Source organism: Podarcis muralis, chromosome 9 (assembly GCF_964188315.1).
Source record: "Podarcis muralis chromosome 9, rPodMur119.hap1.1, whole genome shotgun sequence".
Taxonomy (NCBI): Eukaryota; Metazoa; Chordata; class Lepidosauria; order Squamata; family Lacertidae; genus Podarcis; species Podarcis muralis.
The window spans coordinates 3,361,591-3,505,769 of record NC_135663.1 but is presented as its reverse complement, the minus strand read 5'-3'; the positions used below and the strand labels follow the sequence as shown (position 1 = coordinate 3,505,769).

Sequence of the window (144,179 nt, the reverse complement as noted above, 5' to 3'; positions counted from 1 at the left end):
TCCACCACACACTGGTAGAGAAAGAGCGTAGATGTCAGGGTTGCTTCAAGATCCTAGCTCACAGAGGATCACGCTAGCCAACGGTCATTAAGTAAAAGTCTTTATTGAGTTACAGTTTCCATTCTCAAGCTGCTGCGTGCAACCCTACGTCTAGTAGCTAGATCGGCGAAGCTCCGTCTGAATCTCCGCCCCTCGTACACCAACTTAATATCCTAGCCCTGCTCCACCTTTTCCGCCTGACTGTTCTTCTCTGGGTCCCTCTGCCCCCCTGGGTCTCTTCCTTCCGGGATTCTTCGGACGCTGACCCCCCGGACTCTCCTGTCTCCTTGCGCCGGGCTTTAGGACCCGGCTCTCTTTCCGGGCTGCCTACTGCGCCTCCTTCCTGTGCATTTGAACTTGGCGCGCGCGCCCAACCTTCCACCTTCCGTCTAACCGTTTCTTCGCTCCCAGATGGAGGTGTGGCCACCCCTGACTCGTGCCCTCCCTCCTGCTGTGAGCTGCCAGCGCTTGCCCCCTGGCTCCTTTCCTCTTCCCTGCTCTCTGGCGGTGACGCTGGACCCGATCTCCAACTGCTCTCCTCTGATTCCCCTCTGGCTCTATCTCCCTGGGGTGCCCCCCTAAACTCCCCCCTTGCCTTGGCCACTGGTGCTCCTTTCTGTGAATCCTCCGACTCACTGGAGAGACTCGGAGATCTCGGGTCGTCGTCATCGCTCATCCTTTCTTCTGCCTCCTCCCCTTCGCTCTCTGTTTCCTCCCTTGCCCTTGCCTCTGCTCCTGAACCCCTGACATCCATCCCCCCCTCGAAGCCCCCCACTCCCCCTTCCCCTCCTTCCGGTGCTGGAGCTGGGTGCTGCTGCGTCAAGGAGACGAATGTCGGGTACCGTTCGGTTCCCGTAGCGGGCCTCCCTCCGAAGTCTTCCGGTTCTTCCTCCCTTCTCTCGTCGACGACGGTCACCTCTGCTTCCATCTCTGTGCCGCCGTGCTCGAAACCTGGATCGTCCCCGAAAATGTCCATGTCCGTCTCTCCCTCGCTTCCTCCAGGCGGCGTTGCTCGGCCTGGACCTTCTTGCCACTTCCTGCGCCACTGTTCCTCTGGTTTGTCGTCCCACCAATACGAGGGTTCTGAGGCAGATCCCGAGGGCGACCCCTCCGGGGAACGGACGTCTCGTATCGGGTCCTCGTCCGAGTCGAACCCCCGGAACGTGCTGCCCGAAAGCGTGGGTGTGAAAAGCCAGTCGTCGAAAAAGTCTGCTGGCATCGGTCTATGTGGGAAGAGGGCATGAAACTCGTCTTTGAGCAGAGGTTCGTCCAAGGCGTAGTCCGGCACCCAACTGTTCGCACTGGCCGGGGTGCCCTCCCTGGCGAGAAAGTATTCTACCCCTTCTTCCCCCCATCTGGAATCCAAAATCTCTGTGACTTCGTTGATGCGCTCCTTCTGTGCCACTCCTGCGTGCCCTGTTCTGTCTCTGGCCGGACTCTGTGCCGTTCCGGGTTCCTGAAACCTGTGCGGTGCCTTGTAGGGAGTGAGCACCGATCTGTGGAATACCGGATGCATTCTGGAACCCTCCGGAAGCGCCAGCCTGAAGGCCACCGGGTTGACCTGCTCTTCGACTTGATAGGGCCCCAGTTGCTTATGCCCTAGTTTCTTCTTGGCCAACGACCTGGCCGGCACTGCGTGGGCTGCTAACCAGACCCAGTCCCCCACGTGTAGCTCTTCGCCAACCCTTCTGCGTTTGTCCGCTTGTACCTTGTATGCGTGCTTGGCCAGCTCCAGGTGGCGCCTCAGCTGATCGTGGACTTCCTGCAGTTCCGACGCGAACGCATCTGCCGTCTGCGGCTCCCCTTCCCCCAGCCTTTCCAGTCCCGGGAAGGTTCTGGGGTGCCTCCCGTTGTTGGCGAAGAACGGTGTGACCCCCGTGGACACGTGCTTCGTGTTGTTGTAAGCGAACTCGGCGAGCGGCAGGTAATCCACCCACGTCGCAGGCTGTTGATTTGCATAGCACCTCAAGTACTGCTGCATGATGGCATTGACCCGTTCCGCTTGCCCGTTGGTTTGCGGGTGTCTCGCCGACGCCAGGTTGATCTTGACGTTCAGGAAGCCCATCAGCCGCTGCCAGAAATTTGAGATGAACTGCCGCCCCCGGTCGGACAGAATAGACCGTGGCAGACCGTGAACCTTGAACACGTGGTCTATGAACAGTTTGGCGGTTTGTTCCGCCGTGGCCACCTTCGCACACGGAATGAAATGTGCCATCTTGGAGAACAAGTCCACCACCACCAGCACTGCCGTCTTGCCCCTCGAGCTGGGCAGATCCGTGACAAAGTCCAGGGCCACCCTCTCCCAAGGTTCGGCCGGAGTTTGGAGCGGTTCCAACAGTCCGGCCGGCGGTCTAAGCACTGGCTTCGCCCTCTGGCAGGTGTCACACCTCGCCACGTAGTCCGCGACCTCCCTTCTCATTCCAGGCCACCAGAAATCCCTGGCTACTAGTTCCACCGTCTTCTCCTTGCCGAAGTGCCCTGCAGTGGGCGCGTCGTGCAGCTGCTGCAGCACCGTGGCGCGAAGTTCGTCTCCCGGCACGTAGATGGCCCCTTTACGGATGAGCAATCCATCTCGTAGCTGGAAACCGTCGGCCGCTGCTTTGCCCCTGTGCACCTCTGAGATCTTTGCTTGCGCGAAGGAGTCCCCTTGCAACGCTCGTCGCACCGCCTCCAGATCCACGGTTGCCGCGGCGCACGCCCACACTGTTGGTGCGAAGATGTGCATGGCGGCCGCTGGCGTTGCTTCCTCCAGATACTGTGGCTTGCGGGAGAGAGCGTCCGCCATGATGTTGGTGTCCCCCGGGACATACTCTATTCGGAAGTCGAAGTTCGCAAAGAACTCAGCCCAACGTATCTGCCTCTGGTTCAGGAACTGTGCCGTGCGCCAGTGCTCTAGGTTCTTGTGGTCCGTGCAAACCTGCACCGTGTGCTTGGCGCCGATCAGAAAGTGCCTCCACGCCTTGAACGCTGCATGAATGGCCAGCAACTCCCTGTCCCATATGGTGTAGTTCTGCTCGGACTTGCTGAGCTTCCTGGAGTAAAACGCTCCCGGTCGCCACACCCCCTGCGGGTCTTTCTGCAGCAGGACCGCCCCCACGGCTCTGTCCGAGGCGTCAGTCTCCACCCTCATCGGCTTGCTGGGGTTGACATGAAGCAGCTGCTCTTCCGACGCGAAGAGACGCTTGAGTGCCTGAAAGGACTGTTCCGCCTGCTCTGTCCAAATGAACTTCTTTTTCTTGGAGCTAAGCGTGTCAGTGATGGCCGCCGTCTGCATAGCGAAGCCCTTGATAAACTTGCGATAGAAGTTCGCAAAGCCGACAAACCGTTGTACCTCCTTCCGGTTGCGCGGGCTCTTCCAATCCAACACCGCTCGAACCTTGGCGCTGTCCATGGCGAGCCCCTTGTCAGACAGCTTGTAGCCCAGAAAATCCACCTCCGTCACGTCAAATTGGCACTTCTCCAGCTTGGCGTAGAGCCTATGGTGCTTCAGCCTGTTCAGTACTTCCTTGACGTGTTTGTCATGCTCCTGTTGCGACTCCGAAAAGATCAGGATGTCATCTAAGAAACAGACGCACGTCTTGTAGAGAAGTCCCGCCAACACGTGATGCATGAATGCTTGAAAAACGTGGGAGCCATTTTGCAATCCAAAAGGCATAACTCTATATTCGTAGGTCCCCAGTGGCGTGAACATGGCTGTTTTCCACTCGTCTCCCTCCCGCATGCGAATGAGGTTGTACGCACCTCGCAGATCCAATTTGGTGAACACTCTGCCCTTCCGCACCTTTGCGAGGAGGTCGTCAATTCGGGGCATGGGGAAGTCCGACGGCTTAGTCACACTGTTCAAGGTCCTGTAATCCACTACGAGCCTCTTTTGGGGCGTATCCCGCTTCTTAACGAAGAACACCGGGCTGCCTCCCACCGCCTTGGACTCTCGGATGAAACCGCGCTCCAAATTATGATCTATGAACTCCTTGAGTTCTTGCAGCTCGTCCTCTGACATGGAATACAGTTTCCCCTTAGGCAGCGCCGCCCCTGGCAGCAGGTCAATCTTGCAGTCATATGGCCTGTGAGGGGGTAGCCTGTCTGCCTCCTTCTCGCAGAAAACTTCCAAAAATTCTGCGTACTTGTGGGGAATCGCTTGCAGCGTGCCTAGCAGTAGCTGTGACTCCTCTTCCTCTCCTTCCTGCCTGGGCACGATGCAGTGTTCAGCACAAAAGGAAGAGCCGAAGGTCAGCTGCCTCTGGTACCAAGCCAGCGTTGGGCTGTGTTTGTCCAGCCAACTCATGCCCAACACAATGGGCGTGTCCGACAATTGAGTGACGTTGAAGCTGATGACTTCTTGGTGATTCCCAAGTCGCATCACCATCGGTGGCGTCTGCTGCACCACTTGCCCTCCTAGCAGCTCCCTGCCATCCACCGTGACCACCTGCAGGGGCAGTGTGGCCGGCAGCAACTGTATAGCATGCTGGTTGACAAAGTCCTGCCCCATAAAGTCCGCATTGCTGCCTGAGTCAATGGTGATTGGCACGTCCATGGTGATGCCATTGGGCAGCTGGAGCGACGCGGTGAGCCTCACCACTGGTTTGGGCGGGAGGGGGTTCACGGGCTGTAAAATCTCTGGGGACTGCATCATTAATACGTCTGGCTGGGCCCCAGTGCCTCTTCCTCCAGCCAGACAGCGTCGTTTCCCTGCTGTGGTTCTCCTTGCTGCGTTGCTGCAGTCGCCATTGCTGAGGCTGCAGTGAGCTTGTGGAGCCTCTGGGGACACTCTTTCGCCATATGCCCTGGCTCCTCACAGACGTAACACTTCCTGTTCCCTCTAGGAGGCTTCGCTTTCACTGCTGCTGGTGCTAGGGCTCTGGTTGCTGACTGAGCCCTGGCACCTCCAACCTCCATCGGTTCAGCTCCTCCCCCTGGCGGAGGCGTGGATTGCGTACGTGCTGCTTCTCTGGGAAAGAAGGAGGAGCCCCTGGCTGGTTCGCGCCCTCCACGCCCTTCGTCCCTGCTCCACGGACGTCCTTCCAGCCGTACCCCCACTGCCAGCGCCCTCTGCACGACCTCCTGGGTGGTCCGGGGTCTCTCCCCCCTCGCAATCTCATCTTTTACAGAGCTGTTTAGTCCCTCCCAGAAAAGGTCTCTTACAGGGGTCGCATCTCTGTCCCATTCTAGGGCACTGGCCAAGGCGAAAAAGCGGGCATGGTACTGCCGTACGCTGGCCCTTCCTTGCTTCAGTCCATGAATCTGTTGCCGAGCAAGATCCACGTCAATGCTTGATAAAAAACACGCATCCATCGCTTTAATAAAGGCATTCGCATTTTGGAGCGCCGGATCGTTATCCCTCCATAAATTGCGCAGCCATGCTCTGGCATCCCCATGCAGATAAGACATGATGAACCCCACTTTCTCTTGCTCATCTCTAAAATCTTTACTCAGCAGTTGCAGTGCACACAGTACGTCTGCTTTAAAATTGGGATACTGTTGCAGGTTCCCATCGAAGTGAGAGACCAGACCGCCTGTGCGTCTCCCCAACCCAATCCCCTCTGGTTTGGGTGTCTGTTGCCCTTGCTTCGTAAGCACTTCCAACCTGACCTGGAGATCCCTGTAGGCGGCAGCTGCGTCCTCCTCTCTCTTCCTGGATGCGAGAGCCTCGGCATTCAGCTGTGACACTGCTTCTCTGAGTTCCGCTATCTGCTGTTCAGCCGTCATGTCGGCTGCCGTTCGTGAGCTCACTAGTAGGCACCTGCTTCTCTCCTCTCCTCGAGGCTGTAGATGCCCACAATAGAGAGACGGAGCTTACTGTCAGGGTTGCTTCAAGATCCTAGCTCACAGAGGATCACGCTAGCCAACGGTCATTAAGTAAAAGTCTTTATTGAGTTACAGTTTCCATTCTCAAGCTGCTGCGTGCAACCCTACGTCTAGTAGCTAGATCGGCGAAGCTCCGTCTGAATCTCCGCCCCTCGTACACCAACTTAATATCCTAGCCCTGCTCCACCTTTTCCGCCTGACTGTTCTTCTCTGGGTCCCTCTGCCCCCCTGGGTCTCTTCCTTCCGGGATTCTTCGGACGCTGACCCCCCGGACTCTCCTGTCTCCTTGCGCCGGGCTTTAGGACCCGGCTCTCTTTCCGGGCTGCCTACTGCGCCTCCTTCCTGTGCATTTGAACTTGGCGCGCGCGCCCAACCTTCCACCTTCCGTCTAACCGTTTCTTCGCTCCCAGATGGAGGTGTGGCCACCCCTGACTCGTGCCCTCCCTCCTGCTGTGAGCTGCCAGCGCTTGCCCCCTGGCTCCTTTCCTCTTCCCTGCTCTCTGGCGGTGACGCTGGACCCGATCTCCAACTGCTCTCCTCTGATTCCCCTCTGGCTCTATCTCCCTGGGGTGCCCCCCTAAACTCCCCCCTTGCCTTGGCCACTGGTGCTCCTTTCTGTGAATCCTCCGACTCACTGGAGAGACTCGGAGATCTCGGGTCGTCGTCATCGCTCATCCTTTCTTCTGCCTCCTCCCCTTCGCTCTCTGTTTCCTCCCTTGCCCTTGCCTCTGCTCCTGAACCCCTGACAGTAGAGAAAAGTCTTTCTCCTTGTCTCATAATGCCAGAACTTAGGGACATCCAATGAAGCCAAACTTTGGAAGATTCAGGCCAGACAAAAGAACTTCACACAACACATAATGAATTTGCTCCCACTGGAAGTAGTGATGGCTACTAACTTGGATGGTCTAAAAAGAAGTTTAGACAAATTTGTGGGAGAAAGGTATATCAATGGCTAATAGACACAAAGAATATATTATGCTTCCACTGTTGGAGATATTATTCCACTCAGTACCAGTTCCTGGGAATCCCAGGTGAGGAGAATGTTGTTGCACTCTCAGTCCTCTTGTAGGCTTCTCATAGGCATGTTGTTGTTGTTGTTTAGTCGTTTAGTCGTGTCCGACTCTTCGTGACCCCATGGACAAGAGCATGCCAGGCACCTCTGTCCTCCACTACCTCCCGCAGTTTGGTGAAACTCATGCTGGTAACCTCGAAAACACTATCCAACCATCTCGTCCTCTGTCACCCCCTTCTCTTTGTGCCCTCCATCTTTCCCAGCATCAGTGTCTTCTCCAGGGAGTCTTCTCTTCTCATGAGGTGGCCAAAGTACTGGAGCCTCAGCTTCACGATCTGTCCTTCCAGTGAGCACTCAGGGCTGATTTCCTTAAGAATGGATGCGTTTGATCTTCTTGCAGTCCATGGGACTCTCAAGAGTCTTCTCCAGCACCATAATTCAAAAGCATAAATTCTTCGGCGATCAGGCTTCTTTATGGTCCAGCTCTCACTTCCATACATCACTACTGGGAAAACCATGGCTTTAACTATACGGACCTTTGTTTGCAAGGTGACGTCTCTACTTCTCAAGATGCTATCTAGGCCTGTCATTGCCCTTCTCCCAAGAAGCAGGCGTCTTTTAATTTTGTGGCTGCTGTCACCATCTGCAGTGATCATGGAGCCCAAGAAAGTAAAATCTCTCACTGCCTCCATTTCTTCCCCTTCTATTTGCCAGGAGGTGATGGGACCAGTGGCCATGATCTTCGTTTTTTTGATGTTGAGCTTCAGACCATATTTTGCGCTCTCCTCTTATATGCTCATATGGGACCAGTGGCCATGATCTTCATTTTTTTGATGTTGAGCTTCAGACCATATTTTGCGCTCTCCTCTTATATGCTCTTATATGCTCATATGCTCATAGGCATATGGCTGGCCATTGTGAGAACAAGATCCTGGCCTAGATGGCCCCATCTATCAGTAATTGATTAGCGTACTTTCTCCTCCAGCCGGAGAAAGACCATGCTTCCACTGGAACCTCCTGGACGGAGTCTTCAGAACCAGAGAAGAGCAATGTGACTTACTGAGACCTTGAGGGAGGTGGCAAAATGGGGTCCTCTGGTGTGACTGATCTGTCCTCTAAGCCTTCCATGAATTTTGTATGCATTGGGGCCTCGTTTCAGACATTTCAAGGAAATATGCACAGGGCAAGTGCAAATCCTGCTATTGTGATGTCCCCCCCCACACACACATTATATCCCCACTAAATATCTGTAAGGAGCTATTGTCTTATTGGGCAAGGGATGTTGTCCAAAAAACATTTAATAAAAATATATATAGCTTTTTTGTTTGTCTGTTTTCAGTAAATATTTTATTATTTTCTTCTGCAGTTATATTTGGAATCACAACTCAAAGGCTCAACTCATGATTTCTGGATTGGACTGTATAAAAGGGGTAACGCCTGGTCATGGATTGATGCAAACCATCGGTTTCCTCACATGTAAGCCTAAACAAATTTCTTCTAAGGTCTGGGTTATACAACATTGTGTGTGTGTGTGTGTGTGTGTGTGTGTGTGTGTGTGTGTGTGTGTGTAAAATGTATATATATGTGTGTATGATTTTTGGGGAAACCAAACCCAGTGGTGGATATATGCCAAGATCCACCACTGGGTTTGGTTTCCAGAAAACCTAGATATTCATTTCAAATTTGAAAGGGAAGTTTGTAAAAGGCTAGGACTGTGTTGTCTTGGAACATGTATATGTTCTCAGGGCACAATGTGCAATCCAGCTTAAAGGCCATTTCAGGAGAAGAAAAGGCGGTGCCTGGGGGAGCCATCGCCACAGTTGCCAGACCATGCCGGCCAGAGGATGTGGCTTTGCTCAACTCCTCCAGCTCAAAGAAAAACCTTTCTCTGCAGCCCACACCATCTCCATGCCATAGAAGCCAGTGGACATCTAAATTGAATCATAGAATCATAGAGTTGGAATAGACCACAAGGACCATCGAATCCAACCCGCTGCCAAGCAGGAAACACCATCAGAGCACTCCTGACATATGGCTGTCAAGCCTCTGCTTAAAGACCTCCAAAGAAGGAGACTCCACCACACTCCTTGGCAGCAAATTCCACTGTCAAACAGCTCTTACTGTCAGGAAGTTCTTCCTAATGTTTAGGTGGAATCTACTTTCTTGTAGTTTGGATCCATTGCTCCGTGTCCGCTTCTCTGGAGCAGCAGAAAACAACCTTTCTCCCTCCTCTATATGACATCCTTTTATATATTTGAACATGGCTATCATATCACCCCTTAACCTCCTCTTCTCCAGGCTAAACATGCCCAGCTCCCTTAGCCGTTCCTCATAAGGCATCGTTTCTAGACCTTTGACCATTTTGGTTGCCCTCCTCTAGACACGTTCCAGTTTGATTCATGCTTCCTCTTCTTTTCAGGTACTGGATGCCTGGGCAGCCAAATAACAAGGGCTTTGCACGTCCAGGAGGTGAGAACTGTGTTGGACTAATTAAAAATTGTGCTACGCCGCTGAAATGTTGGCATGATGCCCCCTGCTCTTCTACAAAAAAATGCATTTGTAAGATGCTTCCTCAAACGAAGTGGCTTACATGAAACTGGATTCTAAGATCTCTGTAAAACAACAACAACCAATGACGATGGAAAAAGCCCACCCCCTTAAAAAATAAATAAATGCAGAAGCAACTAACATGGGTGGTTATTCAGCTCAACGCTCTGACATCAGGTCCTAAGAATACATCGCTTCTGCTTTCTTGAGGCTTAAACAAGACACCTTATTTGCCAGCTGCAAAAACTTAAGTAGCTTCATGAAATAAAGCATAGAAGAATCCAACCACGCTCCATTTGCTATTGTACTTAATTGAGATGAGAATCCTGAAGTTAGGTTGTAAGGGAGAACCAATGTTGTTGAATCACCCATCCAGAGATGAGCAATGCTCTTAAACTCCTCCATCACGTTCCAAACAAAACAAAACAAAACAAAACAAAACAAAAGAACCCCTCCCAACTTACTCTGCCTGCTCCCACTTTGGGTTGGTGTTATCCACCTCCCCCCACCTTAGTGCCTGTTTGAAACTGGAAAAGGGTTGGGTCCTTCAGAGCCAAGCCTTCCCTGCCCTCCCCCTCCTCCCAGCATGCTCCCAGACTCAGTGGCGGAGCTTCATGCTCCGGACAGGGGGCGGAGAGCAGGTGGGGGCAGGGCTGGCGTGTGTCCCAGTGGTGTGCATCCTGGGGGTGTGGCGTGGCGTGGCACCCATAGGGGCATGGCATCCAACGCAGGTGGGGGGCAGCTATGATGGCACCCCGCTGGGATCGTGCTGCCGGGGGCGGTGCGCTCCCTCCGCACTCCTCTTCCTCTGCCAGTGCCCAGACTACCACCGACATGTACCCTTTCCAATCCTATTAATGCCAGGGCTCCTATGTCTGGAATCTCATAAAAGGGGCCCTAGGAATTCTGGATAATTATATCCACCGTGATTGCTTCCTTATTATGTACTTCTGATTTCTAGTTCATCTTCATCTTGATGAACTATCCAGCCTTCACCAACCTAATACCCTCAAGATTTCTTGGACTATGGTTCCCATCAGCTGGGGGCTGTTGGTTGCTGTTGTCCAAGATATCTGGAGGGCACCAGGTTGATGAAGGCATCATCTTTTAAGGGCTACTGTGATCTTATATCAGCTTTCTTGAACCTGATACCCTCCAGGTGTCTTGGGCAAATAATAATACAGTGGTACCTCAGGTTAAGAACTTAATTCGTTCTGGAGGTCCATTCTTAACCTGAAACTGTTCTTAACTTGAGGTACCACTTTAGCTAATGGGGCCTCCCGCTCCTGCCGCCACGCGATTTCTGTTCTCATCCTGAAGCAAAGTTCTTAATCCGAGGTACTATTTCTGGGTTAGCGGAGTCTCTAACCTGAAGCGTCTGTAACCCAAGGTACCACTGTAATAAAATTTTATTTGTATCCTGCCCTCCCCTGCCAGAGCTGGGCTCAGAGCGGCTAACATCATATTAATAGCACAAAATACATAAAAACAAGAAGTCAATTGATTAAAATGCATCCCAAAATTAATTAAAATAAGTTATAATTAAAATTAAGCAAATGGCAGTCCTCAGCTTAAATTGAAAGAGGTTAATACTTGCATGGACCACTGTTTCCACTGATATTATAAGGACCTGTGAGTGTGCTGGGAAACTTCCTTCATGCTTGTTCTTATGTAGCACCCTGCTTGTGGTTAACGCTTAGCTGGAATGAAATATTCAACACAGCAATAGAGAAATTAAAATAATAATTTATTTGTCAGACAAATAAATAAAAGGCACAGTGGTATATGGTTACCAAAAGCTCTGCCCACTCCAGCCCTGATGGCCAGTACTTATATTTCCTCAGCCCAGCCCCCTTGCTCCTCCTTTGGCTGCCTCTGTCCAATCAGCCTGGTTGAAATTCCTATTGGCTGTTTGCTAGAACCAATCATAAAAGATACACCCATTTCCTATTACCTTTTATGGGAGACAAAGAGCTATATTTCCTTCTATCCATAAATGGCAGACTAGTAGCCATATATCTTACATTTGCCTCGACAAGGCACCTTAATTACCAGATCATCTTTGCCCTATTGCCCTATTCACTCCAAAACAGATGGCTAAAACAGATGGCGCATGGTTTTAATTTTTATCTTAAACAGAGATCTTGGGTTCACCTTCTCACACACCACCAATGAAATAAGAATCTAACATAAGAATCTAACATTTCTTACTTTCTAAATCCTTTGCATACTTACATTTAAGCCAATATATTTCATACATTAACATATATAGCTTTTTAGAACTGAAAAGGAACTTAGTAAAAACAGTTTCCAAAAGCAACCCCTTAAATTTACACCCCCCTTTCAAGCCAGCTGCTGTTCCTATTTCAAGCCAGCTGCTGTTCCTATTAGCTCTTGCCCTTTAACCTTAGGAAGATGTGGCTCGAGTCTGATGGGAGGCACAATAATTCTTACTATTTACCAACTCTTAATTAGTGTTTTTTGCAGCTTGATTGTATTCTGTAATATGTATGGCCAGTATGACCTTTTGCTCCTAGCCTGTAATTTTCCTTTTACAACTTTGAAGTACTGCTATAAATCAGTGGGGCCCCTGAGCAGGAAGACAAACAACTGCCAAAGCACCCAGCCAGCTGCTTTATGCCTGGCATGAAACATACAAGCATTTGCAAATATATCTTTTAAGCTCATTTTAAAATACAAGCCTTGATCAGATGCCTCACTTATACAAAGAGAAAGTGAGTCAGACTGAACCCTAGCCAAAGGCCTGGCGGAACAGCTCTGTCTTGCAGGCCCTGCGAAAAGATGTCAAATCTTACAGGGCCCTGGTCTCTTGTGAGAGAGTGTTCCACCAGGCCGGGGCTACAACTGAAAAGGCCCTGGCTCTGATTGAGGCCAGTCTGACCTCTCTTGGGCCCGGAATCTTCAGGGTGTTGTTATTAGCAGACCGTAAGGTCCTCCATGGGACATACCAGGAGAGGCAGTCCCGTAGGTACGAGGGTCCTAGGCTGTATAGGGCTTTAAACCAGCACCTTAAACCTGATCCTGTGCTCCACCAGGAGCCAGTGCAGCTGTATAGTACTGTGATCCCACGGCGAAGACCCCTAAGTAGTCTCGCTGCAGCATTCTGCACCCGCTGGAGTTTCTGGGTCAGTTTCAAGGGCAGCCCCATGTAGAGTGAGTTACAATAATCAAGCTTTGAGGTGACCGTTGCATGGATCACAGTGGTGAGGTCAGGGCGAGAGAAGTAAGGGACCAACTGCTTAGCTTGGCAGAGATGGAAAAATGCCCCTTTGTTATAGCTGCAACCTGTGCCTCCATAGAAAGGAGGCGTCAAAGATTACACCCTAACTCTTGATGGAAGATGCTGACACTAGTTGCGCCCCTGCAAGGGATGGGAGTTGGCCCCCCAACCCCATATCATCTCAACCAAGCCAAAGGACTTTGAAGGATTTAACTTCAACTGGATCCCACGTATCCATCCAGCCACGGCTTTCAGACATCTGGTCAGTGTGTCTGTGGCCGAGTCAGGGTGGCCATCCATCAAGAGATAAAGCTGGGTGTCATCAGCATACTGATGACAGCCCAAACCAAAATTCTGGACGAGCTGGGCGAGGGGGCACATATGGATGTTAAAAAGCATTGGGGAGAGAATTGTGCCCTGCGGAACTCCACACACCAAGGAGTAGTGCGATGACAACCCCTCTCCAGCTCCACCCTCTGTCCCCGACCAGAGGGGAACGAGCACAGCCATTGAAGGACTGTGCCCCGAATCCCTACATCGGTGAGGTGGTGGTCTAAAAGTTTGTTGTCGACCATCTCGAAGGCTGCTGACAGATCGAAAAGAATCAACAGCCCCAACCCGCCTCGATCCAGCTGCCTATGGAGGTCATCTGTTAAGGCGACCAGTGCTGTCTCGGTCCTATGCCCAGAGCGAAAACCGGACTGGAATGGATCCAAAGCCAATGTTTCATCCAGAAATCCGCCAAGCTGGTCAGCTACCGCTCTCTCAATCACCTTACCCAGGAATGGAAGATTTGAAACTGGGCGGTAATTTGATAGATCTAAAGGATCTAATGGTTTTTTTTAAGAGCAGACACACCACTGCCTCCTTCAATTCCCCTGGGAATGTCCCGGTGCCAAGGGACAAATTGATGCTCTCACCCAGGGGAGCCTGCACCTCATCTGGACATGCTCTAATCAGCCAGGACAGGCACAGGTCGAGAGGGCAAGTGGTGGGCTTTCCAGCATGGAGGAGTTTGTCCACTTCTGCTGGGAGGATCTGGTCAAAGTGGTCTAATACTGGACCCGAGGACAGTCAAGGTGCCTCCAGTTCCATTATTGTATCCAAATTGGCAGGGAGGTCACAGCAGAGTGACAGGACCTTATCTGCAAAACAGCTTGCAAATGCCTCACAGTTGTAAGTCTGATTTGTATTTAAATTTGACTGCCCCTCTAGGGACGTTAGATACCTAATTATGCTAAAAAGTTGTGCCGGGCGAGAGCTAGCGGATGCAATGGAGGCTGAGAAGTAAGACTTCTTAGCCTTCACTGCCATCTCATAGGTTTTCATAAACGCCCTATAAGATGTTCTTGTGGCTCCATTGCAGGTACTGTGCCATACTCGCTATAGCCGACTGAGGTCCCGCTTCATTTTCCGGAGCTCCTTGGTAAACCAGGGGGCCTGGTCTCTGTGGGGTTGCAAAGGGCACCTAGGTGTGATCTCATTGATGGCCACCAAGAGCTGGGTATTCCTACCCTCAACAAGCTCAGTCAATGAGTCACCAGGGGGAGCAGCATCCCGCAAGGCCTGATGGAATCGATCAGGATCCATCAGCCTTTGCGGGCGAGCCCAAATATGCTCACCACCTAAGCAGGGTGGGGACGGGAAGTCAATCCTGGCTTTCAGGGCATAGTGATCAGACCATGGCAGCTCCATTGAGGGGACATGATCACATCTATGCCTGCACCAAAAATCAGATCCAGTGTGGGGCCTGTTTGATGTGTGGAGCCCAAAACAAACTGGGGGAGCCCTAGTGTTGCCATGGAAGACACCAGGTCCAGAGCCTGTAAGGAGGGGGCGGCATCAGCATGGACACTGAAGTCCCCCAATACCAATAGGTTGGGGAACTCCAAGGCCCAGCCTGCCACCACCTCCATTAGGTCTGACAGGGTACCTGCTGGTGCGCTAGGTGGCCAGTACACCAGCCAAACAGCCAAGCTCTTCTCAACACACCACACCAGGCCAACACATTCAATGCCAGAGATCGATGGTGATGGCAGAACCCTGAAAGAACAATCTTCTCAGATTAACAATGCCACCCTTCCCCCCCTGGCCCATGGTCCACGACTGGTGGAGGACGGAGAAACCCGAGGGCGCCATCTCTCGTAAGGCAACTGTTTCCCCTTTGCACACCCAGGTCTCCGTCACACAAGCCGGTCAAGTAAAGAAATCTCACAGGGTGGCGGTTTTATTGCCTATAGACCTGGCGTTGCACAACACCAGTGACCAAGGTGAGTAGTCCTCACCCTACCTTCATCCCTCGGGATGGGGCACAGATTGGAAGGGGTGCGAGCATATCCATATCTCAGACCCCTTCGCCTGTGGAATCCGCTCCCACCATCATACCTCCCTCACCCCTCCGCAGTAGTAATTCCAAGCCCCATGCCTGCCTCCTTTGAGATCATTGATGTTATTCTTTCCCAGTTTATTATTCCACTTATAATATCAACAGCTCAATACACACAAATAAGATGGGCTGACTAGTTATCTGCAGAACTATTACATTATTTGACAACCTTCTATTGCAGTTTAAACTAACTGACTAACCAATTAATTAAAATTGAACCACAAAACAACTCGCAAACTAAACAAGCTACCATGTAACATACATTCGAAGGTGGGGGATATCTGGCCCTCCTGGCACAGATATTGGGCAGTAAGTTGGGGAAGGCTGCCTTCAATCATGTTTTCCCAAATGTGGTTACAACAGTCTTTCTCCTGAGAGGCTGAGGGCAGCAAAGCCTTTTATTAGCCAGTTAAACTACAGGAACTGTTAACTCCTCCTTAAACTATATTTAAGTAGTTGGGAGGTAAAAACTGCAATCCTTAATATGCCCTGGAGGGTGGGAGTGTTGTGACTATATATGAACAAATGTTGGGATGTTTTGGAAAACTTTTAAAACTCATCAGCAGAAAATTAATTTCAGTTTATGAAAGGTGAAGGTGTGATGTACAAATACAATTAAAGGAAAATCAGTTATACATTAGACGTAAATTAATCTCCAGAAAAACAAAATGCAAGGTACAGTTTTTACCAGAATTTACAGGAAGGGGGGGGGGGACACACACACACCCTTTCCTATAAATGAGATATTGTGCCATAAACCATTTCTCAAAATGGTACCATTCACAACGACAGCCTACCCCCATCATTGTGCTGTCCTGTCTCCTTCTCTAAAGTGTGCCTGTATATAAGGGTAGACCGATTGTGAAAACCCTTCCATTCATAAGTCCTTGCGCTGACCTTTCGATGCATAAAGTGCTGGACCAATCATCAAACAACATTCAAATAACTGTCAGACTTACAGCCAATCAAGTCATCTTATGTTGACAGCTACTGAAATCCCATCCAATTGGAGTTACAGAGCAGTGCTCCCTGACAAGGGCTACACAGGTACTGCAGCTGTACTTCAGCTATCAAACTAGCTTCAGTTCAGTTCAAGTAAACGGAAACCCCACCTGGAATAAGGAAAGTGAAAACAAGTTATCAAAACCACTTTTGTTACGCTTTGGGTAAAAGCCTCAGCGCCTAGGGCTTGCCGATCGAAAGGTCGGCGGTTCGAATCCCCGCGGCAGGGTGCGCTCCCGTTGTTCGGTCCCAGTGCCTGCCAACCTAGCAGTTCGAAAACACTCCTGGGTGCAAGTAGATAAATAGGGACCGCTTACTAGCGGGAAGGTAAACGGCGTTCCGTGTGCTGCGCTGGCTCGCCAGATGCAGCTTGTCACACTGGCCACGTGACCCGGAAGTGTCTGCGGACAGCGCTGGCCCCCGGCCTCTTGAGTGAGATGGGTGCACAACCCTAGAGTCTGTCAAGACTGGCCCGTACGGGCAGGGGTACCTTTACCTTTACCTTTATCAAATCTGAAGGCTACATATTATCCACTTGTGGAATTTAGGTTCCTCTTTTTAATTATTAATTTATTATTTATACTCCACCCATCTGGCTGGGTTTCCCCAGCCACTCTGGGCGGCTTCCAACGAAACAGTAAAATACAATAACCTATTAAACATTATAAGCTTCCCTCTGTAGAGAAAACCTTTAAAAATTCATATAAAATCACCCCCTTGATGGATTTGCTCCGTTCCAATGGTGTTCTGATAAGAAGGATTATGGCTACCAGAAGAGGAGCTTGGGAGATGCGCACGGACAGCCATAGTCCCTGAAGCATGAGACCACGTACACAGCAGCCTCACTGCCTGGGTGATAATCTCTGGCAGCCTGGCAGCTGAGTGCCAGGCAGGTAGTAATCCCAAAGACAATAGCAAACCCAACCTCAATGGATTGGGGTCTTGGACAAGACAAAGGGGTGTGCTTAACTTGTCTGGGAAACAGAAACATATAAATACTTACCTTTGTTTCACCTAATGGGTGTGGGGTGGAGGTCAAAGGAGGGACGGGGCAAGCCTGATACTCAGGTTTCTGCCAGAAGACCCCTCTTAATTTGTGACATAGTTATGACAAATGTATGATGTTTTGCTAAGGGTGTTATGGGTAATATGGGAAACTTATAAAAAAAGATAGCCTTCCTTTCTTCAGGGCTTCTTTCTGCTTCTTCCGAGTGGTAGTTTGAAGTCTTGTTGCAACAGTAAAGATCAGGCCTACTGACTGCTGTTTTGCTCCTATAATCTTGGCTAGTGATACGGAAGGAACAGGGGGGGGGGTACCCATCCTTCCCCACCGCTCCCTGAAGGGGTCCGAGGCGATGGCCCCTGCAGTGCCCAGCCGGCCTCGAACCCTCGGCCCCCGCACCATTGCATAGGCACCACACTGTACCCCTGCCTTGTAAATAAAAGGCTCTCTTTCCTGTCTTCACGCGGGCGGAATAAGCCCCATCTTTCCTATGCCTTTCTCTCGCCCTATTCCTAACGTGAGTCTGGAAAGCATTGAAACCTTTAGAAATTGATATAAAATCAACCACAACTCCGATTTTCTCCATCCTGGTGACATTCAACTCAGTTGCCTCTGGACTCCATGTTGCTACCCCTACCTCCATAATCTTCAAGACGACAAGTCACGTACACAGGAACTTCTTAATCCTGTCAGATACCCTTCCTCCGGGCAATACCAGGTGGCAGACGATGCATATCACTGTCCCATTGTCCTGCCACCACCGGTACTCAAGAAATGTTTATTTATGTATATCCCTCACTCTGCACATTCCCCCCTCCCTTGTCTTAAATGTTAATCAGTGTAACCCCACCTCTCTGTAAACATATTCATGACGTGTGTAATATATTCACGATGCAATCCGTGAAACCCAACCTTCTCATTATGTATTCATGACGTTTCTTGCACTGTAATCTGGGACTTGGAGGGAACTTTTAAAAGTTTATGTCGCCCCATTCTCGGGGTTCAATCTCGCCTTGAACCTGTTGCGCAATAAACTTGGATCTTCTACAGTTTGCTCCTGCGTCCGGCTGAGCTCATTTTCTTCCGCAGGGACCCACGGACTTAGTCCGATGAGCTGGGTGGCAGAGCAGCCTCGCACCCAGATTTTTCCGTAACAGTTGGCACCGCAACGTGGGGCTTGCGGTTCTCCCGAGCTGCTGACTGGGGGCCCCGAAATCTTCAGCCGGCTCCGGGCCATTTTGCCTGGGAAGATCCTTTTGGACCCCCAGCCATCTTCCGGGCGGTAATCGAAAGCCCTAGGAGTTCAGCCGGGGAGCAAAAGAGGGATCCAGCCGGCTTATTCATCGATCCCGGGATCATCATAGAAGACGCGTGAGTATAAGGAAAAGGAAAAAATCCAGTGCACTGGTGGGAAGGGGGTGGAAGTCTCCTGGCAACTGAATTCTCTGCCCTCCTCTCTATCGCTTCTTCTCACCTTTCTCTTGGTCCGGTTATTGAGAGAGACCGTGGACCGCCGCTCGACCCGAAGGGGGGTTCTGAGCTCTATCCCTTTCTCTAAACTCTCCAGCCAGCCGCACCAATTGGGAGCCCGAAGGGTAAGACGGAGAGACCCGACTTGAAAGATAGCCGACTCTCCGCAACGGGCATCCCAGTTGAAAGCAAGGGGTTGGAGCTCTTTTTCCGATCTTCCCGAGCGTCCTTCCTAGGGGGCAGGAAGTGGTCTTGCTTTCTATCCCAATCCCAGCCGCACTGGGATAGCTAGAGCTCTTTAAAAACTCTCTCAGAAAGTTGCCAAGCGACTGATGACCCCTCTTTTGCTATAAATCCTCATGTTAAGTATACCAATCTCCTAGACCTACCAATCCACACCGACCCCTTCTCTTTCCCTCTTTCTGTCTAGACACGCGTGAAACATAAAGGGGTACCCCGTCAACCAAGCGTTGTGGGCCCTGCCAGTTTGATTAACTGGTGGTGTGTTTGAAGAGGCAAGGAGGCTCATAAAACCATGTGGGACCTTCCTACTAATTTCACTTAATGAAGCCAAAGGTAGTGGCCCAACTCCTTGCAATAACCAACTAAAGGATGAGAATATATATGTTTACATGTTGTCTGTTATGTGTGTTGTCTGTTAATACATATATGAGAATATGTATGTCTACATGTTGTCTGTTATGTGTGTTGTCTGTTCCTTCTGTCTCTGGCAGACTGCCTTTCTTAAGTGTGCATAGTTTAAACTGCAAGCTTGCTTCAAAAGTTAAATCTAAGGAAGCCATGCTGGATCTTAGCAGTCCTAAATAAGACAAGATGAGAATGAAGTGTGCAAATGTTTACCCCACCTCTTGCTTTGCCCCAACTTTTGAGATTGTGAGTCTACAGTCTTATTTTGGAAGGTGCTGATAACCAAATGTTTCTGCTGCAAAAGCCTAGTTGAGCCAACTGCTCTCTCAAGCTAAAATGCAGTGTATGTACTTCATTAAGCATATGCCTATGAAAGTATGGTGTTCCTTCTAAGAAAATTATGTGAGTCCAGTTTTAACTTTGATTTGGTTGGACAGAAGAGTTATTGTAAGGCTCCTGATATCAGTCTCTATAAGACGTCCTGGCCTCTTTTCTTAGAAAATGCCCCCCTTGTTTCATTCTGTCTCTTTCAGGTTTTTTCCCTTCTCCTTCTTATTCTGTGCCAGGTAAATTTACTCCCGAGTAAGCTTCCTTTAAAGGAAACTGCAAAGGTGGGGGGGCATAGATTAGGCTTACTATTCCTCTGCAAGTTCAGGAAAAATTGTTCACTCTTGTATTCCTTTAAATCAAATCTATGGCTGTTTAAACTATGCTTTATAAGAGATCCTCTCCCTATCCTAGGAAAAATGTTCACTTCAGTCTTTAAAGATAATTTATCTAGGAACTTTCACTCTTTAGTCTAAGGAAGTAAACTCTCACTCAAACTAGTTGGGTACTTTTATTTTCCTCTTCCTTAGTACATGATAGGCGCATGGTTTGTGATAGGCGCATGGCTTGTGATCTCTTCCCCAGTTGTGTCTGTGTACATAAGTATGTGTGTGTTTCTGGTAGTACAAATCTTGCTATGAACCCTGTATTTTAGGGTTGGACTAGATGACCCCAGGTCCCTTTCAACTTTCCCAATTTGTGGCTGATGAGTTGAAATTCAGCCCAGATTTGCTCTTTGTTTTTTTTAAAAGGTGTGAGGTGAAGCCATGATGTTTGAAGCAGAACTGGTGATATCAGGCATTTAAGTGATTACAGTGTTTATCGTTTTGTCTATTATTTACAAAAATCAGACTTAAAAGTCTACTCAAAGTTTAAGCACATACAAATGAATAATCAAGTAGAATTAGCCTTGACCAATCCTGTAAATAAAGGGCAGTAAAATTTGTCTGCAAATGGTAAGGCTGAAATGACTGAGAATGTTTAAAAAAAAAAAATCCTATGAATTCTAACTCTCTGGCCATTTTTACTCATAAATAAGAGAGCGGTTGATTGTTCCGCGAATGACCAGATAAAATGACCAATAATGATAGCCCTTTCCTGTACATAAAGGAAGCACTCCTTTTGCTTGGGCTGAAATTGCTAGCTTTGGTGAATACTTAAATTGCTGAGTTTCTCTTTTTTGTTTTAAAATCTAACCCTATTTTTAAAATCTACTCCTTACCTTTCCCTTCCTTATTCTAATTTAGCCAAAAGATGCAACATTTTTCAATGGTATAAAAGGTTTGCTGAGACATGAACTCTGCACATGCACAGAGGCTAGATCAGCTTACAAAAAAGAGAGAGTGAGAGAAAGGAGGGGGGAGAGGGAAGGTTTGGAGAATGTGAAACCTATCCAAATTTCGTTATGTAAAACTTTGAACCATTGAGGTAAATCACCCCTAATGTCTTTTGCTCCAGGGGCTACTTAAGACAAAAGAGTTAAGTACTGGACATGCCAAATTCTTTTCACAGGTAAATATCAAAGCACTCCCACTGTGAGTTCCTCTCTTGAGTAGTTTCTCCCCCCCCCCCATGGGATTTAAATTTTATAAGTTTGTGTGTGTGTATATGCCTATGCATTTTAGGAACAGCATTTCCTGGCAGACTTCTCACATGAAATAATTTTCTCTTTTAACAGGATATGTGAACCCCATTAACAAAGTATTTGTCCCTTCTTTTCTCCCACAGCACAAATGATAATGAGGGGATGCAAACAGTGATTTAAATACTCTATAAAAAGTATTTGCATTTGTATTTCTTGTCTTTCTTCCCTTAAAGCCAAACAGTCACTTTCTTTCTGTTCAGCAAAACAAGTCTGAATCCCTGCTATATTAGTTGATTTTCCTCTATCTCTGACACTTTTTTAGGTTACAAATAATCTGTTTTTCATTTATTAATCAGTTTTTCATTGGGTTGTTAGAATGCCAAAACAGATTACTTCAGGTTACTTCAGGTTGGTTTTTTTTAAAAAAAAAATTGTGTGTCTTAGCATTTAATTATTTTTGGTTCCTCATAGGTCATTGTGTGTGTGTGTGTGTGTGTGTGTGTGTGTGTGTGTGTGTGTGTTTTACTTTGGGGACATGTCCATCACATGTTGAAAGTCATTTTCATCAAGTTCTACTTATCAGATAGCACATGCTGAATTTGAAGCCTTTTTCCATTGTTTTCCCATTTTTTTAGTCCAGTAGAAATCTGTGGTTTTGATAAAATCTTTGTATTATTTAATAATAATTCTTTTCTGAATCTGATGTCTTTGTGTCAAGTTCGTTTTCATCTGAATGGTAATCTAATTTTTTGCTTTCTTTTTATTTTTTAAACTTTCTTGTATTTTTTTACAGTTCTCTTTCTCTACACGTGGAGTAATTTTTTATTTAATAATATGGAGAGAAAAAAAACTAAATGAAGGAAAGCAAACAAACTTAGCAGATAATAACAGTAATTATATGGAAATGTGATAATAATATTAAAATGAGTAAAATGCTTAACATGCTAAGATTTTATTATTTGCAGCTAATAACTCAAGGAGATTTTCTTGGGGAGGGGGCTTTTGCTCCTTCCTTTTCCTAACTCTGTCTTTTAAGTCCCCCCAAAACCCTGCCCCCTTACAGGATATCACTTCTACAGATGTGCGATGATGAAAAAGCAGCAACAACCCCTCAACTCAGAGTTCTTCACCATCACAAGACCTGCAACACCAGAGTTTTCAAAGTGGCCACAGCTATCTCTTTAAAATGATATAGACTGATGGGGAGTGGGGCTGACAAAGGGGGGAGGACTTGAATTGCAAGGACATTTTTGAACCTTAAAGACTGTGCTCCAGGATTGAGAAGATCACAATTATCTCAAGATATGCAACTGATATTTAATTAGTTTGTTTTGTATTATGTGTTATTATGTAAGAATGTTGAAATGTGTCTGACAGTGTGATTTCCACAAAGGGGGGCAATTTTTGTGTGTAATTGTTTTTATGTTTAATGTCTTATTGCTTACACACCAATGGAGAATTCTCATGCATTTTATACTTGCTAATAGCTCACACTATTGTGTAGTCCAATGTTTAGCTCAATTTATAACCACATTTCATTGTTCCACCTGGCACTCTGCCAACTTTCCCTATCCATTTTAAAATGTGTTAAACCTCGTTTTGCCAAGGACAAGCTTCTGGATCCATAAAACACCAGGTACATGAAGGTGCAAATGCTTTGGTTTAGCAGGAATGATCCCTTATAGAGTTAAATTGACTTATTTGGACAAAGTGCCCTTTTAAGAATGGTTTTCTTTTAACAGATTGGTTTGAAGAGTTGAGAACCATGAGGCAAGATAAATTCAAATTGGACTCAGTTTGAATTGGGCAAGTGTATCCAGGCTGCAATTAGCTTTTTGGTCCTTTAAGTGCAAGTGAGCAACTTCCATGAGTGCAAGACCACAGCCTATAATAAAATCCCATAGCTAAAGGCAAAGGCAAAGGCATCTCCCTCACGAGATGCCCAAACCTGTGCCAGCTATGGTGAATGCCAGGCGACATGGTTAATTGAAAGCCCCAAGGGGATTCAACAGACAGGATGTGTTGCTGTAGCACTATGTCAGTGTGAGACCACAGAAGAGCTAGCTTGACACCTGAGAAACACACAAAAATGGCGAAGGACAAAAAGCAAACTGCATTTTTTTTTTCAGTCAGTAGTGGACCTTCCTGCTAAATGTAAAGCATACACCACTATTGAAAGTGTTTGAAAGAGCTAGGGTGCCACAAGTAATTTTATTCGTCCGTGTTGCTCCCTCTTTTGCTGCCCACCCACCTCCTTTTCCATTAGAGCCTATTCCCACTCACAGGGCACCCCTACATTCACCGAGATTTAGGGTGCGGAGAAAAGATTTGCAAGTTCTTGCAGAACTTTAATGCAAATCTATCTCCGAATGGGGGACTGATACGGAAGGAACAGGGGGGGGGTACCCATCCTTCCCCACCGCTCCCTGAAGGGGTCCGAGGCGATGGCCCCTGCAGTGCCCAGCCGGCCTCGAACCCTCGGCCCCCGCACCATTGCATAGGCACCACACTGTACCCCTGCCTTGTAAATAAAAGGCTCTCTTTCCTGTCTTCACGCGGGCGGAATAAGCCCCATCTTTCCTATGCCTTTCTCTCGCCCTATTCCTAACGTGAGTCTGGAAAGCATTGAAACCTTTAGAAATTGATATAAAATCAACCACAACTCCGATTTTCTCCATCCTGGTGACATTCAACTCAGTTGCCTCTGGACTCCATGTTGCTACCCCTACCTCCATAATCTTCAAGACGACAAGTCACGTACACAGGAACTTCTTAATCCTGTCAGATACCCTTCCTCCGGGCAATACCAGGTGGCAGACGATGCATATCACTGTCCCATTGTCCTGCCACCACCGGTACTCAAGAAATGTTTATTTATGTATATCCCTCACTCTGCACATTCCCCCCTCCCTTGTCTTAAATGTTAATCAGTGTAACCCCACCTCTCTGTAAACATATTCATGACGTGTGTAATATATTCACGATGCAATCCGTGAAACCCAACCTTCTCATTATGTATTCATGACGTTTCTTGCACTGTAATCTGGGACTTGGAGGGAACTTTTAAAAGTTTATGTCGCCCCATTCTCGGGGTTCAATCTCGCCTTGAACCTGTTGCGCAATAAACTTGGATCTTCTACAGTTTGCTCCTGCGTCAGGCTGAGCTCATTTTCTTCCGCAGGGACCCACGGACTTAGTCCGATGAGCTGGGTGGCAGAGCAGCCTCGCACCCAGATTTTTCCGTAACAGCTAGCATCATTGTTTGACAATCCAAGTGAGCCACGAATTTTTCCTTTAACATTTTGGCAACCACTAAGGTGTTGGAAACTGGCCCCCTTGGGAAAGGCTGGCTCCTCTTCCCAGGCTCTTGGGGCCTGTTGCCGGTGACCTACCCTGGCTGCATCCGGACAGACCAGGGAGGTCTTGGATAAGAGACACCTCCCTCCTGAAAGGTGCACACTCCCTTCCCCCTTGCATAGCAGCAGGAGAAAGAAAACAGTCTGGAAAAGTAGTCTATTTGATTCTACTTTTACTCCCGAACTGTACACTGTACAAAAGCATGACTTCTCTCTCAGAATCCTCCGAGCAACTGACTCACACCTCCCGGACACAAGCAACAGGAAGGTTTCATGATACACTGAGAACACAACTCTGAGAACAGATTGGAATTTCCTGTCCCACGCTTAGACCCATCATGTGATGTAAACATCGAGCTTGTTCGCAGCTGCTTAGTACTCATAACATAAGAGACCTTGGTGTGACGCTAACATATATGAGAGAGTGCTGGAGGGTAAATAGTTAAATAGGTTGCACAGACAGGACCCAGGGGGTGGAGTCAGTGAGTTTATAAAACCAGTTCTGGGAGGAGTTGGTTGGGAGTTGTTGGTGGGCAGTTGGTTGGATTTAGTGGGTTGGCTGGTTGGGAAAGGCAGTTGGTAATAGAGAGACAGATAGGGCCGTGGGTTCTTGAGTGTGGGGAGGTAGAAGAGATAGAGAGAGGAAAATAAGACTAAGAAAGTAAAGCGCAACAACGTTTGGAATGCTGTAAAAGTTTTATTTGTGTCTGAAATAAAATACACCCTTCTTTATTAATGGAAAAGCTGACTGAGACTGAAGTGATTTTACCAGGGAGGACCTGGTTGGTGGCAGCGGATTAGTGGTGTACGGGTCAATAGTCCATGAGACGACCGGGGGCTCCGTACGAACGCCACAAAATTGGCAGCAGCGGCGGGATTCGATAAGTCTAAGAGCCTGTGAGGGGAAGCAATACACTTGCAGAGGGGAAGGGTAAATCGGTGAAGAGATTACCTGGCCCAAGGGTGTGATTGAGGATAAACCCCAGATTGCCGTGTGGCCGAGATAACAATAAGAGCAAGAGATCTCAAAAGACTGTTCTGGCGGAGGCTTAGGCTCAGGGTCAGAGGAAGTAAGCTTGAAAGGTTAGATGCTAAAAAACCTAAAGCTACACTTTGGGGACCAGGGTTTTGAAAAGCCAAGCCGGGAGGAACAGTGTTGAGAGTAAAAGTCTCTTATTTAATTAGTGCAAAATACTGACTCACCCATAATGCCCCCCAAGAAGACCAAGCACCCAGTGAGGGAAAACCCATACGAAAGCTCTGGAGAAGAGAATGGGAATCCCCAGGGGGAAGAAACCAGAATAGAAGAAATGACTAAAACCCCACCTGAAGTAGTGGTTCCAAAGTTCTCAGGGGATTTTGAAAAGTGGAAATTAGTACAAAAATATAACTTGAAATTAGAGTTTGAGAAAAATAGAACTGAACAAGAAAAAATTAGGCTTTAACAAGAAACTGAACAATTTAGGCTTGAGCAAGAATTGGAAAAAGAAAAGGTGAGGGAGGGCGGAGCAGGAAAGGGAACAGCAGTGGTTTCAGTTAGAGATGAGACGGTTGGAATTAACGGTTTTAGAAAATCGTAATAATAGTAATAACACTGATGGGCAGAAACAAATGAAGATAGATTTAAAACGCTTTCCTGAGTTTAGAGATAAGGATAGCCCAGAAGCATTTCTAGTATCTTTCGAGATAGCCTGTCACGATTTTCAAGTGAGAGAGGAAGATAAAATGATGATCTTGAGAGCTAGGATAAGCGGTCCTCTAGCTGAAATATACGCTCAAATGACTGAGGAACAATCCCAAAATTTTGAGGTGTACGAGCAGTTAATATACACCCGCTTTGGGATTACCTCAGAGCAGTTGAGAGAAAAATTTAGAAGTGTGACAAAGGTGAGGGAGGAAACCTATGCGCAGCTTGGTGCAAAGATAAAAACTTACCTCACAAGATGGTTAGAGCAAGAGAATGCAGACACGGTACCCAAGATTAGAGAAGTGATAGCATTGGAGCAATTTTATGACACAATAAATGGTCAATTGAAGTACCTGATAAAAGAAAGGAACCCCAAGACAATAGAGGAAGCAGCTGGTTTAGCCGATAAAATAAATGAAATCAGAGTCCATGGATTTGATGGGCCAAAATTTGGTGGGAGATATTGGGAAAGAAACAAGAATAAATTTCAGCAAACCAAAGGAAAGATTACCTCAGAAACCGATAAGAGAAGCAGCCCCTCATCAAAAAGCCCACATGAGAAGGCACACACCCATACAGAGTTTACTGAGGGAAAAGTCAATAAAACAAGTTATGCAGGACCTAAAGACATTTCATGCTGGAGATGTGTAAAATTAGGTCATAAAAGTTTTGATTTTAAAACAGGAAAAGAAACATCTAGTTATAGCGCCACACAGAAACAGACATATTGTATGCAGCCTGTGGAGCAGGGCCCAACTAGTCAGGTTGTCAAGGAAACGGACATGCCCACTAGGCCCGAGCCTGCTGAGGTAGTAGAGGCCCAAGTCCTGCACTGTTATGCGATTCAACAAGATAATCTCTTGTAAAAGAACGCTGGAAAGTATATCTGAATAGACGGAAAAAGATACCTCGGGTTAAAGGACACGGGATCACAAGTCACTATAGTCCACCCGGAGATAATCAAGGATGAGGCCATAATTCCAGGAAAAGTAATGAAATTAAAAGGAATTTCGAAACAAGCAGAGATCCTGAAGGTGGCAGAAATAGATGTCAGGTTCAAAAACTGGGCAGGGAAGTGGCAGGTAGCCCTTTCGGAAGAAATTCCCGCCCCTGTGCTCATTGGTTGGGACATTTTAGAACATGTGCAGAGTACTTTCATAGTTACCAGAGCAAAAGGGAGTCCACAGTCACCTAATCCTGAGGGGGTGGATACAGTAGCAGAGGCAGACAATGCTGAAGGACAGCAAGGGGATGATCAGTGTGAGGGAAGAAAAAACACCTTTTTGTTTCCTTTGACTAAAAGTCAAACCCCAAGTTTTGCCAAAAAGCAAAAAGAAGATATTGAGTTACAAAGGTGCTTTGAGGCAGCCGAGTCGGAGAGGCCATTAACTCCAGAGTGCCCAGAACGGTTTTGTTTGAGCAGAGACCTTTTATATCGAGAAGTCCTTGTCCCACCATGTAGGGGGGGGTGAAGAAGTGAGAAGACAGTTAGTAATCCCACATGAATACCGAGGCAATATCCTGCAACACGCTCACAATATGTATTTGGAGCGCATATGGGTATTACACGCACAAAACGGAGAGTGGCTCAAAATTTTTATTGGCCAGGCATGGGGAAACAAATAAAACAATACTGTCAAGCCTGTGACATATGTCAGAGAAGAGGCAAAACAAAAGCCAAATTGTGCCCCTTGCCTATCATATCAACCCCTTTTCAACGGTTAGGGCTGGACCTGATAGGGCCCTTGCCTAGAGCCAGCAGGTAGGGAAACAGATACATCCTCACCATAGTGGATTACGCAACCAAATATCCAGAAGCCATTCCGTTGCAAAACATTGAAACGGAAACTGTAGCAACTGCTTTAATTAACTATATGAGTAGATTGGGCTTTGCCAGTGAAATAGTCACTGACTTGGGTTCTTCTTTCACATCAAGACTAATGAAAAGACTATGGGAGGTGTGTGGTATCAACATCTTAGTGGTGTACGGGTCAATAGTCATTGAGACGACCGGGGGCTCCGTACGAATGCCACACTTGGTTCTCCTGTGAGGGTAAAGGAGGATCCTGAGAGATCCAGTGCCACTGGGCAACCTTTAGCCCAGAGATTTTTCCTTTGCTGTCCCTTTTCTTCATGGGCGGTAATCAACTGTCACCCGGAAGACCCAGCCAAGGGAGCAAAAGCAAGATCCGACTGGTCAACAGAGGATCCCAGGATCCACAGGACAACGTGAGTATGGTTAAAAGCAGTACACTGACAAGAAGGCTGAAGGTAGTGAGTCACTACAGCAACCAAAATTATTTCTTTCCTCTCCTTTACCTGACTCTACCCCACACTGGGGTTCTGTTTGCAAACCCGATTGCTCGGAAAGGGAGGCTTTGCCCAAAGAGGGTTATGGGGTGTTCAACCAGGGAGGGGTTCTGAACTCTATCTCTGTTCATTCTCTTACTCAGCTGCCCTGAAGTGGGATGCTTCAGATGCAAGGGAGCAAGTTTCTTCTTCATCTTCCCTTTTTATCTGATCAAGTTTAGCTGCCCCTGCTGCTCAGCGATCCCCTGTTGAGGAGATACCCGGGTATGTCAGAAAGCAAAGAAACTTGTTCCTTTACAAACAGCTATCTTGCATGACCTGATCTGGCACTGAGCTGTGCAGGCATTCAGTAAGGAGACTTTTAACTAGATTATGGTGCCAGGCAGGAGGTTGCCGTGGGTAGTAGGGTGGGAGGTCCACTGACAGAAGATGGAGACCACACCAGGAGTCAGTTAAGAAGGAAAACTGGTTAATGAATGATGCTGGGTGAGTGGGAGGCTTTCGGTTGTGTTTGCGGGCAGGAAGCTTGTGGAATTTGTGGGTGGGAAGCCCATGGGAAGGCAGGTTGCTTAGATAGGAAGGCGTGGGCAAGAGATCTACAGAAGGATACGGGCAAGAGGCCTGGAGAAAGCAAATTGTTTAATAGCATTTTTTTTCTTTTTCTTTGTTTGTTTGTGCATGTTATTGTGTGCAGATGAGGCTAGAAGACACTCTATTTAAAAAGGTAAAGGTACCCCTGCCCGTATGGGCCAGTCATGACCGACTCTAGGGTTGTGCGCTCATCTCACTCAAGAGGCTGGGAGCCGGCGCCGTCCGAAGACACTTCCGGGTCACGTGGCCAGCGTGACGAAGCTGCACTGGTGAGCCAGCACCAGCGCAGCACACGGAAACGCCGTTTACCTTCCCGAACTGCTAGGTGGGCAGGAGCTGGGACCGAACGGCGGGAGCTCACCCCGCCACGGGGATTCGAACCGCCGACCTTGCGATCAGCAAGTCCTAGGCACTGAGGTTTTACCCACAGCGCCACCCGCGCCCCTTTTACTCTATTTACGCCTCTTAAATTGATGGGTACCCATTCTTCCAAACATAGCAGATGGACTCCCCTTGGCAGGAATTCTTCTGGCAAGCCTTCCCACAACCAAGAGGATACCGATTCCCTCCTCCAGTTTGTGTTATCCAACTGGAGGGGATTGACAGGATGTGAAAACCTATCAAAGTAAAAGCTGAAATACCTCTGTGAGGGCCCATGTGTGGCTTATATCCATCACCTGGAACCCGGAACACAGTGTCCACCTCAGGGATCCTTCAACGAAGTTAGGGTGCGAACCCTTAGAAAATATTTAGAAGATCAAAAGCCTCAGCAACTAGACTACTTAGTCATGTTTGCAGAAGGCCTTTAACACAGTGCATGCAAGAGGAAAATAAGTGTGAAACAGTTTGTACTAAAGTATTAGGTAAAGTGGTTATTACATGCATCGGAGGGTTGCAGCATGTAAGTTTAAAGTCACCTACAATTTAACCATTCCTAATCCCTACCTATAGTCCACCATTCATTCAGTTTAAAGAGTAATCTCCACTGAGCATTATAGGGTTGAGAATGCATGCACCAGACTTCACTGTATATTTCCAGCTGGCCTTACTGCATAGCCTTTTAGAATCATAGATTTGTATAGTTGGAAAGGACCCCCAGGGTCATCTAGTCCAACCCCCTGCAATGCAGGAATCTCAGATATCAAGTGTCCATGTCAGATGGCCATCCAACATCTGCTTAAAAAATTCCAATGAAGAAGAGTCCACAACCCTTACAATGGACAATGAACTATATTCTACAGATAGCTGAAAAGAGGCCAACTTACACTTATACTTAAGAAGGGACAAATTTAGTAAAAAAAATATTGACTGATTTTATTATTGAATAATGATTATAAGTTATTTGCAATCTTTTTGTCCTAAATATTTTTTTTTAATTACAAGACCTTATGAATGACAAATGATTTTTACCAAAAAGACCATTAAGAGATAATGTCAGAAACGTATATTTGAATTGTAACAGTGAGAAGCATATTAGAGGTTACAACCCACACACTTCTGCTGCGCTTTTCTGCTTGTGTGGTGGCACCTCGGTAAAACTATTTCTTACTGTTTGTAGCAGTTTTCCCCGGAGGCAGAGGAAAAGAACAAGATTCATACTCAAATTCACAGTCAAGAACTTCTTTATTATTTGACTGGTTGCACAAGCATTTCTATTACTATTATATACAAGCTATTTACATTCCTTCTTTATCTCTCCAGCACGGTATAATCTCTGTCCAATAAATAATCCTGACACAGCAAAACTCACAGTATCAGGAGCACACATTGTCTTACTGCCAACCTTGTTATGAGCATGCATGGTGACAGCATGTGTGTGTGTGTGCTTTTGTCATGCAGAAATTGCAGCCTGCAACTTCCTCCCTTTATTTGCACCTCCAGCTGACACCAATCAACCCCAGAGTAACACACTAAAGAAATCACAAGACAGAGAAACCAGTAGGAGAACACTTCAATCTCCCAGGACATTATATACAAGATCTCAAAGTAGCTGTTTTACTACAAAGGAATTTCAGAAATAGACTGGAAAGAGAAGCTGCTGAATTGCAACTCATTACCAAACTTAAAACCATGGAGAGACCTGGTCTGAACAAAGACATTGGATTCTTATCTCATTATACATGACAAAGCCATTTTTCACCTTCTCACCCCTTGCTTTTTCCTGTAAGACCTATTGCAGTCGTTAAGAGTCGTCAACAGGCTCATCACAGCTATCTGCCAATCACCCATTCCCACCACCCTTCTGAGTAATACCCCTCCCCACCTTATCACTATATAGAAGGATCTGGCAACTTCTGTTTCAGTGTATCTGAAGAAGTGTGCATGCACACGAAAGCTCATACCAAGAACTAACTTAGTTGGTCTTTAAGGTGCTACTGGAAGGAATTTTTTTTGTTTACACTAAAGAAAAATTCTGGAACCCTCTTTAAAGCTTCCAGGAACTTTTTTTCTGTTTCTTTAAGAATGTTTTTTTTAACAAAGCAAGCTGTGTGGATTATTTGGGATGCAGAAAAAGCTTTCAGCAAAGTGAATTGCTTATTTCTGATTAAAGGTAAAGGTACCCCTGCCCGCACGGGCCAGTCTTGACAGACTCTAGGGTTGTGCGCCCATCTCACTCAAGAGGCCGGGGGCCAGCGCTGTCCGGAGACACTTCCGGGTCACAAAGCTGCTCTGGCAAGCCAGAGCCGCACACGGAAACGCCGTTTACCTTCCCGCTATAAAGCGGTCCCTATTTATCTACTTGCACCCGGGGGTGCTTTCGAACTGCTAGGTTGGCAGGCGCTGGGACCGAGCAGCGGGAGCGCACCCCGCCACAGTGATTCGAACCGCCGACCTTCCAATCGGCAAGCCCTAGGCGCTGAGGCTTTTACCCACAGCGATTAGAGTTTTGCAAAAAAATGAACTTTGAAGATAATTTTATTAAATGGGTAGGATCAATTTATTAATCACAGACAGCTCATATAATTGTTAATGGACAACTGGCTAAACTCTGAGATACAGAAGGGTTAAGACAAGGATGTCCATTGTCTCCATGATTTTTCATTTTGGTTTTGGAAGCTTTGCTTAGAGATATTCGCCAAGGTGAGAGAATTATGGGGAATAAAGATTTTAAAAGAAAATTACAAGTTACAGCCCTTTCTTTGCTGATGATCTGATGATAGTTCTGGAAAACCCATTACAGTGAGCGGAGACTGTGGATAAGCTAAATGAGTTAGGTATGCTAGCAGGTTTTAAGGTTAATCATCAGAAAATGAAGATGTTAATAAAGAACCTAAGGACAGAATATCAAAAGGCCTTGTTGGAGAACCAACTGGATTTCAAATTGACAGTAGAGATCACTTTATTAAACGTGTCATATTAAAAATCTGGAATAAATATAAACGTAGGTTGTGCTAAAAGACACCTTTATGGATTTCATCACAAGAAACTTTCTCCAGAAAAGAGATGACAGGCAAAGAGAAATGGACAACATACCAATAATCATTAATTGCATCAAGGAGCCTATAAAATTAAAACAAGAGAACAACTCTTGGTCCAATACTGGACCCGAGGACAGTCGAGGGGCCTCCAGTTCCTTTATTGTATCCAAATTGGCAGGGAGGTCATGGCGGAGCAACAGGACCTTCTCCGCAAAAAAGCTCGCAAATGCCTCACAGCTGTGTGTCAGATTATTATTTAAATTTGGCTGTCCTTCAAGGGACGTTAAAGACCGAATTATACTAAATAATTGCGCCGGGCGAGAGCTAGGGGATGCAATGGAGGCCGAGAAGTAAGACTTCTTAGCGGCCTTCACTGCCATCTCATAGGTTTTCATAAAAACCCTATAAGGTGTTCTTGAGGCTCCGTCACGGGCACCCCGCCATACTCGCTCTAGCCGTCTGAGGTCCCGCTTCATTTTCCGAAGCTCCTCGGTAAACCAGGGAGCCCAGTTTCTGTGGGGTCGCAGAGGGCGCTTAGGTGCGATCTCATCTATGGCTGCCAGGAGCTGGATATTCCAGCCCTCAACAAGCTCAGTCAATGAGTCGCCAGGGGGAGCAAGGTCCCGCAAGGCTTGATGGAATCTATCAGGGTCCATCAGCCTCTGCGGGCGAGCCCAAATCGGCTCGCCACCTAAGCAGGGTGGGGGTGGAAAGTCAATCCTGGCTTTCAGAGCATAGTGATCAGACCATGGCACCTTCATCGAAGGAGACATGATCACATCTATACCGGCGCCAAAGATCAAATCCAGCGTGTGGCCTGCTTGATGTGTGGGGCCAGAAACAAACTGGGAGAGCCCTAGTGTCGCCATGGAAGACACCAGGTCCAGAGCCTGTGAGGAGGGAGTGGCATCAGCATGGAAGTTGAAGTCTCCCAATACCAATAGGTTAGGGAACTCCAAGGCCCAGCCGTCCACCGCCTCCAGCAGGCCTGACAGGGTGGCTGCTGGTGCGCTAGATGGCCGGTACACCAGCCAGACAGCCAAGCTCTCCTCGGAGCCCCACACTAGGCCAACACATTCAATGCCGGGGATCGATGGCGATGGTAGAGCCCTGAAAGAACAATCTTCCCGGATTAATACTGCCACCCCTCCCCCCCCAGCCCACAGTCCGTGACTGGTGGAGGATGGAGAAACCCGGGGGCGCCATCTCTCGTAAGGTAACAGTTACCCCTTCGCGCACCCAGTTCTCCGTCACACAAGCCAGGTCGACCCCCTGCGAGGTAAAGAAATCTCACAGGGTGGCGGTTTTGTTGCCTATAGACCTGGCATTCCACAACACCAGTGAAGGAGGTGAGTAATCCTTGCTCACCCTACCCTCGTCTCTCAGGATGGGGCGCAGATTGGAAGGGGTACGAGCATATCTGTATCTCGATCCCCTTCACCTATAACATCTGCCCCCACCGCCATACCTCCCTCGCCCCATCACGGTAGCAATCCCAAGCCTCATACTAACCTCCATTTACAAAATAAAAAAACAAAACAACCAAAAACAATTATGCCCAAACAAAACCAATCCCCACCCCACTCAATGTCCAACCCCAAAACAAAACAAGACGGAACAAAACAAAAATACATAGATAATTCACGGTGGTACAACAAAGTAAACAATAAAAACACCTTTAAAACACCTTAAAATATATATAAACATCTTTAACATTTGCTGCAGCAGCACCAGTGTCCTTAAAGCTATCACGGAGGTGAGCCTGGGCCCCGCCCCCTAGGCCAGATGGAATTAGCCTGAGGAGGGAGAGGCCTTCTCCGACACTCATGATGCAGCAGCAGGAGTCTCAAAGCGGCTAACAATCTCCTTTCCCTTCCTCCCCCACAACAAACACTCTGTGAGGTGAGTGGGGCTGAGAGACTTCAGAGAAGTGTGACTGGCCCAAGGTCACCCAGCAGCTGCATGTGGAGGAGCGGAGACGCGAACCCGGTTACCCAGATTACGAGACTACCGCTCGTAACCACTACACCACACTGGCTCTGAAACAGAAGAATTTAAAGAAAGCATGATTAAATGGGCAAAAATGGTTATAATATACAGGTGGAACAGTGGGGTATATGTGGACAAAAGGGTTAAAATTCATATTCTGTTATGATCTTAAAGAGAACTTTTATAAAATGATGTATTGTTGGTACTTAACTCTTGAGAACCTGTAAATGGAATGCATAAGGGTATTTCAAATGTTTGCTGGAAGTGTGAAGAACATGAAAGGACATTTTATTATGCTTGTCGGACATGTAAAAAGGCCAAAAAAAATTGCATACAATTACATACATTGACACAGCAGATTTTAAAGGTTAATATCCTATTGAACCCAGAACCTATTCTTTTAGGGTTACTGGATATCCAATTGGGAAAGGATTTTGGAAGATTATTCCAATATATGGTTACAGCAGCGAGATTGTTGCATGCAGAAAGATTAAAATATAGAACCCTACTTACTGTGGAGGAATGGGTAATAAAATTATTGGAATTCACTGAGATGGCAAAGTTAACATGACAAGCTTCAGCACAGGACTTTCTCTGGAAGACGCTAACAGAATTAGACCATTTTAAAGGAGAGATTCAATTGCAGCAGCAATGAAACAATGGACCAAAGTGGGCACCGATCTGTGAACAAAATCTTCAACCCACACTTGGCAGAATTATTAACTGAATGGAACCTGGTGGACACTTGGTAGGCACTGCATCCAGAAGGCATGGAATTCTCATGTTTCTTCCGTAAATCAGTGTAATGCATAGACATAATAATAATAATAATAATAATAATAATAATAATAATAATAATTTATACCCCGCCCATCTGGCTGAGTTTCCCCAGCCACTCTGGGCGGCTCCCAATCAAGCGTTAAAAACAATACAGCGTTACATATTAAAAACTTCCCTGAACAGGGCTGCCTTAAGATGTCTTTTGAATGTCAGGTAGTTGTTTATCTCTTTGACATCTGATGGGAGGGCGTTCCACAGGGAGGGCGCCACTACCGAGAAGGCCCTCTGTCTGGTTCCCTGTAACCTCACTTCTCGCAATGAGGGAACCGCCAGAAGGCTCTCGGCACTGGATTTCAGTGTCCGGGCTGAACGATGGGGGTGGAGACGCTCCTTCAGGTATACAGGACCGAGGCCGTATAGACCTAATATTAATACCAAAGGGCAGGTGGTGGGTGCAGAAATTGGGTCTATAATGGTCTCTGATCATTCACCAGTCTCCATAACTTAAATTTTCACACACTCCCCCCCCAGGACCTGGAACTGGTACTTTAACACTGGTCATCTCACTGGTGCAGTCTCTAAAGAATGGTTAATGAAATCTTTGAACCTTTACTTTAAAGAAAAATGATTTGCCAGACATAGGCACCCTTATATTGTGGGGTGCAATGAAGAGGGCACTGCATAGGTGTGACAAATGCATGAATAGAAGACTAAGATTCTCACTGCAGAAATTAAAAAGCTTGAGCTGATATACCAAAGGACAGAAACAGCCCAAATCTCTGAGAACTTTGAAAGCTGCACATGCAAAACTGCAGCTCTTAGAAACTGAATAAAATATATGTATGTAATCGTTCAAAAATAAAACTGCAGTAACTTTTGAAAATATATAAATATAGTATAACAGATCTGAAATAAACATTTTCCTGGGCTTATGTTTATGTGGCATGCTGATTGGATATGATGAGCAGCCAATCAGGAAATGGTATAGCCTAAATGGGAGGAGTTTTGGAATGGCTGACATCACAAGGGAGGTGGTTCTTAGCCAGTGGGAGGATGAAACAACCTTAAGAAGAAATTAGAGAAAAGATTGTTCCATGGCAACACCAAGGTATCCAAACAGAAAGAGGTCTGATGGGTGTAACACTTTCCTTACAAGCTATGATATTTGCAGGGACTCATTCCAGGACTGAAAGGTCACCAAGAGGGAAAATGATAGGGAGCTCTTATAAACTACAGATGGTTTTTCTCTTTTAAATACTAGAATTCAGGTCACCCAATGAAAGTGAGTGGTGGTATATTCTAGGGCTGTGTACAGGTGCCCTGCTAAGATTCATGGTTCCAGGTTGTAAATCCTGATCCAGATCATGATCCAGAACATGATCCAGAAAATACAATTCTTTGGAAAAACCCATTTACTACCATATCAAGGGCTGCTAGTTCAGATTGCTTTGAAACGGGATTAGACAACAGTCCTCTTCTTTCTTTAAGCCACGGCATCAGATGTTAGGCTGGGACTTTGCAAAAAGGGAAAAAAATGGCACAATTGGAGAGCCTGGGTAACAGCTTCCCCCTACTTCTTTTCCAGGACCAACACATGGTCTCCAAAGTCAATTGGATTTCTCCAACTGAGACCGGATCTAGTACTCCATATTTTCTGATGACCAAGAGGTAGTTATATAATTAAATGAATATACCTTCCATTAAAGGTGGGGAAGATGTGGCCCTGTGATGGAGGGAGTTGACACCCAGGAACATCTGAAGACCTCATAGGTCCCACACTATCTATTAAATGGTGGACATCTTACTGGAGTCCTGTAAGATAGATGTCCAGGAGTTAAGGGAGAGGGATAGGATGCAAAATGAGAATGTGCTATATTACCTAAATCATTTTTTAAAAATGCCTTGGAATCCATATGGAACATCTCTTTTGGTTTAAAGCTGAGATTTAGCCAGAAAAAGAAAAAGAAAGACGTTTCAGTTATATTGGACTCAACAACATCTTTATGTTGGTTTGTCTAATACTGAGAGTTGCCGCTCTATACCTAATGTGCTCATAGCCTTATTCTCCATTTGTTGTTGTCTCATTCTAGCTTGTTGTTTCGCAGACAAGACTGAGAGGATGGGGAAGCCAGTGCCCGCAAAGCCTGCAGCGCCCGCAAAGCCTGCAGCACCCGCAAAGCCTGCAGCTCCAGGAGGAGCAGAACAACCTGGAACTGGTGGTCTGTATACAGCACAGTCATATGGGATGACGTTTCTCTTAAAGTAGAGGAATGCATGGGAAGGGGAAGTTGGTGGGGAGACAGGTAGAAAGTGGAACCAGACATGTTGTGCCAGGGAAGAATGTGGAGAGAAGCCTACGCAGCCACTTGGGTGCCAGAGATCCACTAAGCCCCATAGAAACCCCAGGATTCAGCCCACTCTTGGCTGCTGGCTGTTGTGTTCCTTTACTGTATGCAGTCCGGAATGGCTCTACCATTAGGCAGAATGAGGCAGTTGCCTCAGGTAGCAGGTGCTGGGGTGGGTAGAGATGGGTAGACCACACAAGCTGCACTGCACCTTCTCAGTTAGCCTGCTGCCCCATCAGCAGCATCAAAACAGAGCCCATGGCCAGCCCAGTAAAGCTTCTGTATGTGGAATTATGTGTACAGAGGGAGTATTTTGTCCAGAGTGTTGGGTATATGAGGTGCAAGGGGCTTCAGCCATGTAAATATGTTGAGGCCTGGGTCCCAACCCCTGCAATACTGAGGGGCTAACATCCCCAACCATCACTGGGCACCCTATGTGTGCCCCCACCCCTGCCTGGGAGACAAGGAGCCAGGAGGGTGTTGGGACAAGCGAGGGGATCTTCACCTTCTCTCCTCCCAAACTCCATCCCAGGAGTCGAGAGGGGCCTGGGACAAGTGAGGACGATCTTTGCCTTCACTCCTCCCAGCCTCTGCCTGGTATCCTGGAAGCCGGATGGGGCTGGAACAAGCGAGGGCGAATATCGCTTTCTTTGCTCTGCCTGCTCCTTCCTGTCCAATGTCACACTTTTACAAATTTCCACATTTACAAAAAGAAAACGCCCAAATACATTTATTCATAAACACCCTTTCCCCCCTTCCATGGTTCCTTCTAATTATTATCCTCCTGCTACTGCAAATTCTAATTACTCCACATAAGTTACTCCGTTTAAGTATAACTTACTCCATGTAATTCTTTCTCACTTTCTCCAAACTTAATTATATACTGCTGAATTTACTTTAATTCTGCTAGCATTTTTATTTGCTATTCATCAGAAATTTTCCTCCAGCACTTCCTGTTGGATACAGATAATGGTGGATGACAGAGACTGCTTGCTCTGAGCAGCCTGATTTCTGTGAGGATCAAAGAATGGGGATAAGGCAAAGCACCTTCTCAAAAAAAGCCTGAAGGAAAAGTTCAGTTTCTGAAGGGTCCAGTGGTGTCAAAATATGCTCTCTAGATTCTCCCAAAGCTCCATAGGGAGCTGAGAAAGATCCCAGATTGAGCTCAAACACATGGTACAATCAAAGACCCACAGTAAGCTGCCTCTTGTGCCTCCATTGAAGCAGCGACATTTCCAAACAAAGGAATTCAGACCAATTCGACAAGGCAAGAAAAAGAATTTAAGGTAGTGTCCCTAAAACATACTAAGGTGGCAAAGAAGAGGTCCCTTCCCGGATGCGGTTGTTGATCTGCATGTAAAAAATATGCAGGGACTGAATTAAGAATGAGAATAAGAAGTACAGGCTAGTGATTATTTTTACAAGCATTGCAGCCGAAGAATTATGCTTGACTTGTGATTTGTCTAAAGCTCTGGATGCAGAATTTTTGTGACTTAATAAATATCTTCCAGCAAGTGGGTCAAATCACAAAGATCTTTAAATGTTGTGGAGGGGAAGAAAGGAAAGTGGGACTTTGTGTTTTCATTTCTTTTCCCTTTTTTCTTTTAAAAATGCATATTTTGTATATATTTTTATTTCCTTTGCCTCCTTTTGATAACCTAAAGGAGAGGGACACTTTGAGATGAATTTAATCTGAATTACTTTGTAGATTACTGATTTTTTTTATCTTGCTCTTTTTTATTTTTTTGTAATACATAACCTAAGAATTAATTCTTATTTTTATTCGTTCTGCACCTTTTTACAATTTATTATTGGGATCTGATGGGGTTAGATACTAACTGGGGACAAAGGGTGGAAATATAGTGATATAATGACACAGTGTGGCCAAAAAAATAATTGCAGGGTCTTTTTTATTTCCTTTTTAAGTATTTCCCTATAATAAAGAAAAGATACCATATAGTGACATTATACTATGGCTATGCTAACGTCGGCAAGAAACCACCTCCAGGCCCAGCACAACTCCAAGTCAGAGAAAAGGTTCAATTGTAGAAGGGCACAAAAATTCTGATTTGACAAGAATTTCATTAGAAATGAGAAAAGAGATGGGGGAGGGTATACAGAGACTAGGACAGAAGGCTGATTTTAATGTGCATGCATTTCAAAACCTATCAGCAGAAATTACAGAACTGTCACATAAAACTTCAGAATTAGAGAAAACAGTACAGGATTTAAAGCTGAAAACAACCAGCTTGGAGGAATCATCTAAGAAAGTACAAGGGGAGGTAAGAGAAACAAAGAGGGAGCAAGAAAGAATGAAGGAGTACACTGAAGCAATAAAATTGCTTTATGAACAGACTCTGGATGAGATCACAGTTTTGCAAGTACATCTAAAAGATTTGATTCTTAGTTTGAGATTTGCCAGAAGATACGGCGGTGGAATTAAGTGAAAAAAAATAATGAAAGAACTTGCCAATTTGATTGAAATGGATGAAGAAATTGTTAAAGTGGCAGTGGATAATTTTTTTCGTGTAAAATCAAGATATGCTAAAGTAAAAAATCTGACGGGTGATTGGTGTTTTTTTATTCAAAGAAATTTAAAGACAGAGTAGTACAAAGGCACCATCAGAAAAACTTTCAGATTGATGATGAGAGAATAATAATTTTGAAAGAAATCCTGATGAGACTGCTTATGAAAAGAGCAAATTACAAATAATTGACGGATGCACCATGATACAACAAAATCACTTTTCCTTGGGAATACCCTGCGGGAGTCTCCTTTACATTTAAAGGGAGAAAGCAGAGATGTAGAGGTCCCACAGAAACAGATAAATTCTGGAGAAAATATGGAAAAGAATTAGCAGGAGAAAGAGCATTTGGTTTGGAGCCACGACATGAAGAAGAATCAACAGAGGGGGAGAAGAGAAATAAATAAATAAGGGACAAAATGGCATTGATAATCTTAATGTGGAATGTAAATGGATGCAATACTAAAACAAAAAGGAATTGGATTGAACATGTGGTAAAAATAAATAAATTTGGATGTGATTTGCTTTCAGGAAACGCATATTGTGATGAAACACAGAATAATTCTGATCAATAAAAGGTTAGGAAAAGATTTTGTGGCCTCTGACCATACAAAGAAAAGAGGCATAGTAATGCATATAAAACCAGAATTAGATCCAAAACAATTATTTAAAGATGAGTAAGGAAGAATACTGATAAGCCAGATAACATCACAAGGAGAGAGAATAAGAATGTTAATAGAGGTAGCTGCACCAAATGAGAAAAAAGCTGACTTTTATAAGAGATGAGGAAATCTTATTTGAATATATGAATGAAAAGATAATTTTGATGGTAGATATGAATGGTGTAGCTTCCCTGGAATGGGACAGGACTATAAGAAGAAGCGATACAAAAGAAGGGAAGCTACCTAAGGCCTTTTTCAGATGACAGAAAACTTAAGTCTAATTGATATGTGGAGAGAGAAACACCCACTGGACAGACAATTTACATTTTAATTGTCTGAGAATAATTCAGTGAGTCAAACGGACTCTGTATGGACCGATAGAGATTTGTTACACTAAGGTAAAGAAGGTAGAAATTTTACCCAGGACATTATCAGATCACAACTCTATTATTATAGAATTAAGAACAGAGCAAAATTGCCATTGAGACTAAATAAGAATTTATTAAATAATCAAGAGATATTAGAAAAGGGGGGAACATTAAGAGATTGTTTTGAAATCAATCTAAATCAGGAGACAAATTTGAAAGTGGTATGGGATGCAAGTAAAGCAGGGATGCATCCCATGCAACAAATTTTACAAGAAATAAATAGGAAAGAAAATGAATCAATAAATTCCCCTAGAAAAGAAAGGGTGAAACAGGATATTAAGATACTGCAAACACAGTTTTCAATTATAATAAATCAAGAAATAGAGTGGAAAATTAAATATTTAAAACAAAAACAATTGAGCAGTCTAATAAACCAGGGAAATTATTAACATGGCAAATAAACAAAAAAGCAAGAGTAAGCCTGTATAAATCAAATTAACATAGGAGGTAGAGTTGTGGAAAATCCTAAAGAAATTGATCAATTAATGAGTTTTTATACCAAACTATATTGTGGAAAATGCAAAAATATCCAGAAGATAGTATAATCCCTAAAATACCAATAGATGAAATGACAATTTTGAATGCACTGGTGACAATGATGGAAGTACAGCAAGTAATTTTACAGGAAAAACCTTTGAAAGCACCAGGAACAGATGGTCTGTCAGCAATATACTATAAGAAGTTGCAGGATTATATAATATAACAATTAAATGACATAATGAATATGATTTTAAAGACAGGTGAACTGCCAGAATTGTGGAAGAATGCTTATAAAACTCTGATTTCTTAACAAGATAGAGACCCTGAGCAACTAAAAAATTATTGACCTATATCTCTGTTGAATGATTATAAACTTTTTCAAATGTATTAGCAAATAGATTGAAACTAGTATTAAAAGAGGTAATTATTATGACCAGGCTGAATTTTTGACAAAAAGACAAATGAAAGATAATATTAGAAATGTAATTGGTATATTAGAATATTTACAAGTGAGAAATGAAAAACAAGTGGCTTTAATGTTTCTAGACACTGAGAAAGCATTTGATAATGTCTCCTGAGATTTTATGTTTAAAGTTTTAGAGTATATGGGTTGTGGAGACAATTTTATAAAAGGAGTTAAGGCAGTATATACCGACCAGTCAGCTAAGTTGATGGTAAATAGCGTCCTGACTGAGAACTGTAAAATAACTAAAGGAACAAGACAAGGCTGTCCATTGTCACCTTTGTTGTTTATAATAGTTTTAGAAGTATTAGCACAAAGAATAATATGCAATCAATATATTAAAGGAATGATATATCGTTGGTATCCAACAAGGTTAACGCTTATTGGGAAATGATATACAATAAATTGAAATGAATGTTCAAAATAACTTTTGTAAAAAAAACACCCCAGAAACTTTTCTTTCTTTCTTTCTTTCTTTCTTTCTTTCTTTCTTTCTTTCTTTCTTCCTTTCTTCCTTTCTTCCTTTCTTCCTTTCTTCCTTTCTTCCTTCCTTCCTTCCTTCCTTCCTTCCTTCCTTCCTTCCTTCCTTTTTATATTTTTAGTAAAGATTTCTTGGTTTACAAAAGTATGTGCAATGACTCTTATTTTTCAAGTTACATTTTCTACAGATCAGTTTCATTTATTTCATTTATTAGTGTTGCATTAGGAAGAAAAGGGGGTAAAAGGGAGACGGGGAGAATGGTGACTGGGGTGGGGTGGCAATGCTTCACCAGAAGCTTTTCTTTTGGGAATTATAGGGACAGAGCTACCTAAATTGTATGGAAATTTATTTATGTATGCTACTACAACAGGAAGGGACACGGGTGGCGCTGTGGGTTAAACCACAGAGCCTAGGACTTGCCGATCGCGTGGTCGGCGGTTCGAATCCCCGCGGCGGGGTGCGCTCCCGTTGCTCGGTCCCAGCGCCTGCCAACCTAGCAGTTTGAAAGCACCCCCGGGTGCAAGTAGATAAATAGGGGACCGCTTACTAGCGGGAAGGTAAACGGTGTTTCCGTGTGCGGCTCTGGCTCACCAGAGTAGCTTCGTCACGCTGGCCACGTGACCAGGAAGTGTCTGCGGACAGCGCTGGCTCCCGGCCTATAGAGTGAGATGAGTACACAACCCTAGAGTCTGGCAAGACTGGCCCGTACGGGCAGGGGTACCTTTACCTTTACTACAACAGGAAGAATGCTACTTGCCCCAAAGTGGTAAGAAGCAGAAGTCCCAGCAAAGGAAAAACGGCTACAAAAACTTATGGAATATGCAGAAATGTTGAAACTTACAGGAAGGATAAGAATGGAAATGGTTTATTGAATATTTACAGATAAGTTGAAAACAGATAAAAACATTAGGAGGATTATAATAATAATGTGCAGTTTCATAAGAGTATATATTTAAAGTAGTTAATTAAATGAGTAAGTTAAATGAATTGGGGTATGCAGAATATATTAAAAAATAATTTTAAGGAACCACAGAAAGAGTGGTTTCAAAGTCAAACTTTGAAATGTTAAAAAGATTGTAAAACTAATGAAATCTATAAATTGGAAAAGTATAGATTAAAACTTTTTTAAAAAGAAAAAAGATAGAGAAGTTTCGTCACGCAGCAAGGCATCTCGCCTTGCTTTCTCCATCTGCTTAGCATCCCAAGGACCCACCTCCTGAACCACTGAATGTCTCTGGCTAATGGCTACCACAGTGTATGAAAATCCTTTTTTCTGGGGTGGCAATGATATGTTGGCTACTGATGGCTAAAGCAGAATTTTCTGTCTTCAAGCATCTGTTTTTCAGGACTTTGTAACCCTCATGAATTCTCCCATGGGTGAATACATTATCGTATCTGTGATTATCGCCCTTACTGTGTTGACACTGCTGATTTTCCTCCTATGTAAGTACACAATTGGCGTACATTGATACTACTGTCGCGGGCTTTGCTTCAATTCCAATAGCATTTCCAAAAAGAGATGGCAGGATCCACCTTCCATTTACCCATTTCACCCCTCCTTGATTTCAGGGGTTGAGTTACAGCTGTCACCCAGTGAGAGCAACGACACTGTTTTGTTCTCCCTGAATAAGTGAGTTCCAGCACTTGGAACAGAAGCACAGGCTAACACAAGTCCCTGGAACACCCTGGGCAATTCCCTTTCCCAATTGCAATTCTCTGCTCCTTTCCCAACTAATCCTCATTTGCTTTGGAAGAGCCCCCATTCCTGATCCTCGCCAGCCTGCCCTCTGCTAGGGCTCCAGTCCCTTGAAGGAAAGTGCTTGGGGGAAAAACAGGCTGCAAAGGAAAAGGCCATGGCCAAAGTGGGTGGGTCCAGAGCCTACCTAAATATCGAGATATATGCAGGGCCTTTTTCAGCCGAAATTCATCAGTTCCAGGCCCTCTCAGGTGGGCTCCGTTGCCAATCTAAGGGAACAAGGGAGGCATTCATGCTGAGTTCCAGTGCCTGTTTTTCTAGAAAAATAGCACTAGATAGATGAACACATGACCTACTTGCTTAGCTAATTCATTTTTAAAGGGCGCTCCAAAGTAAGCAAATCTTGGGGGGAGGGAATCAAATGATCCAAGAGTTTGCATATTTTAAGCATATGGCAGAGTATGAGGCAGCCTGGCAAATGCACGTCCGTAGGACAAAGAGGAAATGTGCATCTAGAATGGAGTCAGCAAACTTTTTCAGCAGGGGACCGGTCCACTGTCCCTCATACCTTGTGGGGGGCTGGACTATATTTTTTTGGGGGGGGATGAACGAATTCCTATGCCCCGCAAATAACCCAGAGATGCATTTTAAATAAAAGGACACATTCTACTCATGTAAAAACATGCTGATTCCCGGACTGTCTGCAGGCCAGATTTAGAAGGCAATTGGGCCGGATCCAGCCCCTGGGCCTTAGTTTGCCTACCCATGATCTAGACACCCAAAAATTTAAAGCTCTCTAAGGAAGGCCAACCATTTAATGACAGAAGCAACAGGCCAAATGTAAACAGGACTTCAGACCACTGTAGGAATGTTCAGGGAGGCAGGACAGAATATATTGTTTATTAATATCCTTCCTAACTTGAGCTGTCATGTTCTATAACTTAGCAGAGTTTTACATTCCCCTTTTAAACACACACCAGATAACTGGTTGCGGGCTTGTTTAAGCTTCTTAATATTAGGTTCCTGGTAAGTCCCCTTATATCCCTCTCAAAAGAATAAACATACCACAATCTTGTGTAAAGTATATAAAAGTGGTTTACTCACACATTCAGTTCACAGATGGATCCCTGAAAACAAAAGTAGTTAAAAAGTACATACATCTGGATCTACCCCATATGGGGGATTAATCCCAATGACTGCAGACTGGCAGTTACTGCAGTTCACACGACATAAGGAAGATGGAAAAAAGAGAGGGTGCTGCGTGCCCTTTGCTTTTGTTACCTGAACAGGTAAGGTCATGCCCACCTCTAGTCACATACAAAAGGAAGTATGTCCCGGCCCAGGAGGAAAAAGGAAGTTCCAACTGGCTGGACCAAAAATCCCCCTGCATGTCCACTCTAGGAAAACAAGGAATGTTGTATTTATGTATCACAACCCACAACCACCAGGGGAGCCACAATCAAGGGCCGGGAGAAGAAAATATTAATAGAAGTCATATTCATGTTTTTGTTGATTTGATGTTTATTTGCATTACAAGTCAGCAATTTAAATTCAATATTAAAAGCAGTTTGAAACCAAATATCCCCTCCCACAGCTTATCAGTCCAGGGTGCTAGAACACAATTTCTTCATTTCTTTTCTACCTACCTCCTTCTTAGATCAAAAGGAAGTAAAAAAAAGAGCGGAGGTTCAAATGGCAATGGATATGATTCGGACCTTTATTGTTGGGCTTGATACAATCCATGAAGACAAGGATGGTAAGCATTTTTTTATGTACATCCTCACTTTTGCTAGACCCTGTTTAATTTAAGCAGGCGTCAATTCCTGTAGTTCACTTTGGGATTCACATTGTGTAAGCAATACATATATTCAATGAAACTCATCACCCAATAGAGTTTATCACGGTTTCATTGCTCAGCAGGAAGAAAAGCAGATGGTTGTGATTCTCACATCTCCCCACTAGAAATGCTGTTCTTCCCCATCAAACTGTAATTCACAAAGTTTCTGCTACTGCAAGATTTTAGCACTGGGACTTTGCCCCCACTTCTCCCTGCATGCCATCACCAAAGCTGCTCTGCAGGGTGGGGGAAACTTCAGGACAGATTGGAGGGAAAGGGGCGGAAGATTGCATTGCACAAGGAGAAATTCCTGCACTGACATAATGTCCTCCTTAGAATTAAATGGAATGCAACCCAGTATTCATCAGAAAAAGCGTTTTTGTGCCTCTATTTTCTTAGATCTCACAAAGCATAATAGAAAACTGCAAAGTATTCTTTGTATATTTTGCTATACTGTGGGACTCGAGGTGGGAATTTCTGACCCTGTGATTCCCAGCAGAAAAGGAGGACATAGGAAGGGAACATTAGAGATACTTCACGAGCCAGTTTCAATACGAGAATAGGATAGAAGAAGAGTTTGGATTTGATATCACGCTTTATCACTACCTGAAGGCGTCTCAAAGCAGCTAACATTCTCCTTTCCCTTCCTCCCCCACAACAAACACTCTGTGAGGTGAGTGGGGCTGAGAGACTTCAGAGAAGTGTGACTAGCCCAAGGTCACCCAGCAGCTGTATGTGGAGGAGCGGAGACGCGAACCCGGTTCACCAGATTACGAGTCTACCACTCTTAACCACTGCACCACACTGGCTGCATGGATTGCATGGGTCTTTGGTCTGATCCAGCTGCAGGATTCTTCTGAGGCCTTTCATTGGTGATCTCAGCCACAGAGAATCAAGTCTGCCCTCATATTCATAAGAACCCAATCCTTGAGCTCTGCTTCTTGTTTCAGGCTAAAATGCTTGAAAATGGTTTCTTAATATTTGCAGATTGTTATTTCAGATACTCTTTTGCCTTGAACAATTTCAAATCTTTTAGACTTCCAAATACTCGCTGTAGCTCAAAACATATCAGAGGAAATGCGGTATTTTGCCAACAGAAATGATGAACTGCAAAAAGAAATTGGTAAGATACCCTATGATGCTGAACACTTGTAGTGCATTGGGAACCTGCCCTTAGTCTACACCAGCTGAAAGCCCCTCCTCTAGCCAAAAACTCTTAGAGCCAGAGCAGACTGGTGCCCTCGTTTGCATCCAGCCACCCTAGGGAAACATCAGAGATATTCAGTTCAGCTCTCCTGAACTGTTTAATTGATTTAGCCTCTATGGTTAGGAAAGAAAAGACTTTGCCATTCTTTGCTATAACGGAGACAATCAAAACAGGTCAGCTAAAAGACTTGTACCCAGACCCCAAAGCTAGGTCAGGATAGGGTCTTCCATTAATCTGCACAGGTTTCTAAAGTGGGTTCTCCTTCATTGAAACCACTTCTTATATAGCTAAAGAATTTTAGGTGGGTTCACACGAGGCAAGATCCATTGACAACAAGAACCTTTATTAAACTAATGGAACTGGACAACAGGGACAAAGCAACTGCTTTATGCATTTCTGAAGTCCTGGGCCACTGCCACTCCCAATGTGATTGGCTTTCTAAACTCCCAAGCTGTGAATCATAACTTAAAGTTGAAGGGCCAATGGCAATAGCCCAGATCCTCAAATGTCCTGTGATTGGATATCATGTCTCGAATCAAAACAGGGTTCTCATCAGGTGCATCATCCTGTGAGCCGGGCTGATCGTTCACCTTGTCCCTGTGCTCTGGTGTGGTAGCAGTGGCTGGAACTGGGGCATCAGCCAGGTGGCAGCGCATTTGGTCCACAGGCTGGTAGTGGACCTGAACATCAAGTGAACATCCAGCCTTGTAGGAGACTGGTCCAGTCACCCTGGTAAGAGTGGCGGGAATCCAGGCAGGGCCATCCCCATCATTCCAGATGTCCTGACCAATCCGATGATCTTGTCCACATTCTTGAACCTTACAGACTGAAACATGCTCAACGCAATGGAAACAGACTCTGCTCTGGACACCCTTTGAGATTATCCCATTAAATTGCCTATCTTGTTTTCTTTTTCTATTCTTCCTCCATATCTGGCTTGACTCAAAGACCACCTTATTGGAAACTTGAATGATGGTTGGGTTATATATCAAAGGACATTCTATTTCTTTTCTCACGAGCAACACTCATGGGTGGATTCCCAAAAAGAGTGTGAGAGGGAAGGCGCCAAGCTCATTTCTTTCGAAACATGGGAAGAACAGGTGAGCATCAAAGCTGAGTATAGGAAAGGAAGGGGATCTTCTTGAGCCAAAGGGATCCTACTATAACTATCCAGTTAAGAAGTTCTTGGTATGCAACCAAGACAGCAACTCCATCAGTCAAGCCATGGGTTGGGTGGGACAGGGAGCAGCTGCTACCATCTGGGACTAACTAAGGTTTCTTGGAGCTGCTGAACTCTAATAAACTGAAGTTGGCAGTCAGAAAGGAGGCCTTGAAGGAGGAGGAGTAGATACTTGAGGGGCATCTATCCCCTTGGTTGCCTGTAGAGTCTTACTCTGCTATTTGAGATGTACTGAGTGCTCAGAAAGAAGGCTTCCCTCACCACCCTCTGGCAGGAGAGTATCATGGAGATGACTCTAGAGGAGCTTACAAGGTATAAACCCCTCCCAGTGCCTTAGCCCTGGCAGAGGGGCTACTGGGGTGCTACAGGGCATAGACATGTATGAGACCCCACCATCATGCCATCAAGCATACCACAACCAGACTGATTCCAGTGTCTTTGAAACCAACCAACAAACATGGATGCAGAAATTGGAGTATTTGCCACATAGGTCACTGTCCTGCTAGATGTCATCCATATCAGATCACAAATTCCATTGAAGGGATCATTAGGAAATGGATCAAAAATAAAATTGCCAAAATTGTAATGCATTGATACTGCAACCATACTTGGAATACATTGTATATTTTTGATCACTGCTCCCCCAAAATATGTGAATTGGGCCTTCAATGATGACATCTACTCCTTTTGAAATGTGTTTGTTTTATTCCTGTTGAATGTCTGTAAAGGACTATAGTCTCCAAGAGAAAATACAATGTCTAGAAAGATGTTCTGTTTGTTCCTTCTCTCCACCCCACCTCACTCTAGCAATTTGTGAATAAGCAAGTAAAAGACCGTAAACGGTGGTTTTGGATTGGACTCTTTAAAGACAATGGAGTGACATGGACATGGATGTCAGGGATAGTAGCTTCAATCACGTAAGTTTTTGAAGAAACATTTGTTAATGGTATGACGTCCAAAAAGTTGTGGATTCAGTTTACATAATTAATTCTTTCGCTCTCCAAATGTACTTTTGCATGCACTTTTCTATACCACCAAAGACCTACATATGTACTCCTCCACATCATTGCCCAGATGAGCGGCTGCTGCTTCTCACTAGGTTGCAGAGACAGAAAGGCTCCTCTTCCTGCTTCTCTAACCTAGTGAATGCAGTGATTCAGAAGAGGGTGAAGGCATCCTTTTAAATGGTTTGTTCTGATTAGCTCAGCTTCAAAAGGAGTTGCAGGAACCTAAAGCTGAGCAACACTGTCTTTAGGAAAATATTTCTACAGTTATCTGCTAAACAATCTGAATAAGCAGCAATCTCTAACCTAAAATAATAGCAGATGAGGCATGTGTATGAGAGAGGGTAGTTCATGTCACTCTCTTGGATAGAATCACAGACACATAGAAATTTAGAGTTGAATGACACCCCAAGGGTCATCTAGTCCAACCTCCTGTCAGCTGTCAGTTTAAGACAGTTCATGGTTCCCTTTAAGTATCTAACAACACTTTTCAACCGTGTTGATGGATGTACAAGATCAGAGTAAGATCTCACTCATCCACAGCTTGGTAGTAGAACAGCGAGCTGGTCTGGCATTTATTACCAAGAATAGATTAACAGAGGGTCACTTTCTATTTGTGCAAGGTCTCCTGGATCAAAATCCAATTCCATTCATCTCCATTGTTGCACCCAATACCAACCACTTATCCTTTTGGGCATAGGTATTGAGTAAACTTTACAAATGGGCAGTGGGGTTGTATAATACTAGCTGGGAACTTAAACCCTGTATGCCAGTGGTTCCCAGTTACCCTGTTTTCCCGAAAATAAGACAGTGTCTTATATTAATTTTTGATCCCAAAGATGCTCTAGGTCTTATTTTCAGGGGGTGTCTTATTTTTCCATGAAGAAGAATACGGTACACATTTATTGTCTAATTGTGAGTCAGCCAGACTCCGCCAGGGCAGAGCGAGCAGCAGGCGGCAGCTTGTCCTGGTGGTGGCGTGGGCTCTCTGATTTAAGGAGACCTCACACTGCCTGAACAGCTCCGGCTGCACTGCGGCCAATCAGTGAGCTATGCAGCTGCACCCGCCACTACGGTCCAGAGGAGTCAAATGCCTTACGGTAGCTTTGGGGGCCTTATATTCTGGGGAGGCCTTATGTTTGGGGGAGGCCTTATATAACAGCAAGAGGCAAAACTGGAAGTAGTTCTTATTTGGGGGGGGGTTACTTTGGGGGGCAATGGTAGCTAAGTACTGCAGACTCCTTGTTTTTCAAATGCCAAACCATGGGCCACCCTACCTTTGAACATTTTGATATCTCTGTGGCAGTTTTTGTTATGTGGATGACACCATGGAGCCCCTGGGTGGGTGGTCCGTGGACCACCAATTGGGAACCACTGTTGTATGTGATCTTAGACTTGATCAAAGGGCAGATCCAACCCAAACATCTCATGGGAGTAAAAAACACCTATTACACCATTATTATTAACATCAATTTAATAGATTCACAGAGAGCTAAAAACGAGGGAGTTACAGATTTACACTTACCACAGAATCTTCGTGCTGTGTAGTGGGACTTGATTCAATATACAATGGACACTGGAGAATGCAAAGCCTTAGCAGAAGTGACAATAAGTGTGGGGCCAGGGTGATACCTTTATCAACTATGGATAATTGATTAAAGTTAGAACCGTCATGTAAGATTTTGATAAGATCCATATGTGGTTATACATTTGTGGTTATAGATTATATTTTGTATTTCATTTGAGGACATAGCTATTTTTGTTTCTGTATAGTGTCATTGCTATCCTCATGCATCGGGTGGGTAATGGATGTGAAAAGTTTTTATATGCTCACAACAATCACTACTGTGTTATCTCTCCTACAAGAGAGTATGGATCTCTGTTCCAAAATTCTCCGTCCAACACCCACAACGGTACAGAGCAGATCTGAGGTTAGAGTTCTAAAATATGGGGAGAAAAATCCACCACAATTATGGATGGAAGCCACAGGGAGTGGGTGAGGAGGTGGACATCCAATCTTGATTGATCAGTGCTGCTGTTTCTTTTCTCTTTAGGTACTGGAATGCCGAGGAGCCAAGACCAGGAAACTGTGGTGCATTGACCTTTGCATGTGGAAGCAATTGCTGGATAGCATCACACTGTGGGAAGCACATACGGTATATTTGTAAGAAGGTGGCTAATGATGTTTGGCTCTAAGAAGACACCTTTAAGATGAATGAAACTGGATCGCATAATCTCTACACAAAAACAAGAGATCACCCACCCCACTGTTTTAATGCACAATCCGCACTCTGCCATCTAGATTTTGGCATCTCTGGCATCAGCCCTCAAAGTCACCTTGAAAACTCCTTATTCTGCAAGCACAGACGTAGATGGCTACAAAAATAAAGAATGGAAGCGTCCAATCATAGCCTTTGTTTAATGCATTTACAGTGGTACCTCGGGTTAAGTAAAGTGGTACCTTGGGTTAAGAACAGAATTAGTTCTGGAGGTCTGTTCTTAACCTGAAACTGTTCTTAACCTGAATCACCACTTTAGCTAATGGGGTCTCCTGCTGCTGCCGCGCCGCCGGAGCACGATTTCTGTTCTCATCCTAAAGCAAAGTTCTTAACCCGAGGTACTATTTCTGGGTTAGCGGAGTCTGTAACCTGAAGTGTATGTAAGCCGAGGTACCACTGTATTTGCAATGCATACCAATATTTGTTTCCTTACTTTGTATGTCCGATGCCCCATTGTCCCTTCTGATCTCCATGGTCACTATCTTACAAGCTAAATAAGGGCAATCAGTGGGTTCATAGGCTGCAGGAGACTAATTTTTTGTCCCAGGTGGTAGAATCATAGAGTTGAAAGGGACCCTGAGGATCATCTAGTCCAACCCCTGCAATGCAGGAATGTGCAACTGTTCCTTATGGGGCTCGAACTTGCAGACTTGGCATTATCAGCACTATGCTCTGGCAAATGGAGCTATCCAGTGTCTCAATACAATGGTGGACTGGATGAGGGCCAATAAATCAATTTGGTCTCCTTCACCAACTGAGACCATTCCTGGACAGCAGCAGTAACCTGATCACTGTAGCCCATGTGTTAATAATCTGAAGGCTGTATTACTGTAATGCACTCGTGGGTGGGGCTGCCCTTGAATCTTCAACTTCATCAAGAAAATCCTTGATCTCAGGAGATTTAAGTGATATTCGTAGCAGATGCTTTGAGAAAACACAACATTCAATTCTGTTAGGAGTTCCCTCAAGGGCTAAATTTTTCATTCAGCGGGTTTCCAGGTCCTCACAAAATGGCAATCGGACTGAGAATCTGATGGCTCCATCAGATTCGGCTCCATAGAGTGAGGGGAAGAGCCCAAGGGTGATGCGCCTCCCCCCAAAAACCCAAGAGGAGCATTGGGGTGTCTCGGGGTGCTGCAAAAAAATATTATAATTGTTTTCTGGAAGAAAGATAAGATTAACTCTCTGGAAACTATTTTACTTCTGGGAAAGTACTTTTGGATCTACACTGAAGATGTCCAAATTAACAGATTTACAATTATGTATTTATTTTACTAAAAAGGCATTTGCTGGCTAAAAATCAAGAGAAAAAGAAGAGGACCAGAATACTCACTGTGAACATTGTCTAAAATAAATTTAATAACATTGATTTATTATATGGATTCTCAGGGAGCCTCAACACCACTGTCTTAAATTTTTCGCTTATGGTTGTGGAAAGGAAAGTTCTTAGCAATTGAAATCTATTCAGTATTATTATGTTGGATCTTATAACTATTTTGACATGAATAGATGCAAAGATTCGTACATATAATTGTCAGAAACAGATATTTGTGAGCAAAGTGGCAGAGGTGGAGGGATTAGGTTGGAAAAATAGGCTTCCACTGCTGAGTTGATGACCTTGACAAAGTACTGAGAAAGCTAAAAATAATACACACTGTGGACTTCCAGGACGCCGCGGCCACAGAAAAGGAGCGCGAGATAACTCCTCCGGGGGAGTCTCGAACAGCATGGAGATTTAGAGGGGCCATGAAGGCTACGTGAACCCCGAAACCACAGGAGGGAATCCTGGGGGACAAGCACCCTGCGACGCTGCCTGTGCTCGCCTGTGTTGCCGGCGTTTTAACAAGGCTGGAGCTGCAGCGTAAAGGGGAGGCAACAGACTCCATGCTGTGATGCCTCAAGCTCCGAGGGAAAGCGGCGGACCTCCAACAACAGCGGAGAAGCTGGGAAGGAGTTATAAAAACACTGTGGAAAAAGCAGTGGAGGTTAAAGAAAATATTGGAGAACATCAATTAGGGTAAGATTAATGGAATGTTTTGATAAGAACCCAGCGGAGAAGGAATAAGTTGGTGAAAAAGGAGGAGGAATCCATCTCTGGCGATAAGGTGATAAAAGAGTATAGCAAGACGCTGGGAGAGAGGAGGAAACAAAAAGAAGAAAACAAACCGCCAAGCGAGTGTGGTGTGGTGGAAAGACCTCAGACACAAAGTATAAAGTGTCGGAGGCAAGGTAACAGTTACAGCGGAATTATTAAACGGTTTGGAGAGAGGGGAAAAGACCTTTCTGTTTCATTGGGAAGGAGAGTGCTACAGCCAGCACGGATTTTCGTGGAGGTTTTCTGTTTCTAAACTGCAGGACTGGGGAGAATTGGGACTCAAACGGAGTAAGGGAGATAGGTGCCTTAGCTGCACTTTGTGCTTAAAGACAGGAACTGTGAGACTGTGTTTAAAGTGTTTAAACCTTGTTTAAAGATCGTGAGACTGTGAAAAGATTGCCATACTGTGCAAGCTAAAAGGGGCCCACCTTCGTTAATTTAATCGGATACGCTCTTGATCTTCAGAGACGGCTGTGACTCTCTTGTCTCTCCTTGGGATTTAAAGAGACATACACCCCGGGATGCAAAGTTAAAGAATACGTCTTTGCAGGACCCTACCCATGAGAATCATCTGAATTTGGAGGCGTTTTGGTGGTTCAGGTGCTTACTATATTTAACCATAAGGCTTTGAGGATTCAAACACCTGTCTTGACTTAGATCCAGTCAAAATTGTACTATTATTATGCTCTTGATCTTCAGAGACGGTTGTGACTCTCTTGTCTCTCTCTGGGATTTAAAGAGACATACACCCCGGGATGCAAAGTTGAAGAATATGTCTTTGCAGAACCCTACTCATGAGAATCCCCTGAATCTGGAGGCGTTTTGGTGGTTCAGGTGCTTACTATATTTAACCATAAGACTTTGAGGACTCAAACACCTGTTTTGACTTAGGTCCAGTCAAAATAGTACTATTATTGTATTGTATTATTATTACTTGACCTTAAATAAGAGTTAACTTTTGCACTGTACCAATTTAGTTAATTTTGGACCCCCGTTGTAATTATCCGAGGGACGTTAGCCTGGTTACCTCTATACCTTACCCCTACAGTATATTAGGAAGATTTAAACTCAAATACACAAATGCCGAATGGTTCTAAGAAAGGGGTGGCAACACCAGCGGAAAGGAGGCCTTCAAGACAAGAAGAGGGGAAGGAGGCAAGAGAAATTAGAGATTATGATAGCTTGATGGCCGAAATAAGAAAGGAATTTAAAAATAATGAACAGTACATTGAGAGAAAATTGATAGAGGTTCAAGATACCCTAGATAAGAAACTGGAGGAAGTGGTGGGAGAATTGACAGGAAAGGTTAAGGATCTCTCGGTAAGAACTAAGGGCTTGGAGGATTCAGTGAAGAGGGTGCAAAAGGACGCGAAAGACAGTAAGAAAGAGATGGACAGGATTAGACTAGAAGTTAAAGAGTTAGGAGCAACACAGGAAGAGTTGTTGGACAACATGGCTATGACACAGATGCGCCAGAATCAATCTAACCTAAAATTTAGAGGAATATCAGAGGATCTAAATGAGAATATCCGAGCTAAAGTGGTGAAAGAGCTGGCAATATGGTTAGATAGAAAAGAAGAAGAGATAAACCATGGTCTGGTAAACATATTCCGAATAAGAATAAAATCGGCAAAAGCCAGAGGGAAAAAATTGCCAGGAGATGTAATAGCCATGTTTAATTCATTGGAGATAAGAAATGAAATTTTGAAACAGAATTATGTTAAAAGGTTATATATTGGAGGAAACCCAATTATTATTTATAAAGAGATTCCTTCGAGATTTCTTCGAAGGAGGGACCCATATAAAAAATTAACAAATCAATTGAAGAAAAATGGGATCCTGTACAGATGGGAGTTTCCGGAAGGTATTTCATTCTATTTCAAAGAAAAAAAGTTCAAACTGTCTACCATCTCAGAACTACAAAAATTTGCAAGGAGATATGAGAAGGACCTGGGGAAAATGATGGGGGAGGAGGAGGTGGGGAACCAGCAGGGGGAAGAAAATGGGGGGAGTGAAGAAGAAGAAAGAGAGGAGAGCTCAAAAGGAGAAGGAGAAGAACTAGAGAAAGGAGACAAAGAACAGTAGATTGCACATAGGTTTGATAAGTTAACTTATATTACAGAACAGATGACGTTAAAAATACTAAACTGGAATGTGAATGGGTTGAACAATAAAAACAAAAGGAATCAGATTACGCATGTATTATTGAAAAAGAATTATGATTTAATATGTCTCCAAGAGACGCATATAATAAATAAGCATAAGAGACTATTATGTAATAAGAGACTGGGATTAGATTTTGTGACATCAGATAGAGTGAAGAAAAGAGGGGTGGTATTATATATTAAGGAAAAATATGAGCCACAATTATTATATAAAGATGATCAAGGGAGAGTAATCATTGTTCAGATGGTGTCTCAGGGAGAAAAAATAATTGTTGTTGGAATATATGCTCCAAACGATAAAAAATCTGCCTTCTATTCTGAATTAGGAGATAAATTGATGGAATGGATGGATCAAAAAATGATTTTAATGGGTGACTTTAATGGGGTGGTGTCTCCAAATTTAGATAAGTTAACAAAAAAAAACAAGAGAAGAAGGAAGGTAAATTACCGCGATCCTTTTTTGACATGGTAAATAATTATGGGATTAACTGATGCATGGAGACTCAAAAACCCCACTATAAAACAATATACTTTCTTCTCAAACCCAAATCAGAGTTGGGGGCGAATAGATAGCATTTGGATCTCGAAGGAATTAACTCAGAATTTAATTAAATCAGAAATTCTCCCAAGAATTATATCTGACCATAATGCGGTTTACATTGAGCTGAAAGGCAAGGATATTAAAACAACTAGATGGAGAATGAATGAATTTCTATTTAATGATCAGAAGATCGTAAATAAGGCAATAGAGACAATAGAAGATTACTTTAAATGGAATTTAAACGGGGAAACTGCTATAGAGACGGTGTGGGACGCAGGAAAGGCAGTTATGAGGGGCTTTTTAATACAGAAAAATAGTCAAGTAAGAAAAGAAAAAGAGTCAAAGAAGGAACAGATCCTAACACAGATTATGGAAAATGAAAAAAAAAAAAAAACCATTAACCCCAGTGAGGAGATTGCAAAGCAGAATATAAAGATATTACAAGCTAAACTTTCTACAATAATTGACCAAGAGGTAGAATGGAAAATTAAAATGATGAATCAGAGGACATTTGAATCTGCAAACAAGATAGGCAAATATTTGGCGTGGCAAATAAGAGAAAGAAGAAAACAAAACACGATCAGTAAGATAAGGGAAGGAGAAAGGATTGTGGAAGAGCCAAAAGAAATAAGGAAGATATTTCAAAAATATTATAAGGACTTATATAAAAGAGGAAAGGAAACAAAACAAGAAATAGAGCACTTTTTGCAAGAACATCATTTAAAACAAATCCCAAAAGAAGAAAAAGAGATACTAGACCAGAAAATTACTCAAGAAGAGATAAAGAAGGCTATTAAAAAGATGAAAAATGGGAAAGTGCCAGGTCCAGATGGCCTCTCGGCCAAATATTATAAAACACTAAGTAACCAAATATCCCCAGTGTTAGGAGAAGTGATGAACAATATATTAAAGGAAGGAAGGATCCCGAATACCTGGAAGGAAGCATATATTACTTTAATTCCCAAAAAAGAGGCAGATACCTTGGAAGTAAAAAACTATAGGCCAATTTCACTATTAAATAATGACTACAAGCTATTTGCAGATATAATGGCAGAAAGACTAAAAAAGGTTCTGAACAACAGAATACATAAAGATCAAACGGGCTTCCTCCCAGGGAGACAACTAAGGGACAATGTAAGGAACTTGATAGACATTATTGGATATTTGGATATGAGCATAGATAGACAAGCGGCCTTGGTATTCATAGATGCTGAAAAAGCGTTCGATAACATCTCGTGGGATTTCTTGAAGAAAAGTTTGGAAATGATGGGAATGGGAGAGAAATTTAGAAAAGGCATAGAAGCTATATACAAGGAACAGAAGGCAAAATTGGTAATAAACAACACCACAACAGAATATTTTAGTATATATAAAGGAACCAGACAGGGCTGCCCCCTGTCCCCTCTATTGTTTATAACAGTATTAGAAATACTAAACGAGAGACTGAGGGGGGCAACAGAAGTCACAGGAGTCAAGGTAGGAAAGAGGGAATACAAAATCAAGGCCTTTGCAGATGACATCGTACTAACCTTAGAAGACCCAAAAAATAGCGTAAAAGAAGCTTTACAAAAAATTGACGAATTTGGAGCCGTGGCAGGACTTAAGGTAAATAAAAATAAAACCAAAATGTTAGTTAAAAATTTAACAAAGGAAGAAATGATAGATCTAGAAAGAAGGACCGAAATTGCGGTAGCTAAGAAAGTGAAATATCTTGGGATTGGGTTACAGCTAAGAACATAAATTTATACAAGGATAATTACGATGCCACCTGGAGGATTATAAAGAAAGACATGGAAATTTGGGGGAGGATGAAACTCTCCTTTTTGGGGAGGATAGCTGTTGTTAAAATGAACATTCTGCCCAGAATGTTATTTTTATTCCAAACCATCCCCATACTTAAAGGCCTAAAACAATGTAAAGAGTGGCAGAGAGCCTTGGCAAAGTATATTTGGCAGGGGAAAAGGCCACGGATAAAAATGAAAATTTTGATAGATAAAAAAGAAAGAGGGGTTTTTTCTCTCCCGGACCTAAGCTTATACTATGAAGCGGCTTGTATACTTTGGTTAAAAGATTGGATAAAACTGGAGAATAGAGAGCTACTGGACCTGGAAGGCTTTAATAATCGGTACGGATGGCATTCGTACCTTTGGTATGGGAAAGTGAAAGTCCACAAGAGTTTCTTAGACCATATTTTTAGGGGACCATTATATCAAGCATGGGAAAGGAACAAAAACCTCCTTGAAAGAAAGACCCCATGGTGGATTTCACCAATAGAGGCTTTAACGGTCAAGAAAATAAATATGGAGGAGATAAACGCCACCTATGAAGAAATGTTAAGAAAAACAGACCAAGGGCCCAAACTTAGACCTTATGAAGAAATAAAAAAATTATTCACTGGTTGGCTGCAATACCAGGTGAATGATTTGTTAAAAGAGGATAAGAGGAAGGTGGGTTTTGATGATAAAAAAATCAAAATTTAATATAGAAGTAATAGAAGGCAAAAACAAAACCCTGTCCAGAATTTATGATATACTATTAGAGTGGTACACAAAGGACGAGGAGGTGAAGGAGGCAATGATTAAATGGGCAATTGACTTTGGTTATAATATTGATTTCGAAAGGTGGATAGAAGTTTGGAATTGTAACATAAAGTTCACAGCATGTATGGCACTGAGAGAAAATATCTGGAAGATGCTATATAGATGGTACCACACCCCTGTGAAACTGGCCAAAATGTATAGATTAAAGGACAAGAGATGCTGGAAATGTGGCGAGGTGGAGGGTGACCTATATCATTTATGGTGGACATGTAAAAAGGTGAAAGGCTTTTGGGAATCAATTTATAATGAACTTAAAAAAATATTTAAGTATACCTTTCCCAAGAGGCCTGAAGCCTTCTTGTTGGGAATGATGGATAAAGAAATTAAAAAGGAAGATAGGACGATATTCCTCTACGCCACCACAGCAGCGAGAATTATGTTGGCACAATATTGGAAAGTGGAAACTATCCCCAACATAAAGGACTGGCAGATTAGAATGGTAAACTATGCTGAGCTTGACAAATTAACAGGTAAAATAAGAGATCAGGGTGAACAGAAATTTCTGAAAAATTGGAGCAAATTTTGGAAATATATTGGAATAAATGTTTAAAGTGAACTGACGGGGTTAGAACAATACGACCAGCGAGTGAATTTAAGACTATAGATTGAAAATCAAATACGTAATGGAAGGAGATATTTGATACTTATCAAAAGGATGGAAGGAAGTTCAGATTGTGTGTTTTTCTTTTTTTGGATGAGTGTTTTTTTTCTCTTTTCTTTGTAATTTTCTCTTTGTATTTTCTTATATGTCTGTTTTTGTGTATAACTTCAATAAAAATGCATTTAAAAAAATAATAATAATACACACTGTGGTGGGAAAGGGCTTGGTGTTTTGGAATTAAACCCTATAGAGGAAGCTGGGAAAAGAGGAGAATTGCCCCCACCACTCTGTTGGGAAACTGTGTACATGCAGCTACTCACACAGAGTCAATTAAGGTTTGGCAGACAGCCAAAAGGCCATGTGAAGGAGTAAGTCTGCCTGGTGATACAGAGGCATGGAGACAGCTCCATGATTGGTCAAGCTCTCTCAAGGGAATGATAATTAATGGTCTACTAACTGGAATGTGTTAGTTCGTTAGTTCAGTGGTTCAGTGTGTCAGTTTAGGAATTGTGAGTCATGTCAGAGAGAGCTAGCTAAAGATCTGTGTTCTGTTCCTGTAAATAGTCCACTGTATATAATAAACACCTAACTACAAGTTCCTGGTTCCTGCTTCGTCTATCCTGTCTGCAGCCAAGTTGCCAATTGCTTCTGTGGATTCTGCATTTACTCTGCTAGGTCTGGCTAAGGTCCTGCAACTAGTCATAAAGTTGTGAAACACCAGTAGGTTTTGCCAATATACTCTAAATTGGAAATGGCAAAAGGAAAAAGCTCAATGTTAAAAGTACCCAGCCAGACTGCAATACAAGAGAATTTAAAATATGAATTGTTTGATTTGCTTTTATATATTAAAATTTTGAACCGATAAAGGAAGATGTTAACAAAACAGCTTCTCAAATTCTTAAAAATACTGATGCACTTTCAGAGGCTGGGAGACAATTAAAAGAGGTGAATGCACAAACCACCGAGGTGGGAATGGTAGACAAACGAGGTCTGAGGAAAATACAAGGGAAAGTAAGAATAGTCAAAGACAAAAAATGGAATTCCATGTGAAATGATTTGGTAGGTCCTGACTGATGAAGATGGTACCATGTGTGAAATGATTTGGGAGGCTTTGACTGTGCTGGAGAAGAAACAGGAAGGGAGGGCAAAAGGTTTAAGAGGCTATCTTATGTGGTGGCAATGTAAAATTATTAAAAAGGCCTGGGAAAAGACATATAAAGATTTGAAGAAAATGTGGGAAATGATTGTTGTTAAAAAAAAATTGAAGTTATGATATTGAGATGTACAGGACTTGATGGACCGTTTGAGCGAAAAACTTGGCTCCAATATGCGAGACTGGATGCCAGGCTAAGACCAGCCAACCACTATGGAAGGAAGAAGTCTTGGCCAAAAAAGATAATGAAGAAGATTGGCAAAATAAATTACTGAACTATGCAGGACAAATTATTACAAAAAAGAGCAACCGTTCAATGAATATTTTTAAAGCTTTGTATAGATTCTTACATGAGACAGAATAATTGCCACACACAGGAAGAACAAATATATAGTTTGAGTTGCTCACTTGTCCTTTTATAAATCATTTACTGTGTCAACACAACTAGAAGTTATTAATATTGCAGTTGTTGTACAAGCGTCTATTATTATGACCAGAATGTAATGGAAATTTAAAAGGTTTTGAAACACAGAAATAAAGCAAATAATCAATCCACGAATTCTGTCAAGATCTGGCAGACTGCCAGCTTAGAAGAGAAGAGTTTGGATTTGATATCACGCTTTATCACTACCCGAAGGAGTCTCAAAGCGGCTAACATTCTCCTTTCCCTTCCTCCCCCACAACAAACACTCTGTGAGGTCAGTGGGGCTGAGAGACTTCAGAGAAGTGTGACTGGCCCAAGGTCATCCAGCAGCTGCATGTGGAGGAGCGGAGATGCGAACCTGGTTCACCAGATTAGGAGTCTACCACTCTTAACCACTACAGCACACTGGCTTAGGTAATCAGCATGTAGTGGTTGTAATTACAAGAAGATTTATTGCATACAGTCATTAACCTCGGAGCCGTGCACACTAGCGGCTGCTCCTCAGAGAGTTGACCTTCATCTAGGCTGCTCTCACTGTGCTGATAAGGTACATTCTCTTCTCCTGAGAAGGGGCGTTTTAGCCCACTGCTGTGAAAAATGCAAGTCTGAAATTATGGACTTGGAATATTAATGGGATGAACGATAAAAAAAATGCAATAAAATTGAATATTATTTGAAGAGGAAGAATTTGGACATTATTTGTTTGCAAGAGACTCATCTGGCGAGAAGACATAGAAAGGTGTTAATTAAAAAAACACATAGGAAACGAATTTATTTCATCAGACAGAAGCAAGAAGAGAGGGGTGGTGCTGTATATAAAAAATAAATTGGAAGCTCAGCAGATTTTTAAAGATGAGGAAGGTAGAGTTATTGCAGTTCAAGTCAAATGGCAAGGTGAAAAATTGATAATAGTCGGGGTCTATGCACCTAATGGAAATAAAACTGATTTTTATAAAGAGTTGGAGGAAAAGTTATTTGAATTTATGGACCAGAAATTTGAATTTATGGACCAGAGTGGTGTCAATGGAAATGGATAGATTAAGAGCAAGTGAGAAAGTTAAGGAAGGGAAATCACCCAAGATATTTTTTTTCAATGATTGAGAATTGTAACTTGATAGATATTTGGAGACTAAGACACCCATTAGAAAAACAATTCACTTATCATTCAGAAGCAAATCAGTCAATGTCAAGAATTTATCAGGTTTGGAGCGAATTAACACCAAGAAATACAACCAAAAGTACTTTCGGATCATAATGCAATAAAGTGTGTGTCAGAGCTGCTCCCCGATCCCAGCTCACAGAGGATCACGCTAGCCAGCGTTCGCTTTATAAAAGTCTTTACTGAGTTACAGTTTCCATTTCCAAGCTGCTGCGTGCAACTCTACGTCTTATGGCTAGACCGGCGAAGCTCCGTCTGAATCTCCGCCCCTCGTACACCAACTTAATATCCTCGCCTTACTCCACCTTTTCCGCCTGACCGTCCTTCTCTGGGTCCCTCTGCCCCCCGTGGTCTCCTCCCTCCGGGACTCCTCTGACGCTGACCCCCCGGACCCTCCTGTCTCCTTGCGTCGGGCTTTAGGACCTGGCTCCCTTTCCGGGCTGCTTACTGCGCCGCCTTCCTGTGCATTTGAACTTGGCGCGCCCGCCCAGCCTTCCACTTTCCGCTTGACCGTTTCTTCGCTCCCCGATGGGGGCGTGGTCACTCCTGACTCATGCCCTCCTCCCTGCTGCGAGCTGCCAGGGCTCGATCCCTGACGTCCTTCCTCTCCACTGCGCTCTGGTGGGGACGCTGGCCCCGATTTCCAACTGCTGCCCTCTGAACCCCCGCTGGTCCCTTCCTCCTGGGGTGTCCCCCTAGGCCCCCCCTTTGCTCTGGCCACTGGCGCTCCTTTCTGTGAATCTTCCGATTCACTGGAAAGACTCGGAGATCTCGGGTCGTCGTCATCACTCATCCTTTCTTCGGACTCCTCCCCCTCGCTCTCTGTTTCCTCCCTTGCCCTCGCCTCTGCTCCTGAACCCCTGACATCCATCCCCCCCTCGAAGCCCCCCTTTCCCCCTCCCCTCCTTCCGGTGTGGGAGCTGGGTGCTGCCGAGTCATGGGGACGAATGCCGGATACAGTTCGCTTCCCTTGGCGGGCCTCCAACTGAAGACTTCCGATTCTTCCTCCCTGCGCTCGTCGACAGCGGTCACCTCCGCTTCCATCTCTGTGCCGCCGTGCTCGAAGCCCAGGTCCTCCCCGAACATGTCCACGTCCGTCTCCGCCTCAGTCGTTCCCGGGTCCGTCGCTCGACCTGGAACCTCCAGCCACTTCCTGCGCCACTGCTCCTCTGGTCTATCGTCCCACCAATACGAGGGCTCTGAGGCAGATCCCGAGGGCGACCCCTCCGGGGAACGCGTGTCCATTGTCGGTTCCTCGTCCGAGTCGAACCCGTGGAAAGTGCTGGCTGAAAGCGTCGGTGTGAAAAGCCAATCGTCAAAAAAGTCTGCTGGCATGGGCCTGTGTGGGAAAAGGGCGTGAAACTCGTCCTTGAGCAGAGGTTCCTCCAAGGCGTAGCCTGGCACCCAGCTGTTGGCACTGGCCGGGAAGCCCTCCTTGGCGAGGAGGTATTCTACTCCCTCTTCTCCCCATCTAGAGTCCAAAATCTCTGTGACCTCGTTGATGGACTCCTCTTGTGTCACTCCCCCTTGTTCGGTTCCCTCTCGTAGTGGACTCGGAGCCGTTCCTGGTTCCTGAAACCTGTGAGGTGTCTTGTAGGGAGTGAGTACCGACCTGTGGAACACCGGATGCATTCTGGAACCCTCCGGAAGCATCAGCCTGAAAGCCACTGGGTTGACCTGTTCTTCGACTTGGTAGGGCCCTAGTTGTTTATGCCCTAGTTTCTTCTTCGCTAATGACCTGGCCGGCACTGCTTGGGCTGCCAACCAGACCCAGTCTCCCACCTGGATCTCTTCGCCGACTCTCCTGTGTTTGTCCGCTTGCACCTTGTATGCGTGTTTAGCCAGCTCCAGGTGCCGCCGAAGTTGATCGTGGACCTCTTGCAACTCTGACGCGAACGCGTCTGCTGTCTGCGGCTCCCCCTCCCCCATTCTTTCCAGTCCCGGGAAGGTTCTGGGGTGCCTTCCGTTGTTGGCGAAGAACGGCGTCACCCCTGTGGACACGTGTTTCGTGTTGTTGTAGGCGAACTCGGCGAGCGGCAGGTAGTCCACCCACGTCGCAGGCTGTTGATTTGCGTAGCATCTCAGGTACTGCTGCATGATGGCATTGACCCGCTCCGCTTGCCCGTTGGTCTGCGGGTGTCTAGCCGAAGCCAGGTTGATCTTGACGTTCAGGAAGCCCATCAGTTTCTGCCAGAAGTTCGAGATGAACTGCCGCCCCCTGTCAGACAGTATAGACCGCGGCAGACCGTGAACCTTGAACACGTGATCTATGAACAGTTTGGCGGTTTGTTCCGCCGTGGCCACCTTCGCACACGGAATGAAATGTGCCATCTTGGAGAACAAGTCCACCACCACTAGCACTGCCGTTTTGCCCCTCGAGCTGGGCAGATCCGTGACAAAGTCCAGGGCCACTCTCTCCCATGGTTCGAACGGGGTTTGCAGAGGTTCCAGCAGTCCCGCTGGCGGTCTGTGTACTGGTTTGGCCCTCTGGCAGGTGTCGCACCTCGCCACGTAGTCCGCGACTTCCCCTCTCATTCTGGGCCACCAGAAGTCTCTGGCGACTAATTCTATCGTCTTCTCTGTGCCAAAGTGCCCGGCAGTGGGCGCGTCGTGCAACTGCTGCAGTACCTTGGCGCGAAGATCGTCCCCTGGCACGTAGATGGCCCCTTCACGGAGGAGTAATCCATCGCGAACCTGGAACTCGTCGGTCGCCGCCGTGCCCCTGTGCGCCTCTGCCATCTTTGCTCGCGCGAAAAAGTCGTCCCGCAATGCACGTCGTACCGCCTCCAGGTCAACAGTTGCCGAAGCGCACGCCCACGCTGTCGGTGCGAAGATATGCATGGCCGCCGCTGGCGTCGCCTCTTCGAGGTACTGCGGTTTACGGGAGAGGGCGTCCGCCATGATGTTGGTGTCCCCCGGGACATACTCTATACGGAAGTCGAAGTCCGCAAAGAACTCTGCCCAACGTATTTGCCTCTGGTTCAGGAACCTCTCCGTGCGCCAGTGCTCCAGATTCTTGTGGTCCGTGCGGACCTGCACTGTGTGCTTGGCTCCGATCAGGAAGTGCCTCCACGCCTTGAAGGCTGCATGAATGGCTAACAGCTCCCTGTCCCAGATGGTGTAGTTCTGTTCTGACTTGGTGAGCTTCCTGGAGTAGAACGCTCCCGGCCTCCAAGCCCCCTGCGGGTCTTGCTGCAACAGAACTGCTCCTACGGCTCTGTCTGAAGCGTCCGTCTCCACCCTCATTGGTCTGCTGGGGTTGACGTGTAGTAGCTGCTCCTCCGACGCGAAGAGACGCTTGAGTGCCTGAAAGGACTGCTCTGCTTGCGCCGTCCAGATGAATTTCTTCTTCTTGGAGCTGAGCGTGTCCGTGATGGCCGCCGTCTGCATCGCGAACCCCTTGATGAACTTGCGATAGAAGTTCGCAAAGCCCACAAACCGCTGGACCTCCTTCCGGTTGCGCAGACTTTTCCAATCCAAAACTGCGCGAACCTTGGCGCTGTCCATTGCGAGCCCTTTGTCTGACAACCTGTAGCCCAGGAAGTCCACCTCCGACACGTCGAACTGGCATTTTTCCAGCTTGGCGTAGAGCCTATGCTGCTGTAGTCTGCTCAGCACTTCTTTGACGTCTCTGTCGTGATCGTGCTGCGATTCAGAAAAGATGAGTATGTCATCCAGGAAACAGACACACTTCTTGTAGAGCAGCCCTGCCAAGACGTGATGCATAAAAGCTTGAAAGCAGTGGGAGCCATTTTGTAATCCAAAAGGCATAACTCTGTATTCGTAGGTGCCCAGGGGCGTGAACATGGCCGTCTTCCACTCGTCGCCCTCCCGCATACGAATAAGGTTGTACGCCCCTCGGAGGTCCAACTTGGTGAAGACGCGTCCTTTGCGCACCGTCGCGAGGAGGTCGTCGATCCTGGGCATGGGGAAGTCCGATGGCTTGGTCACAGCGTTCAAAATCCGATAGTCCACCACGAGCCTTTTTTGGGGCGTGTTTTTCTTCTTGACAAAGAATACCGGACTGCCCCCCACTGCCTTGGACTCTCGGATGAAACCGCGCTCCAGATTGTGATCTATGAACTCTTTGAGGTCCTGTAGTTCGTCCTCAGACATGGAGTACAGTTTCCCCTTTGGCAACGCCGCCCCTGGTAGGAGGTCGATCTTGCAGTCGTATGGTCTGTGGGGGGGTAGCTTGTCCGCCTCCTTCTCGCAGAAAACCTCCAAAAAGTCTGCGTACTTGTGGGGAACAGCTTGCAGCGTCCCAAGCTGCAGCTGTGACTCCTCTTCCTCTCCCTCCTGCTGGGGCAGGATGCAGTGTTCAGCACAATAGGAAGAGCCGAAAGTCAGCTGCCTCTGATTCCACGCCATCGCCGGGCTGTGCTTGTCCAGCCAACTCATGCCCAGTACAATGGGCGTGTCCGATAATTGAGTGACATTGAAGCTGATGACTTCCCTGTGGTTCCCAAGTCGCATCACCATTGGTGGCGTTTGCTTCACGACTTGCCCCCCGAGCAGCTCCCTGCCATCCACCGTGACTACCTGCAGGGGCAGTGTGGCAGGCAGCAACTGTATATCGTGCTGGTCGACAAAGTCTTGCCCTATAAAGTCCGCATTGCTTCCTGAGTCAATAGTGATTGGCACGTCCATGGTGAGTCCATTGGGTAGTTGGAGCGATGCGGTGAGCCGCACTACTGGTTTGGGCGGGAGGGGGTCCGTGGGTTGCAACATCTCTGGGGACTGCTTCACTGACACGTCTGGCTGGGCCCCAGTGCCTCTGTCTCCAGCCAGACTCCTTCGTTTCCCTGCTGTGGTTCTCCTTGCTGAGTCGCTGCAGTTACCATTGCTGAGGCTGCAGTGTGCTTGTGGAGCCTCCGGGGACACTCTTTCGCCATGTGCTGGGGATTGTCGCAGATGTAGCACTTCCGGTTCCCTCAAGGAGGCTTTGCTTTCACTGCTCCCGGTGCTAGGGCTCTGGTTGCTGACTGAGCCCTTGCACCGCCAACCTCCATAGGTTCCGCTCCTCCTCCTGGCGGAGGCGTGGATTGCGCACGCGCTGCTTCTCTGGGAACGAAGGAGTAGCCTCTGGCTGGTTCGCGCCCTCCGCGCCCTTCGTCCTTGCCCCAAGGACGTTCCTCCAGACGGACCCCAACTGCGAGCGCCCTCTGAACGATCTCCTGCGTGCTCCGGGGTCTCTCCCCCCTCGCAATTTCGTCCTTAACCGGGCCGCTCAAGCCTTCCCAAAACAGGTCTCTGACTGGAGCCGAATCTCTGTCCCATTCCAGGGCACTGACCAATGCAAAAAAGCGGGCATGATACTGCCGTACACTGGCCCTCCCCTGCTTAAGTCCATGCACCTCCTTCCGGGCAAGATCCACGTCTATGCTTGATAAGAAGCACCCATCCATCGCTTTAATGAAGGCATCCGCATTTTGGAGCGCCGGATCCTTATCTCTCCACAAATTGCGCAGCCATGCTTTAGCATCTCCATGCAAATGGGACATGATAAACCCCACCTTCTCTTGCTCATCTCTAAAGTCCTTTTCCAGCAGTTGCAGTGCACACTTTACATCTGCTCTAAAGTTGGGGTACTGTTGCAAATTCCCATCGAAGTGAGAGACTAGACCGCCTGCTCGTCTCCCCAACCCAATCCCCTCCGGTCTGGGTGTCAGTTGCCCTTGCTTCGTAAGCATTTCCAATCTGACCTGGAGATCTCTGTAGGCGGCAGCTGCGTCCTCCTCTCTCTTCCTGGATGCAAGTACCTCGGCATTCAGTTGTGTCACTGCTTCTCTGAGATCCGCTATCTGTTGTTCGGCCGTCATCTTGTCTGCCGTTCGTGAGCTCTCGAGTAGGCACCAGCCTTCTCTCCTCTCCGCTAGGCTTTCGATGCCCACAGGAATGAGAGACGGAGCTTACTGTCAGAGCTGCTCCCCGATCCCAGCTCACAGAGGATCACGCTAGCCAGCGTTCGCTTTATAAAAGTCTTTATTGAGTTACAGTTTCCATTTCCAAGCTGCTGCGTGCAACTCTACGTCTTATGGCTAGACCGGCGAAGCTCCGTCTGAATCTCCGCCCCTCGTACACCAACTTAATATCCTCGCCTTACTCCACCTTTTCCGCCTGACCGTCCTTCTCTGGGTCCCTCTGCCCCCCGTGGTCTCCTCCCTCCGGGACTCCTCTGACGCTGACCCCCCGGACCCTCCTGTCTCCTTGCGTCGGGCTTTAGGACCTGGCTCCCTTTCCGGGCTGCTTACTGCGCCGCCTTCCTGTGCATTTGAACTTGGCGCGCGCGCCCAGCCTTCCACTTTCTGCTTGACCGTTTCTTCGCTCCCCGATGGGGGCGTGGTCACTCCTGACTCATGCCCTCCTCCCTGCTGCGAGCTGCCAGGGCTCGATCCCTGACGTCCTTCCTCTCCACTGCGCTCTGGTGGGGACGCTGGCCCCGATTTCCAACTGCTGCCCTCTGAACCCCCGCTGGTCCCTTCCTCCTGGGGTGTCCCCCTAGGCCCCCCCTTTGCTCTGGCCACTGGCGCTCCTTTCTGTGAATCTTCCGATTCACTGGAAAGACTCGGAGATCTCGGGTCGTCGTCATCACTCATCCTTTCTTCGGACTCCTCCCCCTCGCTCTCTGTTTCCTCCCTTGCCCTCACCTCTGCTCCTGAACCCCTGACAGTGTGTTATAAAAGTAATAGAAGAAAAATCCTTTTGATGGAGAATAAATGAGAGTCTTTTGGGTGACCAGAAAATAATAGAAAAGGCACGTAAGAATTTAACGGACTATTTTGTGAATAACTGTAATAAGGGTACAAAAATTAGTACAGTATGGGATGCCAGCAAAGCGGTGATGTGAGGTTTTTTTTTATTCAGCAGAATACGATTAAAAACAAATTAAGAGAAAAAGGGAGGAAAGAAATTCTAAAACAAATAATGGAAAATGAGAAGAATTTAATTAAAAAAACCAAACAATTTGAAAATAAAGCAAGATATTAAAATATTACAAACTCAATTTGCAATGATAATAAATAAAGAAGTAGAATGGAATATTAAAAGAATGAGACAGAAAAATTTTGAATTTGCAAATAAGTCTGGAAAATGGCTGGCATGCCAAATTAAGAAAAGAAAGGAACAGAATACAATTAATAAAATTATAGTGGATGGAAAAGAAACAGACAATCCGAAAGAAATTAGAAAAGGATTTGTAGACTTTTATAGACATTTATATAAAAGAACTGAGAAGTGTGAGATTAAAAAAATAGAAGAATTCCTGAGGAAAAAGGAGGTGCAAAAAATCCTGACAGATAAAAAAGACAGACTGAACGACCCAAGTGAAGTAGAGGAAATTAAAGAATTTAATGATCGCCAAAGAATTGATGCTTTTGAATTATGGTGCTGGAGGAGACTCTTGAGAGTCCCATGGACTGCAAGAAGATCAAACCTCTCCATTCTTAAGGAAATCAGCCCTGAGTGCTCACTGGAAGGACAGATCCTGAAGCTGAGGCTCCAGTACTTTGGCCACCTCATGAGAAGAGAAGACTCCCTGGAAAAGACCCTGATGTTGGGAAAGATGGAGGGCACAAGGAGAAGGGGAGGACAGAGGACAAGATGGTTGGACATAAGTCTGACCAAAACTGTGGGAGGCAGTGGAAGACAGGAGTGCCTGGCGTGCTCTGGTCCATGGGGTCACGAAGAGTCGGACACGACTAAACGACTAAACAAACAAAATTAAAGAAGCCAAAAAACAATTGAAAAGTGAGAAGACACCGGGACCGGATGGATTCACTGCAAGATACTATAAAGAAATGAAACACATCCTACTTGTGCCAATGAAAGAAGTTATGAACAATATATTAAAGAAAGGAGAATTACCTGAAACATGGAAAGAAGCATATATTACATTCATTCCGAAGCAAGACTCTGATTTAACACAAGTAAAGAATTATCGGCCAATTTCGCTGTTGAATAATGATTATAAATTATTCGCAAGCATATTAGCGAGCAGGATGAAAAAAATACTGAAAGAAATTATACATAAAGATCAGGCAGGTTTTCTTCCTGGCAGACAGATGAAAGATAACATAAGGAATATAGTGAATATAATTGAATACCTGACAGCCAGGAATGAAAAACATGCAATGTTAATTTTTGTGGATACGGAAAAGGCCGTTGATAATATATCTTGGGAATTTATGCTAAAAAATTTGGAACTTATGGATATGGGTCAATTCTTCTTAAATGGTTTAAAAGCTATATATACTGATCAGAAAGCAAAATTGATTGTAAATAATATAACAACAGAAAATATTGTAATTGCTAAAGGCACAAGACAAGGATGTCCCCTTTCTCCATTATTATTCATATCGGTACTGGAAGTACTTCTAAGGTTGATAAGGAAAAATGAGCGGATAAAGGGTGTTACAGTCGGTCGGAATGAATATAAGGTAAAAGCCTTTGCCGATGACTTGGTATTAACAATTGAAGAACCACCAACAAGTATCAATGAAGTAATTGAGGAGATAGAGCAGTTCGGTCAAGTGGCAGGTTTTAAACTGAATAAAAGGAAAACTAAGATAATGGTTAAAAACATGGAACAGGAATTGGCTGAAACATTGCAACAACAATGAAGTGGTTAAAAAAGTTAAATACTTAGGAATTTGGTTAACTCCTAAAAATATTGATCTGTTTCAAAATAATTATACACCAATGTGGAATAATGTTAAAAGGGATCTAGAGGTATGGGGAAGGTTGAAACTATCATTTTGGGGAAGGGTATCAGCAATAAAGATTAACGTGCTACCAAATATGTTATTTCTGTTTCAGTCAATTCCATAATCAAAGGGGCAGCAATATTTAAAGAGTGGCAGAAGATAATTTCAATATATATCTGGCAGGGTAAGAGGCCGATAATACAATATAAGTTATTAACAGATGCAAAGGAAAGAGGAGGCTTCGTCCTGCCAGACTTGAAATTATATTATGAAGCATCGTGCCTCTGTTGGTTGAAGGAGTGGATGAAATTGGAAAATACAGAATTGTTGGATTTAGCAGGCCATGATAATAGATTTGGTTGGAATGCATATTTATGGTATGGTAAAAAAAGGTCAATAAAGGATTTGGAAACCACATATTTCGAAGATCTCTTATTGAAATTTGGGATAGGTATAAAAACCTACTGGAACAAAAAACACCACATTGGTTGTCTCCATTAGAAATGATGTGTGTAAAAAAGGTCAATATGAGCGGGAAGTAGATAACATATGGGAAATTAGTAATTAGAGAAGAAGGAAAATGGAAATTGAAACCATATGAGGAAGTGAAAGAGTATGTTAATAATTGGTTACATTATCATCAGATTAATGAAGTATTTAAACAAGATATTAAAGAAAAGGGCTTTTGTGAAAAAGAATCGAGGTTTCAACAAGAAATATTGAATAATGATTTTAAAATTCTGTCCAAAATGTACCAATTACTGCTTGAATGGCACTTGAAAGAGAAGGAGGTAAAATCAGTTATGATTCATTGGGCAAAAGACTTTGGATATAATATACAGTTAAATGAATGGGTCAAATTATGGAAAGAGGGTCTGAGATTTACTGCATGCAATGCACTAAAAGAAAATGTCATGAAGATGATGTACAGATGGTACATCACACCAGTAAAGTTAGCAAAAATGTATATAGTTAGTAACAAATGTTGGAAATGTAAAGAAAAAGAAGGATGATTTTATCATATGTGGTGGGAATGTAAAAAGGTGAAATGCTTCTGGGAGATGATATATAATGAGTTGAAAAAAATGTTGAAATATACTTTTATTAAGAAACCAGAAGCATTTCTCTTGGGTATAGTTGGAAATGATATAAACAGGAAAGACTGTAAGCTTTTTTTATATGCAGTAACAGCAGCAAGAATATTATTGGCCCAAAAATGGAAGCAAGAAGAATTACCAACATTAGAAGAATGGAGGATGAAACTAATGGACTACGCAGAACTAGACAAGCTAACAGGAAGGATCCAAGACCGACGGGACCAGAGGTTTACCAAAGACTGGACTAAATTTATGGAATATTTGAAAAGTATCTGTGACGATCAGATTACGTTTGTAGGATTACAAGAAGTTCTGTGAGGAGTAATTTAAGAAATATTGTAAAAATGGAAAGGGAGAAATGATTTGTTAGAAAATGTAAAGGCAATATTAAGTTAAAAATTGCAGGAGAAATAATTAAGACGGAGGATTATTAGAGGTGCTGAAGGAAGTCCAAATAAGGATATGTGTATAATAATTTGTGTGGTATGTCTTTAAAGTTTTGTATGCTAAAAACTAATAAAAAAATTTTAAAAAAGAAAAGAAAAATGCAGGTCTTTCTCTGCCTCTTTTGACTGACTGCTCCCCTACCCACACGGACTGCTCATCTTGACTGTGGGAAGTCCTGTCCATGACAAATTCTAGGACACGGGGGCCATTTTATCTAAATTATATAATTAGGTTTTTGAACAATAGGTATTAATAATTGTATTATAAATTGGTATTGTTATAATGAGGCTATTATTGGATTGTAATTGGAAAGTAATAAAAATTATTATTAAAAGAAAAGAAATATCCCTGAACATATGAGAAAATAAAAACTGGGATACAGCAATGCTTGAGTTTCTCACCAAACATGGTAGGTCAATTAGAGGCATTAGAAAAAGACACACCTTCCAAAAATGGAATAAAACAAAGACCATTAGATGTACTTCTAGATAAGTTTTTAAAGGTTCAAAAATAAAACAGTAATAACTTTTGGGGGAAAATAAGTAGTATACAAGATCTGAAATAAAAAATTTCCTGGGTTTATGCCTTATGTGGCATGCTGATTGGCTATGATGAGCAGCCAATCAGGAAATGATATAGCCTAAAGGGGAGGAGTTCTGGAATGCCTGACATCACAAGGGAGGTGGTTCTTAGCCAGTGGGAGGATGAAACAACCTTAAGAAGAAATTAAAGGAGAGAAAAGATTGTTCCATGACAACACCAAGGTATCCAAACAGAAATAAGTCTGATGGGTGGAATACTTTCCTCACAAGCTATGATATTTGCAGGGTCTCATTCCAGGGCCAAAAGGTCACTAAGAGGGAAAATGATAAGCAGCTTTATAAAACTTCAGATAGTTTTTCTCTTTTGAATACCAGAATCCAGGGTCATCCAATGAAACTGAGTGGTGGTATATTCTAGGGCTGTGTACAGGTGCCCTGCTCTGATTCATGGTCCCAGGTTGTAAATCCAGATCCAGATCATGATCCAGAACATGATCCAGAAAATACAGTTCTTGAAAAAACTCATTTACTAGCATATCAAGGGCTGCTAGATCAGATGGCTTTGAAACGGGACTAGACAATGTAGCCTTATGAGGCTTTGCCCTCGGGTGGGAAAAATATTGCGCCCGGGAAAGGGAAGTGGGAGTCAACAGACACTCAAGGAATAGTTTCAGAGAAAAAGCTTTTTATTTCTACCATCCATGAACTGGTAGAAGGAGCAAGTGTGATAGTTCACAAAAGCATGCACGAGTTCACAGTCATGTGCACAAACATATATACCCCTTTCCAGTTCCCTCCCCCTTTCTCCTCCTTCTTCCAGAGTCCTGCCCCATGAGTTCCTCTGAGCATGAACAGAAAGCTGTCTTGGGACTATTCCCAGGAAAGGGTGTGTGTGAGAGAAGCCAAGGGGTTTTCAGCATGTTCAGATATGTTGCAACTTGAATGAGATAAGATTCGTTTCTCAGGCCTGAGTATTCTTGGCAATGACAGAGCCTATTCATTAGCCTTTAAAAGTAACATTTTGCCTATGCACAGCATCTTGTGAGAATAAGCAGAGACAAGCAGAGAAAAGCTGTTTTGGATTTTTAGAAGACAAAAGGAGTTTTGGACAGTTTTGAGGCCTGGGGTGATTATTGAAGCCTGGGGTGATTTCAGACAGGATTTGGGTATCCTGTCCCTTCATTCCCCCCTGTTTGTTTTTGGACAGCCGCCAGGCCTGTCCCAAATGGACCACTATCCTTTCTAGAGGCCACTGAGTTTTTCCCCAATTTTGGGAGCTGGGAGCTGCCTACAACTGTTGCTAGGTCAGCTGTCACCACACCAAGCGTGTCAGGCATGCAGTCAGATTGCAGCCAAAAGATAAGTTCCTGGCGTGTACTCAGGTGTAACGGTTTGGGCGGGGAACGTACATATAAAATTGTCACTGGCGCTCTTTGACACAAAGCCAGCCAGTAATTCGGTGAACCTAGCCTTTCGTGCACAGGGTTATTACCAAGTTGGTGCTTTGGTTCAACGGGGGCTTTAGTTAAGTTCTGGAGGCTCTGGGTGGAGCTCTACCAGGTGGCAAGATAATGAAAGGAGGCCGGGGCATGATTTCCCTGATTGAACAACCCACACAAATACCCTCCTCTGCAGGGGTGTTGTAAAGCTATCCAGGGCCTCCACAACCTTCTATAAAAATCAGTTATGCAAAAGGAAAGAAAGAAAATGAGAAAATGTCCTCTTTCAATCCATGCTGGATTCTTGAGCCGTGCAAAATGCCCAGGGGTGATGCAGGAAGGCAGGGTGGTCATCTCACGGGCGTCAGGCATCTGGTGGGCGTTGGGCGTCTTGGGTCCCTTCCAACAATGCTGGAGCGATGTCTGGGTGTCTGGGTCCAATCTGGGTCCTCATCAGCTGGTGTTCGAGCAAAGGCACAAGGCGTTCTGGCAAAGGCTCACCTGTTAAGAGAAGAGATAACAAAGACGGCAGTGATTGCACAGAACAAATTGATAGATAACATTCACTTGTTTTTACAACAGTCCTCTTCTTTCTTGAAGCCACAGCATCAGATGTCAGGATGCGTCTTGGCAAAAACACACACAAAATGGCACACCTGGATAACAGCTTCCCTCTGCTTCTTTTTCAGGACCAACAGATGATCTCCAAAGTCTTGTTAGATTCAAGTGGATTTATATGCGTCCAACTGAGACCGGATCTAGTACTCCATATTTTCTGATGACCAGGAGGTAGTTATATAATTAAATGAATATATCTTCCATTAAGGGTGGGGAAGATGTGGCCCTGTGATGGAGGAAGTTGACACCCAGGAACATCTGAAGACCTCATAGGTCCCACATTATTATTAAATGGTGAACATCTTACTGGAGTCCTGTAAGCTAGATGTCCAGGATTTAAGGGAAAGGGATAGGATGCAAAATGAGAATGTGCTATATTACCTAAAACAATTTTTAAAAATGCCTTGGAATCCATATGGAACATCCTTTTGGCTTAAAAACTGAGATTGATCCAGCAAAAGAAAATGGGAGATGATACTCACCTGGCAGGGGAGATACCATGATCACAAAAGAAAATGGGAGATGTTTCAGTTATATTGGATTCAACAACATCTTTATGTTGGATTGTATAATAAATAATAATAATAATAATAATAATAATAATAATAATAATAATAATAATAATACAGTGGTACCTTAAACCTGACCCTGTACTCCACCGGGAGCCAGTGCAGTTGGTAAAGCACTGAACGAATGTGATCCCATGGCAAGGATCCCGTAAGGAGGCTTGCTACGGCATTCTGAACCTGCTGGATTTTCTGGGTCAGCTTCAAGGGCAGCCTTAACCATGTAGAGCGAGTTACAATAATCAAGCCTGGAGGTGACCATTGCATGGATCACTGTGGCCAAGAAGGGTAAGGGACCAACTGCTTAATACGGCGGAGATGGAAAAATGCCACCTTTGCTGTGGCTGCAACCTGCACCTCCATGGAAAGGGAGACATCGAAGGTTACACCCAAGCTCTTGACAGAAGGCACTAGCACTAACTGAGCCCCCACAAGAGATGGGAGTTGGCTCCCCAACCCCATGTCGTCCCGACCCAGCCAGAGGACCTCTGTCTTCAAAGGATTTAACTTCACCCGGCTCCCACACAGCCATCCAGCCACAGCTTCCAAGTATCTGGTCAGTGTGTCTGGGGCTGAGTCAGGGCAGTCGTCCATCAACAGATAAAGCTGGGTGTTATCAGCATATTGATGACAACCCAACCCAATGCTCCGGAAAATCTGGGCAAGGGGGCGCATAAAGATATTGAAAAGCATCGGGGAAAGGATTGCGCCCTGTGGGACTCCACACACCAAGGAGTGCCGCGGCAACAACTCCCTCCCTAGTGCCACCCTCTGTCCCTGACCTGAGATAAAGGAGCGCAGTCATTGTCAGACTGTGCCCTGAATCCCCATGTCGGCAAGGCGGTGGTCCAAAAGTTCATGATCGACCATATCGAAGGCTGCTGACAGATCTAAGAGAATCAGCAGTCCCGACCTGACTGACTGTCACTGCTCTATACCTAACGTGCTCATAGTCTTAATCTCCATTTGTTGTTGTCTGATTCTTTGTTGTTGTTGCACAGAGAAGACTGAGAGGATGGGGAAGCCAGCGCCCGCAAAGCCGGCAAAGCCTGCAGCACCTGCAAAGGATGCAGCTCCAGGAGGAGCAGAAGAACCAGGAACTGGAGGTCTGTATACAGCACAGTCATATGGGATGAGGTGTCTCTTAAAGCAGAGGAATTCACGGGAAAGGGAAGTTGATGGGGAGACAGGTAGAAAGTGGAACCAGACATGTTGTGCCATAGAAACCCCAGGATTCAGCCCACTCTTGGCTGCTGGCTGTGGTGATCCTTTACTTTGTGCAGTCCAGAATGGCTCTGCCATTAGGCAGAATGAGGCAGTTGACTCAGGTAGCAGGTGCTGGGGTGGGTAGAGATATGAAGACCACACAAGCTGCACTGCACCTCCTCAGTTAGCCTGCTGCCCCATCAGCAGCATCAAAACAGAGCCCATGGCCAGCCCAGTAAAGCTTCTGTATGTGGAATTTGTCGGAGCCCCATACGACCCAGCTGTGATGGCTGCTCCTCCAACGTATCTTCGGAACCCATCCAGGCTCTCCTCTGATGGTGATTAATGACCCAAGCCTTTGAATGAGACTTCAGGCATGCACTCCATTGCACAGAGTACCCAGACAGCAGCAGAAGCAGCCAGAAATATATGCTACATTGCTACTTTATTTCTAACTACGCAAGACAGAAAAGAATATGTGTCTGCTCTCCGTGAGAGACAGAAAAAAAGGAAACGTCAAAGAAACAGGAAACCAGTAACATCAACATCCGTCTCCCGTGAGACTTCCAACAGTCTGGAATGTCAACAGAGTCTTGTGACTCCAAGAACTGCACAGTGGCATAACTGAAACCTAACAGAATTATATGTACAGAGGGAGTATCTTCTCCAGGGGCATTGGGTATAGGAGGTTCAAGGGGCTTCAGCCATGTAAACATGTTGAGGCAGAGGTCCAAACAAGCTGCAATATTGAGGGGCTCACATCCCCAACCATCGATGGGCACCCTTTGTGTGCCCCACCCCTGCCCCTGCCCAGAAGACCAAGAGTCAAGAGGAGGCTGGGACAAGCGAGGGGATCTTCACCTTCTCTCCTCCCAAACTCCACCTGGCAGTCCAGGAGTCGAGAGGGGCCTGGGACAAGTGAGGACAATCTTTGCCTTCACTCCCCCCAGCCTCTGCCTGGTATCCTGGCAGCCGGGAAGGGGCTGGGACGAGCGAGGGCAAAAATTGCCTTCTTTGCTCTGCCTCCTCCTCCCTGCCCTATGCCACACTTATACAAATTTCCACATTTACAAAAAGAAAACACCCAAATACATTTATTCTTCAACTTCCTTTCCCCCCTTCCAGGGTTCCTTCTAATTATTAACCTCCTACTACTGCATATTCTAATTACTCCATATAAGTTACTCCATTTAAGTATAGCTTACTCCATATAATTTATTTCCTACTTTCTCCCAACTTAATTATATACTGCTGAATTTACTTTAATTCTACTAGCATTTTTATTTGCTAGTTATCAGAAACGTTTCCTCCAGAACATCCTGCTGGATACGGATAATGGAGGATGACAGAGACTGCTCGCTCTGAGCAGCCTGATTGCCGTGAGGATCGAAGAATGGGGCTCCGGCAAAGCACCTTCTCAAAAAGAGCCTGAAGGAAAAGTTCAGGTTCTGAAGGGTCCAGTGGTGTCAAAATACGCTCTCTAGATTCTCCCAAACCTCCGTAGGTAGCTGAGAAAAATCCCAGATTGAGCTCAAACACATGGTACAATCGAAGACCCACAGCAAGCTGCTTCTTGTGCCTCTGAAGCAGTGACATCTCCAAACAAAGGAATTCAGACCAATTCGTCAAGGCAAGAAAAAGAATTTAAGGTAGTGTCAATAAAACAATTGGATCCATACTAGGGTGGCAAAGAGGAGGTCCCCCCCCCCAGACGCGGGTGTTGATCTGCATGTAAAAAATATACAGGGACTGAATTCAGAATGAGAATGAGAGGTACAGTCTAGTGATTATTTTTACAAGCATTCCAGGCGAAGAATTTCGATTAACTTGTGATTTCTCTAAAGCTCTGGATGCAGAATTTTTGTGACTTTATAAATATTTATGGCTATGGCTAAAGTAGGCAAGAAAACACCTCCATGCCCAACCAAAACACCAAGTCAGAGAAAAGGTTTAATTGTAGAAGGGGACACAAAGTCTGATTTGACAAGAATTTCATTAGAAATGAGAAAAGAGATGGGGGAGGGTATACAGAGACTGGGACAGAAGGCTGATTTTAATGTGCATGCATTTCAAAACCTATCAGCAGAAATTACAGAACTGTCACATAAAACTTCAGAATTAGAGAAAAGGGTGCAGGTTTTAAAGCTGAAAACAACCAGCTTGGAGGAATCATCTAAGAAAGTACAAGGGGAGGTAAGAGAAACAAAGAGGGAGCAAGAAAGAATGAGGGAGGACACTGAAGTAATAAAATGCTTTATGAACAGACTCTGGATGAGATCACAGTTTTGCAAGTACATCTAAAAGATCTGATTCTTAGTTTGAGATTTGCCAGAAGATACAGCGGTGGAATTAAGTGAAAGAATAATAAAAGAACTTGTGAATTTGATTGAAATGGATGAAGAAACTGTTAGAATGGCAGTGGATAAATCTTTTCATTTAAAATCAAGATATGCTAAAGCAAAAAATCTGTTGGGTGATTGTTTTTTTAAAAATTCAAAGAGATTTAAAGACAGATAATACAGAAGCATTATCAGAAAAATCTCAGGATGATGACCAGAGAATAATAATTTCGAAAGAAATCCTGATGGGACTGCTTCGGAAAGGAACAAATTACAAATATCTGACAGACACACCGTGATAAAACAAAATCGCTTTTCATTGGGAATACCCTGAGGGGGTCTCCTTTACATTTAAAGGGAGAAAGCAGAGATGTAGAGATTCCACAGAAGCAGATAAATTCTGGAGAAAAAATTAGCAGGAAAAGAATTAGCAGGAGAAAGAGCATTTGGTTTGGAGCCACAACATGAAGAAGAATCAACAGAGGGGGAGAAGAGAGATAAATAAATAAAGGAAAAAAATGGCATTGATAATCTTAATTTGGAATGTAAATGAACTCAATAAGAAAACAAAAAGGGCAGGGATTGAACATGTGGTAAAAATAAATAAATTTGGACGTGATTTGCTTTCAGGAAATGTATACAGTGGTACCTCGCAAGACGAACGCCTCGCAAGACGGAAAACCCGCTAGACGAAAGGGTTTTCCGTTTTGGAGGCGCTTCGCAAAACGAATTTCCCTATGGGCTTGCTTCGCAATACGACAGCCCATAGGGAAATCTCTGGGACAGCGGGGAAGCGCAGCGCGTCATCCCCACTGTCCTTGGACCTCCTCCGAAGCCTGGCGGCAGGGCGGGGACACCTCCTCCCGCCGCCGCCGGGCTTCGGAACGATGCCCCGATGCCGGGCGGCGGGGCGGGAACCTCTCCCCCCGCCGCCTGGCATCGGGCGGGAACCTCCCCCCCCCCCCGCTGCCCGGCATCGGGACGGGAACCTCACACCCCGCCGCCCGGCATCGGGACGATGCCCCGATGCCGGGGGGCGGGGTGCGAAGCCTGGGCGCGCTGATCTCAGCGCGCGCAGGCTTCGGCATGCCGGCAACTCTCCGCAAGCAGCGGCAGCGCTGCCGCTGCTTGCGGAGAGGTCCGCGAAGCCTTGGCCGGACAGCTTTTGAAGGCAGGCGGGGGGGAGCGAAAGTCTTTGTCCCCCCTGCCTGCCTTCCCAGGGGCTTTTAAATCGCCCCGGACAGCGGAGAAGTCCTCCGCTGTCCCGGGGCGATTTTAAAATGCCGCCCGCCAGCATTTTAAGATCGCCCCGGACAGCGGAGAAGTCCTCCGCTGTCCTGGTGTTTTTTAAAATGCTGGGGGTGGGAAGAAAAGCCCTTGTCCCCCCCCCAGCCTTCAGAAGAGGTCGGGGGACAGACCCTGGACCTGGTCTGAAGTCGGTTTCCCTAGGAACGCATTAATTGATTTTCAATGCATTCCTATGGGAAACCGTGCATCGCAAGACGAAAAACTCGCAAGAAGAAAAAACTTGCGTAACGAATTAATTTCGTCTTGCGAGGCACCACTGTATTGCGATGAAACAACAGAAGAATTCTGATCAATAAAAGGTTATTGAAATGACTTTGTAGCCTCTGACTGTACAAAGAAAACGACTAAACAACAACAACAAGGAAGAAAAGGGGGTAAGAGGTGGAGGGGGGAATGGTGAGTCAGGTGGGGTCGGGTGCCAATGTTTCACCTCAGATCGTATAAATCTTTAGCCTTTTGAAGCTTTTCTTTTGGGAATTATAGAGACAGGACTGCCTAAATTGTATAGAAATATATTTATGTATGCTACTACAGCAAGAAGAATGTTGTTGTTGTTGTTTAGTCGTTTAGTCGTGTCCGACTCTTCGTGACCCCATGGACCAGAGCACACCAGGCACCTCTGTCCTCCACTACCTCCCACAGTTTGGTCAAACTCATGCTGGTAACCTCGAAAACACTATCCAGCCATCTCGTCCTCTGTCGTCCCCTTCTCCTTGTGCCCTCCATCTTTCCCAACATCAGGGTCTTTTCCAGGGAGTCTTCTCTTCTCATGAGGTGGCCAAAGTATTGGAGCCTCAGCTTCACGATCTGTCCTTCCAGTGAGCACTCAGGGCTGATTTCCGTAAGAATGGATGTGTTTGATCTTCTTGCAGTCCATGGGACTCTCAAGAGTCTTCTCCAGCACCATAATTCAAAAGCATCAATTCTTCGGCGATCAGCCTTCTTTATGGTCCAGCTCTCACTTCCATACATCACTACTGGGAAAACCATGGCTTTAACTATACGGACCTTTGTTGGTAAGGTGACGTCTCTACTTCTCAAGATGCTGTCTAGGCCTGTCATTGCCCTTCTCCCAAGAAGCAGGCGTCTTTTAATTTCGTGGCTGCTGTCACCATCTGCAGTGATCATGGAGCCCAAGAAAGTAAAATCTTTCACTGCCTCCATTTCTTCCCCTTCTATTTGCCAGGAGGTGATGGGACCAGTGGCCATGATCTTCGTTTGTTTTTTTTTGTTGAGCTTCAGACCATATTTTGCGCTCTCCTCTTTCACCCTCATTAAAAGGTTCTTTAATTCCTCCTCACTTTCTGCCATCAAGGTTGTGTCATCTGCATATCTGAGGTTGTTGATATTTCTTCCGGCAATCTTAATTCCAGTTTGGGATTCATCCAGCCCAGCCTTTCGCATGATGTATTCTGCATATAAATTCAATAAGCAGGGAGACAATATACAGCCTTGTTGTACTCCTTTCCCAATTGTTCCATATCCAGTTCTAACTGTAGCTTCTTGTCCCACATAGAGATTTCTTAGGAAACAACCCAGGTTCATGGTTCTTACATTCCAGGTTCCTATGCAATATTTTTCTTTACAGCATTGGACTTTCCTTTCGCTTCCAGGCATATCCGCAACTGAGCGTCCTTTCGGCTTTGGCCCAGCCGCTTCATCAGCTCTGGATCTACTTGTACTTGCCCTCCGCTCTTCCCCAGTAGCATGTTGGACGCCTTCCGACCTGAGGGGCTCATCTTCCAGCGTCATAACTTTTATATGCCTGTTGTCTTTGTCCATGGAGTTTTCTTGGCAAGGATACTGGAGTGGCTTGCCGGTTCCTCCTCCAGGTGGATCACGTTTGGTCAAAACTCTCCACTATGACCTGTTCATCTTGTGTGCCCTGCTCGGCGTAGTTCATAGCTTCTCTGAGTTCTTTAAGCCCCTTCGCCACGGCAATGCTACTTGCCCCAAAGTGGAAAGAAGCAGAAGTCTCAGGAAAGGAGAAATGGCTATAAAAACTTATGGAATATATGTCAGCATTAAATGCCCATTTGCAGATAGTAAATTCAGTCCTTTACAGTAGAATGCAGAAGAAGCAACTGTGGTTGGAATAGTAACACCAAAGGTTTTATTAATAAAGCAAATAACAAAACAACAAGAGGACACTCACATCAATCTTCTTCAGCAGAGGAGCAGAGAGAGAGAGAGAGAGCAGAGAGAGGGAGGAGACATTTAAATAGTTCCCATACTCCTACATCAATTAAGTAATTAAAGGCAACCTGCAACATTGTGCAATGTGAGAATGAGATATTACAATACTAACAATATGGAGAAATGGCAAAAGTTACGGGAAGAATAAGAAATCGAGATAAGAAACTTTTTATAAAGGAATGGAAATGGTTTATTGAATATTTACAGATAAGTCGAAAACAAGTAAAAACATTAGGTGGATTATGGTAATAATGTGCAGTTTCATAAGAATATATACAGGTATTTAAAGTAGATAATTAAATAAACAAGTTAAATAAATTGCGATATGCAGATGATATTAAAAATAAATTTAAAGAACCACAGAAAGAGAGGGGAGGAAGTCAAACTTTGATGTGTTAGAATGATTGTAAAACTAATGAAATCTATAAATTGGAAAAGTATAGATTAAAACTTTTTTAAAAAGAAAAAAGATGGAAAAGTTTCGTCACGCAGCAAGGCATCTCGCCTTGCTTTCTCCATCTGCTTAGCATCCCAAGGACCCACCTCCTGAACCACTGAATGTCTCTGGCTAATGGCTACCACAGTGTATGAAAATCCTTTTTTCTGGGGTGGCAATGATATGTTGGCTACTGATGGCTAAAGCAGAATTGTCTTTCTTCAAGTATCTGGTTTTCAGAAATTTGTAACCTTCGTGAAATCTCCCACGGGTGAATACATTGTCGTATTTCTGATGATCCTCTTTACTGCGTTGACACTGCTGCTTTTCCTGCTATGTAAGTACATAATTGGCGTACTTTGCTACTACTGTCCTGGGCTTTGCTTGAATGCCAATAGCATTTCCAAAAAGAGATGGTAGGATCCAGTTTCCATTTACCCCATTTACCCGCTCTCTTTGATATCAGGGAGGGAGTTACAGCTGTCACCCATTGAAAGCAATGACACTGTTTTGTTCTCCCTGAATAAGTGAGTTCCAGCACTTGGAACAGAAGCACAGGCTAACACAAGTCCCTGGGACACCCTGGGCAATTCCCTTTCCCAGTTGCCATTCTCTGCTCCTTTCCCAACTAATCCTCATTTGCTTTGGAAGAGCCCCCATTCCTGATCCTCGCCAGCCTGACCTCTGCTAGGGCTCCAGTCCCCTGAAGGAAAGTGCTTGGGGGGAAAACAGGCTGCAGAGGATAAGGCCATGGCCAAAGTGGGTGGGTCCAGAGCCTACCTAAATATCGAGATATATGCAGGGCCTTTTTCAACCGGAATTCATCAGGACTCAGTTCCAGCCCCTCTCAGGTGGGCGCCATTGCCATTTTAAGAGAAGAAGGGAGGCATTCATGCTGAGTTCCAGCACCTCTTTTTGTAGAAAAATAGCACTGGATAGATGAGCCCTTGACCTATTTGGAGACCTAATTCATTTTTAAAGGGCACTTGAAAGTAAGTAAAGCTCGGGAGGGGGGGGGGGAATCACCTGAGAGCAGTATATGTGAAAAGGATCTAGGAGTCTTGGTTGACCACAAACTTGACATGAGCCAACAGTGTGACGCGGCAGCTAAAAAAGCCAATGCAATTCTGGGCTGCATCAATAGGAGTATAGCATCTAGATCAAGGGAAGTAATAGTGCCACTGTATTCTGCTCTGGTCAGACCTCACCTGGAGTACTGTGTCCAGTTCTGGGCACCACAGTTCAAGAAGGACACTGACAAACTGGAACGTGTCCAGAGGAGGGCAACCAAAATGGTCAAAGGCCTGGAAACGATGCCTTATGAGGAACGGCTAAGGGAGCTGGGCATGTTTAGCCTGTAGAAGAGGAGGTTAAGGGGGGATATGATAGCCATGTTCAAATATATAAAAGGATGTCACATAGAGGAGGGAGAAAGGTTGTTTTCTGCTGCTCCAGAGAAGCGGACACGGAGCAATGGATCCAAACTACAAGAAAGAAGATTCCACCTAAACATTAGGAAGAACTTCCTGACAGTAAGAGCTGTTCGACAGTGGAATTTGCTGCCAAGGAGTGTGGTGGAGTCTCCTTCTTTGGAGGTCTTTAAGCAGAGGCTTGACAACCATATGTCAGGAGTGCTCTGATGGTGTTTCCTGCTTGGCAGGGGGTTGGACTCGATGGCCCTTGTGGTCTCTTCCAACTCTATGATTCTATGATTCTATGAATCAAATGATCCAAGAATTTGCATATTTAAAGCATGTGGCAGAGCATGAGGCAGCCTGGCAAATGCAAGACTGTAGGACAAAGAGGACAGGTCTATCTAGACAACCAAAAAGCTAAAGCTCTCAAAGGAAGGCCAAACCATCTGATGACAGAAGTAACAGGCCAAATTGAAACAGGACTTCAGATCAGCAGGGCAGCCGCTGTCAAGGGCAGAGAGCAGAAAATAATAATAAATATCATATTCATGTTTTTGTTGATTTTATTTCTTATCTGCGTTACAAGTCAGCAATTTAAATTCAATATTAAAAGCAGTTTGAAACCAAGTATCCCCCCCCCCAGATAGTCAGACAATTTAATCATTTCTTTTCTGCCTACTTCATCCTTAGATCAAAAGGAACTTAAAAAAAGAGCAGAGTTTCAAATGGCAATGGATACGATTCGGACCTTTGTTGTTGGGCTTGATTCAATCCATGAAGACAAGGATGGTAAGCATTTTTTTATGCACATCCTCACTTTTGCTAGATCCTGATTAATTTAAACAGGCTTCAATTCCTCTAGTTCACTTTGGGATTCATATTGTGTAAGCAATACATATATTCAGTGAAACTCATCACCCAATAGTTTATCACTGTTTCATTGCTCAGCAGGAAGAAAAGCAGATGGTTGTGATTTTCCCACTAGAAATGCTGTCCTCCTCCCATCAAACTGTAATTCACAATGTTTGTGCTATTGCAAGATTTGTGCTACTGCAAGATTTTAGCACTAGCACAAGGGAACTTTGCCCCCACTTCTCCCTGCATGCCATCACCAAAGCTGCTCTGCAGGGTGGGGGAAACTTCACAACAGATTGGAGGGAAAGGAAGGGAACATTAGAGATACTTCATGAGCCACTTATAATATGAGAATAGGATAGTGGATTGCATGGGTCTTTGGTCTGATCCAGCTGCAGGGGTCTTCTGAGGCTTTTCATTGGTGATCTCAGCCACAGAGAATCAAGTCTGTCCTCATATTCATAAGAACCCCATTCTGGAGCTCTGCTTCTTGTTTCAAGCTAGAGATTTTGAAAAATGTTTGAAAATGGTTTCTTAATATTTGCAGATTGTTATTTCAGATACTCTTTTGCCTTGAACTATTTCAAATCTTTTAGACTTCGGAATACTTGCTGTGGCTCAAAACAAATCAGAGGAAATGCGGCATATTGCCAACAAAAATGATGAACTCCAAAAAGAAATTGGTAAGATACCTTACAATGCTGAAGAATTGTAGTACAGTGGGAACATGCCCTGATTCTGCCCCAGCTGAAAGCCCCTCCTGTAGCTGAAAACTCTTAGAGCCAGAGCAGAGAGCTGCCCTCCTTTGCATCCAGCCACCCTAGGGAAACAGAGATATTCAGTTCAACTCTCCTGACCTTTTGAATTGATTTAGTTCTATTGGGAGGAAAGAAAAGACTTCGTCATTCGTTGCTATAATAGAGACAATCAAAACAGGTCAGCTAAAAGATCTGTCCTTTATTATATTCACCCATGAGAGCCCCGCCTCTGCAGAGACAATTAAAAGAGGTCAACTGAAAGGGCACTCAGGGCCAATTGTGTCCATGGCCCAAGCCATGGGTGGTTGCGCTCTTCTTATGGCACTCCCTCCCACCAGATGTCAAGGGGGGGAAAGAACCATCTTACTCGCAGAAGACATCTGAAGACAGCCCTGTTCAGGCATGTTTTAAATGGTTGGTGTTCAATTGTGTTTTAATTTTTTGAAATTCACCCAGAGTGGTTGGGGGCAGCCCAGTGAGATGGGCAGCATATTACCAACAACAACAACAACAACAACAACAACAACAACAACAACAACAACAACAGGCAGCATATTATTATTATTATTATTATTATTATTATTATTATTATTATTATTATTATTATTATTATGTTCCAGAGATCAGCCAAAGCTCAGCAGGAGCACCAGTCAGATCAGCTGGAATATCCCCCAGAGCCATTTGGAAGCCCACTAGATCCACCCTGTCAGCTCAGGCAGGGAGACTGCTTGGCAGCAAACCAGGTGGTAAACCAACAGAATCCCTCATCAGTCCCAGTTGCCCAATGCCAGCAACACACACACTAGATTCCTGCCCCCTCTGCAACTGAACAGAGAGCCTGTAGAGAGAAAGAGAATTTTGATAAACCACAGCTACTCCCCCTCTCCATCCTTCAAGTCTGCCCTGATTCTGCCCTGAGTATCCAGGTGGAAAGAAGTAGGTGAGGTTCTTGACTGCACTCCCTGTTCCAGCTATGCCCACCCAGGTATTTACTGCAGCATCAACATGGGTTGAAGAGTTAATGTTTTTCTTGTTTTAAGATTTCTGAGCTTCCTAGATGAATATATGTTACCATGCGGCGACAGAATTGAATTTAACAAAAATAACTGAAATCTGCACAGGCATACAAGGTGGTTCCCATTAAATTCCCTATCTTGAATTTGAATATGAGGCTGAACTTGAATTCCCTATCTTGTTTTCTTTTTCTCTTGTTCCTCCATATCTGGCTTGACTCAAAGACCTCCTTATTGGTAACTTGAATGACGGTTGGATTATATATCAAAGGACAATGTATTTCCTTTCTCGTGAACAAGACTCATGGGCAGATTCCAAAAAAAAATGTGAGAGGGAAGGTGCCCAGCTCCTTTCTATGGAAACAAGGGAAGAACAGGTGAGCATCAAAGCTAAGTATAGGAAAGGTAGGGGATCTTCTGGAGCCAAAGGGCTCCTATCATCACTATCCATTTAGGAAGGTTACATCTACTTGTACGCAGCCAAGACAGCAATGCCATCAGTCAAGCCAAGGGGTGGGAGGGGCAGGGAGAGCTGCTACCATCTGGGACTCAATAAGGTTTCTTGGAGCTGCTGAGCTCTAATAGAATGAAAATGGCAGTCAGGATGGAGATCGAGGAGGAGGAGGAGGAGGAGGAGGTGTAGATACTACAGAGGCATCTATCTCTTGGATTCTCTGTAAATTCTTCCTCTGCTCTTTGAGATGTATTGAGTGCTTAGAAAAAAATGGCTTCCCTCACCACGCTAACCTTCTAGCAGGAGAGTATCATGGAGATGACTCTAGAGGAGCTTGGAAGGTATATCCTTTTCCCAGCCCTTTAGCTCTGGCACAGGGGCTACTGGGGTGCTGCAAGGCACAGACATGTGTGAGATCCCATCATCATGCCATCAAGCATACCACAACTGGACTGATTCCAGTGTCTCTGGAACCAACCATCAAACATGGATGCAGAAATTGGAGTATTTGACACACAGGTCACTGTCCTGCTAGGTGGTTCCAAGACCAACTGTTCTATGGCACCGTCATTTACAGTATCTGGAAATTATAACTGTGTCATGACTGGAAGACATATGTAGCCAGTCTCGGTGAGGGCAGGTGAAGTTCCCCTTCACTACAATATTTCCTCTTTGGGATGCTTCCTTGATTCCATCACCATCTTCTTCGTCATTCATCATCATCATCATCATCATCACCATCAGCATCATAATTTTGATCAGGGGGACAATACCACAACCACAATACGAAATTATAATTGGAGATGGGAATACAATGTATAGTTTTGATCACTTTCCCCCCAAAATTTGGATTGGGTCTTCAAATGTGATACCTTCTCCTTTCAAAATGTGTTTGTTTTATGCCTGTTGAATTTCTGTAAAGGGCTATAGTCTCCCAGAGAAAGGGACATTGTCTTAAAATATTTTATTTGTTCTTCCTCAACACCCCTACCCTAGTATTTTATAAACAGGGAAGTACAAAAGCGTAACAAGTTTTATTGGTTTGGAGTCTTTAAAGACTCGGCAACAAAGAAATGGAGATGGCTGGCAGGAATAGAGGCTATAATCACGTAAGTTTCTGCAGAAACATTTGTTAATGGCATGCATTCCAAGAAGTTGCAGATTCTGTTTACGTAATTGACCCTTTCCCTCTCCAAATATATTTTGCCATGCACTTTTCTCTACTACCAAAGACCTACATATGTACTCCTCCACATCATTGCCCAGATGAGTGGCTGCTGCTTCTCACTAGGTTGCAGAGGCAGGAAGGCTCCTCTTCCTGCTTCTCTAACCTAGTGAATGTGGTGATTTGGAAGAGGCTGAAGGCATGCTTTTAAATGGTTTGTGCTGCTTAGTTCAGCTTCAAAAGGACTTGCAGGAACCTAAAGCCGAGCAACACTGTCAGCTGGCAGTTTAAGATAGTTCATGGTTCCCTTTAAGTATCTAACAACTCTTTTCAGCTTGTGTTGATGCATTGATAAGGTCAGAGAAGATCTCGCTCATCCACAGTTTGGTAGTAGAACAGGTAGTCCGGATTAACAGAGGGTCACCTTCTATTTGTGCAATGTCTCCTGGTATAAAATCCATTGACATTCATCTCTATTGATGCACCCAATACCAACCACTAATCCTTTTTGGCAAAGGTATTGAGTAAACTTTACAAACGGGCCGTGGGGTTGTATAATACTAGCTGGGAAATTAAACCCTGTATGCCAGCGGTTCCCAGTTAGCTAAGTACTGCAGACCCCTTCGTTTTCAAAAGCCACACCGTACCTTTGAACATTTTGATATCTCTGTAGCAGTTTTTGTTATGTGAATGACATGATGGAGCCCCTGGGTGGGTGGTCCGTGGACCACCAATTGGGAACCACTGCTGTTTTTGATCTTAGACTTGATCAAAGGGCAAATCTCATAGAATCATAGAATCATAGAGTTGGAATAGACCACAAGGGCCATCGAGTCCAACCCCCTGCCAAGCAGGAAACACCATCAGAGCACTCCTGACATATGGTTGTCAAGCCTCTGCTTAAAGACCTCCAAAGAATTAGACTCCGCCACACTCCTTGGCAGCAAATTCCACTGTCAAACAGCTCTTACTGTCAGGAAGTTCTTCCTAAGGTTTAGGTAGAATCTTCTTTCTTGTAGTTTGGATCCATTGCTCCGTGTCTGCTTCTCTGGAGCAGCAGAAAACAACCTTTCCCCCTCCTCTATATGACATTGTAATGAGTATGGGGTTGCTCGTGCGTAAGCTGCCGCCTCTCCAGGCTAAATTGCCTTGTTAAACCTTTCTGTCTGGACATCCCTTCTCTTCGTGGCTGCCTCAGTCACTAGCAGAATCCGTCAGTGGGCGTTTCTTAAACCCTTTCCAACATAAAAGTTGTTTGACGCCCAGTCTCCTCCTACTCTCCCTGCGTGGAAGGCTTCTGCGCAGGGAGGGCGTGGGTAGCGGAGGACCTGTGCTCTCCCCGCTGGTGTCCAGTGAAGAGTCCTGGAGCCCTCTCTCCGATTCCCCCATCTGCCCCCCTTTATCCCTGGTGTTGCGCTGATTTGCTTCCCCCTCTGCTGAGCTGCCTCTCTCCCTGCTGGGCCCTTCTCCAGCATCATTTGAGAGCCTTCCCTCCGCCTCTAGCTCCGATGTCAGTTCCCTGACAGACATCCTTTTATATATTTGAACATGGCTATCATATCACCCCTTAACCTCCTCTTCTCCAGGCTAAACATGCCCAGCTCCCTTAGCCGTTCCTCATAAGGCATCGTTTCCAGGCCTTTGACCATTTTGGTTGCCCTCCTCTGGACACGTTCCAGTTTGTCAGTGTCCTTCTTGAACTGTGGTGCCCAGAACTGGACACAGTACTCCAGGTGAGGTCTGACCAGAGCAGAATACAGTGGCACTATTACTTCCCTTGATCTAGATGCTATACTCCTATTGATGCAGCCCAGAATTGCATTGGCTTTTTTAGCTGCCGCGTCACACTGTTGGCTCATGTCAAGTTTGTGGTCAACCAAGACTCCTAGATCCTTTTCACATGTACTGCTCTCAAGCCAGGTGTCCCCCATCTTGTATTTGTGCCTCTCATTTCTTTTGCCCAAGTGCAATACTTTACATTTCTCCCTGTTAAAGTTCATCTTGTTTGTTTTGGCCCAGTTCTCTAATCTGTCAAGGTCGTTTTGAAGTGTGATCCTGTCCTCTGGGGTGTTAGCCACCCCTCCCAGTTTGGTGCCATCTGCATATTTGATCAGGATGCCCTTGAGTCCATCATCCTAGTCGTTGATAAAGATGTTGAATAAGACCGGGCCCAAGACAGAACCCTGTGGCACCCCACTAGTCACTCTTCTCCAGGATGAAGAGGAACCATTGATGAGCACCCTTTGGGTTCGGTCAGTCAGCCAGTTACAAATCCACTGAGTGGTAGCATAGTCAAGACCGCATTTTACCAGCTTCTTTACAAGAATATAATGGGGCACCTTGTCGAATGCCTTGCTGAAATCAAGGTAGGCTACATCCACTGCGTTCCCTTCATCTTACCAGGCTTGTAATTCTGTCAAAAAACGAGATCAGGTTAGTCTGACATGACTTATTTTTCAGAAATCCATGCTGACTATTGTTGATCACAGCATTCCTTTCTAGGTGCTCACAGACTGTTTGCTTAATGATCTGCTCCAGAATCTTCCCTGGTATTGATGTCAGACTGACTGGGTCTTAATTATTTGGGTCCTCTCTTTTCCCCTTTTTGAAAATAGGGACAACATTTGCCCTCCTCCAGTCTGCCGGGACTTCGCCTGTTCTCCAGGAATTCTCAAAGATGACTGCCAGTGGTTCTGAGATCACATCTGCCAGTTCTTTTAATACTCTTGGATGCAGTTCATCTGGCCCTGGAGACTTGAATACATCTAAACTAGCCAAGTATTCTTGTACTATCTCCTTAGTTATTCTGGGCTGTGTTTCCTCTGCTGAATCATTTGCTCCAAATTCTTCAGGTCGGGCACTGTTTTCTTTATCGGAGAAGACTGAGGCAAAGAAGGCATTGAGGAATTCAGCCCTTTCTGTGTCCCCTGTTTGCATTTCACCATCTTCTCCTCTGAGTGACCCCACTGTTTCTTTGTTCTTCCTTTTGCTACGGACATACCCATAAAAGCCTTTTTTGTTGCTTTTAACCTCTCTAGCAAGCCTGAGTTCATTCTGTGCTTTAACTTTTCTACATGTGCTGGCTATTTGTTTTAATTCCTCTTTGGTGGTTTCCCACCTTTTCCATTTTTTGTACACATCCTTTTTAAATCTTAACTCAGTTACAAGTTCTTTAGATAGCCAGCCTGGCTTCTTTAGGCACTTTCCATGTTTCCGTCTCATTGGTATTGCCTGAAGTTGTGCTTTTACTATCTCCCTCTTAACAAACTCCCAGCCATCATGAACTCCCTTTCCTTTTAGTATTACTGTCCATGGGATCTCACCCAGCACTTCCCTAAGTTTTATGAAGTCGGCTTTCTTAAAGTCAAGAAATTGAGTCCTAGTATGCTTGGCTGCTCCTTTCCGCTGTATAGTAAACTTCAGAAGAGCATGATCACTCGCGCCTAATGATCCTTCCACTTCTACCCCACTAACCAGGTCATCAACATTGGTTAGGACCAGATCTAAAATGGCTGTTCCTCTTGTTGCTTCTCCCACTTTCTGGACAATGAAGTTGTCTGCAAGGCCAGTGAGGAATCTGTTTGACCTTATGCTCTTGGCTGAGTTTGACATCCAACAAATATCTGGGTAATTGAAGTCCCCCATTACTACCATCTCCCTTCCTTTTGCATACTTGGCCATCTGTTCCAGGAAGGCATCATCTATGTCCTCCGTTTGGCTTGGGGATGTATATAAACTCCCACAATGAGGTCTCTGTTATTCTTCTCTCCCTTAATTTTGACCCAAATGCTCTCACCCAAACATCTCATGGGAGTAAAAAACAACAACCACCTACTACACCATTACTAGTAATATCAATTTAATAGATTCAGAGAGAGCTAAAAATGAGGGAGTTATAGAATACATTTATTACAGAATTTTAGTGCTGTGTAGTGGGATTTGATTCAGTACACAATGGACACTGGAGAATGCAAGTGACAATAAGAGTGAGGCTAGGGCAGGGGTCAGCAACCCGCGGCTCCGGAGCCGCATGTGGCTCTTTTACACCTTTGCCGCGGCTCCGGGGCGGATACTAGCGAGGGGAGGAGGCGCATTGTGTGCCCCGACACTCCCCACTCTTTTAAATGTCGCAGTGGTTTTGCGGCTCCCAGTTTTTTCTTCTTCGGTCCAAGTGGCTCTTTTTGTCTTAAAGGTTGCAGAGCCCTGGGCTAGGGCGATACCTTTGTCAACTATGGGTAATTGATTAAAGTAAACTTAGAACCATCATGTTAGATTTAGATAAGATATATATGTGAGAGATATGTCATTTCAATCAACCCTATAATGGCTTCGTGGTTATAGATTTTATTTTGTAATTCATTTGAGGACATAACCATTTTTGTTTCTGTATAGTGTCACTGCTATCCTCATTCATGGGGTGGGTGATGGATGTGAGATGAGGTGGATGAAGACGGATGCAAATCTAACAAGGTTTTAATATGCTCAGAACAATCACTACTGTGCTAACTCTGCTATGAGAGAGTAAGGATCTCTCAACACCCACAACTGTCCAGAGCAGATCTGAGGCGGATGTGGGTGCATATGGAAAGGAGAGAGGGACAGTTCTGTTGCAGAAATGGAAATCCTGGCAATAGCAGAAATACTGCATTGGATACTGCCCAAACTAAATTGACTGAAAGTTCTTGTGTGTACCTCTGAGCCTTTCAAAGTGACAGCCTCACTTTTTGTAGTTTCCTATGAGAAATCAGTTCATGTGAAAAGAAAAGAGACAGTCTTGACCCACAGTTGTTGTTGTTGTCCTTACATGGTTAGAATTCTAAAATCTGGGGAGAAATATCCATCCCAATTGTGGGTGGATGTTAAGAGAGAAAGAGCTGGGCATCTTTTTAATGGTAGAAGGCACAGGGAGCGCGTGAGGAAGTAGACATCCATTCTTGATTGATCAGTGCTGCTCTTTTCTTTTCAGGTACTGGAAACCAGATGAGCCTAAAAACGAAGACAGAAACCATTGTGCTGCAATGGGCCTTGATTGTGATAAGGATTGCTGGATAGCATTACACTGTGAGCAACGCTTAGGGTACATTTGTAAGAAGGTGCCTAGTGATGCTTGGCTCTAAGAAGACACTTTAAGATGAACGAAACTGGATCTCACGATCACTACACAAAAACAAAACCAGGAGATTAAACAAAACCTCACTGTTTTAATGCACAATCCACACTCTGCCATCTAGATTATATGACTCTTTGGCATCAGCACTCAAAAACACCTTGAAAAGAAATTATTCTGCAAACTCAAATGTAGATGGCTACAAAAATAAAGAATGGAAGCATCCAGTCATAGCCTGTTTTCTGTTTAATGTATTTATTTGCAATGCATACCAATATTTGTTTCCTTACTCTGTGTGTTTGATGCCCCATTGCCCCTTCTGATTTCCATGGTTGCTACCTTACAAGGCACATAAGGACAACCATGCATGCCAGGCAATGAGAATGGGGGCCACCCAGCGTTTGGTGTCCCCTTCTAGCAGACTAATCACAAATACAATTTTGGCTTTATCACTGGGAAATTCCAGCGCCCTTATTCTCATATAGGGCTAATATTGGGCTACAAACACTGTGAACTGCCCTTCACACTGTGAACTGTGAACACATTGAACTGCTCTTGATTTCGTCAGAACTTGGCAGGGGGCAAGACTTGGGCCCACACCAGTGTGGGCCCAGTACTGGCAGCATGTGCTGCTCCTTACATGGCATTCATGGCCGTAGGGATGCCAACTTGAATAAAGTTTTGGGGGTGGAACAGGTAAGCTCCCCCCTGCATAATCAATCACAAGACAGTGCACACACATCATTTGAATGGCAATGCCCATGAACTTGAGGGAGGCGGCCCCCTAAAATATTTTATTGGGGACTCTACCTCTAGGAGTTGGCTCCTATGCACTGTGGCCATCAACTAAGTTAAGTGGTTGTGGTTGCTTCAATCTGTCCTGTATACCCAGCCAATGAGAACTGATATTTTAATCTTTACTGTCGGGGAATGAACTGAACAGGAAGACTCGGAAGTGTCCACTCAGTCTGTTCGGCTCCTCTCAGAAGAGGAGGGAGAGTGGGAAGGTTCTCCACCTTGTCTCCAACAGTTTCAAGAGGAGAAGAAGGCAGAACTGAATTATAGCTGAAGGTAGTGGTGGAGGAGGGGGGAGTGAGAGAGCAGACTGCAGAGATCTCCCTGGTAAGTTTGGGAGATTCTCCTTCTCCAACGGCTCATCACTCACTCTGCATTCAGGAACAGAGAATGCAGAGAAGTGTGATTCCCGGGAGTTTCTGTAAGTACTCAGGATGTTTTTGGGGATGGAAGAGGTGATCTTCAGAGTAGGCAACATCTCCTTTTTGTGGAGACCTGGATTCTTTGTCTTGCAACCAGATGACTGAATAAAAAACATAAATATAAACTTGCTTGTTCTTCTTGTCTTTGATGCTACCAGGAGAGGAGAGGGTTCTCCACTCCTGACATTTATTGACAAAAAGATATCATCTTGGTGGTATGTATGATACTTGTGTCTTGTGCCATAGATCCTTGTTCCTAACTCTCAAAGAGGAGGTCGTGGAGGTGTTTCATGAGAGAAGTTCTGAAGCCGGCTTTCAGAACTTCTGTTGGGATTCCATCCTGTCATGTTTCTATACCACATGCTTGATAGTTAGACTCATATAATCATAGGATTGTAGAGTTGGAAGGGACTCAGAGGGTCATCTAGTCCAACCCTCTGCAATGCAGGAATCTCAAACTGAAGCCTCCATGACAGATTGCCATCTAACCTCTGCTTAAAAAGCTCCATTAAAGGAGTCCACAACCTCCCGAGGGAGACTTTTCCATTGTCGAACTGCTCTTAGTGTCAGAATGTTATTTCATGTAACTTGAAACCATGGGTTTGTGTCCTTCCCTCTGGAAGTGGTCTCACCTTCCATGTGACAACCCTGGAGGTTTTTGAAGATGGCAATCTTATCTCCTCTTTCCAATACTAAATATTCCCAATTCCCTCTGTCAGTCCTCATAAGGCATGATTTCCCGCCCCCAGGTCATCTTGGTTGCCCTCCTCTGCGCACCTTCCAGCTTGTCAACATCCTTCTTAAATTGTGGTGCCCAAAATGGGACACAGCACTCCAGGTGTAGTCTGACCTAGGCAAAGTAGAGTGGTACTATTACTGCCCTTGAATGGGACACTAGACTTCTGTTGATGCAGCCTAGAAGAGCATTAGTTCCCCGTCCCCCTGCTGCATCACAGTCTTGACTCATGGTAAGCTTGTGGTCTCCTTAGACCCCTAGATCCTAGTAGCCATTTTATTTGTTTTCTTATTATTAAATTTCTATAACACGCTTCACTCAAAGCTCACTGTGTGATAGCTTGCATTTTTGAGGTACAGAACATTTCTTACCTGTTGATTCAAGTAGAAGGTTCTGGTATTTTCTCTGTCTAACACAAGCTAGAAGTTGGTGCCTTCTCTAGCTGGTGCAACCTGGAACATTTTGCTGACAAGTAAGTTTCCATTCTGCTGAGAACAGGTGCTGTTTTGGGTTAAGCTGGTTTAAGCAAGAATGAACTGGTCCTGTAATCTTTCTCCCAAGGTCATGTTGCCTTTTAGTAACAGGCCAGAGGGAGCCTGGTTTAATTCTCTCTTTTTCTTTCTTGGTTCTCCCTCTGCTTTGTTTCTGTGTGTTTTTTCTCATTTGAGTGGTGATTTGTATGTGGTATATTTAACTTAATTCGGCATACAATGGACACTGGCGAATGCAAGGCCTTTCTTCCTCCCAGAGTCGTGGACCAAGAGGGAGCAGGATTTAGCCCTCCTGGGAAAATCTGTGTTCTGCAGAGAAAGTGAGGATTACGCAAAGGCACTACTAACCACTGTAAAGCCCAAAAGGATTGCGCCTTGTAGCATCCTCAAGCAGCCTCTCTGCCGCCTGGATCGCTCCTTAAAGGAGTGGAGAAGATCGGTGACATTGAGGTGAGGATGCTAAGGAGCCATTTTCTGTCTCTGCGGAACGAAGCCTCAAGCTCCCCTGGGATTCAGTCAATCAAAAAGAAACCTGAATCGAAATCTCAATACAGGTCTGTAATTTAATTTGGATGATTTGGAGGGCAGCAGGGTGAAAATAAGGAGGTCAACCCCAACTGTGGCACAATTTAAAAGTGCATGACTTTCTGGAAAAAATGTGTTGTTTTTTCAAGTGGACCTTCCTGCAGCAGGATTTATAATTTGAAATATTACAATTGCCCCCCCCCCCCGCTTATTTGCTATATGAACTACTGAGGGGTGGGGTTAGAAATGCTCCCCCCAGCTTGGCTCCATACGTCTATTTCCCCTCTTTTGGGACTCTCTGATCGGCTGGGGAAGAGTTTTCAGACTGTTACATTGTTTTTGTTTCTTTCTCTTCTATAATTTTTCGCAGACTAAGGCAACATTTTAAATTACTCTGCTGCATTTTGTAACAAAAGAGAGTGTCATATTATTATTATTATTTTACTGAGCCTACAAACTATCTGAAGAGAGGGGTGTTGTGTGAGGAGAACCTGAGTTTACAGGGTTAAACAGCTCAGTGTGTGCGTCCTGCCTTCTGAGGGGGTGGAGAGATCCTGCATCACACATCTGGGATCTGCTTTCTTTGCTCTGTTATTCTGGTTTCGTTTTTGTCCAGAGCAGACATGTCTTTCTTTCTGCCCAATACTGGATGATTTATGCTGATGTAATAAATGCTTCTAGCTTAGAGAAGCTGCGTGGACTCTTCATTTATGCACACTAATGGCACGCACAGAGGACAGAAGGCTAAAAGGCTTTATACGCTGTGTTTTGCTCTGCCAAGCTCAGAGGTCCGGGAAAGCAGTGTGCGCAACGGAAGCCTGCAGGACCTGTCCCCTGAGCAATATTTCACAGGTTTGTGGCAGGAAAGTCATGCTGTAAAGGCAAGGAAGCTTTCCATGTCTGTGCTGTGTCTGTGTGCTCTGAGATCCTGCCTGCTGCTGTGCTGAGAGCAGAGGCAGTTTGAGCTCTCTGGTGAAAGGAGAAGCCGGCTGAAGCTGCTGCGAAGCTGTGTGCTTGGAGCACACAGAGAGAGCTGGCAAGGAAGAAGCTGGAGGTCTCTCCTTGGAAGACAGCTGGCACGCATGAGTACTGAGCCCCGGGGGAGGAGATGGCAGAGCTCCAGGAGACGTTTAACATCCCATTTGAAAGGCTCAATGGGCAGAACTGGGAGTGCTGGTCCAGAAGAGCAAGGGATTGGTTTTTGGCCACAGGGCTCTGGCATTGCATGCAAGCCCCACCAATCCAGGCTGCTGCTGAAGCTGCTGCAGCAGACGTGGAGGCTGCTCTGAGAAGAGAGCAGAGGGTGCTGTGTATGCTGAGGGAAGCATGGACGCTTTGCTGTTGCTCCACCTTGAGGGTCTGAAGACAGCTCAGGCTGCTTGGCAGGCACTGGAGAGGGTTTGTGTAGCCACAGCGGGAGCTGAGGGATGTGAGAGAGTTGAGGGCCAAGTGGGAGCTGAAGGCCATGTTCCTGAAATCACAGCTAGGAGCTGCTGCTTTGTCTCTGGGAGGCCATGTGATGAAGAGGCTCGTAGACAGAGAGCTGGGGTTCAAGCTACAGGCCAAGGCTGTCCTGCACCCAAGGGTGGGGGTGCAGGGAACACAGGAAGGAGTGGTGGGGAGAGCTTTTGTTTCAAGATGCTGCTACAGATGCGGGTCCCCCTACCATCTCGTGAGAGACTGTCCTGTGGAGGCAACGGAAGGAGGAAAGTTCGTCTCCCGTAGCAACCAGATAAGAAGCAGTACAGTTGCGTCTGCGAAACGTGGTAAGCAGAAACAAAGAGGGACTGGCAGGGATGGCTCAGAACAAAGGCACTTAGCAGCTTCCATGGCAACAGTAAAGGACTGTGAACAGAGCACTGTACTGACCTTTGTGATCAACAGTGGAGCATCGCACCACATTGTGCCATCTTGTCGTCTTTTGTGGAACTGCACCTCTGTAAAATCTGGGAAATCTGTTTGTCTTGCAAATGGAACCAAATGTGCTTTAACTCAGTCTGGCTCACTGTTCTGTGATTTCTTACAGACGGAACTTCAGGCGTATGTCGTCCCCGGATTGTCATGCTGTCTGCTATCTGTTGCCACTCTTGTTTTTGATGGCTACAGAGTGTGTTTTGAGAATAACATGTGTTTCATTTCCAGGGGTGGGTGACAACTGGTCAGTGTGGAATGTGGAAGATAGGCTGTTTGTGCTAGAAACCTCTCTTGCAGGTCCAGGTACCACAGAGGCAGCTCAAGTGCAATGTGCCAACGTTCCAGTCCATGATGCGTGCCATCATCTTTGGCACAGGTGAATGGGTCACGTGTCTTGGGGTTACGTGAAGAAGATCCCAGAGTGCACTGTGGGGTGCAAAATGAAATCATGTGCTAAATTTATTGATTGCAGGGCTTGTAAGCAGGCGAAAGTGAAAATGTGCTCCTACCCTAGGTCTGAAAGAGTGACCACTAGACCTTTTGAGCTGGTGCATGCAGATTTGTGTGGCCCTATGCCAGTAGCCAGTCTAGGCAGGGCCAAATTTGCTCTTTCTCTGGTGGATAATTTTTTGAGAAATGGCTGGCTTTTCTCAATCAAACACAAGATTGAGGCTTCGCCGCTGATAAGAGACTGGATTGCAGCAGTTGAACTGCAATACTTCACACCCGTGAAGAGCTTTCAGACTGACCACGGTGGGGAATTCACCAGGTCTGCGCTGCAGAGTTTCTTCTTCCAGAAGGGAATATGTCACAGGTTGAGAGTTCCACACAGTCCCCAACAGAATGGCATTGCAGAATGCAGGAACAGAACGCTTCAGGAGATGTCCGCAGCTTTGTTGTTTGATGCTGGGCTTTCCCAGCACTTTTGGGCTGAAGCCTGGAAGACTTCTGTGTTCACATTGAACCGTTCGTTCAATTCTGTTGTAGGGGACACACCCTACTTTCTGCTGCATGGCAAGAAGCCCAAGGTGCATTTCTTCTGTGTATTTGGCTGCGAGGCTTGAGTCCTTGTGCCAAAGGCCAAGTGCAGAAAGGGTGGCCAAAAGATGATTTTCTGTGGGTCTGAGCCAGGGACCAAGGGGTGGAGATTTGCCTATCCAACAGCCAATCAGTCCAGGATTCTGCTCAGCAGTAGTGCTGAATTTTGTGAGCAGAATGGGTGGATGCGCATACATGGGAACCCTGATGTTCTTTCAGAGAGTCTGCTTGACTCTGCTGATGAGGAAGAGATAGAGGTTGAACCTGCTGCTGAGGCACAGAGTCCCGACCCAGAGCAGGAAAGGGGAAGGACTTCTCTGAAAGTTGTGAAGCTTGAACAGAGAAGTGCTCCTTCCTCGCCCACAGGGCCAGCTGAGACGTCTAGATGGTGCAGTAAGTCAGAGGGGAAGCTCTCTGATGCCAAGGACATTCTGGCTGGTTCTAGTGGGTAACTGAAACTGCACTGAGACGTTCAGCTCACACAACGAAAGGTAAACCTCCTGACAGGTTTGCAGTCACAGACATGTGGGTAGGTATGACACAGTGTGAACCTGAGAGTTTTGATGATGTTCAGAAACTGCCTCAGGAAGAAGCCAGGAAATGGCATGAGGCAATGCAGAAGGAGATAAGCTCAATGGAGTCTCTAGGTGTGTTCTCCCTCACAACGTTGCCAGCAGGCAAACAGGCTGTGAGCAGCCACTGGGTTTACCATCTTAAACCCACAGCAACTGGAGAACCACAGTACAAGGCTAGGCTAGTAGCCAGAGGGTTCACGCAGCGGAAGGGGCTGCATTATACTGAGGTAAATGCTCCTACTTCCAGAAGTGAAACTCTACGCATGCTCTTAGCCATTGCTGCACAAAGAGGTTTGAAGCATCACTTTGATGTGGATGTGGCCTATTTGAACTCAGACCTCCAGGAGGATCTGTACATGCTTCCTCCTCCAGGGTTTGAGGGCAATGGGCCAAATACTGTGTGGAAACTTCACAAGTCTATTTATGGCTTAAAGCAATCGGCTGGAAATTGGAACTTTTGCCTGAAGCCTTAGAGAAGCTAGGTTTCAGGAAGAGTCTTGCTGACAGCTGCCTGTACCGTAAAGGGTCAAGAGTCACATGAAATGGTGTTGGTCTTTGTAGATGACATTATTCATGTCTCAAGGGCAAACAAACAAGTGCCTAAGTTTGCCAAGGAGCTTGGAAAGAGTTTTCAGCTCAAATCCCTGGTGCAGTAAAGATTTACCTAGGTGTACAGATAGACAGGTCTGAAGATGGAAGCTTCTTGCTCAGTCAGAAAGGCAAGATTGAGCAGTTGCTTGAGGAGTTCAGAATGTCTGATTGTGCAGTGGTTAGGACACCCATGGAGACAAGGTATGTGAAAGACAGCTAGCAGAACGTGCTGAGTTCGAAAACGCTGAGCTCTTTCAGTCTGCTCTGGGTAGTCTGTTGTATCTATCCCAATGGAGCAGGCCAGACATTGCTTTTGCTACCAATCTGCTCACCCAGGAAGCTACAAACCCAAGCATACAGGCCTGGAATGATATTAAGCAGGTGCTGTGTTACCTGCAAGATACCAAAGACTTCTGTCTCAAGCTCTCAGCCAAGGGTGACATCAAACTGATGCACTGGGCAGATAGCAACTGGGTGAATCTGCATGATAGGAAGTCTGTATCTGGGATGGTAATAAAGTTTGGGGAATCTCTAGTTGGGTGGAGCTCCCAGAAGCAATGTCTCATTGCGCTGTCCTCTACTGAGGCTGAGTTCAGCGCACTGTCAGAGCTGTGCTGGGAACTGGAGTTCTATAGGTGTCTGGTTCAAGAAATCTATGAGGATAGTTGCTTGCCCATCACTGTCTGGGAGGACAATCAACCCTGTCTGAAGTTGGCAGAGTCTGGGCAGTTTAAGGCCAGAACGAAACATCTAGACATATGTTTCCAAAATGTGTGTCAGTGTTCAGTCAGGATTGGTGCGGCTGCAGTACTGTCCAAGCCACAACAACCTGGCAGATGGATTAACGAAACCTTTGAGCTTCCAACGTCATGGGGAGTTCTGTGGAGGTTTGGTATTGGGGTAAGTGGTGATACTTACACGCCCCCCAGCAGTGCAGGACAAGAGGGGTGTTGTGTGAGGAGAACCTGAGCTTACAGGGTTAAACAGCTCAGTGTGTGCGTCCTGCCTTCTGAGGTGGCGGAGAGATCCTGCATCACACATCTGGGATCTGCTTTCTTTGTTCTGTTATTCTGGTTTCATTTTTGTCCGCTGCGTGGACTCTTAATTTATGCACACTAACGGCACGCACAGAGGACAGAAGGCTAAAAGGCTTTATACGCTGTGTTTTGGTCTGCCAAGCTCAGAGGTCTGGGAAAGCAGTGTGCACAATGGAAGCCCGCAGGACCTGTCCCCTGAGCAATATTTCACATATTGTACCACCTTAAAACTTTCAAGATTATCTAGCCTCCCAGGTTGGGGGGGGCAGGTGCTGTGCATGAAAGAACACATTGCCTTGCGTTTAAGATTAGCCTGGCTGCCGCTTTTTATTTCATTTCATTTTTTATTTTTTCCTACCCTCCTATATGTGGATTAAGCCAGCAAGTGGCAGAAATGATTGTTTGTTTGTCTTTCAGATTTATTTTAATGGTTACTTCCACTCCAATTCTGGCGTAAGTAGCGAGGCTTGTGGATTAAGCCAAGCAAGTGGCTGAAGAGTTTGTCCTTGCCCTTTGATTCTACTTAAAACCTTTAATTTTAAAACTTTAAGAGATCACCTTAATTTGGATTTATTAAGCTGGTTGTAATAGATTAGATTCCTCTTCTCCTTGCTGTGGCTCTTTGACTGTGAGAATCTTTGACTGTTAGTTGTAGTGTCCTTCAGTATTGTTTACTAGACGTATTGGAATTAAGGAAACAAAAGTAAAGAAGGGCGCTTGTTTTGAGAAGGAGGAAAAAGGTAGAGGGCTAGACAAAACAGGAACTATATACAAGGGAGGGAAAAGTCAAGAACACCATGAACTTCAAGAACCCCAGAAGGATTTGAGGGACGTAAGAAAAGAAGAAGAGAAATTTAAAAGAGAGGTATCAGACTTAAACAAAGCACAGGAGGAATTATGGGATGCTATCGCAATGAGTGAAATGAAGCAAAGGGAATCAAATCTGTGTTTTAGATCAGTGCCAGAGACCCTAGGAGAGGACATTAAAAATAAATTGATTTCTGAAATTGCACAATGGTTAAATATGCAACAAGAAGAAATAGCTAACGCAATGCAAAGTGCATTCAGAATCAAAGCAAAATCAACTAAAGCTAAAAAACATTCCAGGGGACTGTTTGATTATTTTTAAGAACAAAGAAATGAGAAGCATAATTTTACAAAAGAACAGACAGAAAAGACTTTGCATAGATGGTGTCTTCACAGTGATTTTTAAAGACATTGCCATGAGGCTCCTGAAAAAGCGTGAACCTTTACAAGACGTTAACTGATACTCTTTGGAAGAACGAAATCAATTTCAAATGGGAATTTCCAGAGGAGTTCTCTTTTTATTACAAAGAGAAAAAATTCAAATTTAGAAGCATTCGGGAGACTGACAAATTCTGGAGAAATTATGCAAAGGAACTGGGTAAAGAAGAAGCTGCTGCGATATCAGGACAAGGAGAGGAGGAGGAGGAACCTTAAAGACTTTTATAACAAAACACTAACAAGAAACAAAAATGGCATTGAACATGGACATAGAATGTTAATGGACAATAATAAAATTTAAAGGAATAAAATTGAGCATATTTTCTCAAAGAAAATTTGGATATTATTTGTTTACAAGAAACTCACGTGGCAAGAAAACATAGAAGATTTTTTTCAACAAAAAATTAGGAAACAAATTTATTTCATCAGACAAAAGCAAAAAGAGAGGCATGGTATTGTACATCAAAAACAAATATGAAGCACAGCAGATCTTCAAGGGCAAGGAAGGAAGGATGATCACTGTTCAGGGTAAAGCGCAAGGCAAGAAAATAATAATACAGTGGTACCTCGAGTTACAAATGCCTCAGATTACAAACGCTTCAGGTTACAAACTCCGCTAACCTGGAAGACTTACCTTGAGTTGAGAACTTTGCCCCAGGATGAGAATGGAAATTGTGTGCCAGAGGCACAGCAGCAGCAAGAGGCCCCATTAGCGAAAACACACCTCTGGTTAAGAACAGTTCCAGGTTAAGAACGGACCTCCAGAACGAATTAAGTTCGTAACTAGAGGTACCATTTGCACACCAAATGGTAGTAAAACAGAATTCTACAAGTTTTTAGAAGAGAAACTATTTGACTTCATGGATCAAAAGATTATCATAATGGGGGACTTAAACAGGGTAGTTTCCTGAGAAATGGACAGATCAGGAAGGAAAATGGATTCCAAAGAAGGGAAACTACCCAAGACTTTTTTCTCTTTAGTAGAAAGTTGTAATTTGGTGGACATATGGAGATTAAGACATCCAATAGATAAACAATTCACTTTCTTCTCAGAACCTAACAAACCACGTTCGGAATTCAAGTGAATTAGCAACAAGAATTTTAAAATAGAAATACAACCAAAAACACTTTCTGATCAGTCCTCCTTGCTGTTGGCTCACACAGCTACTGCTGCCTGAAATCATAAGGAATTTTAATAATAATAATAATAATTCCATAAGATAGCTTTCCTAGGTATATGCTCTGTTTGGAATCTTGATTGGCTGCTTGTCGTGCCCAATCAGGGAGAAGCAAGAAAACAAGAAAAGTTCTGGAATGCTCTGCAGCAAAGGGCTAGGGACGAACAGCTGCAGGAACAAACAGAGAGGCAAAGAGAAGAAGAACTGACTGCGGCACAACAATATCCCAGCAGTATCTCATGGTATCACAGTGAATGTTATAAATGTTATTCATATGAGACTACTTTATATCCACTGCATCATTTCGTTGGGTATCTTGCGCAGCCAGTACAATTTCCAGAAGCTTCTTTAGATCTCAAGCAGGAAAAAGTCCTTCACCAGTTCAACTGGGTCTTATCCAGTTAACCCCCTCCTTTTTTTGCCACTGGCAGACTATCGGTATTACCTTAAAAGCTTCAGCCAGCTCGTTCCCAAGCAAGATAAAAGTCATTTCCAGAGACGACTCTCTCTTTGTTCTCCAAGGGAAATCACCTAAGTACTCCAAGTGCTAAAAGCACTTTGTAAAGACAAAATCCTTTCCTTTGGTTTTATTGTCAGGGAAATCTGCAACTCGTGGAGACGGAATTATGAGGCATCATACTCCTGGAGTGCGAACCAAAATCAGAAGCTCTACCACTGAGCCCAGACATCATCAAATGGGACTGTGCAGAACCATTGGGAGCTTGCTTTTGATCGCTGCAGGAACCCTCGATGTCCTGGTTGACCTTCTTTGGGGTGCTGCCCCCAAACTCCCCCCCCCCAAGCAGCTGATTCGCTTTGAGCCATATTTCCCTTTCTATCGTTGCAGACTGGAAGTCTTCAGGTTTATATTTTATACATTGTGTAATGTTAGAAACAAATGGGCATTTCAGAGAGTGGTAGTATAAAATCTTATCATGCGATATGGGAAGCCACAGAAAAATGAGAATAGTAAACATATGCTGTTCCTAAGATGTATTATGTGAAAACCTAAAAAAAAAGAGAGAGAAAGATATTCATATAATAGAATTGTTTTTAATGTATACATGAAATAAACCATCCAGAAAGACAAAGGCACTTCTATAGAGAGTGTTACTTCTTTCTCCAAATCCTGCCTTAGCCCTCCTATCTTTGAACATAGACTTGGGCTCCACCCTGTAATAGGGTTGCCATACATCCTGGTTTTCTCGGACATGTCCTCTTTTTCGGGGCCTACATCCCCATCCTCGAGGATTTTTAGAATTTGTCAAAATTTCCGTTGGGTTTTCTTTTTTTTCTTTGGTACCAAGACAAGCCCCAAAGGAGCATATTTGCGCTTGGGAACTGCCATTCTAGGAGTGTGACATAGAACACCTGCGTCCCAGGAAGCAGTGTGTCTGGGAGCTTTCCTTCCCAGCCAGAGAATGTGCATGTGCAAGGCAAGTCCATTGCGCCCCGTCCCACAACCCTGCCAGAGCTGTCTCTCTCTACTGGATCCCTTAGAGCAGACCTGGGAACCTAGCACAGGCAGAAGCACAACCAGCTGCAATCTTTTATTTCATGTTGCCACCCTCCTACATTTCCCAGCAATTGCAAGCGAGGCAGTTAAGGGAGCTCTTTATCCGTACCAGATGCTTTTACCAGTGCCCAATAGGGGAGGCAAAATAGCCAACGCTGTTAAAGGGGATGTCAAGTACACTGGCTGGCAAGGGAGTTTCCCTCTCCCTCCGGTAGCTTCCAATAAGAAGCCTTTGGCAGGTTTATAGTCCGTTTTATTTACAACAACATACTGAGCACAGCATCAAGCCGCCCTTCCCACAGATGGCAGTTGCTCACTCTGAGTCCCCTTCTCTTCCATAGCAAGAAGTGTGCCACCAGCCACCTGTCCTTCCTCAGTGCTTCTGTTGTCCCTGGACCCTTTCAGTCATCCAAGTTCTAGGGGAGGGAAGGACTTCCCTGCCACACTCAAATGAAGAATCTCCTAAAGGCTCCCTCCCTCCTGGTTGCCTAGCTACTATCTCAAAAATGTCCAGCTCTTCCCCCAATTGAGCAGCCTCTGAATCTACTGGTCTCTCTGCTTCTGGTGTTAAAAACTTCCCGATACAGGGCTGCCTTCAGATGTCTTCTAAAAGTTGTGTAGTTCTTAATCTCCTTGACATCTGATGGAAGGGTGTTCCACAGGGAAGGTGCTACTGCCACCTTCCCTCTGCCTGATTCGCTGCAACCTCATTTCTCATAGTGAGGGAGCCAGAAGAAGGCCCTTGGAGCTGGACTTCAGTGTCCAGGCTGGACTATGGAGGTGGAGATGCTCCTTCAGGTATCCAGGGCTGAGGCCATTTAGAGGATTAAAGGTCAGCACCAACATTTTGGTGTTTTTTTTAATAATATTTTATTAGGATTTTTTCAAAAAATTAACAACCAACAAAAGTCAACAAAAATCACAAAAAACAGACAACAAACATCAAAAATCCAAACAGAAAAACAGAAAAAAGAAAAATGCAAAAGAAAAAATTTAGCATAAAAAAGAACACACTTTCATATTGGTAACTTTCAAAACCTTATTCTCTTTACTTCCACCCGCCTTCCCTTCTTGTATTCTACTTTAAAAATTAGTTCAGCAAGATCATTCATTCTTTATTTTAAACCTTTATCCCTCCCTTTATAGTCTTATTTATCTTAATCGCTAGAAACCCCTTCATTTCGTTTTCAGAGCCCTCAGCATTCATAAATTTTACAGTATTTTTGTAGATATACTTTAAACTTCTTCCAGTCCTCTTCCACCTGCTCCTCTCCTTGATCTTGGATTCTGCCGGTCATTTCTGCCAGTTCCATATAGTCTATTACTTGCATCTGCCATTCTTCCAAGGTGGGTAGATCTTGCGTCTTCCAATGCTTTGCAATAAGTATTCTTGCTGCTGCTGTAGCATACATGAAAAAGGTTCTATCCTTCTTTGGCACCAATTGGCCGACTATGCCCAGGAGAAAGGCCTCTGGTTTCTTCAGAAAAGTATACTTAAATACCTTTTTCAGTTCATTATAGATCATTTCCCAGAACGCCTTAATCCTTGGGCACGTCCACCAAAGGTGAAAGAATGTTCCTTCAGTTTCTTTACATTTCCAACACTTATTATCAGGCAAATGATAATTTTTTGCAAGCTTGACTGGTGTCATGTACCACCTATAAATCATTTTCATAATATTTTCTCTTAAGGCATTACATGCCGTAAATTTCATACCGGTGGTCCACAACCGTTCCCAGTCAGCAAACATAATATTATGTCAGAGCTGGCTCCAGGTCCCAGCTCACAGAGGACCAACGCTAGCCGGCAGTAATGTACAAAAGTCTTTATTGAAGTACAGTTTCCATTTCCAAACCGGAGCGCCCCAGCTCTACGTCTTAGAGGCTAGACCGGCGAAGCTCCATCTGAGTCTCCACCCCCTGTACACCAACTCAAGACTCTAACCTTACTCCACCTCTTCCGTTTCTCCTTTCTCCTCTGGGTCCTTCTGCCCCCCGGGGTCTCCTCCTTTCTGGACTCTTCTGACGCTGACGCTGACCCCCCTGACTCCTCCCCCTCTTTTCGGCGGGCTTTGGGACCTGGCTCTCTATCCGGGCTGCCAACTGCGCCGCCCTCCTGTACATTTGAACTTGGCGCGCGCGCCCAGCCTTCAACCTTCCTCTTGACCGTTTCCTCGCTCCCCGATGGAGGCGTGGCCAATCCTGACTCATGTCCTCCCGCTGGCGTTGAGCCGCCTACTCCCGATCCCTGGGACTCCTCCCCCCTACTGCGCTCTGGTGGGGAAGCTGGTCCTGATTTCCAACTGCTGCTCTCTGAGTCCCCTCTGGTCCCTTCTTCCTGGGGTGTCCCCCTCGGCACCCCCCTTGCTCTGACCATGGGAGCCCCTTTCTGTGAATCTTCCGATTCGCTGGAAAGACTCAGAGACCTCGGACCGCTGTCATCGCTAACATTTCCTTCGGATTCCTCCCCCTCGCTCTCTATTTCCTCCCTTTCCTGTGCCTCTGCTCCTGAGCCCCTGACATCCATCCCCCCTCGAAGCCCCCCCTTCCCCCTCCCCTCCTTCAGGTGTGGGTACTGGGTGCTCCGTCGTTGTGGGGGTGAGTGCCGGATACAGTTCGTCCCCCGTGGCGTGCATCCAGCCGGATAAGTCCGGCTCGTCCTCCGTGCTCTCGCCGACGTCGATCTCCTCAGCTTCCATCTCTTTGCCGCCGTGCTCGAACCCAAGGTCCTCCCCCAACCCGTCCATGTCCGTCTCTCCCCCGGTCTCCTCCGGGGACGTTGCCTGCCAAGGACCCCCCAGCCACTTCCTGCGCCACTGCTCCTCTGGTCGATCGTCCCACCAATAAGAGCGGTCTGAGGCAGACCCCGAGGGTGATCCCTCCGGGGAACGTGTGTCTAGTGCTGGTTCCTCGTCCGAGGCGAACCCCTGGAATGTGCTGGCTGAAAGTGTGGGTGTGAAAAGCCAGTCGTCGAAATACTCGGCTGGCATGGGCCTGTGTGGGAAAAGGGCATGAAACTCGTCTTTGAGCAGCGGTTCGTCCAAAGCATAGTCCGGCACCCAACTGTTGGCGCTGGCCGGGGTACCTTCTCTGGCGAGAAGATATTCTACTCCTTCTTCCCCCCATCTCGAGTCTAAAATCTCTGTGACCTCGTTGATGGGTTCCCCCCTTGGCGAACCCCCCTCGTGGGCGTTTCCCTGAGCGGGTCTGGTGCCGTGCCTGGCTCCTGAAATCTGTGAGGTGCTTTGTAGGGCGTGAGCACTGATCTATGGAAAACTGGGTGCATTCTGGATTCCTCCGGAAGTGTCAACCGGAAAGCCACTGGATTAACCTGTGCCTCGACTTGGTAAGGCCCTAGTTGCTTATGTCCGAGCTTCTTCTTCGCTAACGATCTGGCCGGCACTGCCTGGGCCGCTAACCAAACCCAGTCTCCCACCTGTATGTTTTCCCCAACCCTTCTGTGTTTGTCAGCCTGCAGTTTGTATGCATGCTTTGCTAGTTCTAACTGCCTCCGAAGCTGTTCGTGGACCTCCTGCAACTCTGATGCTAAGGCTTCCGCTGCCTGTGGCTCCCCCTCCCCCACTCTCTCTCTTCCCGGGAAGGTTCTGGGATGCCTCCCGTTGTTGGCGAAGAACGGTGTCACCCCCGTGGACACGTGCTTCGTGTTGTTGTAGGCGAACTCGGCGAGCGGCAGGTAGTCCACCCATGTTGCCGGCTGCTGATTTGCGTAGCATCTCAGGTACTGCTGCATGACGGCGTTGACCCGCTCCGCTTGTCCGTTGGTTTGCGGGTGTCTTGCCGACGCTAGGTTGATCTTGACATTCAGGATGCCCATCAGCTTCTGCCAGAAGTTCGAGATGAACTGTCGCCCCTGGTCGGACAGGATAGACCGTGGTAGGCCGTGAACCCTGAACACGTGGTCTATGAACAGTTTGGCGGTCTGTTCCGCCGTGGCCACCTTCGCGCACGGAATGAAGTGGGCCATTTTGGTGAACATGTCCACCACCACTAGCACTGCTGTCTTGCCCCTCGAGCTGGGCAGATCCGTGACAAAGTCCAGGGCCACCCTCTCCCACGGTTCGATCGGTGTCTGCAGCGGTTCCAGAAGTCCCGCCGGCGGTTTGTGCACTGACTTGGCCCTTTGGCAGGTGTCGCACCTCGAGACGTAATCCGCGACTTCCCCCCGCATCTTGGGCCACCAAAAATCTCTGGCTACTAACTCTACAGTCTTCTCTTTGCCAAAGTGCCCGGCGGTGGGTGCGTCATGCAACTGCTGCAGTACCTTCGCGCGGAGGTCGTCTCCCGGTACGTAGAGGGCGCCTTTGCGGATGAGCAATCCGTCGCGTATCTGGAACTCGTCGTCCTTCGCCGTGCCCCTGGGCACCTCCTCCATCTTGGCTTGTGCAAAGGGGTCCTCCTGCAGCGCGCGACGTACAGCATCCAGGTCCACGGTTGCCGAAGCGCACGCCCACGCTTTCGGTGCGAAAATGTGCTTGGCCGCCGCTGGTGCCGCCTCCTCGAGGTATTGCGGCTTCCTGGACAGTGCATCCGCCATGACGTTGTTGTCGCCTGGGATGTACTCTATCCTGAAGTCGAAATCCGCAAAGAACTCCGCCCATCGTATGTGCCTCTGGTTTAGGAACCGTGCCGTGCGCCAGTACTCCAGGTTCTTATGGTCTGTGCGGACCTGTACTGTGTGTTTGGCTCCGATAAGGAAGTGCCTCCACGCCTTGAATGCTGCATGAATGGCTAGCAACTCCCTGTCCCAGATGGTGTAGTTCTCCTCTGACTTGCTGAGCTTCCTGGAGTAGAAGGCGCACGGTCTCCAGTCCCCATGCGGGTCTTGCTGCAACAGGACTGCTCCCACGGCCCTGTCTGAGGCGTCCGTTTCAACCCTCATCGGTCTGCTGGGATTCACATGCAGTAGCTGCTCTTCTGACGAGAAGAGACGCTTGAGTTTCTGAAAGGACTGCTCCGCTTGCTCCGTCCAGATGAACTTCTTCTTCTTGGAGCTGAGCGTGTCGGTAATGGCCGCCGTCTGCATCGCGAACCCCTTGATGAACTTGCGGTAAAAGTTAGCAAAGCCAACAAACCGCTGGACCTCCTTCCGATTGCGCGGGCTCTTCCAGTCCAACACCGAGCGAACCTTGGTGCTGTCCATGGCGAGCCCCTTGTCCGACAATTTGTAGCCCAGGAAATCCACCTCCGTCATGTCGAACTGGCACTTCTCCAGCTTGGTGTACAGTCTGTGCTCCTGCAGTCTCTGCAGAACTTCCTTGACGTCTCTCTCGTGAACCTCCTGCGATTCTGAAAATATCAGGATGTCGTCCAGGAAGCAGACGCACTTCTTGTAGAGGAGTCCCGCTAACACGTGATGCATGAAAGCTTGAAAACAGTGGGAGCCATTTTGTAATCCAAAGGGCATAACCCTGTATTCATAGGTGCCCAGGGGCGTGAACATGGCCGTCTTCCACTCGTCGCCTTCCCGTATGCGAATCAGGTTGTACGCCCCTCGCAGATCCAACTTGGTGAAAACGTGTCCTTTTCTCACCGTCACGAGCAGGTCGTCGATCTTGGGCATGGGGAAGGCTGTGGGCTTTGTTTTCGAGTTCAAAATTCTATAGTCCACTACAAGCCTTTTTTGGGGCGTGTCCTTTTTCTTCACAAAGAATACTGGACTGCCCCCCACTGCCTTGGACTCCCGGATGAAGCCGCGCTTCAAGTTGTGATCTATGAACTCCCTGAGTTCCTGCAGTTCGTCCTCAGACATGGAATACAGTTTCCCTGTCGGCAGCGTCGCCCCCGGCAGGAGGTCAATCTTGCAGTCATAAGATCTGTGGGGAGGTAGCTTGTCCGCTTCCTTCTCGCAGAAAACCTCCAAAAACGCTGCGTACTTGATGGGCACTGCTTGCAGCGTGCCTAATTGTAGCTGTGGGTCATCCTCTTCCCCTTCCGTGCTAGGCAGAATGCAATGTTCCGCACAGTAGGAGGAGCCGAAAGTCAGTTGGCGCTGGTACCAAGCCAATGCAGGGCTGTGCCTGTGCAGCCAACTCATGCCCAATACTACAGGCGTGTCCGACAGTTGGGTGAAATTGAAGCTGATGACTTCTCGGTGATTCCCAATTTGCATCACCATCGGAGGTGTTTGCTTCACCACCTGCCCCCCCCAGCAATTCCCTGCCATCCACCGTGACAACCTTCAGGGGCAGCGTGGCTGGCAGTAGCGCTATGCTGTGTTGTTGAATGAAATCCAGTCCTAAAAAGTCTGTGTTACTGCCAGAGTCAATGGTAATGGGTACTTCCATAGTGAGTCCATTGGGTAGCTGGAGCGATGCGGTGAGCTGCACCACTGGTTTGGGCGGGAGGGGGTCTGTGGGCTGCAAAATTTCTGGGGACTGCTTCACTGACTCGTCTGGCTGGGCCCCAGTGCCTCTTCCTCCAGCCAGACTCCGTCGTTTCCCTGCTGTGGTTCTCTCTGCTGAGTTGCTTCTGTTACTGTTGCGGAGGCTGCAGTGTGCCTGTGGAGCCTCTGGGGACACTCTTTCGCCATGTGCTGCGGATTGTCGCAGATGTAACACTTCCTGTTCCCTCTAGGAGGCTTCGCTTTGACTGCTCCCGGTGTTAGGGCTCTGGTAGCTGACTGAGCCCTGGCGCCTCCAATCTCCATCGGTTCCTCTCCCCCTCCCTGCGGAGGTGTGGATTGCGCACGCGCTGCATCCCTGGGAAAGAGGGGAGGTGCTCTCGCTGGCGTGCGTCCCCAACGCCCTTCATCCTTGCTCCATGGACGTTCTTCCAGACGCACCCCAATTGTCAGCGCCCGCTGGACAATTTCCTGAGTGCTCTTTGGTCTCTCCCCCCTTGCAATTTCATCTTTAACATTTGCATTCAAGCCTTCCCAAAAAAGGTCTCTGACTGGAGCAGAATCTTTCTCCCAACCCAGCGTGTTGACCAATGCAAAAAAGCGAGAATGATATTGCCTTACAGTGGCTCTTCCTTGTTTCAACCCATGTATGTCTTTTCTGGCGATATCAATGTCTATATTAGATAAAAAACACGAATCCATCGCTTTAATGAATGCATCCGCACTTCGGAGTGCCGGATCCTTGTCTCTCCACAGATTGCGCAGCCACGCTTTAGCATCTCCATACAAATGGGATAAGATAAACCCCACCTTCTCTTGCTCATCTCTAAAGTCTTTATCCAGCAGTTGCAGCGCAAACAGCACGTCTGCTCGGAAGTTAGGGTACTGCTGTAAATTCCCATCGAAATGAGATACAAGACTGCCTCCTCTCTTCCCCAGCCCAATCCCCTCTGATTTGGGTCCTGGTTGCCCTTGCTTAGTAAGCACTTCCAACCTGGCTTGGAGATCCTTGCTTCATCTTCCCTTTTCCTGGATGCGAGTATCTCCGCGTTGAGTTGTGTCACTGCATTATGCAGGGCTGCTATTTGCTGTTCTGTAGTCATCTTGCCTGACTTTTGTGAGCTCACGAAGCACCAATCTTCGCCCCTCGCTGCGTCCACTCACGCTGCGAGGTTTTTGGTGCAAAACTGAGATGGAGCTTACTGTCAGAGCTGGCTCCAGGTCCCAGCTCACAGAGGACCAACGCTAGCCGGCAGTAATGTACAAAAGTCTTTATTGAAGTACAGTTTCCATTTCCAAACCGGAGCGCCCCAGCTCTACGTCTTAGAGGCTAGACCGGCGAAGCTCCATCTGAGTCTCCACCCCCTGTACACCAACTCAAGACTCTAACCTTACTCCACCTCTTCCGTTTCTCCTTTCTCCTCTGGGTCCTTCTGCCCCCCGGGGTCTCCTCCTTTCTGGACTCTTCTGACGCTGACCCCCCTGACTCCTCCCCCTCTTTTCGGCGGGCTTTGGGACCTGGCTCTCTATCCGGGCTGCCAACTGCGCCGCCCTCCTGTACATTTGAACTTGGCACGCGCGCCCAGCCTTCAACCTTCCTCTTGACCGTTTCCTCGCTCCCCGATGGAGGCGTGGCCAATCCTGACTCATGTCCTCCCGCTGGCGTTGAGCCGCCTACTCCCGATCCCTGGGACTCCTCCCCCCTACTGCGCTCTGGTGGGGAAGCTGGTCCTGATTTCCAACTGCTGCTCTCTGAGTCCCCTCTGGTCCCTTCTTCCTGGGGTGTCCCCCTCGGCACCCCCCTTGCTCTGACCATGGGAGCCCCTTTCTGTGAATCTTCCGATTCGCTGGAAAGACTCAGAGACCTCGGACCGCTGTCATCGCTAACATTTCCTTCGGATTCCTCCCCCTCGCTCTCTATTTCCTCCCTTTCCTGTGCCTCTGCTCCTGAGCCCCTGACACTTATTATCAGGCAAATGATAAATTTTTGCAAGCTTGACTGGTGTCATGTACCACCTATAAATCATTTTCATAATATTTTCTCTTAAGGCATTACATGCCGTAAATTTCATACCGGTGGTCCACAACCGTTCCCAGTCAGCAAACATAATATTATGACCAATGTCTTGTGCCCATTTTATCATAGCCGATTTAACCGTTTCATCCTCAGTATTCCATTTCAACAACAAATCATACATTCTTGACAATATCTTAGCATTGGGTTCTAACAGTTCTGTTTCCAACTTTGATTTTTCCACCTGGAAGCCATTTTTCCTGTCCAAATTATAGGCCTCTCTTACTTGAAAGTAATGTAACCAATCCTGCACCTTATTTTTAAGTTTCTCATAACTCTGCAATTTCAACCTGTCCCCTTCTTGTTCCAAAATTTCCGAATATCTCAGCCATTTAGATTCCATATTGAGCTTTTTCATGGCTTTAGCCTCCATTGGCGACAACCACCTAGGAGTCTTACTTTCCAACAAATCTTTGTACCTAGTCCAGGCATTAAATAATGCTTTCCTGACAATATGATTTTTAAAACCTTTATGAGCTTTAACCTTATCATACCACAGATATGCATGCCACCCAAAAGCATTATTAAAACCCTCTAAATCCACACAAGAACTACCCACTCTGGAAGAATGGCAGACGAAGGTGATTGACTATATGGGACTGGCAGAGATGACGGGCAGAATCCGTGACCAGGGGAAAGAGACAGTGGAAGAAGACTGGAAGAAATTTAAAATATATCTTAAAAATTGCTGTAAAATTGAGGAGTGTTAAGATGTTAAGGAACTAAGAAATAGAGAATTGCAGCTGTAATCAACAAGTTAAAGAAAAAAAAGATCTAATGAAAGTAAATTAAATAATTAGTTAATTGGAGGAGTTGCTAAAGAAATGTAAAACAAGGATGCAGAAAAGGGGAGGTATGGGGAAGTCCGGGAAGTAAGGTGCATGAAAATAAGATTATGAAATTATACATGTTTATATGTTTGTATGTTTTTGTTTTGTGTATTGTTTGTTTTTATTATGTGTTTGGAAAATCAATAAAAATTTATTTAAAAAAAAAATAAAACCCTCTAAATCCAAAATGTCGGTGTTCTCAAGAAGTAGCCATTCCTTCAGCCAGCAAAAAGCTGCTGCTTCATAATATAACTTAAAGTCCGGCAGGGCAAACCCCCCTCTATTCTTAGTATCAGTAAGGATTTTGTATTTTATTCTGGGCTTTTTGCCCTGCCAGACAAATCTAGAAATTTCTTTTTGCCACTTCTTGAAACAGTCCATCTTGTCAATGATTTGTAACGTCTGAAACAAAAATAACATTCTTGGCAATACATTCATTTTGATAACCGCAATTCTACCCAATAAGGAAAGCTTCAAGTTTGTCCAAATTCAAGATCTTTTTTCACTTCTGACCAACACTTCTGATAATTATCTTTAAATAGATTAACATTTTTTGAAGTCATATTCACTACTGCCACCTTCCCTCTGCCTGATTCGCTGCAACCTCACTTCTCATAGTGAGGGAGCCAGAAGAAGGCCCTTGGAGCTGGACTTCAGTGTCCAGGCTGGACTATGGGGGTGGAGATGCTCCTTCAGGTATCCAGGGCTGAGGCCATTTAGAGGATTAAAGGTCAGCACCAACATTTTGAATTTTGCTCAGAAATGTACTGGGAGCCACTGGAGATAGGACCAGTGTTATATGATTCTTGTATCTTTATACAGAAGGGCAGGATTTAAATGACAGAAATCATTTTTGAACAATATTTTTATTGGTAGTGACATATAAACATACAAAAACATAATGAACAATAACAGGAATAAGGGTACATAGTTATGAGGGGTTTCTAGCACGTGAAGCTTATCAGAGTCCAATTCAGAGTTTGTGCAGATCTATCGTTCTATCCAAGTACAGTTCTCTATGAGTTGCCATTGGTTGAAGGTCAGCTGCATGCAGGGCTTTTTTGCATCTGGAACTCACTTGAACTCAGTTCTGACACCTCTCAGGTGGACACCATCATAAGAGAGCAAGGGAGGTGTTCATGGTAGGTTCCAGTACCTTTTCAGTGTGGAAAAATAGCACTGGTGGCATGTATGTTTTGATGATGATACATTCATTAAATGTAGACCAAACATGTTGAAATTTAATTGCTTCTGTTCCTTGTCTTTCTGCTTTAACTTTGCAAATGAAGATTTACACTAATGCACTTTGCCATATTTCCTGGTACAAGTGTTGAGAAAGGAAGCTTTCCAATACTACTAGCAGAGTTTATGAAGAGTAAGGATTCTTCTGGGGATATGCTTTGAAGGTAAAGTATGTACCCGGCCTAAATAAAAAAATAAAACTAATAACTTTTGAAAAAATAAGTAATATAACAAATCTGAAACCAAAATTTTCCTGGGTTTATGCTTTATGTGGAATGCTGATTGGATATGATCAGCAGCCAATCAGGAAATGGTATAGCCTAAATGGGAGGAGTTCTGGAATGCCTGACATCACAAGGGAGGTGGTTCTTAGCCAGCGGGAGGATGAAACAACCTTAAGTAGAAATTAGAGAAAAGATTGTTCCATGACAACATCAAGGTATCCAAACAGAAATAAGTCTGATGGGTGGAACACTTTCCTTACAAGCTATGATATTTGCAGGGTCTCATTCCAGGGCCTAAAGGTCACTAAGAGGCTAAATGAGAAGGAGCTTTTATAAACTACAAGTGGTCTTACTCTTTTAAATACTAGACCTCAGGGTCATCCAGTGAAACAGAGTGGTGGAACATTTGAGGGCTGTGTACAGGTGCTGTATTACCAGTTGTATCACTGTATTACTGGGTGTTTGGCCAATAGCAACCATCAGACAAGCAAGAGGTTCTTTGGATTCCACTGAACGGAGACTCTTAAGTAGAGACAAACTTTTATTAATTGGTAAACATTAGCAAAGAAATTGATCAGCAACGTAGAATAGAGTCTAACAGAAAACCAACAGCAACTGGAATAAGCTGTAAAGCCAATAATGTAATCTATAAGCAGGCAGCCCTGTTTAGGGAAGTTTATAATGACTGATGTTTTAATGTATTTTTAATCTTTTGTTGGAAGCCGTCCAGAGTGGCTGGGGAAACCCAGCCAGATGGGAGGGGTATAAATAATAATAATAATAATAATAATAATAATAATAATAATAATAATGCAAAAGATCTTAGGCAACAATAGTCATAATACAGATAGAATAGGTTTAGTTCTTCATGTCTCCCCAACCGAAGATTCCTCAATCCATCCCCCATGCAGTCAGGTGTTTGATAGCTGGCCAAGCCATGAAGTTCCTTTCACTTCTTCTCCAACAGCCATGTTCCTTATATTAAAGCTCCAGCTACATTGCAAACCAGGAGCACCACATTCTGTTTTATTCCCTGGCAATACAGGTGTGCTGCTCTGATTCATGGGCCCAGTTTGTAAATCCAGATCTAGTTCATGATCCAGAAAATACAAATCTTTGAAAAACTAATTTACTAGCATATCAAGGGCTACTATCTCAGATAGCTTCAAAACAGAATGAGACAACTGCCCTCTTCTTTCTTTCTTTTTTTCTTGATAGACTCAATTGGATTTATATGCATCCAACTGAGACCGGATCTAGTACTCCATCTTTTCTGACGATCAGGAGGTAGTTATATAAATAAAAGTATATACCTTCCTTAAAGGGTGAGGAACATGTGGCCCTCCAGATGTTACTGGTCTACAACTCCCGTCATCCCCAACCATTGACCATGATGACTGTGATGGAGGGAGTTGGCACCCAGGAATATCTGAAGACCTCATAGATCCCACACGATCTATGAAATGGTGAACATTTGGCAATGTATTATGGGGAAGCCACTTTCAGCCTGAGGGCTGGTATCTTGATGAAAACAGCTCTAGTTGTGCTGCAGAAGGGACAAACACAAAATTGAAAGGCATTTGGACCTTTAGGCATGGTAATTTGGCACAGTAAGTAATCTTGACATAAGCAGATAGCCTCTAAATAAACACCAATGAATGTTGCAAAGCAAGATATTTCTTTTTAGCACACACCAGTAACCAGTAAGATTTCAGCTGCAATATTAGCAGAACCGAAAACACTTCATCTGATCTTATCAGCTGATGTACAGATCAACCCATTTCATTCACAAAGAAGATTGCCCCAAATTTGATTTACCCTGTAAAATAAATATAGAGTGAACATATGGATCAAACCCATAACTGTTGTTTGCAAATGCTTACTGAACTTCTAGAAACTAGATGTCCAGGAGTTTTGAAAGAAATAGAATGCAAAATGAGAATGTGCTATATTACCTTAAACATTTTTTAAATTCCTTGGAATCCATATGGAACATCTTTTTGGTTTAAAACTGAGATTGATCCAGCAGAAGAAAAAGAAAGACGTTTGTCTTTATAGGAAAGGATTGTCTAATACTGATAGACACCAAAGTGTAATATTGGAAATGCCCTTGAGACCCATTTTTTACTTTAAGTTGTTGTGCATTTCAACTTTGTACCAAGAAAATCCTTTACATTTGTAGGTGTGCATCTACTTTAAAATTTATGTTCCTGTAATAGGGAGATTAAGTGAAGGACAACAGAAGCGAATACTGTGAGCTTTGATGCTTGACAAGAGACTTATAAACTGAGTTTGGAAGGTTAAACACCCACCATCCAACCAATGTGTTCATAGTCTTATCCTCCATGTTATAATAGCTTGTTGTTTCACAGACAAAACTGAGAGGATGGGGAAGCTAATTCCTGCAAAGAGTGCAGCGTCCAGAAGATATGGAATGTCCAGAAGACAGCTGGCGCTCAGAAAGCGTAAAGCAAGAGCAAAAGAAACTGGTGGTCTGTATACAGCACAGTCATATGGGATGAGGTTTCTCATAAAGTAGAGGAATGCATGGGGAAGGGAAGTTGATGGAGAGACAGGCAAGGAGTGGAACCAGTCAGGTTTTGCTAGGGAGGAGTGCAGAGAAAAGCACACACAGCTCTTTGGGTGCCAGAGATCCACGGAGCCCCATAGAAACCCCAGGATTCAGCCCACTCTTTGCTGCTGGCTGTGGTGTTCCTTTACTGTATGGAGTCCAGAATGGCTCTACCATTAGGCAGAATGAGGCAGTTGTAGCACGTAGCAGGTGCTGGGGAGGGTAGAGATGGGTAGACCACACAAGCTGCGCTGTACCTCCTCAGTTACTCTGCTGTCTCATCAGCAGTATCAAAATAAGAGCCAATGGCCAGCCCAGTAAAGTTTCTGTATGTGGAATTATGTGTACAGAGGGAGCATCTTGTCATTTGTCGGGGGGGAGAAAGTAATATCAAAGGCTCCTGTCTTCTGATCCAGACATTTGTAAGAAAAGTTTCCTCAAGCAGCAAGGCATCTCACCTTGCCATCTCCACCTGCTTATCCTCCCAAGTGCCCACCCCCTGAACAATGGACTGTCTCTGGCTGATGGCTGCCACAGCATATGGAAACCCTTTTTCCTGGGCTGGGAATGGTATGTTGGCTACTGATGGCTAAAGTAGAATTGTCTTTCTTCAAGCATCTCTTTTTCAGGACTTGGTTACCTTCTTCCAATCTCCAACGGGTGAAAGATTGATCATACTTGAGATTTTCATCCTTACTGTCATGACACTGCTGATTTACATTCTATGTAAGTACATAATTAGCATACTTTGCAACTAATGTCACGGGCGTTCCTTCAATGCCAACAATGCCAATAGCACTTCCAAAAAGTGATGGCAGGATCCACCTTCCATTTATCCCTTTGATCCCTCTTTGATTTCAGGGAGGGAGTTGCAGCTGTCACCCATTGAGAGCAATGGCACTGTTTTGCTTACAGTTTATAAGTGAGTCCCAGAACTTGGAACAGAAGCACAGGCTAACACAAGTCCCTGGGACACCCTGGGCAATTCCCTTTCCCAGTTGCCATTCTCTGCTCCTTTCCCAACTAATCCTCATTTGCTGAGGGAGAGCCCCCATTCCTGATCCTCGCCAGCCTGCCCTCTGCTAGGGCTCCAGTCCCCTGAAGGAAAGTGCTTGTGGGAAACAGGCTGCAGAGGATAAGGCCATGGCCAAAGTGGGTGGGTCCAGAGCCTACCTAAATATCGAGATATATGCAGGACCTTTTTCAGCCGAAATTCATCAGTTCCAGGCCCCCTCAGGTGGGCTCCGTTGCCAATCTAAGGGAACCAGGGAGTCATTCATGCTGAGTTCCAGTGCCTCTTTTTTTTAGAAAAATAGCACTGGATAGATGAACAAATGGCCTATATTCATAGCTAATTCATATTTAAAGGGCACTCAAAGTAAGCAAAGCTCAGGGGGAGGGAACCAAATGATCTAAGAATTTGCATACAGCAGGGCATTTGGCAGCCTGGCAAATGCAAGTCCACAGGACAAAGAGGACAAGGGTATCTGGACACCCAAAAATCTAAAGCTCTCAAAGGAAGGCCAAAGCATCTGATGACAGAAGCAACAGGCTAAATGGAAACAGGACTTCAGACCAGCAGGACAGCCGCTATCAAGGGCTCAGAAAATAATAATAAAAGTCATAGTCATGGTTTTGTTGATTTGATTTCTTATCTGCCTTACAAGACAGCAATTTAAATTCAATATTAAAAGCAGTTTGAAACCAAGTATCCCGTCCCCCAGACAGTCAGACATTTTAATCATTTCTTTTCTACCTACCTCCTCCTTAGATCAAAAGGAAGCAAAAATTAGAGAGGAGGTTCAAATGGCAATGGATATGATTCGGACCTTTGTTGTTGGGCTTGATTCAATCCATGAAGACAAGGATGGTAAGCATTTTTTTATGCACATCCTCACTTTTGCTAGATCCTGATTAATTTAAACAGGCGTCAATTCCTGTAGTTCACTTTGGGATTTATATTGTGTAAGCAATACATATATTCAGTGAAACTCATCACCCAATAGTTTATCACTGTTTCATTGCTCAGCAGGAAGAAAAGCAGATGGTTGTGATTCTCACATCCCCCCACTAGAAATGCTGTTCTTCCCCCATCAAACTGTAATTCACAGTGTTTGTGCTACTGCAAGATTTTAGCACTGGCAGAAGGGAACTTTGCCCCCACGTCTCCCAAAGCTGCTCTGCAGGGTGGGGAACAGATTGGAGGGAAAGGGGCGGAAGATTGCATTGCACAAGGAGAAATTCCTGCACTGACATAATGTCCTCCTTAGAATTATGTGGAATGCAACCGAGTATTCATCAGAAAAAGAGTAGTGGATAGCAGTGGATAGATGAACAAATGGCCTATTTTCATAGCTAATTCATTTTTAAAGGGCACTCAAAGAAAGCAAAGCTCAGGGGGAGGAAACCAAATGATCCAAGAATTTACATTACAGCAGGGCATTTGGCAGCCTGGCAAATGCAAGTCCACAGGACAAAGAGGACAGGGGTATCTGGACACCCCAAAATCTAAAGCTCTCAAAGGAAGGCCAAACCATCTGATTACAGAAGCAACAGGCTAAAGAAAACAGGACTTGAAATGAAACAGACTAAATGAAATACATTTAGCTAAAAGGAAATGAAATGAAAAACAGGCTAAATGAAAACAGACCAGCGGGGCAGCCGCAATCAAGGCATAGGAAACATCAATTTAAGGGTGGGGAGAAGAAAATATTAATAGAAATCATATTTATGTTTTTGTTGATTTGATTTTTTATTCACCCTTCTCTCTAAGGTCCTGGGGCACATGAAAAGTCAGCAATTTAAATTCAATATTAAAAGCAGTTTGAAACCAAGTATCCCCTCCCCCAGGTCATCAGACCAGGGTGCTAGAAAACAATTTCTTCATTTCTTTTCTACCTACCTCCTCCTTAGATCAGAAGGAAGTGAAAAACAGAGAGGAGTTTCAAGTGGCAATGACCATGATTCGAACCTTTGTTGTTGGGATTGATTCATTCTATGAGGACAAGGATGGTAAGCATTTCATATGCACGTCCTCATGTTTGCTAGAACATTTTTAATGTAAACATATTTCAATTCCTTTTATTCACTTTCATATTGTGTGAGCGATACATATAGGAAATGAAACTCACCACCCAACAGAGTTTATCACTATTTCATTCCTCAGCAGGAAGAAAAGCAGACAGTTGTTTGTTTTCTTTTGTTTTTTTTAACATCTTTATTCAAAGTTCAAAAAGTACATAACGATATTAGCAGCAAACATGGTGAGACACAAGATTTAGCACTAGCACAAGGGAACTTTGCCCCCACTTCTCCCTGCATGCCATCACCAAAGCTGCTCTGCAGGGTGGGGGAAACTTCAGGACAGATTGGAGGGAAAGGGGCGGAAGATTGCATTGCACAAGGAGAAATTCCTGCACTGACATAATGTCCTCCTTAGAATTATGTGGAATGCAACCCAGTATTCATCAGAAAAAGCGTTTTGGTGCCTCTATTTTCTTAGATCTCACCAAGCATAATAGAAAACTGCAAAGTATTCTTTGTATATTTGGCTTTACTGTGGGACTCGAGGTGGGAATTTCTGACCCTGTGATTCACAGCAGAAAAGGAGGACATAGGAAGGGAACATTAGAGATACTTCATGAGCCACTTATAATATGAGAATAGGATAGTGGATTGCATGGGTCTTTGGTCTGATCCAGCTGCAGGGGTCTTCTGAGGCTTTTCATTGGTGATCTCAGCCACAGAGAATCAAGTCTGTCCTCATATTCATAAGAACCCGATCCTTGAGCTCTGCTTCTTGTTTCAGGCTAGAGTGTTTAAAAATGTTTGAAAATGGTTTCTTAATATTTGCAGATTGTTATTTCAGATACTCTTTTGACTTGAACTATTTCTTTTAGACTTTGGAATACTCGCTGTAGCGCTAAACAAATCAGAGGAAATGCGGTATATTGCCAACAAAAATGATGAACTGCAAAAAGAAATTGGTAAGATGAAGAATTGTAGTGCAGTGAGAACCTGCCCTGATTCTGCCCCAGCTGAAAGCCCCTCCTCTAGCTGAATACTCTTAGAGCCAGAACAGAGTGCTGCAGTCCTTTGCATGGGGTCACCCTAGAGAAACATCAGAGATATTTATTAGTATTTTTAAATGATTTTTATTAATTTTCAACACAAATATACAATTTTATCCAATTTTTCACAAATTATCTCTTTTTGGACTTCCTTCAGCTTCTCTGCCAATCATCCATATTTACCTCTCAATTACGCATTTTTTCTGTTTAGTATTGCCATAGTTTCCCCTTCCGCTTCTATTTCTTTTAACAATACATCTCGAATTTCACAGTGCTTCTTGGAACCCCGATAGTGTTGTTTGCACATCACATATATTTTTCAGATATTCTACAAATTTTCCCCAGTCTTCGATGAACTTTTGGTCTCGACAATATCTAATTTTCCCAGTTAACTTATCCAACTCTGCACAGTCTGTCAGTTTCATTCTCCATTCTTCTATCGTCGGTATTTCCTCTTGTTTCCATTTCTGGGCCAATAAAATTCTTGCTGCTGTAACTGCAGATTGGAAAAGTTTACAGTCCTTTCTTCTTATTTCCTTTCCTGTAACCCCTAAAAGAAAAGCTTCTGGTTTCTTTACAAATGTATATTTAAACATCTTTTTCAATTCATTATATATCATCTCCCAGAAACCTTTCACTTTCTTACAATCCCACCACATATGATAAAACGCTCCTTCTTTTTCTTTACATTTCCAACACTTATTACACGTCTTAAACATTTTTGCTAATTTTACCGGTGTGATATACCATCTATAAAACATTTTCATAACATTTTCCTTTAACGCCATACATGCGGTAAATTTTAAATTTTCCTTCCATAATTTTTCGCAATCATCAAATTGTATATTATAACCAATGTCCTTGGCCCATTGTATCATTACCAATTTAACTTCTTCATCTTTTGTGTGCCATTCCAACACTATCTTATACATTTTCGACAGTATTTTACAGTCATTGTTTATTATCTCTGTTTGAAACTTTGAGTCTTTTTCTACATAACCACTTTCTTTAAAATCTTTTTTAAACATTTCATTAACCTGAAAGTAATGCAACCAATCATAAACATGTTCTCTAACTTGTTCATATGGTTTTAATTTCCATTTTCCTTCTTCTTTAATTATCAATTCACCATATGTACCGTATTTTTTGCCCTATAGGACACACTTTTTCCCCTCCAAAAATTTCCATTTTCCTCCTTCTTTAATTATCAATTCACCATATGTACCGTATTTTTCGCCCTATAGGACGCACTTTTCCCCCTCCAAAAATGAAGGGGAAATGTGTGTGCGTCCTATGGGGCGAATGCAGGCTTTCGCTGAAGCCTGGAGAGCGAGAGGGGTCAGGGCGCACCGACCCCTCTCGCTCTCCAGGCTTCAGGAGAGCCCCAGCGCCAGCCCCACAAGGTCGGGGGACAGAGGGAGGCAGAACACCGCCATCCCACTGTCTCCCGAAGTGGTTTGGAGGCTGACAGCGGGGAGACCCTGCCGCCAGCCCCACAAGCTCCGGGGACAGCTGGGAGGCGCAGCGCGTCTTCCCGCTGTCCCCGGACCTGGTCTGAAGGCGGTCGGCGGGGAGAAGAGTGCTTCTCCCCGCTGCGTGCCCCACAAGCTCCGGGGACAGCTGGGAGGCGCAGTGCGTCTTCCCGCTGTCCCCGGACCTGGTCTGAAGGCGGGCTGCGGGGAGAAGAGCGCTTCTCCCTGCTGCCGGCCCCACAAGCGCCTGGGGGGGGGGAAATAATTTTTTTTCTTTATTTCCCCCCCAAAAAAAACTTGGTGCCTCCTATGGGCCGGTGCGTCCTATGGGGCGAAAAATACGGTAATCCATTTACCTCTCATATTAATTTTCTTTACAGTCATAACTTCTAACGGAGATAACCAGTGTGGAACTCTTGGTTCTAATAGGTTTTTATACCTATCCCATATTTCTATTAACGAACTCCTGAAGATGTCGTTCCCAAAGCCTTTATGTACCGTATTTTTCACTCTATAACACGCACCCGACCATAACACACACGTAGTTTTTAGAGGAGGAAAATCCGTAGGCATGCCACCCATAGGCATTCTCTCCATAACACGCACAGACATTTCCCCTTACTTTCTAGGTGGAAAAAAGTGAGTGTTATGGTGCAAAAAATACAGTGGTGCCTCGCAAGACACAATTAATTCGTTCCGCAAGTTTTTTCTTCTTGCGAGTTTTTCGTCTTGCGAAGCACGGTTTCCCATAGGAATGCATTGAAAATCAATCAATGTGTTCCTATGGAAACCGACTTCAGTCCCCCGACCTCTTCTGAAGGCTGGGGGGGGGGGACAAGGGCTTTTCTTCCCACCCCCAGCATTTTAAAAAACCCCGGGACAGCGGGGGACTTCTCCGCTGTCCGGGGCGATCTTAAAATGCTGGCGGGCGGCAGCGAAGCCTCCGCTGCCGCCCGCCAGCATTTTAAAAAACTGTTGCACCCTTTCCTTGGCCGAAATAGCACAGGATTTGTCTCCCGGCAAAATCCCTGCTTGCGGGAGGATCGCGCTCCACCGGAAGTTCTGAAACATCAGAGATATTTAGTTCAGTTCTCCTGAACTTTTGAATTTATTTAGCCTCTATGGTTATGAAAGAAAAGACTGTCATTCTTTGCTATAATAGAGACAATCAAAACAGGTCAGCTAAAAGACCTGTCCTTTATTATTTTCACCCTTGAGAGCCCCGCCTCTGCAGAGACAATCAAAAGAGGTCAACTGAAAGGGCATGCAGGGCCAATTGTGTCAATGACCCAAGCCAAGGCAGGGGGTCTTCTGGGTAGTTACACCTGCCCTGTGGCACTCCCTCCCACCAGATCTCAAGGGGAGGAAAGAACTATCCTACTCTCAGAAGACATCTGAAGGCAGCCCTGTTCAGGGAAGTTTTATGTGGTTGGTGTTCAATTGTGTTTTAATTTTTTGGAATTCGCCCAGAGTGGTTGGGGGGAACCCAGTCAGATGGGCAGCATATGGATAACAACAGCAACAACAACAACAACAGGCAGCATATATTATTATTATTATTATTATTATTATTATTATTATTATTATTATTATTATTTGGATGTTCCAGAGACCAGCCAAAACTCAGCAGGAGCACCAGTCAGATCAGCTGGAAAATCCCCCAGAGCCATTTGGAAGCCCACTAGATCCACCCTGTCAGCTCAGGCAGGGAGACTGCTTGGCAGCATAGCGGGTGGTAAACCAGCAGAATCCCTCATCAGTCCCAGTTGCCAAATGCCAGGAACACACACTCTAGATTCCCGCCCTCCCTCAACTGGACAGAGAGCCTGTAGAGAGAAAGAGAATTTTGATAAACCACAGCTACTCCCCCTTCCCAACCTTCAAGTCTGCCCTGATGCTGCCCTAAGTATCCAGGTGGAAACAAGTAGGTGAGGTTCTTCTGTGCTCCCTGTTCCAGCTATGCCCACCCAGGTATTTACTGCAGCATCAACATGGGTTGAAGAGTTAATGTTTTTCTTGTTTTAAGATTTCTGAGCTTCCCAGATGAATATATGTTACCATGCGGCGACAGAAATGAACTTAACAAAAATAATTGAAATCTGCACAGGCATACAAGGTGGTTCCCATTGAATTCCCTATCTTGAATTTGAATATGAGGCTGAAATTGAATTCACTATTTTGTTTTCTTTTTCTCTTCTTCCTCCATATCTGGCTTAACTCAAAGACCTCCTTATTGGTAACTTGAATGGTGGTTGGTTTATATATCAAAGGACAATGTATTTCCTTTCTCCTGACCAATCTTCATGGGCTGATTCACAAAAAAGATGTGAGAGGGAAGGCGCCAAGCTCATTTCTATGGAAACAAGGGAAGAACAGGTGAGCATCAAGGCCAAGTATTGAAAAAGGTAGGGGATCTCCTTGAGTCAAAGGGTTCTTATCATCACTATCCATTTAAGAAGGTTACATCTACCTGTATGCAGCCAAGACAACAACCCCATCAGTCAAGCCAAGGTGTGGGTGGTGCAGGGAGCAGCTGCTACCATCAGGGGCTAACTAAGGTTTCTTGGAGCTGCTGAGCTCTAATAGAATGAAAATGGCAGTCAGGATGGAGATCTTCAAGGAGGAGGAGGAGGAGGTGTAGATACTTCAGAGGCATCTATCTCTTGGATTCTCTATAAATTCTTCCTCTGCTCTTTGAGATGTATTGAGTGCTTAGAAACAAACGTTTCCCTCACCACACTAACCTTCTGGCAGGAGAGTATCATGGAGATGACTCTAGAGGAGCTTGCAAGGTATATCCCTCTCCCAGCCCCTTAGCCCTGGCACAGGGCTACTGGGGTGCTGCAGGGCACAGACATGTGTGAGACCCCATCGTCATGCCATCAAGCATACTACAACCAGACTGATTCCAGTGTCTCTGGAACCAACCATCAAACATGGATGCAGAAATTGGAATATTTGACACACAGGTCACTGTCCTCCTAGGTGGTTCCAAGACCAACTGTTCTATGGCACAGTCATTTACAGTATCTGGAAATTATAACTCTGTGTCATGACTGGAAGACATATGTAGCCAGTCTCGGTGAGGGCAGGTGAAGTTACCCTTCACTACAATATTTCCTCTTTGGGATGCTTCCTTGATTCCATCATCATAATCACCATAATAATAATAATAATAATAATAATAATAATAATAATTTATTATTTATACCCCGCCCATCTGGCTGGGTTTCCCCAGCCACTCTGGGCGGCTTCCAAAAGAATATTAAAATACTGTGATACATCAAACATTAAAAGCTTCCCTAAACAGGGCTGCCTTCAGATGTCTTCTAAAAGTCTGGTAGTTGTTGTTCTCTTTGACATCTGGTGGGAGGGCGTTCCACAGGGAGGGCGCCACTACCGAGAAGGCCCTCTGCCTGGTTCCCTGTAACTTGGCTTCTCGCAGTGAGGGAACCGCCAGAAGGCCCTCGGTGCTGGACCTCAGTGTCCGGGTAGAACGATGGGGGTGGAGACGCTCCTTCAGGTATACTGGACCGAGGCCGTTTAGGGCTTTAAAGGTCAGCACCAACACTTTGAATTGTGCTCATAATTTTGTTCAGGGGAACAATACCACATCCAATGTAAAAAATATTTATTGGTGATGGGCATACAATGTATAATTTTGATCACTTCTTCCCCCAAAAAATTGTATTGGGTCTTCAACTGTGACACCTGCTTCTTTTAAAATGTGTTTGTTTTATGCCTGTTGAATTTCTGTAAAGGGCTATAGTCTCCCAGAGAAAGGGACATTGTCTTAAAATATTTTATTTGTTCTTTCTCAACACCCCTACTCTAGTATTTTATAAACAGGCAAGTACAAAAGCGTCAGAGGTTTTTTTGGTTTGGAGTCTTTAAAGACAACGCAAAGAAATGGAGATGGCTGGCAGGAATAGAGGCTATAGTCACGTAAGTTTCTGCAGAAACATTTGTTAATGGCATGCATTCCAAAAAGTTGCAGATTCTGTTTACATAATTGATTCTTTCCATTTCCAAATATATTTTGCCATGCAATTTTCTCTACTACCAAAGATCTACATATGTACTTCTCCACATCATTGCCCAGATGAGCGGCTGCTGCTTCTCACTAGGTTAGAGAGGCAGGAAGGCTACTCTTCCTGCTTCTCTAACCTAGTGAATGTGGTGATTCGGAAGAGGCTGAAGGCATTCTTTTAAATGGTTTGTGCTGATTAGCTCAGCTTCAAAAGGACTTGCGGGAACCTAAAGCTGAGCAATACTGCCAGCTGGCAGTTTAAGACACTTCATGGTTCCCTTTAAGTATCTAACAACTCTTTTCAGCTTGTGTTGATGGATGTACAAGGTCAGAGTAAGATCTCACTCATCCACAGCTTGGTAGTAGAACAGAAAACTGGACTGGCATTTATTACCAAGACTGCATTAACAGAGGGCTGCTTTCAATTTTGCAAGGTCTCCTGGAACAAAATCCAATGACATACATCTCTATTGAGATGCACCCAATACCAACCACGGATCCTTTTTTGGCAAAGGCACTGAGTAAACTTTACAAACCCTGTATGCCAGTGGTTACCAGTTAGCTAAGTACTGCAGACCCTCACCCAAACATCTCATGGGAGTAAAAAAAAAACACCTACTACACCTACTGGTAATATCAATTTAATAGAGCTAAAAACTGTGTAGTGGGACTTGATTCAGTATACAATGGACACTGGAGAATGCAAGTGACAATAAGCGTGAGGCTTGGGTGATACCTTTGTCAACTATGGATAATTGACTAAATTTAGAACCATCATGTTAGATTTAGATAAGATATATATGTGAGAGAGATCATATCATTTCAATCAACCCTATAGTGACTTTGTGGTTATAGATTATATTTTGTAATTCATTTGAGGACATAGCTATTTTTGTTTCTGTATAGTGTCATTGCTCTCCTCATGCATGGGGTGGGTGATGGATGTGAGATGAGGTGGATGAAGGTGAATGCAAAGCTAGCATTGTTTTAATATGCTCAGAACAATCATTACTGTGCTAACTCTGCTATGAGAGAGTAAGGATCTCTCAACACCCACAACTGTCCAGAGCAGATCTGAGGAGGATGTGGGTGCATATGGAAAGGAGAGAGGGACAGTTCTGTTGCAGAAATGGAAATCCTGGCAATAGCAGAAGTACTGCATTGGATACTGACCAAACGAAATTGACTGAAAGTTCTTGTGTGTACCAAAGAGCCTCCAAAGATGACACCTTCACTTTTTTGTAGTTTCCTATGAGAAATCACTTCATGTTTAAAAGAAAAGAGACAGTCTTGACCCACAGTTGTTGTTGTTGTTTTCCTTACATGGTTAGAATTCTAAAGCCGGGGAGAAAAATCCATCCCAATTGTGGGTGGATGTTAAGAGAGAAAGAGCTGGGCATCTTTTTAATGGTAGAAGGCACAGGGAGCGCGTGAGGAAGTAGACATCCATTCTTGATTGATCAGTGCTGCTCTTTCTTTTCAGGTACTGGAAAAAAGGTGAGCCTAAACATCCACAGCAAAACCACTGTGCTGCAATAGGCCTTGATTGCGGAATGGATTGCTGGATGGCATTACACTGTGATCAACACATAGGGTACATATGTAAGAAGGTGCCTGATGATGCTTGGCTCTAAGAAGATGAACGAAACTGGATCTCATGATCACTACCCAAAAACAAAACCAAGAGATCACCCCACCTCACTGTTTTAATGCACAATCCACACTCTGCCATCTAGATTATAGGACTCTTTGGCATCAGCACTCAAAAACACCTTGAAAAGACCTTATTCTGCAAGCTCAGATGTAGATGGCTACAAAAATAAAGAATGGAAGCATCCAGTCATAGCCTGTTTTCTGTTTAATGTATTTATTTGCAATGCATAGCAATATTTGTTTCCTTACTTTGTGTGTTTGTTTGTTTGTTAAATAATATTTATTACTTTCCCAACAATTTAAACACTACAAAAAAGAAAAAAAACAATACAGTACAATACCAAAACACTACATAACACTTAACACATTAAACTAACAAAGCAAAGCAAACAACACATCAAACAACATCAACTAACATCAAATCAACATCAAACAATTCCAATATCTTATCTTTCATTCACTTATTTCAACGACCTCCTCACACCTCCCTTTTTGTATTCCACTTCCATTAATTGTTTCAGCAATTCCTTTCCATCTTCCTCTGTTTTCTATCCTATAATTATCTTAACACATTCTAACCTTATTTTTTCCTTTAATACTCTATTAATTTTATACCTAGTTCCTTATAACATTTCTACTAAAGCCATATAACTTCATTCCAACATTTTTCTAACATTCATTAATTTTACAATATTTCTGTAGATAGTCTTTAAACTTTTTCCAGTCTTCTTCCACCGACTCTTCTCCCTGGTCTCGGATTCTGCCAGTCATTTCCGCCAGTTCCATATAGTCCATCAACTTCATCTGCCATTCTTCCCTGGTGGGTAAATCTTGTGTCTTCCAATACTTCGCGATAAGTATTCTTGCTGCTGTTGTTGCATACATAAAACAAGTTCTATCCTTCTTTGGCACCATTTGGCCGACCATGCCCAGGAGAAAGGCCTCTGGTTTCTTCAGAAAGGTATATTTGAATATCTTTTTCATTTCGTTATAAATCATCTCCCAGAATATCTTAATCCTTGGGCATGTCCACCAAAGGTGAAAGAATGTACCTTCAGTCTCATTACATTTCCAACATTTGTTGTCGGGCAAATGATAAATTTTTGCAAGCTTGACTGGTGTCATGTACCACCTATAAATCATTTTCATTAAATTTTCTCTTAAGGCATTACATGCCGTAAATTTCATACCTTTGGTCCATAACTGTTCCAAGTCAGCCATCATTATGTTATGTCCAACATCTTGTGCCCATTTAATCATAGCTGATTTTACCATTTCATCCTGAGTGTTCCATTTCAACAGCAAGTTATACATTCTTGACAAATTCTTGGTTTTTGGATCTAACAATTCTGTTTCCAATTTTGATTTTTCCACCTGGAAACCAACTTTTTTGTCCAAATTGTATGCCTCCATTATTTGGTAATAATGGAGCCAATCTCGCACTTTATTTTTCAATTTTTCAAAGCTCTGCAATTTTATTCTGTCTCCATCTTGTTCCAGAATTTCCCAATATTTCGGCCATTTGGCCTCCATATTAAGTTTTTTCTGTGCCTTGGCTTCCATTGGTGACAACCATCTTGGGGTTTTCTTTTCTAACAAATCCTTATATCTTATCCAAACATTAAACAATGCTTTCGTAACAATATGATTTTTAAACACTTTATGTGCTTTTACCTTATTGTACCACAAATATGCATGCCAGCCAAATACATTGTTGAAACCTTCTAAATCCAACACGTCAGTGTTTTCAAGAAGCAGCCATTCTCTCAGCCAGCAGAAAGCAGCTGATTCATAATAAAGTTTAAGGTCTGGAAGGGCAAATCCACCTCTTTCTTTGGCATCAGTTAATATCTTAAATTTTATTCGAGGCTTCTTGCCCTTCCAAACAAATCTGGAAATATCTTTCTGCCACTTCTTGAAACAATCCATCTTATCCAAAATTTGCAATGTTTGAAACAAAAACAACATCCTTGGCAACACATTCATTTTTATCACAGCAATTCGGCCTAACAATGATAACTTCTAATTTGTCCATATTTCTAAGTCCTTTTTCACTTCAGTCCAACATTTTTCATAATTATCCTTAAATAAATTCACATTTTTGGCAGTCATATTAACCCCTAAATATTTCACTTTCTTAACCAATGTTAGTCCTGTCTCCTCCTGAAACTTCTCTCTCTCATTCACAGTTAAGTTTTTCTCTAAAACCTTAGTTTTCATCTTGTTCAACTTAAAACCTGCTACCTGTCCGTATTCTTGAATCAGTTCCCATACCCTTTTAGTACTAGATTCTGGCTCCTGTAAAGTCAATACTAAGTCATCAGCAAATGCTTTCAGTTTGTACTGTTTAGTTCCCACTTGTATACCTTTAACCTTTTGGTCCTTTCTAATCATATTTAACAAAACCTCGAGGACCGATATAAAAAGCAATGGAGAGATTGGGCAACCTTGTCGTGTCCCTTTCTCAATCTTAAACTCTTCTGTCACTACATTGTTCACAATTAATTTTGCCTTTTGTTCTGAATAAATTGCACCCATACCATTTTCAAAACCTTGACCTACCCCCATCCCCTGTAGATTCCTCTTCATAAAACTCCAAGAAATGTTGTCAAAGGCTTTCTCTGCATCCACAAATATCAAGACTGCCTTAGTATTGATGTTCACTTGTAATTTTTCTAGAATATTAATTATATTCCTCATATTGTCAGACAGATGTCTGCCCGGGAGAAAGCCCGCTTGGTCTTTATGAATTTCTTCTACTAAGACCTTTTTTAATCTTTTAGCCAAAATATCTGCAAAAAATTTGTAGTCCACATTAAGCAGTGATATGGGGCAGTAGTTCTTGAGCTGTGTCTTTTCAGTCTCTGTTTTCAGTATAAGTGTAATGTAAGCTTCCTTCCACGACTCTGGTGCCTTTCTCCCTTCCAATATTTCATTGCAGACTTCCTTCAATGGTTGTATTAACCATTCTTTCAAAGATCTGTAGTATCTTGAAGTCAAACCATCTGGTCCTGCAGATTTACCTAATTGCATGTTCTGGATGGCCCCTTCCACCTCCTGATCCGTTATTTTGTAATTCAACATTAGCTGTTTTTCCTGAGAGATTTTGTGTAGCCCATTTATTTTCAAAAATCGATCAATGTCCGTTTCTTTCTGCTTCTCCTGTGTATAAAGTTGTTTAAAATACCTCTGAAAACACTTCCTAATTTCCACTGGGTTCTGTATATTCTTTCCTTCCACTTCCAAATTCGTAATAGTATTGAGTTTATGTCTTTTTTTCATTTGCCAGGCCAACAATTTTCCACACTTATTTGCTGATTCAAATGTCTTTTGCCTCATCTGTTTAATCTTCCATTCTATTTCCTGATTCATCAACTTCATATATTGTACTTGGTATAACTTTATCTCTTTCAGGATCTCCTGTGACTTTGGTTTTACTCTCAGTTTCTTCTCTCCTTCCTTTATTTTCCCCAGGATTTTATCCTTTTTTTCATTCTGCGTTCTCTTCTTAATTGCATTCTGTTGTATTAGGAATCCTCTCATAACCGCTTTCTTGCGTCCCAAATTACTCTTTTCTTCCACTGTAGTATTCATATTTATCTCGAAATAGTCTCTTAGAGTTTTTTGGGCTTTCTTAGTCACCTCTTCATTCCTAAACAAAGTATCGTTCATCCTCCATCTAAAGGAACCCATTGGCATCAATTTCATTTCCATCTTCACAGCATTATGGTCAGAACAAGTTTGGGGGCAAATCTCCACTTTGCTGATCTTCGAAGCCAATCCCCTGGTTACCCAGATTTGGTCAATTATTGTCCATGTCATTTTAGCCTCAGAGAAAAAAAGTCCCCTCTCTTCCCAGAGGGTTCTTCATTCTCCAAATGTCAACTAAGTCCATATTTTCAGTCATGTCAAAAAAGGTTTTTGGTAGTCTACCATCTTTGGTGACTACCTGTCTCTGTGCCTTGTCCATATTTGTAGACACCACTCCATTCATATCTCCCATCAAGATCATATTATAGTCCATATAATCCATCAGAGTCTCATGTAGTTTCTTAAAGAACTCCAATTTTCCTTCATTTGGTGCATAAATACCTACAATCAGGAATTTCTCTCTTTGTGATTGAATTTCAATTGCAACAAATCTTCCTTGGTCATCTTTAAATATAAATTTCGGTGATAGGCTCTCCTTTGCATAAAGGACCACTCCTCTTTTTTTAACTTTGTCTGATGAGATAAATTCTTGGCCCAGTCTTTTATTACTCAATATCTTCCTGTGTAGCCTTATCACATGTGTTTCTTGTAAACAAATCAAGTCCAAATGTTCTTTTTTCAATAAATGAAAGACTCTCCGCCTTTTTTTCTGGAGAATTCAGTCCATTCACATTCCAACTCAAAACCTGCAACCCCATCATGTAATTACGCTAATGTACCTCCAACTGCACCCAATGCTTGCTCTTTCTCTGTTGGTGGTGGTGATGACACATTCACTGGGAGATCCAATCCAAAGGATAATGCTGATATATCCAATATTCCCTTGTTTGGTGATCTTCTATCCGATGCTCTTTGCTCTAGTCCTCTATCCGGTGATCTTCTATCCAATGCTCTTGGCTCTTTTCCAAGTTCCTTCTGCAGATCTTCTTCGTATTTATACAAAAACTTTACTTTATCTTCTACTGATCTTATTTTTATTTTCCTTCTTTTGAAACTGAAGGATAAGCCTTGGGGAAACTCCCACCTAAAGATGATTTTGTTCCTTCTCAGCAGGGCAACAATATCTCCGTAGTTAGGCCTAAGATCCAGAAGATGTTTCGGGACGTCTTTAAAAATTTCCACTCTTGACTGTTGTACTTCTAGGTTCTTCTGGTAGTGCCAGCCCAAAATTCTATCTCTCTCTTCTTTAGTTTGAAGGGTAATCAAGCAGTCTCTTATTCTATTCTTCTCTTTTCCCCCTCCTCTTCCAAGTCTGAAGGCCCTCACAATTTCAAACTTTTCTTGACCCAGGTCCAAGTCCCAAAAGTCAGCAAATTCCTGTGTAAGAAAGTCTGTCAAGCTTTCCTTCTCCAATTCCGGTAGGGCTCTGATCCTCAGATTCGTCTGTTTTTCTTTAAGTTCAATCTTAGCAAGCGTCAACTTATGTTCATCAAGTTACCTCTGAAGGGCTGGGACTCTCTCTCTCTCCAGTTGTGTTACTTTACTTTTCGCAGCAACAGCTTTCTCCCTGGCTTCTGTATTGGTTTCTGTATTGGTATTCACCTTTTGTCCCAGATTATTTATGCTTTCTATATTTAAGTCAATTTTAATAGTTGCAGCATCCACTTTCGCATTTGTCGCATCTGCTTTCTTGCTAAGCTGTTCCAATGAATCATTTATCTTATTTAATGCAACCACTAAAGCCTCTTCTGTCGACATTCCTCTTGATTTTGAGTGTACTGGTACAGAAGCAGCAGAAGAAGAAGCAGGAAGGCCTTGTGTTGAGCCTCTCCTGGGTTGCTGCCAAGTCCTCCCAGACCTTAAAGTTTTTTCAGCAGTTGACTGGTCTATTTTTTCATTTTCATTTGCCATAACACTTAAAAGATTCAAGGTCAGTCCCAGAGTCTCACAGTTTTTTTATCTTGCAGCTGGAAATTCCCCTAGCCCAGCTCTTGTAAAGCCACCAGTTTCAAAGGCTTCCACTAGGGGGAAACAGTTTCTATTTGTAATAGTCAGTAATGTCCTCTTTTAAACATAGTTCAAACAATCCAAAGTTAGTTTCAATTTTCAGTTACTTTACTCCTTTTTAAAGGCAGCCGGAGACAGTAGAAACAATGTATTTTCTCTTATACTAGCTGTCAATGAACATTCTAAACGCTGTCAATGAACATTCCACAAGACGTCAGTCCTGCTAGCAGCCCGTTCCCAGGGTCAGAGCAGCGATATTTTAGTTCTCTTCACTCTCTCCTGCAGGCATACTCAGTCCACAACTTCCTCCCCTCTTCTCCTGCCTCCAAGGGGGGGATTTAATGTTCTTTACCGCTGGAAATTTAGTCTTTTACAAAAGGCTTTCCAAGACTTCAGCTTGCAGACTCATTGCCTCAGTCTATTTACAAAAGGGGAAGGCGGACTTCCTGTGTTGAACCTCCCCGTTACGATACCAAATTAAATGTTTAAAAATCCAATTCTTCCGTTTCAGCTCTACTCACGGGTAATTACTTTAAAGTCAAATTGTCCACAGGAAAAGGTCAGCACTCTCTGACAACAGCTATGCGGCTTCGCTCCGTGGAAGAAGCAGATGATTCGAAGCACTGCGCCACTCACCCCACGTCGCTCCGGATCCCCGAAACCAGGTTTCCCCGCGAGTAGGGGAGGCGCAAAAGGTGCCCGCCAAATCCCATGTTCACAGGCTTCTCCCGCCTGTGATTTTTTGCGGGTCTCCGTCTTCGCCGTGGTGGCCAGACCCAAATTCCCATGGGGCAAATTCCTCCCGATCAGAGGAATTCAGCCATTACCGGAGGCACCTCCCCAGAAGCCCCCCTTACTTTGTGTGTTTGATTCCCCATTGCCCCTTCTGATCTCCATGGTCGCTACCTTACAAGGCACATAAGGACAACCATGCATGCCAGCCAATGAGAATGGGGGCCACCCAGGACTTGCCCTAGGGTTAAGGCTTTCTGGGAAATGATATATAATGAGTTGAAAAAGGTATTTAAGTATACCTTCCCTAAGAAACCAGAGGCCTTCCTTTTGGGCATTGTTGGCCAGAGGGTGTTAAAGAAGGACCGAACATTCTTTATGTATGCAACAACAGCAGCAAGGATACTTATCGCCAAACATTGGAAAACCCAAGATTTGCCCACGCTGGAAGAATGGCAGACGCAACTGATAGACTATATGGAATTAGCAGAAATGACTGGCAGAATCCGAGACCTGGGAGAAGAAGCAGTGGAAGAGGAATGGAAAAAATTCAAGGACTACCTACAAAAACATTGTAAACTGTATGAGTGTTAAGAAGGATGTAAGATTAAAAATAACATGGCATCAGCAATCTAGTTGAAAGGAATATGAGAGTAGGTCAAATTTGAGAAGAAGACAAAATTTGGGATTAATAGTATGTCTAAATTAAGTAGACATAGTATTGGGAAACTATAAAATAAGAATCGAAACAAGGTGATAAATTGCTGATTAAAATTTTATAAATTAGGAACGCAGGAACGAGAGATGTGAGGAAGCCCAAAAAGTGAAGAAAATATGGTTATTAACTATTTGATTTTGTTGTGGTATGTCTTTTGTATTATGTGTTAATTTTTTTTTTAATTTTTTGTGTGTCTTTCTTTGTCGATTGTATTCTGGTGATGGTTATATATGTGTTTGGTGATTATAATGTCTAAAATCTTTAATAAATATCTTTTTAAAAAAAAAATAAAAAAAAGAGAATGGGGGCCACCCAGCACCTGGTGTCCCCTTCTAGCAGACTAATCACAAATATAATTTTGGCTTTATCACTGGGAAATTCCAGAGCCATGACTCTCATATAGAGATAACATTGGGCAACAAACACAATGAACTGCTCTTGATTTCTGTCAGAGGCTTTATGCTGTCAAGCCGGCATAGATAAAACTCCGGGCTCACGGCCAGTTCCAATCTATTTGATTTATTGACAAAGTTCAAAAGTACATCTCCAGTGTTTCAAATCACATCCGACCCTTCCGGCACAGTTGCCGCGTCTGCTTTCTTTTTCCTTTTTTTTTACCCAACATGCAAGTCTGCGGAAACCACGCCCCTGACTTCCTCTGTTTACAAAATGACTTGTTCCCGGCTCATCCTCCTCCCTCCCTGCCTCTGGCTCGCTGTCAGACGACAGACTGCTAATGATCTCTTTCGGCTCTCTATAAGTGCTGGTTTCTCCCCTTAAATCTTTCCCCGTTTGCCTCTCCCTGACAATTTCTTCAGAACTTGGCAGGGGGCAAGACTGGGGCCGATACCAGTCATGTGCTGCTGCTTTCATGGCACTCATGGCGGCAGGGGTGCCAAATTGAATAAAGTTTTGGGGGTGGAGCAGGTAAGCTCCCCCCTGCATAACTGATCACAAGACAGTGCACACACATCATTTGAATGGCAATGCCCATAAACTTGGGGGAGGCGGCCCCCTAAAATATTTTATTGGGGCCTCTACCTCTAGGGGTTGGCTCTGGCTATTCCTGGCCTCTCTCCATCTGTTTCTGAGCTAAGATTGGTATTTTGTGTATCTCTGCTCTGGCTCCCCCTTCCTTGGTCACTATGCTCAGGGATCAGATTACCATTGCTATCTGCTGCCTGCTCTCTGTTCTCTGAAGCCATGCGCTAGGCTGCCCCTCCTCCCTCTCGCATTCCAGCTCACATTCCAGTGTCCTTATCTCTCTTTCTCTGTTCTCATTCTCAGCCTCTGTCATCTCCAGAATGAAGCTGACATAACCCCTTCCTCTAAGCCCCTCTTCCTCCTCCTCGGCATCGTTGCCTGTCTTGGAGGGCTCTTTCTGCTCTGGTGCCTACCATGTGCCACTCTCCTCAGCTTCTTCTTCACTAAGGTCGTCCTCTTCCTCCTTGTGGAACCTTGTGGGCTTGTGGGGGAACCTAAGGTGGAACTGCCACTGCAGGTCTGCGGCGTGTAAATTCTGGCTTCCTACCCAGGAGTTTTCTTCAGGTCCATAACCTTTCCATGACACGAAATACTGTAACTGTCTTCTACACAGTCTCGAATCTAAAATCTGTTGGATCTCAAACTCCTCCTGATCCTCCACCATGACTGGGGGAGGAGGTGTCTGTTAAGGTTCCTGGTAGGGATGTGCAGAAACAGATGGTGACAGGAGAGCCCTGTGAAATACAGGGTGTATCTTCATCGAGGCATGCAATCTCAGTTTGAACGCTACAGGGTTTACCTGTTCTACCACTTCAAATGGTCCCAACTGCCTTGCCTCTAACTTCTTGCACCTCCCCTTTGTTGGTAAGTCCTTGGCCAACAACCACACCTTGTCCCCTACCTTGATCTCTTTTCCCTGCTGTCTACGTTCATCAGCATTCCTCTTATATGTGTTTTTAGCTGCATCCAGCTTTTCTCTCAGTAGTTCATGAAACGCCTGCATCTCCCCTATGAACTGTTCTGCTGCCAGCACCAACAAGGTGTCTTCTGGTTCTGGTAACGCCCTCGGATGTCGTCCATAGTTGTCCAGAAACAGTGTTTGTTGGGTAGACACGTGTACCACTTGGTTATACGCGAATTCTGCTAGTCCCAATTTGTCCACCAGTCCTCTTGCTGGTAGTTCATGTAGCAACGAAGGTATTGCTGGAATATAGCATTGGTCCTCTCTGACTCTCCGTTGGTTTGAGGGTGTCTCACTGATGTCAGACATACTTTGACTTCCAAAAGCTGCATCAGCTTCCTCCAAAACTGTGAGGTAAACTGTGTTCCTCCGTCTGAAATCACTCGCGACGGCAGCCCATGCAGTTTGAACACGTGGTCTACAAACATCTGGGCCATTTCCTGTGCTTTGGGCATGGCAAGAAGTGTGCCATTTTCGTGAACAAGTCCACCATGACCCAGTTAATTGTCTGCTTTTGAGAAGATGGCAAGTGCAGGCACTCCTCCATGGCAAACATATCCTTGAGCCTCTCAAACACGCACTGAGCCTCCTCCATCCAGACGAACAGCTTCTTGCCCCTCAAGCAGTCAGTGAGAGGTGGGGTGAGTTGTGAGTAGTTAGGCATGAACTTCCTGTAGTAGTTAGCGAAGCCCAAGAACCTCTACAAGTCCTTTTTTGTCTTAGGCTTCTGCCACTCCAACACCGCCTCACCTTCACTGGATCCATATGCACCCCACCAGGAGACACGTGATACCCCCAAAATTCCACCTGTGTCACATGGAACTGGCACTTCTCCAACTTGGCGTAGAGTCTATGCGCCCTCAGCCGTTGCAACACCTCCCTTACATGTCGCAAATGTTCTTCAGGACTTTCTGAGTATATCAAAAGATCATCGAGGTAAGATAGTACGTTCCTGTCTAGCAAGTCTGCCAAAACATGATTGATGAAGGCCTGGAATATGGCTGTGCCCGATTGCAACCCAAACAGCATCAGTAGGTACTCAAAGGTCCCATATCTTGTATTAAAGGCCGTCTTCCACTCGCCACCTTCCCTCACATGTATCAGGTTGTAGCCCACCCTCAGGTGAAGCATTTAGGAGTTGGAATACAAGGACAGACTGAGCAAGAACTCTCAAGTTCAGAAGAATTACAGGTAGACCAACAGGTAGAGTCGAGTGAAAAATCTCAAGAAGCTCCAGTGCAGAGACAAGAGAATAAAAGAAGACGGAAGTCAAGAGAGGAAGGAAACAGCAAGAAATAATATATACTAGAGATATCTAAAATAGGCTTTTGTAAATATATATATGTTGCTTTATTCTGATATAAACTTTCCAAGAACGAAGGGAGAGGAGTGTGGTTCTCCAAGATACCATGAGACAGGGATCTTGGAGATCGCTAACTGAGTCTCAGGGGGGAAGGGGGAGGGGGGTTGAATGGGCCAGAATTAAAAATATAATATATGTACACAGAGGGATTCATTAAAATAAACAGTAGTCGGGATAATGGATAGATCTTTAAAGGTTTTATCTTTAAATGTTAACGGGCTGGCCTCAAACATCAAACACTACAGAGTACTGACACTGGCAAAGAAAATGAAAGTGGATATACTATGCCTTCAGGAGACACATAGAGCCAAAGCAAACAATAGACCTTTGTTATACTCTCAGCAATGGGGCCTAATAACAGAATCAAAAGTGACGAGCAAGGCTAGAGGGGTCACTATATTATGTAATGCAAATCTTAATGTCAGGGAACTGCCATCAGTACTGGAGGGAGAGTGCAAAAGCCAGAGGGATTCCAGAGAGCGTCCAGGGATCGGGAGAAGCAGCCCATCTTCTGGGGAAGAGAATCAGCGTAGCACCAGTGGAGAAGGGGGTCAGGCGGGGGAAGTGGCGAGACGGTCCCATGACTCCTTGCCTGGGATCAGCGGGGAGAGTAGGGGTCCTCCGTTGCCCACGCCCTCCCTGCGCAGAAGGCTTTCGCACAGAGAGGGTAGGCGGAGACTAGGCGTCAAAGAGCTTCTTTGCTGGAAGAAGTTTAAGAAACGCCCACTCACGGATTCTGCCAGCGACTGAGTCAGCCACGGGTGAGTGGCGGTCCGGACAGATAAGGTTCACTTTGGCAGCCCAGCTAGGTGTTTGCACCAAGCCAGGGAGATAGGTGCCTGCTTACGCACGAGCAACCCCTTAGAAACCATTACACTTAGGCTGGAGGTTCTGAGCCGGAAAAAAGATAATGATGGTAGATTTATATTCTTAAAAATTAAAGTGTCACAAAAAATCTTTACAATAGCTAATATATACAGCCCTAACACAAGACAGAATTTTTTTTATAAAGAAAACCTTGAATAGACTGCAGCTTTACGCTGAAGGGGAAGCTATCATTACAGCAGACTTTAATTGGAATATAAAGAACGACAGTACTTTCAGATTATCTAAATGGGGATTAAAGGATGTTTTTGAGAGGGTAAACCCCAACACCAAACCTACCTTCTTCTCCAACAGACATAAGACTTTCTCTTATATTGACTGTGTGCTAATTAAATAAGGGAATGAAATCAATGTTAGAACAGCAAAGACTATGGGAATATGGATTTCAGACCATGCTCCACTATTTGTGGAGCTGGGACTGGAAGAGGATGGAAAAAGCAGGAGATGGCGGTACAATAACCTAATAATGGCAAAAGAGATTGCCAGGGAATATATCAGAAAACCAATTGGTTGGTATTTTAAAGAGAACAATGGTTTGGCCGAGATCCTGGTAGTATGGGACACATTCAAAGCTGTTATAAGAGGACATTGTATACTGAAAGAGATTGTGATTAAGAAGGATTGGTACTTGGGGAGACAGGAAAAAATTTAAGACATTGAAATTTTGCAACAGCAACAGTTTCAATTTCTAAGGAGCAGACAGGAGCAGTTAAGAAAGTTAAAACAGGAATTGGATGAGCTGGATATAGTTGCAGTGTGGAAGAGAGATAATATGATCAAAAATGATTTTCAGAGAACCTCAATAGGATCATATAAGAGACTGGCAAACTAGTTAAAGAAAAGAAGGGATAAACAGAGGGTGAAGGCCATTAAGACCAGAAGGAAAATACTTACACAAATCTCTAGAGAATTAAGGAGAAAATTTGCAGAATTCTATCAATCTTTATATAAAGAAGAAAATAAAAATATTAGTAGGGAAAGTTTAGGGTTTAAAATTGAAGAAAGTGATAGATTAAGACTGAAGGAGAAAATTTCTTTGGAAGAAATAGAGAAAGTAGTTAAATCATTTAAAAGTAAGAAATCCCCAGGATGAGATGGAATTATGGCAGACTTTTATAAAAAAACTATTGATAGCCTGGGCTCAGAACCCATGTTTAATTTAAACAGACTTCAATTTCTGTAGTTTACTTTGGGATTCATATTGTGTACGCAATAAATATAAATATATTCAATGAAACTCATCACCTGTCAGGCTGCGGAGATTCTGCTTCCTCCTCCTCTTTAGCCATAGATTTGCAGGACAAAAGCAAAAAGAGTCACTTAGCATTTAAAGAGTCTTTAATGATCACAACAAAAGAACAAAGCAGCCATTCTTGGAATGAAGGTGTTCCCAATTTAGGTTTCCACCCACTTCCCCCCTAGTCAATTCCATGTCTAGCAACCTGACCTGGCAACCTGCTTTTTGTGTAGCCACCTTATCGGCTCTATGTCACCTTGGACTGATAGGCTCAACACTTTTGAGAGAGAGAGAGAGAGAGAGAGAGAGAGAGAGAGAGAGAGAGATTGTTAGCTCTCTCTCTCTTCCAGTTCTTCTTCACCTTGTTGTTCACCCCAGTTATTCTCAACTTTTGTCTTCAGAACTATGCCCTTCTGCAAACCATTGCTCCAAATCTATACTGCTCCACTGCTCCTGGGTAGGTTCAGATCCTGGTCAGGAGCATCGGAAGGTGGAGGCAGAGTTCAATGAATATTTTTAAAGCTTTGTGTATAGATTCTTACATGAGACGGAATAATTACCACACACAGGAAGAACAAATATATAATTTGAGTTGCTCACTTGTCCTTTTATAAATCATTTACTGTGTCAACACAACTAGAAGTTATTAATATTGCAGTTGTTGTACAAGGGTCTATTATTATGACCAGAATGTAATGGATATTTAAAAGGTTTTGAAACGCAGAAATAAAACAAATAATCAATCAGTTCATCAGTTCTGTCAAGATCTGGCAGACTGCCGGCTTAGAAGAGAAGAGTTTGGATTTGATATCACACTTTATCACAACCCGAAGGAGCCTCAAAGTGGCTAACATTCTCCTTT

At 44.6% G+C, this 144,179-nt stretch overlaps 2 protein-coding genes and 1 pseudogene across 3 annotated transcripts; 2 read left to right on the top strand and 1 right to left on the bottom strand.

Moving 5' to 3' along the window:
* Positions 1–13,718: 13,718 nt before the first annotated feature.
* LOC144328917 (uncharacterized) lies at positions 13,719–14,940 on the bottom strand (annotated as a pseudogene).
* A 10,632-nt stretch (positions 14,941–25,572) lies between these two features.
* Positions 25,573–27,874, top strand: LOC144328922 (uncharacterized). The gene is made up of 2 exons (XM_077934588.1): positions 25,573–26,561; positions 27,834–27,874. Exons 1-2 carry the CDS (start codon positions 25,964–25,966, stop codon positions 27,872–27,874), a joined length of 639 nt encoding a protein of 212 aa, XP_077790714.1. The 5' UTR covers positions 25,573–25,963.
* A 25,763-nt stretch (positions 27,875–53,637) lies between these two features.
* Positions 53,638–94,421, top strand: LOC114604612 (CD209 antigen-like protein C). Of its 2 annotated transcripts, none has more exons than XM_028744879.2 (9): positions 53,638–53,801; positions 75,442–75,541; positions 76,938–77,042; positions 83,648–83,758; positions 85,527–85,625; positions 86,288–86,374; positions 87,688–87,839; positions 88,913–89,025; positions 94,048–94,421. In XM_028744879.2, exons 3-9 carry the CDS (start codon positions 76,952–76,954, stop codon positions 94,196–94,198), a joined length of 804 nt encoding a protein of 267 aa, XP_028600712.2. In that variant the 5' UTR covers positions 53,638–53,801; positions 75,442–75,541; positions 76,938–76,951; the 3' UTR covers positions 94,199–94,421. The 2 variants fall into 2 exon arrangements, with proteins under 2 accessions (XP_028600712.2, XP_028600710.2); XM_028744877.2 differs by lacking the exon at positions 53,638–53,801 and adding an exon at positions 73,461–73,535.
* The last annotated feature ends 49,758 nt before the right edge of the window (positions 94,422–144,179 follow it).

Coding starts and splice junctions, on each gene's coding strand:
- LOC144328922 (XM_077934588.1), top strand. CDS start 25,964: ATGAGACGGTTGGAATTAACGGTTTTAGAAAATCGTAATAATAGTAAT. Junction 26,562..27,833: donor ATTTGATGGGCCAAAATTTG/GTGGGAGATATT, acceptor TTCAACGGTTAG/GGCTGGACCTGATAGGGCCC.
- LOC114604612 (XM_028744879.2), top strand. CDS start 76,952: ATGGGGAAGCCAGCGCCCGCAAAGCCGGCAAAGCCTGCAGCACCTGCA. Junction 77,043..83,647: donor AGAAGAACCAGGAACTGGAG/GTCTGTATACAG, acceptor TCTTTCTTCAAG/TATCTGGTTTTCAGAAATTT. Junction 85,626..86,287: donor AATCCATGAAGACAAGGATG/GTAAGCATTTTT, acceptor CAAATCTTTTAG/ACTTCGGAATACTTGCTGTG.